At 43.8% G+C, this 138,424-nt stretch overlaps 10 protein-coding genes across 29 annotated transcripts in view; 7 read left to right on the top strand and 3 right to left on the bottom strand.

The window, feature by feature from the left end:
• Positions 1–3,183, top strand: part of LOC104018322 (protein-glutamine gamma-glutamyltransferase E) — a 17,361-nt gene extending 14,178 nt beyond the window's left edge. Inside the window, exons 12-14 of the mRNA XM_009471450.2 lie at positions 651–808; positions 1,019–1,152; positions 2,891–3,183. Coding sequence (XP_009469725.2) covers positions 651–808; positions 1,019–1,152; positions 2,891–3,038 — 440 coding nt within the window. The 3' untranslated portion in view covers positions 3,039–3,183. The remainder of the gene's footprint in view (positions 1–650; positions 809–1,018; positions 1,153–2,890) is intronic.
• Positions 3,184–8,045: 4,862 nt separating this feature from the next.
• Positions 8,046–22,208, top strand: LOC104018323 (protein-glutamine gamma-glutamyltransferase 6). Its single transcript, XM_009471451.1, has 13 exons — positions 8,046–8,097; positions 8,627–8,800; positions 9,003–9,242; positions 13,499–13,617; positions 14,386–14,514; positions 14,677–14,857; positions 15,087–15,222; positions 16,813–16,916; positions 17,009–17,251; positions 18,683–19,000; positions 19,993–20,156; positions 20,878–21,002; positions 22,058–22,208. The coding sequence occupies exons 1-13, from the start codon at positions 8,046–8,048 to the stop codon at positions 22,206–22,208; spliced, it is 2,136 nt and encodes a 711-aa protein (XP_009469726.1).
• A 2,555-nt stretch (positions 22,209–24,763) lies between these two features.
• On the top strand, positions 24,764–41,906 carry LOC104018324 (protein-glutamine gamma-glutamyltransferase 6). Its single transcript, XM_009471452.1, has 13 exons — positions 24,764–24,770; positions 27,849–28,022; positions 28,869–29,108; positions 29,619–29,737; positions 30,937–31,065; positions 32,325–32,502; positions 33,356–33,491; positions 34,158–34,261; positions 36,234–36,476; positions 37,148–37,492; positions 38,497–38,654; positions 40,383–40,516; positions 41,753–41,906. Exons 1-13 carry the CDS (start codon positions 24,764–24,766, stop codon positions 41,904–41,906), a joined length of 2,121 nt encoding a protein of 706 aa, XP_009469727.1.
• A 9,433-nt stretch (positions 41,907–51,339) lies between these two features.
• On the top strand, positions 51,340–61,629 carry EPB42 (erythrocyte membrane protein band 4.2). The gene is made up of 13 exons (XM_009471421.2): positions 51,340–51,515; positions 53,417–53,602; positions 54,300–54,530; positions 55,140–55,258; positions 55,992–56,111; positions 56,514–56,691; positions 57,066–57,204; positions 57,590–57,693; positions 58,017–58,259; positions 59,099–59,416; positions 59,725–59,882; positions 60,317–60,450; positions 61,368–61,629. Exons 1-13 carry the CDS (start codon positions 51,506–51,508, stop codon positions 61,516–61,518), a joined length of 2,091 nt encoding a protein of 696 aa, XP_009469696.1. The 5' UTR covers positions 51,340–51,505; the 3' UTR covers positions 61,519–61,629.
• Positions 61,630–62,095: 466 nt separating this feature from the next.
• Positions 62,096–69,149, bottom strand: CCNDBP1 (cyclin D1 binding protein 1). Of its 3 annotated transcripts, XR_015703025.1 has the most exons (12): positions 68,943–69,149; positions 68,804–68,863; positions 68,093–68,172; positions 67,371–67,452; positions 66,813–66,909; positions 65,539–65,612; positions 65,156–65,232; positions 64,414–64,745; positions 63,942–64,002; positions 63,615–63,737; positions 62,887–62,933; positions 62,410–62,501 (listed from the first exon to the last, which is right to left on the bottom strand). XR_015703025.1 is itself a non-coding variant. In XM_087750128.1 (11 exons), the coding sequence occupies exons 1-11, from the start codon at positions 69,007–69,009 to the stop codon at positions 62,393–62,395; spliced, it is 1,086 nt and encodes a 361-aa protein (XP_087606254.1). In that variant the 5' UTR covers positions 69,010–69,149; the 3' UTR covers positions 62,096–62,392. The 3 variants fall into 3 exon arrangements, 2 of the variants coding, with proteins under 2 accessions (XP_087606254.1, XP_009469728.2); XM_087750128.1 differs by lacking the exon at positions 63,615–63,737 and having other exon boundaries at positions 62,096–62,501; XM_009471453.2 differs by lacking the exon at positions 63,615–63,737 and having other exon boundaries at positions 62,096–62,501; positions 64,414–64,667.
• A 19-nt stretch (positions 69,150–69,168) lies between these two features.
• On the bottom strand, positions 69,169–83,483 carry ZNFX1 (zinc finger NFX1-type containing 1). 3 transcript variants are annotated; one of them, XM_087750105.1, is made up of 14 exons: positions 83,352–83,483; positions 82,336–82,472; positions 79,495–81,582; positions 78,564–78,695; positions 78,158–78,306; positions 77,850–77,993; positions 77,283–77,400; positions 76,762–77,009; positions 76,515–76,654; positions 76,055–76,209; positions 75,232–75,377; positions 74,751–74,861; positions 73,931–74,026; positions 69,169–71,731 (listed from the first exon to the last, which is right to left on the bottom strand). In XM_087750105.1, exons 2-14 carry the CDS (start codon positions 82,388–82,390, stop codon positions 69,299–69,301), a joined length of 6,015 nt encoding a protein of 2,004 aa, XP_087606231.1. In that variant the 5' UTR covers positions 82,391–82,472; positions 83,352–83,483; the 3' UTR covers positions 69,169–69,298. The 3 variants fall into 3 exon arrangements, with proteins under 3 accessions (XP_087606231.1, XP_087606233.1, XP_087606232.1); XM_087750107.1 differs by having other exon boundaries at positions 79,495–81,573; XM_087750106.1 differs by having other exon boundaries at positions 83,382–83,445.
• DDX27 (DEAD-box helicase 27) lies at positions 83,430–90,407 on the top strand. Its single transcript, XM_009471454.2, has 21 exons — positions 83,430–83,655; positions 83,828–83,962; positions 84,066–84,125; positions 84,444–84,600; positions 84,976–85,022; positions 85,188–85,274; positions 86,039–86,144; positions 86,225–86,398; positions 86,719–86,869; positions 87,024–87,123; positions 87,232–87,373; positions 87,451–87,604; positions 87,720–87,801; positions 87,877–88,054; positions 88,195–88,301; positions 88,465–88,570; positions 88,673–88,767; positions 88,869–88,995; positions 89,264–89,348; positions 89,553–89,627; positions 89,914–90,407. The coding sequence occupies exons 1-21, from the start codon at positions 83,566–83,568 to the stop codon at positions 89,927–89,929; spliced, it is 2,274 nt and encodes a 757-aa protein (XP_009469729.1). The 5' UTR covers positions 83,430–83,565; the 3' UTR covers positions 89,930–90,407.
• Positions 90,408–90,995: 588 nt separating this feature from the next.
• SNRPB (small nuclear ribonucleoprotein polypeptides B and B1) lies at positions 90,996–93,697 on the bottom strand. The gene is made up of 7 exons (XM_087750129.1): positions 93,549–93,697; positions 93,308–93,459; positions 92,665–92,776; positions 92,255–92,407; positions 91,717–91,855; positions 91,411–91,536; positions 90,996–91,180 (listed from the first exon to the last, which is right to left on the bottom strand). The coding sequence occupies exons 1-7, from the start codon at positions 93,549–93,551 to the stop codon at positions 91,143–91,145; spliced, it is 723 nt and encodes a 240-aa protein (XP_087606255.1). The 5' UTR covers positions 93,552–93,697; the 3' UTR covers positions 90,996–91,142.
• Positions 93,698–93,822: 125 nt separating this feature from the next.
• Positions 93,823–119,561, top strand: ELMO2 (engulfment and cell motility 2). 7 transcript variants are annotated; one of them, XM_087750113.1, is made up of 24 exons: positions 94,140–94,344; positions 95,587–95,742; positions 95,887–96,027; positions 101,403–101,528; positions 101,666–101,706; positions 102,218–102,290; positions 102,627–102,677; positions 103,659–103,840; positions 107,427–107,526; positions 107,738–107,889; positions 110,141–110,219; positions 110,840–110,875; positions 113,783–113,833; positions 114,165–114,287; positions 114,935–115,069; positions 115,511–115,615; positions 115,695–115,803; positions 116,457–116,593; positions 116,917–117,080; positions 117,163–117,275; positions 117,584–117,691; positions 118,031–118,113; positions 118,457–118,534; positions 119,131–119,561. In XM_087750113.1, the coding sequence occupies exons 4-24, from the start codon at positions 101,451–101,453 to the stop codon at positions 119,329–119,331; spliced, it is 2,199 nt and encodes a 732-aa protein (XP_087606239.1). In that variant the 5' UTR covers positions 94,140–94,344; positions 95,587–95,742; positions 95,887–96,027; positions 101,403–101,450; the 3' UTR covers positions 119,332–119,561. The 7 variants fall into 7 exon arrangements, with proteins under 7 accessions (XP_087606238.1, XP_087606235.1, XP_087606239.1 ...); XM_087750112.1 differs by lacking the exons at positions 94,140–94,344; positions 95,887–96,027 and adding an exon at positions 93,823–94,120; XM_087750111.1 differs by lacking the exon at positions 95,887–96,027.
• SLC35H1 (solute carrier family 35 member H1) lies at positions 119,476–138,206 on the top strand. Of its 10 annotated transcripts, none has more exons than XM_087750117.1 (12): positions 119,476–119,940; positions 120,014–120,164; positions 121,519–121,582; positions 121,806–121,878; positions 122,064–122,232; positions 122,523–122,606; positions 122,945–123,120; positions 123,825–123,954; positions 124,101–124,332; positions 133,469–133,636; positions 137,045–137,125; positions 137,778–138,206. In XM_087750117.1, the coding sequence occupies exons 1-9, from the start codon at positions 119,476–119,478 to the stop codon at positions 124,214–124,216; spliced, it is 1,428 nt and encodes a 475-aa protein (XP_087606243.1). In that variant the 3' UTR covers positions 124,217–124,332; positions 133,469–133,636; positions 137,045–137,125; positions 137,778–138,206. The 10 variants fall into 10 exon arrangements, with proteins under 10 accessions (XP_087606243.1, XP_087606245.1, XP_087606252.1 ...); XM_087750119.1 differs by lacking the exon at positions 133,469–133,636 and adding an exon at positions 128,906–128,945; XM_087750126.1 differs by lacking the exon at positions 133,469–133,636 and having other exon boundaries at positions 122,945–123,009.
• Positions 138,207–138,424: the final 218 nt, after the last annotated feature.

Raw genomic sequence — 138,424 nt, 5'->3', positions numbered from 1 at the left:
TGCATCGGTGACTTGTCATCTTTTCTTGTGTTTTTCATCTGCTGTATACCGCTGGAAAGTACTTTGTGAGTATTCACAGTGTTTGCATGCAGCATAGCTATTCTACAGTTCTCCTGAACTTGATGTTTATTATATGAATGGCCAAAAACATGGAATTGCTTGGATTCAGAGACAGAGGAGATCCCTTTCCATCCAGTATTCCTTGATTTGAACTACAGCATGGAAACTAGTGTAAAAACACATGATAATAAAAAGCAGATAGGGCTAGGAAAGATAAAAGAAATGTAAAGACATCATTCAGCTCATCTCAGTATATCATGAGTAAATAGGACTGATGAGGCCTATCAGAGCATGTCCCATAACAAATGGAGTGGCACTGGTAAACTCCTTGAACTCCAGCTATCTTAGCTTTCAGAGCAATTGGGAAGAAAACAAGCCACACAATATGGTAATAAGGAATGGAGGAGGGATAACATTGAAGAAATCACACTCTCTATAGCAAACTGATAGATTTGCATGAATTGAGTTTGGCAGTGACGGCTGAAGGCCTTCCTACTCCCAGACACAGCATAAAAGGAAAATACTAATATTAGGTCTGAAACTCTGTGGGCTTATAAAAGTGTGTATCAATTTTTTTTTTTTTCTTCCAGAGAAACAATTTCCCATTAAGATACCATATACTGAATATCAACAGCAGTTAACTACAGACAACACAATCCAGGTAACAGCTTTATGTCATGTAGAAGGTGGGATTCAAGTGCTTGTGCAAAGAGACATCACCCTGGACAATCCTACCATCGACATACAGGTAAATTACTGTCCCATTGCTCTAACTGCAGTGGCAGAGAAAGGGGAAAATGAGCTCTTATAAGCACTTTCTTCCCAAAAGAGATGTTCTGCTCACATTCTGCCATGGTCCATCATAGCATCTCATAATATCGCCTCTTCTGACAATTGAGAAGGCTCAGATAGAAAAGAATACTGAGAACCTGGTCTTTCAAGTGTTTTCTTTGCACAGGTACTTGGTGAAGCAAAAGTGAATAAAGAAGTGGATGTGGAAGTGATATTTACCAATCCTATTGATACGGAAGTGATGGACTGTGTGCTGCAGATAGAAGGCAACGACCTGCTCAGAGGAATCCTTGAGATAGAGTAAGTATGAGAAATGCCTCCTTCCTGCTATTAAAGATACATGAGCAAGAACGTAGGCATGGATGATTTGGAACCAAACTGTGGGATAAGACAGAATTTTCTTCATGCTGTAACCTGGGAGGCCAGTCAATGTAACGTCTCGTAATGAAGCACACGGCTTTGAACCAGCTCTTCATCTAAGCTAGGCTTTGGCTCCATAGCTTGGGAGGTCAAATAATGGCTGTCATAATTGGACAGAACTTGTTTTCCTGCCTATCTAGCAGGACCCCACAGTTCCAGCAAAAAATACATGCTTACCCATACAGTAAACTTTGCTGAGGCTGTCTATGCTGCTATAGGCCAGACAGGTTGAACCTCCTTGTTCTGGTCATAGGGCGAACAACAGGATACACGACTGTTTCTGTCCATACTATACACAAATTATAGCATATATTAACCAAGAATTCTTTTTTCACTTTATGAAATGGACTGCAGGTGCCAATCTGGGTTTTCAGCCTTCTAAACAATTCGTGTTTACATCAAACAGAGAGGCGTACATGTAAAAAGCTGATGCACCGGTGTCCCAGCTTTGGGAACAAAAATGAACACAGATTGTTTAGACACAGGTTGTGATCTCAAAGGGTGGTACCTCTGAAAAGCACAATTCCAAGTATGCTCCATGCCTACCTACTCCAAACACGATAAATCACGACTAAGGAGGATAGCTTTTAAAGAACAGACTAAACCATAACCAGCAGCCACTCCTTAGATGATTGAATTTACTTTACTAAGGCCTGGAACTTGAACACAGCTGAAATCCATTAGGCAGGCAGCAAGAGAATAGGAAAAATGGGGAATATTACAATAAAAGATTGGGATGGGTTGGGTCGGGTTTTTTAACAAAAAAAAAAAAAAAAAAAAAAAAAAAGCGCTGTTCCAAAACAAGAACTACAGGCACACTGATTTTCAAGCTCTGCTTTCAGAACTCTACAAAATAATTACGTTAGGAGATTAATAAACAGAGTCAAGAAACAAATGCAAATTACTTCTAAAAAATACCTGGGATATGGGAGCATGCTCTTTAACTGAATACAGATACAGACAAACACAAACAAACAAACATGCACAGCAGCTTAACATTGTCATTTTCACTTCAGCAACTAGGAATGGTCTATCCCATAATTTATAAGCTCTCCTGAGGGAATTTCACAACCTCATGTTGTCTATCACATACAACTTTATCCTCAGGCAAGATGAGACAATATGACAGGGTAAGGCTGTTTGGGAAAACCATAAACATGAGTTTCCAAGAATTACAATATACTGGTTTAAAGCATTTTAACTTCTGTTCAGAATTTCCTGTTATGTAAACACTGAGGTTTTCTTGGTGCTATAATCTATTCTGTTTCAGGAGTTTGTATTAACATTCTTCATGGTCTCAGGTCATTCTTTTTTAATCAGTGATGTGTTTTACACCTTCTGTGCTGCATGCAGCTTTATCTCATATGATACTAGTATGTCCCCCTTTGTGTGCTTATCTGGGTCACTGCATAATGTATTTGTGAGAGACCTTAATGCATTGGTTTGATTATTTAGATACATATCAGTTAGCCAAGTCCTGTACGGTCTTTTCATAGCCATCCTACACTGAACTGATAGGAATTCTTACTTAAGATGGGAGATGGTTAGTGAAGAAACTCAGGCATGATGCATAAGCCTATTTTCAGCTTATATTTTCCCTTTTGTTTCCTATTTTTAGCATACCACCACTGAAAGCCGGTGAGAAATCCAGTACAAAGTTTAAACTCACCCCTTTTGAGACGGGTCCCAAACATCTACTTGTTAATTTCTCCTGTGATAAATTTGCAGATATCAAGACCTTTAAGATGGTAAATGTGACTGACTAACATGAAGATATACAATGAATATTGTGTGTGCATAAATTGAACAAAATGTCCTAAGAAATCTTGTATTTGTAAGAAAACAATGAGAAAATTAGCAAAACAAAATCCTCACTTCCTGTGGATAAGGGGTTACCAACATCATATCATTAAAATTTTACACTGTAATTTTAAATAAACTGAAGAATAGTTGATTCTTCATTTACTGTTGTGAGTGTCCATGTTATTAAAAAGAGCATCTCACCTTCTATTCAGAGACTGTTCATTTGACTTTTGTCTGGTTTTCTTTGGAAATCATTCTTTCTGGCTCCAGATGTCTCTGCACAAACATTCATAAACTCATTTTTACACATTCAAAGCCTTACACAGCGAACTTTAAAAGCAGTGTTTCTCCTTACTGCAACTATGTTACTAGAAAGTAGCCAGGATGAGTTACACAATTTATGTCATACAGGTTTGTCTTTTTTGCTGCAAAGTCTGTCCTGACATTTTTCTTTTTCTGGTAAATCACAGTGACTAAATGAGGCATAGGAAAAGTTCAAAAGGAATTTGGGTGGCGTCCAATTTGAGAGCCATTTGACAAACATGTTGACATAATTGCCCAGCTCAACATACACGATATTTTTGCATGCTGATATTTTGCGCTTGCTCAAAGTCTTCTTCAGGAAACAAAGGGAGGGTAATCTTAAGCCTAAGGGTATTTTAACTTGAGGAGTTAAGAATTCTTCACTACAGATTGTGTGTCAGGAAGTCATCTTTCAGAGTTCAAGTTCAGTAAAGCTTACTTAAACCCTTTATGGGAGGATAGGTACAGGCTAAAAGCTGGGTTCCAGGAACAAGTAAACTAGGTGTAGCCCAGTGAGCGACTTGGTGTCTGGCCAATAATTGTACAACAGTGAGTCAATCTCTGACTGAAAATGATCTGTGTAGATGAAGTGAATAGAAAGTCAAGCTACTGCTCTGTTGCAGTTTGGACTGCTGGGCCAGGAAGCCAGTAAAATCTTAACAAGTGCCTGGAGCCAGGTCTGTGCTCCCACTTCCACCACACCACACAGGGTACCTGTGACTTACCACAGGGACTCCTCACTGTTACATGAGCAGCCCAAGCTCAGATTGGCTATAAACTCCTTTTGTCCCTGGAGCCTGCAAAATTGCTTTAGGAGGGCACTTGCAGCCACCTAGCTTTCCACTGCCAGTCACATGATGTCAGTACGAGACCATACCAGACATATAATGAGATGAGCTACAGAGAGGCTGTACAAGTAGCCCACAGTGGTACCCTCTCTTTTTCTCTTGATGTTCCTCAAGGCTCATCAGAGCCAAGAGCTCTCACCATGTAGACCCAAAGGCAGAAGTTCAAACTCAAGCACAGCCTTGGATTTAGAATGTGGATATACACTTAATGACTTTTTTTTACATCTCTTGTATGCGTGAAAACAACGAGACTATGCTAAAGTCAAGTGAATTGCACTGGCAGAAATGAGAGAAGCATGTAAATTGGACCTCTAGGGGAATTAAAAGGAAGGCAACACCCTTCCCCTGCAACACTTCACATGCACATGAAGTTAATGTGTCTAATTAAATGTGTGCCTACTTGCATACAGACTCACAGAACGGATTCTGCAACATTTTTTACGGAAGTTATACTGATCTCCTCTTTCTAGTCAAGAATAGCAACAATACAAGTGTAAGGTACAATATGGTTACCCTGAGGATATGTTAGTGCAATACTTGAACAATAGACAAAATTACTAAGGAAATGAATGAAATAAAAGAGTAAGGCTTTCTCTGAAAGTTAGCAAACTGCACTGCAATTTCAAAGCTCTGAAACAAGGGAAAAGGAGGAACAAAATATTTTGAACCATTTTGGATGATGGGTGGGTGGAATTGAGCTCGTAAAAACACCTGCGACAATGTTATGTCATTAGTCACTTAGGACCCATGACTGCTGCATTCCAAAGGGATTACAAAAGCAGATGCTGATGCTTTGCTGTGGTGAAGGTGCGGACTGGCAGGTGCCAGTTTGGGATGTAGGCCAGTCTGAGAGAGGTTCTGGTGGCTTGGTGAACACCGCTGTGGGCGTGTCATACAAAGGTAAAGGAGGTGGTTGCAGCCGAGACAGAAAAAGTGTTCTGTGATTTAATTACTTACATGAGTAGCAAGGAAGAAGAGAGGAAATGGTCATACTCCAGTGGGAGCAATGTGTAACATCTGAAGCAATCACTATAAGTACTGAATGCCTGAACTTAAGAACTGGTCGATGCGGTTTGTCACTAGGGCTGTGTGTGAAGATCAGGTAGCACCAGAAGCTTGTGGCTCTTATGGTTTCCAAAGAGTACGAATTAAGGAAAAGAGAAAAAGACCAACTAAAGTAGCTCTGAACAGCAATCAAATCCATTTGAGGCGATTCCTGGAAGAAGTTTTGACAGCCTGAACATCCCGGAAACTTCCAAGAGGAGGAAGGACCTCTGAATTATAATGTAAGTGGAGATACACAATACCAGATATAATGCTGCCAAGTGAGAAAAGTTTTAGTGCTTTTCTTTCAGGATAGGGCTAGCATGAATGTCATGTAAGCAAGTAAGTACTCTTTTAGTCTTCATAGTATCAAAACAAAGTTCTCAAAAAGGTGCAAGAAGCCAATTTTTTTGTAAAATCAACCTTAGAAACAGCTGCTGGACCTTAATTTCTACTTCTTTTTCAGGTTTTTCTTCCTTTGTAACTTAAAATTCAGACTAATTTAATTTTTTTAAAGTCTTTACTAAGTGCTAAAACATTATCAGTGGAGCTGCAGAATCTTAGATAAATATTCCTCCCCACAACAATGTCACTTTATTACCTGTACACTTTTAAGTGAGGGTACAAAAAAGAAATATATTCGTAGTTGTGAAGATAGATAGGCTTAGAGTTTGCACTGATAAAAATGACTCATGGTTAATAGTCTGGGGGTTCTTTTCGAAGTAAGACTTTTGCTGAAATAGTAGCATGGAGCTGACTAACGTTACAGGTGAACAGACATTTGTTTCTGGTGGAAGTTTTATCATTTCACATAAGTCAGAGGGCATTGGAGATAACTTGAGACCCAAAAAAACCCCTCTAAAACCAACTCACAGCTGTTGAAAAAAAAAAAAAACCACCACCAACAACAAAAACAGAAGTGACATTAACCGATCTGGAAGTTAAGTAATCAGGAAATGCTCCTTTTTCATTCATATGGCTTTTACATCCCACCACACTCCCCGTTTCCTTATCCTTAAGGATAACTTATTCATGGCACACCTATTATCCTTTGTAGGAAGTTCTTCTTGTCTTGGGATTCAAGAGAACGCATTTCCTCTGAGTAAATAATTTTGGTATCTCCTCCCATAATTACACCCACGCTGAGTAGGAACATTGGCATTAGACACACATATATTATAGGAACTAGTTAATTCATTTGACAAGTCTACAGGTATTAATAACAACTGCTAAGTACCTCTCCCTTCTCTCAAATTTCAGCTGACAGCACGAAAAAATTGCTGGGTTTTTTTCTTTTTATGATTAATGTAACTTGGACATCCTTGAAGAACAGAGTAGAAGTTGTATGCAATTCTCATAAGCTGAGGGAATGGCAGGTGAGTTCTGTGCGTCATTTGTTTCCCTTCAGCAGGTATTTTATTTAGGACTGTTTTCTTAAGATACATGCCCTGTAAGTATCTGCTCAGATTTTTTATCTGAAGGAAATTTTATATTATAACTTGTTCTTGCACTTAATTTTCAAAGTTTTAGTGTTGTTATTATTAAGACCTGTTTGAAAATAATTTTTGAGCTAGGCAGAGGATATTTTGGGGGAAAAAAAAAAGAAAATAAATTCCCATTACTTCAAAAGGCACCATGCGGAACTCGATCTAAACCCTTTATTTTTTAAATGCTATTTCAGAAATGTGTTATGCTTTTTATTAACAAAATTAGTGTAATCCATCCTAATGGAGCTGTGAGCATGGAGCCTATAGATGGGAATTCAAAGATGCATTGAAACCCTACCAAAGCAAAACAGTAATGACAATATCTTTGCTTTTTAAAGTTTAAAAATGAAGATTATTATCGAACTGGGCAATTGCAAAGCAGGGGTCTCTCTTGTTTAATGATGAAATATTTTCAAATCAGTTTTTAAAATGTTGCTTTGCAGGGAAATCAGCAGCCTACTACAGTTCACTGTTGTCCCAGATAGTCACACTAAAGATTCTTTTTTAGCCCATCAATGCTTACTCACATTACTCCTTTGCGGTCGTAGACTACAAAGAAAAAAATTCTTCTTCCTTCAATTTAGTTATGGCACTTTTTTTTGCATAAGTTAATTTTACTTTTACTTCTTCTTCAAAGGTTATATGTAAATTGTAGTTTAATATGCAGCTATATTGTTTCAGATCTGACGTAGTATTTCATTACTATGCTATATGGTATGAGATAGACTTGGAAGCTTGTTTGAAGATCCCTACCATAATAGTGCAGGGTGCCATAGGCCTTAATCCATCCTTTCCATCCCACTCGTTTTTTTTGTTGTTATTGTTTTCTTTTGAATTCCCTTTAAAATGGTGGCGGTCATGTCCTCCCTCCCCTTCCAACCTTATTGCATTTATGATACTAGCATTAATAAAAGTGATTTGGAAGAATCTTCACCAAGGTACTTGCCCTGAGCATTTGCCAAAACTTGCAGCACAGTGCTCCAGGTGTACTCTGTGGAGTCTCACAGGGCAGATATAAACACAGAGGACAGTGCCTCTCAGAGCTCCTGAAGACAGTATGACTACTCAAGTTTGAGCGTGGCAATAAAACATGAGCTATAGAAGAGAAAATCTTGCAAGGAAGATCATACGCATACTCCCTTGCCAAAAAGGTAGTTTAACATTTAAGGTGGCAAAAGCCACTTTATGGGTTTTAAACCACAGACCATAATAACAGTATGTGTGCAGGAGGACACTTGATATCGGAGAACTTCAAGCACACTGCAATTCATCAGAATTCCTCTAGGACATGAAGGTAGTGCCTACTACAACAGGAATCCCAGTGGTCCCTTTGGACAGAGGTAAATTCAGTCAATTTGATTTGTTTGTCAAAAGCTCCAACTTATGTCCTCAAATACCTCTTGTTCATTCATGTAAGACGGATGATCTCTCACTATGCATCTTTCCCTACTCTAGGCCAAATGGCATCAGGATGTAAGCAGGAAAAGCAAGATGTCCTAATTGCCCTTTCTGGATCCTAAAAATATATATGTTGAAACTGTAGAGGGGCTACAGCCCGCTTTATTTGGTGCTGACAATGAAATGACACTGATTTGCTTCTGGAAATTTTTTTCTAAGTCCAGTGATAAAACAGCATCCAGCACTACATAGGAAGTATATAAGTCCTCGGTGTATGACAGTCCTGTAACAAAACCCAAGCAAAAATTTCTATTAGTGACCACTAGACTTAATTTAATGGAGTGTCTGCTTTTGAGTTGTTCTTCCTCCAGTAAAAGATAACTGCTCTTAGCAACCTCATCATGCCACTTACCAGCAAATTACTTCTTTCCATGCTGGCTGCTTCTTCATGTCCTGTCTTCTGTTTTACAGATCTGACACCAACACATATCAGCTGGCAGCCATCAGTAAATGCAGGCACGCACCATACTGACAGATATGCCAACACTGAGTTGACTGTTAGGCGAGGACAAGCCTTCACTATTACCCTGTACTTCAACAGACCAAAGCAGACCGGGGAGAGCCTAGCATTTGTCACTGAAATAGGTAACGCTCCCTTAGCTTAATCCATGTTCTCACAGAACTGTGATCTTTATCCCTTGTAGTTCTCCCTGTATTCTATTTAGAGATGCAATTTTTCTTCAAGTACTTTTAATGCTTCTCCCCCTCAATGTGCTCATTTCAAGTGCGAGGTTAATATTGAAACCACACTCTGGAATGGAAACCAATTATCCCCTCTTTCTGGCAGGGCCATCCCCCTCAGAATCTCATCGTACAAAGGCTGTATTTAACCTCTCTGAGGTGGGGGCAAGTGGCTGGAGTGCTGTCCAAGGACCCAGTGAGTCCAGCTATATGAACTTTACAATATCCAGCCCAGCCAATGCTGTCATTGGACGATACAATCTCATCCTCCAGATAACCTCAGGGAACAAGATCTTCTCCAGATTCTTGGGGCAGTTTGTGTTACTCTTCAACCCTTGGTGCCCAGGTAGGTACCAATACCTTTGCTCTTGAATGTAACTGACCTATTTGCTTTCATATCTGCACAGTGAGCTTGCTCCTTCAAGCTGTCTCTTTTTGTGTTGCCAGTGGCAGCAATCTCAGCTATCTGTTCAGAGATCTGGTTTTACTACATTAAAAAGCTGCTACCACACCCCCTCCCCCACTTTTATCCTCATGAAATGTACTATATGGGGTGATATCATAGACCCTTTCTTCAGGACTGAGAAGATCACTTTTTCTATAGACAAGGGCTGACAGACTTTCATAAGCGCATGTACTTCTCAGAACTTGAAACAAGCATACAGGAATGTCCTTGACTTGCACCTAAATCAAAGCAAGACTGCTCTTGTAGCTGTTAACTGCAAAGACAATAGCTCAACCAACTTTATAAAAACTGATAGAGGGCTAGTGTGAAGATTTGCATTTCCCATGTCTTTCATCAGGGGTTGAAAAGGGACATCTCCGGCTGCTCCATTTTTTATTTCTGCAGCCTCAGCATGTTGCAGAAGAAATGAAAATTCCTAAACTCAGATTTTGCAAATATACGATAGTCTAGAAACCTAGATTAGCCTTAAAATATACCACTCTAGAGTTAAGGGAGCTCTTAGACAGACAAGTGACTAAACAGATTATAAAAGAAGAGAAAAGTAACCACAATCATCCACTGTTTTCTATGAACATATGTTAGTCAAGGGCCACTAACAAATATGTCAAGAGCCAAGATGAAAAAAGCTGCTAATTAGCTCAGCATGTCTTGGAAGACAGGAATAATTATAGATCTATGTTCAGGAAACTCAGACTGTCTCTGCATAGACAGTCCTGAGGGAAGAAGCCTTCCCAGAACCCCCTGAAAGATCACTTGTGGTGTAACTTCTAATTGATAGAAACCACACTGCAGGGACCAAAATATTTGACAGCTCCTGAACTGGAACACAGGAGTAGCAGTGGTACTCATGTGACAAGACAAATTGTTCTTAGAAGAAAACTGAGGAAAAATTAAGCTGGGCCATTCCAGTTAAAACTAATGATTTTGCAGAAGAGCCCTCCAGATTTATCAGATGATGCAACAACCACTGCCAAACAAAAGGGAGTATCCTTAAAGCAGGATGCTGTTGAATGAGTTTCTGCAGCGTGAAATAGCTCCCAGATTCTGACAAACAGGAACAGATTCAGTTTGCGGGTACTTTACTGCCATAGTAAGTGTCATAGCACAAGGGAAATAGAAAATTTATTTTCTCAGCAAAGGATAAATGGCAGATCTGGTCTGTAGATATGGTTCCACATGGGAGATTATTCATTAAGCTGGAACAGACAGGATTTAATTAATAAACTGCAATATCAGTAAAGAGCTACTTGCAAGGAACCAGTCAGGACTAGAGATGAAAGGAAAAGCACTGGGTTAGAGAAAAGCTACTAGTGGATCTTTAAGTGTCATCTGAAAAAACTGCTCTCATCAAATGGTTCATTACTGACTTCAATATACTGACATTAAGCAGCATTGTCCATACGTAGATGGGCTGGGATACCACATAGAAATAACTCGCTGGCCATAGAGACTGGAGTAGTTGAGAAGGGATAAGGTACAATAATACAAAATAAAAGACCATACGTTTAGGGAGAAATAACAATAATTTCAATGGGTAGACTGACCAGTTGGAAATCATGAAGAATGTGAAAGTACTTGTTAAAGATGAGAACCAAAGTGAAATGGCCCTGAAGAAGGCAAATGCAATCTTAAACTGAATAAGAGGAAACAGTTACTCATATTTAAATGTTAATGCCATTGTACGAAGTGATGAGATCTCATTTGGAATTTTCTTTCAGTTAATCTTTCCTGAACAGGAATTATGAATTAGAACATGTTCAGTGAAGGGTTACTAGGATAACTGAACACATGAAAAGCCTTTTGGACAAGAGAAAATTTGTAGTTTAGCAAGGCAAAAGCAATTAGTTTCAGAGATCATATATATGAAGTAAAGACAGAATTTGGACACAGAAAATACTGATCTTACCATAAATGTAACAAACCAATAAGCTTATTAATTCACTAACGTATTTGTTTCAAACCTCTGGATAAAACAAAAGTGATGTTTTAACATTAATAAAGTCTCTTGAGGACATTTAAAGAGAAATCTAAGACACTTGCAAGCCAGCCTCTGATAATGATGCATTATGTCCTAATGCTATTGAAGGAATGTACACTTAACTACTAGAATAAAGAGTGCTAATCATGAATTAAATGAATGATCATACACTGTTTATCTATAGCTCACAAGTGAACATGTCAATTGTAAAGCTTTAGGGGATAAAAGGATTTGTATGTTTGAGAATTTTGTAGAATGTATCTTTTTCCCTAGATGTCTGATAGCTGCCACTTGTTTCTGTGACAAAGATTATATGAAGAAATTACTAGAAGTATATCCATGTTAGAAAGCATGCTTAAATATTGATTTAAAAACTATTAACAGAAATGTACATCCTGCTTGTTTCTCACTATGCCAGGATAAGCTTTAACTTCAGAATGAGAGGACAGAATATATAACAACTTTGTATTTTTGTATTAAAAGGAATTAATTTAACAAAGGGTTAAGTCTATGGTGGTCTGTCTTTCTGTAACTGTCAAAAAAAGAGGACTATCGTGGCTGATTGCATTTTTTTTTCCTCCTTGTGTGTTGAGAGTAACAGAAGGAGGGGTTGTTACTGTTTAGTCATACTTGAAAGGAAGAGATTGTGTTGTGGGGTTTTTTTACTCCTTTTAAACTGATGTGAATTTTGCTCTGAGTTTTGGTAGGAATAGTGTTGTTAAAAAAAAAAGTCTAAGTCTATTTATTCAAAGAACTGTCTCTAGATCATTATAATTGAGAGCATATAAAACTGTGGAAAAAAAGATGTTCTTCAAGTGATTATAGAAGAACATTTAGATTGTTCATAATCATAAACTCATAGAGCTAGAAGGATCTTAGGAAGTTATCTAGTCCCACACCATGCTCTAAGGCAGGTTCAGTTCAGCACTTACATCATTCCTGACAGATCTTGAATTCCTTCTTAATGATCAGCCATAAGGGAAGCTCCAGTACCTCCCCTGGCAATTCACTCCAATAAAATTTTTCTCACAAAAATTTCTGTAATTGATTGCCATGCTTGCCCCATTCCTCACCCCCATTTTTTTTCCTACCTTAAATAATTCTGAGTTAATTCATAAGTTATAATTTCTTCATAAGTTATATTTTCTTCATAAGTTATATTTTCAGGATTGCTGAGCATTCTTAGTGCTCCTGTCACTCTTTCCAACTGGCCCACACCTTGAAGTGCAACACCTGGAACTGCACACAGTTCTCCAGCTTTATGCTGGCCCAAAAGCTTGGGAATCAACAATGATGATGATATTAAAAAACAAAGTGTGGACAGCCACCACAAAAATAAACTTACATACTGTGATATAATTTTTTAAATAAATTACACAATCTTTTTATTTGCAGGAAGGGAAGGATGGGAAGTTCCTATAGGAAGGTAAAGAAGTTGACTCAATAAAATAAAAAAGCTGATTTCTGATTTTTATATGTATTTCCTGAAATCCTGAAGCTTTCAGAAAATAATTTTAAACATTATGAAATTAAACACAGAGATAAGTAGATATTGCTACCTAAAGAGTGATCAAAACAATCTAAACATCTGTGAGAAGCCAGTGCTTTCATAGCAGCTACATACTGTGCCATAAACTAGGGAAACCAATGAGTAACAATGAAATCAAAGTGAACGGTTGAGCAGGCTATCCTAATAACATTCCTGCTGGCACTTTGGATCAGGCAAGTAGAGATCTTCATTTAGGCATCTTAAAACAAGATGAACACAACTAGAAAGATAAAAATGTCATTTGTGTGATTCTTTTCAAATGTTTATTCTACTTCTAACTACCTTGAGAAGGTGGAAAAACCCAGTGAGCTAGCCTGGACTTTTCTCCATCTTCCTCACAAAAATACAACGTACAGATAGGGGACAAAATTAGGGAAAAAAGTTAAAGTAATATAACATGGATTCCCCTCTGCCCTGCCCGCCCCCCCCCCCCCCCCCAACCATATACAATAGCAGGCATTTTCACCGGACTATACATGTTCAGGAAGCTATAACAATACGTTTTCCAAATAGTAGTTTTCCCCTTGCTAAATCAAGATACAAATGTTTTTGAAAGGTTGCAAGTATTCTCAGCATTAAGTGTAAAAGCATGTCCAACTTGGTTTTCAGGTGATGATGTCTACATGGCTAATGAAAATGAGAGACAAGAGTATGTTCTAAATGAAAATGGAATAATCTTTGTGGGCAATGCAAAGTACATTGAAGCAAGAGGATGGTACTATGGACAGGTAAGGAATTCATTTGGGCTCTTATTTGTCTCCAATAGCATTTTCTACTATCATTATTTGCCTCTCTGACAGGTATGCCTGTTTATATGAAAATTGAACAAACCTGGCTAGCCTTACTTGTGGTTTGCTCACTGTGTGCCTAATAGGACTTTGGTGTGAGAGATGGCCTAGCACAGCACTGCAGCTAGGACTGACTTCTACGTGTGCTTGAAGGTCATGGTACAAGACCTCATCTGTGACCAAAGCATCCACAGTACAAGTGACAATATACTTGTGTGGCTCCAACACACCCACTGTTTTTGTAATGCAGTTACAATGGGCCAGAACTGACATTGACATAGAATCATAGAATGGTTTGGGTTGGAAGGGACCTTTAAAGATCATTTAGTCCAACCTCACTGCAATGAGCAGAGACATCTTCAACTAGATCAGGTTGCTCAAAGCCCCATCCAACCTGACCTTAAATGTTTCCAGGGATATAACTCAAGAGAATCTAATAACTGCAGTCAGAATAAGCTTGGCAGTTTTAGTTTTACTGCAGTCATCCTTTCTGATGGCAGAAGGCATCCTGCCAGATTTTTGCTTTATTTAGTTAGCCCTGTCTTTAGCCAATATTGCAGTATGAACTGCACACTACTGTCTGTGCCTCACTGTCCCTATCACCTTTGGGCTGGAATATTTTAGAAAAGAGACACTGCAGTAGAATCTCCTCTAATTCTGTTTGTGAAACTATCTATTTTCTTAAAAATTTATCTTATCTGATCACAGTTTCAAGATCACCTTCTAAACATCTGCCTCACCATGCTTGATCTGAGCCTGTACTATCGTCAGGACCCTGCCATTGATGTATCCCGAAGAGGAGATCCTAAATATGTGGGCCGAGTAATCAGTTCTATGGTAAGAAAAGGACAACTCAATCTTAATTCCACATGCTTAAGCAGTAAACATTAGTTATACCACCCAGACTCAGCCACTTGCACCTTAAACAATATAATTGATTAGATATGGTGTATTATACACAATTGATTTTGTGCATTCTGTTCATTGGCCTACTTTTAGATCAATGGAAATGATAATGATAATGGAGTTCTCCTGGGAAAGTGGCAAGGAAGTTTCCATTCACATGAGAATCCATCCAGATGGGATGGCAGTGTGGTAATCCTCCAGAAATGGTGTCAGGACAACTACAAGCCTGTTCAGTATGGCCAGTGCTGGGTTTTTGCAGGCGTGATGTGTACAGGTAAGCTTTAAGAATAGAGGACTGTGGTGAAATGGAGGCATTTGTGACCTCTGGTTTTACCAAAACTACAAAGCAGTTAATTCTACAAGAGGAACAGTTTTCTGAAGACTGCAAATGCTAAGAATCACAAAATATTTAGACTTAACTTTGTTTCTCAGATACTTATAATCATTGAATTAAAGCTCTGTGTGTTTTTTGTTTGTGTTTGTTTTTTTAAAATATATTTCAGTTCTGAGGTGCTTGGGGATTCCAACTCGCTTGGTTTCAAATTTTAACTCTGCCCATGATGTGGATAGAAACCTGAGTATTGATAAGTACTATGACAGCTCTGGAAAGAGTCTTAATATCGGCAAGGATTCCACATGGTAAATATAATTTTTTGCATCTCACCAATAATTAGAGAGAGGATTTATGAGACTTAAAGACATGAACACTAGTAGTACAAAAGCAACTGAGTGGACAAAATTTAATACAAATATCTAAATTAATACACTAGCCATCCATTGCGAAAGAAAACATACTTCATGGTTTTGAGATAAGTTACTTCAAGCAAGCAACCAACCAGCACCATTTTTTGCTGTCCTTGACCTCAAGCAAGTTGCAACTTTCTTTAAAAAGTATGTTTCCATTGACAATGTACCAATTCCCAAGGCTCTTTTAACTATTGACACCTAACCAGTCTGTTCCTGATAATGCAGCTGTGTACCTTCCATGCTCTTAACTGGTTTACTGCTGCCATAACTCTCTCTCATCACACATCCAAAGCCTGTGTTTCTCAGCTTGGCCTGTCATCCTCCCCAGGTAAATGGGAGCCTCCCCAAGAAGTTTTCCAGCAGTCCTTTTTAGCTAGACCTTCCCTTTGTGGGAGCTGAAAAAGAGAGAACAATCCCAACACTCTCCAGACTTGGTTATTGGACATTGTAGTCCAGTGCTGTAAACTGTAAGTGATCCATGATCATCAATCAAACCCCAAAACCTGAGTAGCCAAAGAAACATGATATTCTTTAAATAATACCATTTTATATTTCAGTTGCCCTCCAGTTGTAAAATCTTTACTCTGCAGCCACTTCACTTTTCAGAAAGTGAACTAACTAGTCCCAAAGGTATTTCATATAGCTCAAAGTCTCTGTGCACACTAGGCTTCATCAAAAGTATCATCTTTACTTAGTCTGCTTCCTTTCACTGAGTGTATGTGGTTGAAGGATATGGGAAGCCTTTCACCTCTTAACTTCCTTAGAAGTATTAGCCTCTGAACAAAATTCAGCCAACAAATCTTCTTTTCTGGGTCCTCCTGTGACCTACATTTTACCAATCTTTCCTTTCCTTTCAGAGTTTGTGGAACTCATTACCACTGGATGCTGTTGAAAACAAAACTAAACAGGGCAAAAGAGATTCATAGAGAATAAGATGACTAACAACCATTAAACCCAGTGGTCTCAATGTAATGGCTAATTCATGAAGTCCCTAATTCTCTGACTGCGAGAAATCTAAAGCATATCAGGGGAAGGGTCATTCTATTCACGTGCTGTTCTTACCTCTTTTTCTAAACATCTACTGCTGCACACTACTATAGATGGACTATTGGACATTTTATCTGACCCAGTATAGCTATTTTAAGTTTCCATTTAAATGAAGCATTTCCCACATTTGAAGGTTACTGAACCCAATCACCAAGTGTTGCCTATATCCAAGGCTTAAATCTTTCACTTATAGTTCATATTGCTCCCAAAGCAAGCTGCTGACATCTGTATTCTCTCCCTCCCCACTCTGAGGTCTACACCTCAAAAGCAGGCAGTAAATCTATCCCTTGAAAGAGGTAGTGAGTTGGTGTAACTAGACAGCTTGTGTCACATCTTAGAGAATCTTTAAAAAACAAAATTCCCTACTCCTTTCAAATTGGAAGTTTGTATGACTCTATATTACTATGCTTTCTAGACATTGTTCTTTGTCTCCAGGGATTATCACGTCTGGAATGAAAGCTGGTTCATTCGCCCAGACCTGGGAACATCATACAGTGGATGGCAGGTTTTAGATGCGACTCCACAAGAACAAAGCAAAGGTAACAGTGTAAGTTCTTAGCATGACCTAACATTCCTTCTCCAAACTGAGCACAACTAATAAAGTTTGACTTTTTTTTTTTCTATGTTTTAGGATTATTTCAGTGTGGCCCTGCATCTGTCATAGCCATCAAAGAGGGTGATGTAGACTTGGATTACGACACCTTATTTGTGTATACAGAGGTGAATGCCGATTGCAACAGATGGATTGTATACAGTGATGGAACTAAGAAAAGAGTTTATTGTGATACTGAAATAATTGGCAGGTTTATCAGCACCAAAGCTGTGGGTAGCAATTCCCGCGTGGATGTCACCTATAATTACAAATATCCAGAAGGTAAAGGAATTATCCCAAATTATCTCCTTGTTATCACAATTACCTCCTACTGAATTCTTGGTGCTAGGAAGCTAGGATGGATAACCTGTTTTGTTTGAGCATCTCTCCCTTCAGAAAGTATTTCTGCCAGTGTTCTCAGATTACTTTCTTAATACAGTGAGTATTATATTTCTGGTTTTGTGTATTTTGTAGTTTCCTTATTAAGACACAATACAAAATATACTTTAGTCCCTTACACAGAAGTACAAAATGTAATACATACACAAAACAGGGCTATAAAATACATTTTAGTACCCGAGGCAGACAAATCCTCAAGCTGTCATACCAAAAAGTCTTAAAACTGAGTCCATTGTGTATCACGAACTGTGCAGAGGTCTGCAGTATGGGAAGTTACAGATTAATAAATACTAGTTTTCTGACATATCTGGCAGAGGGAGTAGGGCAACAATCAAGCCATTAATCCAAAACCTTAAACTCTAGTCCTCTAACACAGAGATCCATCTCCCCTAAGACCTCATGCTCAGTGTCTCTCAGGAAATAAGTTCTTTCTTGCTGTGTCCATTCCAACTCCTCATCTTTCCTTTTGAAGACCGCATTACATCCTGCTCCTAAGAGTGACTCACTCAGTCTCCCTCTCTGACTGTATAAATTCACCGAGTTAGGCTCCCTTGTGCTCCTGCTCTGACAGCCAGCCATCAGCTACCCAGCCATTCAGTTATGTGTTTGCACTCCCAGTGGACTCAGTCTACACATTATTGGATTCTGGAAGCAAAACTACTAGGAAACAGTAAAGGGACTAAGTGCCACTCATCTGTACTTAGGAAAACAAAGCGGCAAAAGTTAAGAACTGCATAGCCATATGTTTGCAGGAATATTTTTATCTTCCCTCAAAAACTTGGTACCTATGTCTTTCCGTCTTTTTAAATTTAGGCTTACAGATTTCATATAATAGTTTGCTTAATGTTTGTGGCTCAAAGTCTTTTTAAAAAAAAAAAAAAAGGAAGATGGGAAGATGTATTTCACTTTTTTAAAGTTTGCCATCCAGAATCAGTGGCCACATTTCACTACTTCACTCCTCAAGGTTTTAGTGCAACCATATTTAATACAGAGGTTGGTTATCATTAGATTAGCAAAGTAACACTTATCACACTACTGCATGTTCTGACCAAAGAAAAAGAAATCTTGCATCTTAAACAAATACAAATGCATCATATTTCATTTTAGTGACATGTTCACCTTATTACAGTATGTTTATTATTTTCCCATGAAAAACCTGAAGGGAGGCCTAATAAAAATATGGGAAACTTTTAGGTATTGCATATTTCTGGGTGATGCAGAGCTGACACCCTTTATCATTCTGAAAGCCTTTACACAGAGAAGGTGCAATGGCAACAAAAGTATCAATTTTATTTGGTTCTTTCCTTTGACCAGGTTCTTCTGAGGAAAGACGAGTTTATAAAAAGGCCTTGGCCAAGATATTTGGCTCAAACATCACAGAAGGACACACAGAATCTCCAGATGCAAGATGTTCAGAGACAATTAGAAAACCTGGGATCTCTGGGAAATTCAAGCTGGCTGAACCTCCAGTGTTTGGCAAAGACATTACCCTAATCTTAATTCTCAATAACCTGTCTTTTGATCACAAGACCGTGAAGGTGGACATGAGTGCATCAACCATCCTGTACACAAGGAGAGCAGTGGCAGAGATCCTGAAGGCAACCACCTCTGTGGATCTTGGTTCTAAAAAAGGTAACTTTTAATGTCCCTAAGGAGCCAACATAGCCCTCTTCTTAGTAACGTGAAGGCAACTGGAAGGAAGAAACAACATATTTCTATCAGCCTTGTAGCACATGTACTTGTTCCATATCTTAATAGCATTTTTTTATGACTACATTTTACAAGATCTTTTTTTTCTCCTCTGAAAACTTTCACTAGTTCATTGAGGAACTGAAGGTCTCATTAAATGTTGTACAGTAGGCTACATTTATATTATAGCTCCAGAAGCAACACTATATATGTATGGGGGTGGGGTGTGTGTGTGTACATATATATGTGCGTATGAGTGTGTCTATCTGCCTGTGGTGATTATTACATGTATAGGAACACATCTTACTCTTTTAACAAATAAAAAAAGTGTGATGTGTGCTTTCTGGCACTCAACAGGCAACACTTCAATAGAAATTAACTAGGACAAAGGTTAAAAGTTACAGTGAAACTCCTTGTCTCTCTTTTGAAGAGTCAAGGCTATTAAAATTATTATAGAGATCTTTTTTATCCCCAGGGACTACAAAGATAAACATTTTTCCATACACAGCAGAAAAGTTGTAGGACTACAATAAGCATCTGACCAGGTCACTTGAAAAGGATCTCTGTGAAACTTGACCCAAACTTTCTTCTTGACTGAGGTAAAACAAATAGGATATAAGGAGGGAATAAATAAAAATGGCTATACCTCTAATTATAAGAAATACAAATGGACAGGAATCCAGTGAAATGCAAATGAGCAGATTCCCTCAGTTTCAGGCCAAAATCCTCCATTCAAAACTGTGTTAAATGAGTTAAAGTAGTAAAGGATCACCAGAAGAGGGAAATACACAACCAGTCTCAGAAGGAAGAAACATAAACACACTCCAGCTGTCTTATCTTCTGTTCCCTTCAATAATTTCCAAAACCCTCACAATAGCTCTCTTTAGCATTCTTTGAGAATGTAATGGTTCCTTAAATATATCTCTGAATTTCAGGGAAACATATCCGGTTAAAAATCCCTTATTCTTACTATGGAAAATATCTGACTACTGACAAAAGGATCCAAGTTACTGCTTTGTGTGAAGTCATGCACATGCACGGGGTAAAGTTGCTGGTGGAGAAGACAATCATTTTAGAGGACACAAACATTATCATTAAGGTAAACAATCCTCTCCCTGATGTCCTGAATGACAAAAAGAACTAAAGAGTCTTTCTGGAGCTCAGATCTTAAGATGAGAATTTGGGGATAAATGCATTAATTTAGGCTGCAATTTCAGATGTTGCTCTAAAATTCTGCGTGCTTAAATTTAGAAAGTAAGCATGCAAGAGACCAATTTTGAATCTTTGCCTGAATCTGCCCACTGTTCTTCAGAACAGCTCTGTTACCTTCTTTATTTCCCAGTCCCATGCCACTGCTTTATGTTCACAGAACATGTTTTCATTTTATTTCATTTCATCTGTATTCTAGTTATTGGCAAGTGCTTGTGTTGCCTTTAAACAATTTTGCCTACTCCCAAAATACAGACTTAAACCCTTAATTCTAATCTACATTAGGGCCAGTTTATGTTGTTTTAACACTTTAATCCTAATCAATGATGTGTGCCGTGTCCCGTCCCCTCCCAAAAAAAAGGCACTCGGGGCTCTATCTCACTGAAATTGTGCACAAAATATTGCGTAGAGCTTGACAGCACTATTTAGCTAACCCAAATCCAGCTTCAAGTATTAGGAAAGGCATACCAACTGTCAGTTAAATTTCACTGCTCCTACCAATATCTCATTCATCCTCAAATATGAGAGATGTCTGCTTACAGTTCAACTGAAGTCTGGCTCCAGAAAAGTGTAAAACAGTGAATGATCAGAAACGTGTCTTTGTCATTTAGATTCCTCGGCGGGTTGTAGTGAACAAAGCTGTTACTCTAGAGATCTCGTATGCCAATCCCCTCCCTGAACCTGTGAACCGCTGTGTATTACTAGTGACTTTAATGAATCAACAGGTCAAGATACAGTAAGTGAAAGCTGTAGCATTTACTCAGTGCTTCTAACATGACCAATAGCATGTCTAGTTTCTCAATAAGAAAAAAACTCATGGTTGAATTGTCTTTTTCATATTTTCTATTTATGAAAGTAAAAATGCCACCAAATATATAGAGATATTATGATTTCTCAAGCATGTATTTTTTTTTTCCCACATAGGAACTTCTTTAACAACTAAAAACTGCTATCATTCTTCCTTCCTCGGAAAGCAAACGGGCATGTCAAATTCTTTTGTCTCTCTGATATTTCTTCTACAGCTTAGCTTTGTTTTTCTATTTTTATATACAGTACCCTAATACTACAAAAATGTCTGTGCTAAAGCAAACAAGTAAGACACTGCCATAGCTCCCCTCGTTCCAACCCAAACAAGAAGTTGCTCTGTTCTCCCTTAAAGTAGGAGAAAATCATGCCTTTTCAAAACATAAGAGTAAAATGTTCTATTACTTTTTTCTTTTCCTCTGAACTCTGCTGCTTTATGGATTAACTCAATGTTGAGTAGTTCATATTTCCTAAAGTTTATTTTATTATAAAGCAGCCTGACTTGCTGGGTCTGGAAATATTTGGACATAATAATCCATAAAAATATGGAAAACATTATTCCAGTGAAAGACTAAGACAATTTAGGCCAAAAGGAGACACAAAGCACCCCTGGCCATTAGAAAAATCATATTATTACCAAAATGGATACGAACCAATCGGGCATCGGACAGAGTGCTGACTTTTGACATAAGAGTTTTCCTATTCTGAGTTTGTGTTGACTTTCCAAACTTGTACCCAGCCCTAACATGGAAGCATGACATAGCACTTCTCATTTTCATCAGTCTATTCAAGAGTAAATTAAGGTGGTACTATCTTTTCTCATTTCTTAGTCTACACAAAGCCTCAAACCCTAAGTAATTCTCAAAAACCAAGCCTGGGTCTCAAGCAACTGTTGGTGCCCTAGCTATCACGGAGTTCTGCTTCTTGGGAATCTCAAGGAAAGACAATGCAAGCCTGAATTAATTGATTTTTTTTTTTTTCTTCCAGTCTGGCACAACTGGCACCAAGGGAGAGATCAAAAATTTATTTTGAATTCACACCTCGCAGGACTGGGCCCTTACAGCTGCAAGTAGACTTCTCTTGTGACAAATTTTCACATGTTAAGGGATTTGTAACCATTGCAGTAGCACCTGCATAATGTGGTGGAATCAGTCTCCTATTTCAGCATTAACAAGGCAAGACATTCTCCTCTGTATAGGGACAGTGATGACGGCAAGAAACTTTCCACAGAAATTGGTGACCTCTTACACTGCAATAGAATCAAGGCTCCTGCTTTCACAGTGCTTAATTATTTAGTCTCTATTTATATTTCTTTTTTTTTTTTTCCTCTTGTCTAGAAAAATGAAGCCCCTTCCTTGTAGAAATAGTTTCACTGTTTATCAGATCTCATTGTGTTAAGCTCCCGGTTTTGACTTTTCCATTAGATAATTAATACAGTGTCTTTGTGACCATATTCTAATTGTCAGCAATAAATAAAAACTATTCATATAACTGTATTCTTTTGTAATGAATTGTACATTCCATGGAAATATTATGAGAAATCACAAGAGTGAGGAAAGTTCTTTTTCCTCCATTTCACAAGCTTGTTACCTAAAAAAGTAGAACATTTCCTCCATTGTTCATTTAATTTCTGTATTTTGTGACACCTGTAACTCTGTGAATGGGGAGGAAAAAAGCTTATGAAGGCTGGAAGAAGTAATGTTTGGGGACCATGACAACAATATTTCTGTAGCCCGTGGGCATAGGCCTGTCACAGAGTAGACAACACGTGTACATATTCAAATCAGTAACTTAATTCCTATGTAACACAACAGAGGCCCAAGCACCACAAAGCATGGGGACAGTCCTGCATTAATATGGCAGTCCAGCAACACAGTGTAACTAACACCTTTTTCCCCACCAGCATAAGGTCACTGGAGACAAGGACACATTTGTCTTCAAACCTTCCCAATGTAACTCGTTCACAGGCAGCCCCTACTCCGCACCTCTGTCACAGCATTTGCATACAGATGCCTCTTTTGTAGGTTCCCAATCCTAATGTTGCCAGGTACCAGGTCTCACCTGAAACGCACTTTCATGTAGCCTTAAGGATTCTCTATTACTGCAGGCAATGTAGCCTCTCCAGGGACTGGTATGAAAGCTAATGACTGACAGGGCACAGTAACCACCTGGCCACACTTCAGAAGTAGCATGTGAGGCAACAATGGTGTACAAACAGCTCTGCCAAGCCTGAAAATTTACATTTGTTGTCTGACTTATAAAATGCTTAAAGCAGAACTAGTAAGGCCAAAATTCTGAACCACAGAGCTGTCAGGAGTTCAATATGGACATCTTTTGTCTTACAGGTGATAATATTTCAGTCTGACACATCCAGACATGATCACAAATTCTTACTGAAAAGAATACACAAGAAACCATAACCATTAGATTTCTTTTTTAAAAATACATTTAAAGTGCAGGTAATTAATTTGCCTTTTTGGTTGCCAGCAATCTTGATATGAATGTGGAAACAAAACAGAAAACAGACAAAAAAAGACACAATGTAGAAGTGTAGAGGTGAGGAAAATAAGGGATCACTCCTTCTCCCCTACTCCTCAGTCACAGTCCGTTGAAAGTTCAGAACAGCGTGCAACCTCCTCTCAGGACAAATTGGCAGGAAATGCTTCTAGGTAAATTGTGACACAGGATAAGGGAGGAGGGAGCATGAGGGAGCTTCAAGAGTGGAGAAAAGTGTGTTTGTAATTAGAGTGGGCAGGGCTCATGCCAGAAGAACAGCTCTGTAGCTTCCTCCAGGGCCCAAGTCAAGATGTCATACCAAATAGCTACAGAGAAACTATGTACATATATTATGAATGCCAAACTATAAAGAAAAAAATATTAAAAGCAGAGGCAGCCATTAAACACTGCTCTGTACTTAACAGAAATCCCTGATGCACAGGTGACTGCATAACAATAACTTCTGTGTGGGATGTATTGCTTCTTATTTAAGAAATGCATATTATAGGTAATCATATTAGGAACAGATAATGAGAACATCACAACTCTGTATGCTTCCAAGAAAGAACGAATTATATGCAGTCACGTGAAAGATCTTCAGGCAGACCTGCCTTAAAAAAAAAAAAATAAAGTGCTTTATGCTATGCAAAGTTATGATGCTACTGAGGGACACTAACACTAATATATTACAAATCTACTTAGATCACTCCAGGTCCCATACATCCATGTTGTATGATATGTATATTTGTCTATACCTGCCCTCTGTACATACAGCCTCCAAAAACCTAAACTGACACAAACCAAACCATCCAAAGTGAAGTTTCTTCTGTCTACGTAAGACTGTGTTTCCTTCATTAGATCCATTTTGGAATGTTTTCCTCTCTTAGTAGTTAAGACACCAAGATACTGCTTATCATCTTTCCTCAGCTATTCACCAGTTTTAAAAAAGCATAATTAGGTTCAAGATTGTATAATTAAAGCAGTCATAAATAGATGCTCACATAGGACTTTACTACAAAAACAGTAACTAGCAACCACAGGCCACACCCAGCTTGTATAAAGTCTAGTTTATGTAGCAAAGTCAAGAGTCCTAAGGCTTTCATTACTGGTGCTGGTAGAAGAGGATTCAGAATGTTCTCGCACACTTTTGTATCCGTAACCTGAACTATGCACAACTGTGGAAAAAGAAGAAACCTTATGGCGGGTAAGTTAAAAACAGCCTGATTGCTCCTAGCATCACTCTTCCAATACAGATGAGTGACATTTGCTGAGGAAACAGGATAAATTACATTTAGTTGTTGTCTTGGCAATTTAGTCCTTTTTAGGTTAAATGTATTTATGGGTTATTCTACTAGAACTGATTTTCTTTTTTTCTTTTTTTTTTTTTTTTAAATATCATGGGTCTTGAACATATTCTTTTTTCCTGTAACACATAAAAATAGAGTAAGAAAATATTTTTCTATCTTATCCATTAACTACTCTATACAGTACTTTTGCAGCCACCTAATCAACACTGTTGGCTAGTGATTTGGGCATCAAACTGCCACACAGAAGTCCCAGGGTCTAATCCCTCTCTGATATCAAATTGATGTGTGGCCTCAGACGGGTCACTTGATGGCCTCTGGACTCCCATGTTCACCTCCCTAGAGAGTAGCTATGTTAGCCTGTGTGCTGCTTTGTCAAATCATAGAATCATTAAGGTTGGAAAAGACCCTTAAGATCATCGAGTCCCACTGTTAACCTATCACTGCCAAGCCCACCACTAAGCCATGTCCTCAAGCACCACGTCTACCCGTCTTTTAAATACCTCCAGGGATGGAGACTCAACCACTTCCCTGGGCAGCCTGTTCCAGCGCCTGACTCCCAGTATCTATGTGTTACATTGCACTTGCTCTTGCTCTCATGCTTACTGGAAAGATCTCTAGTTAGAAAGATGTGTCATATAATACACACACACACAGAGTCTATCTACAATTTAGCCTAAGGATTTTTTTCTGTTATAGCTTCAGCTTTCTGTCAGAGGCAATAAGAACCCTGTGTGCATAACGATCAGCATTTTCAGCAGTGATCACTGATTCTGCAGACTTTTGCTTATGAGCATGCTCCCAATATCTATCCATTACAGGATAAACACCCAAACAAATTTTTCAAAGTTTGTCCAATTGTACATTGACAAGATTATTGAACATACGTTTTTCCAATAGAGGGATACTGAAAGCACAAAAAGAAATTATAAGATTTGAATTGAAACCGTGAAGATCAAAACAAGGAAAAATTTGAAGTACACATGGACAAAAGACTAGTATGAGGCTTTATTGTGCTCTTGCCCCACATATAAACCATTTTTTGCTGATCTCCTGCACGTAGTCACTAGAAACGCCTGTGTAACCATGGACTTTGCAAGGCAAACCAAACTATTAATGCAGTAAATTCTAAGAGCTAACCAATGTTAGCCACTGCCTTCTTTATCCTTCCTACTTCTCCAGGTGTCCCCTCTTACTCTGTTGTACATCTTGTCTCTGCCTGTGACATTCCACTCTGAAAGTCTTAGCAGCGCTGTTTAGCTCCTTAAACGTCAAAGTCCCACTAGTATCAAACCCATGTCTCAGTTGCTGTTAAACCCTACATCTGCTACATTTTTATTTGCAGACATGCAAAATGCTCTTATCTTCATCACTGCACAACTAATGACGCTCACGGTCCCCACCTTGAAGAGCTTGGACATTTAGCTTGCACAGTTTCAGGGTGCACAGTGGTAGGATATACATGGGTAAAGGGTTGCAAGGCTAACTTATTTTCAAACTCTGAGGCGAAGTGCCCTTCAGAAACACGTTCTAATTAGCTCTAAGTTACAGGACGATGTTAGGAATGCTGTTTTCTGTATGTCCTTTTCAATTAAACATATTTAAGTTAGGAAAAAAAAGTGATGATGCAAGCCAGAAACTTTCTAGGCATTTTACATCATGTGACTCAAACATCACACTCCTATCAATGGATTTTTTTTTTCTCCAGGTGACATACCTGAAACAAGACCCTTCACTTAACTGAAAATACTCAAATATGTTTATGCCCACTGACTACAGGAAAGCAACTTGCTCCAGGCCCTTACTGCAGCCTCAGAACTGCGTGTGCATACTCACGTTTCTTCCAAAAAGCTGAAAAATGAGTATAATTATGATTACATCAAGGCTTCACAGAATATAATTCTGCTGCAAACACAGCAGAAAACTCAAATCCCACCCTCTATTTCTATAGCAGAACCTTATGGATTCCCTCACATATGAGCTTCATTCCAAGTGATTCAAGGTGGTGCTAAACCAAGTCCTGTATCTTAGTTCAGTGAAATGATGGAAGTGTTGCTTTTACAGCAACATTAGTCTGCAAAGGGTTAACATGCTCTAGTTGTGGCAGGACATTTTCTTCATGTGAAATTCCTCTGGAATATCATACTGGGAAAGGGCACTTCTCAAACATGTGTTCATAGAGGGATCTGTATTTTTTCTGCCTTGTTTTTGTTTGTTGTTTTGTTGTTGTTGCTGCTGTTTTAATTGATTGAGGAACATGAAAGGTTGAAAGCTTTTGTAATCTGTGCTTCAGTGTCCCATTTTCAATAGTGGGTAACCTATCATGATACAATAGAGCAACCTGTAGTACTGCCTCAAGGTACGCCACTCCTAATCCTACCATCTGTCCTCTGTTGGTTATCTTTTTCCAACAGAGTGTGAAATAACACCCAGCTTCAAGCAACAAGACTGAAAATTAACTGAGATACGTGATATGCGAGAAGATAATGTGCAGGTTTGACAATGAAGATACTAGCCTTCTATTCATCACCTGTCATACAGTGTTTCCAGGATCAGGCATGCACTTGCTCATGAGAGCAAGTCTAATACTTCTTTTTGTGCATCTGTAAAGCATTCTGGGAACTAGAGATCCCCATAGAAAAAGAGGATGAACATGGTGGAATAGAACAGTCTCTTCAAACTTTAACAAAGTCTTCTCTAAATACAATAGGGTTTTGATTTCTTTTTTTTTTTTTTAAGACGAATTCTCTGAATGGGTGTTTTTTTCTGTCTCTGAAAGACGGTTGCAGAAAAGATATTTTAGCTGTTCCTCTAAGTTGTTTATTTTGCAATTTTTAATAACAACAGTGGATTTTTCTGTTTTCCTAGAGCATACAACTCCAGCTATATATAATAAAATTACTACATGAGACAAGCTGAAAAGATAATAAGTTTGAAGGAGCAATTTTTTTTAATTAGCTCGCCTTGTGTCTTTCTAGCTCTGAAAATAGCAAATGTCAATTGGCAATCCAAACTAAATAAAGCTGCACACCACACCTCTGATTACAGCAGCACAGAAGCAATCTTGAGGAGAGGACAGGCCTTCAATATCACCCTGAACCTCCAAACAACAGTGCAATCTGGGGACAACTTCGCCTTTATTGCAAGCACAGGTAATTTCCTCATGGCACTCACCTCACATCCAAGTCACTCCAGCTCCAAAACACCAGTGCCTTACAGCTGTGTGTGGTCCATTCCTGAATCATTAAGGTTTGTCCTGTATCATTCAGGATTCATTGTCCTTTTAGGCTTAGGAGCTCCCATTTTAAAGTTCAATCTGTACCTTAAGGCAATAGACAGTTAAAGTAATAATTAATAGCAAGGTAGGGGCCATCCACATTCTAAAAACAAGCCTATATCTCTGCTCCTAAGGACCTACCTGCAATATTGCAAGTTGTCTTCGTTTTGTGGTCCCTGAACATTTTGCAACTCAACCTCTCACAGACCATCATCCCCCATTTGTCTCCTCTCCTGGCTCCCTAATTCACCTGTTTAAACTCCCCTTGATTAACTTAATGTGTTCCCTATTACTAGAACAGTCTACATGACCCCTCCCATTCATAAGACTCCTAGCTGTATCTTCCCAAAAGGCTTCTCAAAAAAAATTCTCCAGGCAGCTGCTAACTGTTAATGAAATGTGTATTAAAATGTGTGGTCCATCCTGCCTACAAATTTTTGAACTGTTAGGTTTTCAGGACAATAGGCTTGCCTCCTCACTTGTCTAGAATGATTATGGTCATTATCACCTTTATTGGGTCATGCACACAACACAGAGGGCTGCATAGTACGATTCTACAGATTGGAGCACAGCTAGTTTACAGGGAATAAGCATTTGTTTTAATAAGCCACAATCTTTCAATGTAGTCATTAAAAAAAATATGGAATTGAGATCATCACTGACCCCAAGTTTGTCACCCACAGCTGTCATTCAGAATTTCTGTCCCTGTTCCCTCTGGCAGGACCATCTCCAGCAGAATCACAGCAGACCAAGGCCATATTTAAACTTTCTGAGGAGTGTGCTAGTGGCTGGAGTGCAACCCAAGAGCCCAGTGAGCCTGGCTGCATGAACTTCACAATATTCAGCCCAGCCAATGCTGTCATTGGACGATATAAACTCGAACTCCAGATTGTTTCTGGGAACAAGGTCTCTTCAACACTCCTGGGCCAGTTTGTGCTACTCTTCAATCCCTGGTGTCCAAGTATGTTTTGGTGTATCATGTCCTTCAAATAACTCATTGTCTCAGTCAGGAAATCTGGGTGTCACAGTAAAGCATGTACCTGACACACACAGCTAAAGAAAGTTTTTTTTTTTGGTCAACATCAAGGACCAAGTTTTTGCCCCTTCTTCAGTGCTGCAATGCATCAAAGATCCAGCCTCTTGCTTGTAGAATAAAAAATCAGAGGCAGGAAATATTCCAAATATTTATTCTATAATTTTTTTTCCCTCTGATACTTGTGTTCAGTTGTAAACCAAGCAACATCTACCAGTAAGACACATACTGAGATTAGTGAAGGGACAGAAGCATAGTCAGTTCCCCTCAAAGTAACCATGCTTATTTTATTCACTCTAAATGATTACAGAGGTATAGCAGGGAGTCCTAAGCCTGAATGCACAGGCAGCCTGATCTGTTCCCTAGAACTCCCCTTGAAGTGAGGTTTTTAGTTACAGCAAAACAACTTTCAGCCAGCATGTCTCATTCTGCTTCTAGATGATGATGTCTATATGGCTAATGAAAAGGAGCGACAGGAGTATGTCCTGAATGATAGTGGAATCATATTTCAGGGACTGGAAAAATATATTCAACAAGAAGCTTGGAACTATGGACAGGTAAACAGCATCACCTATTCCAGAACTTTGAAAATAAGAACAGTGGGTAAATAGGCTCTTGAGGAGAGAGAATCACTATCTCATAGTATAAGAGTTCAGTATTCCTCTCTCACTTATGATTTTCTTGCAGGTATATGTCTCACTTATCAATACATTACAGCAGCATCAGGATCATTTCCCCTGTCTGGCATGTGCTAATACAGAAATAAAAGAAACAAAGCACAATTTTAGTTTTCTTTTGCCTATTACACAAACTGGCAAAATTCTACTTGTTTCTTGACTGTTGTAAAGGGCAAAGGAAACCATTCCAGTATTAACCTCTAGGTATTGTGAGGCTATACATCTAAATATTTATACGGTTGATTCAGTCATGGGGCAGAGGACACTAAAAAGGATATCCCAAATCTACTCAACTGAAACAACTCAAGTTGGAATTTTTGAAAATCAGTTTGTCCTTCTAAGCATAACTGCTAGAAATACAGTCATAACTACAGCCCATCTGTAGTCACGTAGCTATTCTGCAACTTGTTGGGCCAGTCAAAACCATTCCTGACCACTTCGTGCCTTACAACTGCACCAGCAGTTGCACAGACAGCATTTCTATCAGTCTTCCTGATCACTGTGGCTACTTTTACGCTAATAAATGAAACAAGGCCAGATCTGCTTTCCATCTCAGAGGTCAAGTGGCGTCCTTGACTGAGCACATCCATATAGCATAGCCCTTTGGCATTCTCTGGGCCCAACACAGTGTCTCTGTGACCCTAATCCACAATAATGATTTCTGTGGGTTTCCTTCAGTTCAGATCATCTGATATAAGGTGAAGACAGCCCATTAGAGTGAAGATTTCATAACAGAAGGGTACTTGTAGGGGCATGACAGGATGCGGGAGGGTGTGAAGCCTGCTGAGCCAGACCTGGAGTGGTCTTGTCCGTTCCGCCAGGCCACGTAATGTCTTAGTGAATGCTAGTAGCTATGGCCCCAAACCATGCTCATAAACATGCTGTCTTTAAAATACTATAGAGAGTCAGTAGCCTAGTGCTTATGCTTTCTTCTTGGTCCTATTTTCTTTAACAGTACAGAAAATGCCTATATTACCAACATCATCCTATTGTGCTAGGAGAAGGAAAATAGGTGGGGATTTTATCCTTGGGTTTATTTATGAAATTAGCCTTTAATATATCGCTTCTTTTGATTTCAGTTTGAAGAGGATATCCTTGATATTTCTCTGGCTATACTGGACCGAAGCCTGAACCACCACCAAGATCCAGCTGTTGATGTATCCAACCGAAACAATCCTATCTATGTGAGCAGGGTTATCAGTGCTATGGTAAAGTGATCGATTAGTTACAGCTGTACAATGCACCTACTAACAAAAACCCCAATATTTTATTGTGAATGCCTCAATGTTTTGCAGGAGTAGCTAACTTTTCTGCAAAAAATAGCTACAGAAGAGGTAAAATGGAGATTTATTCTCAAGGAAAAATACCCCAAAAGTTTAATTTACCTTCTTCCCAAAAGTATGCTCATAACTGAAGGAATGTTTCCAAGAATTTTTGGGGAACTCTGAATCTCAGATGTGTTCTCCTAACAGATTTTCAGTCCATTAGATCTTTTCACTAATTTGGAAAGCCTGTGTCCATTCTGAAATAATTTGCTAATTTTTTCAAACACCGAGAGAAGCATGAAATATTTTGGAAAATCAGTGTTGGTATGGTTGCATTTAATGTGTGTATTTAGTATTCCTCACTTAAGAGGGATTCGTTCAGTGAAGCCTGTATGCATTTCCTTCAACAAATAGTTACATCTTCTCAACACCCCCCCCATCCTCACAAACATATCAATGCACAACTAGGCAACTGAAAAGTTTTCCATTTTATAAATAATACATGCCTTACCACATTCCTTATCTGAGACTCCTCCTTTATAGCTGTGATCCTTTTCACCCTTTTAGACAGCACTCACTTTAGGTAATTTCAACTTCAACATGAAGTAAATAACTCTACTTAGATGTACAAAATTACTAAAAGTACAAATACTTATGAAAAAAAAAATCATTAAAAAAGCACTTACTGTTTTCTGTACCACCATACATGACACTTAAACAGGCCTCTAAAATGGATGTGCACAAATATATGCAAGCACATCTAACAAGTTTGATCAAGCTATATGTACTATATGCACATTAGCAACAAATGCACATTCAGAGAAAATATGTACTTCTTGAGGCTTCCATATAAATCACTTGAGAACATGAACCAATACCGAATACACAGTGTAACAGTATAATGACATACAAGGAGGTGAACTTAATGAAACAGAGAAAATGTAAATAGGCTGGCAGTCAGTACATTTCGGAATATTTGTACCAAAAAGCAAGGCAATTTTGAATCACCAGACTCTACAATCTGATCTGGGTTTGATGCAACTGTTGCACTTGAGCAGACAAAATTCTGTCTAAGATTCGAATACTATGTCCCACCACTCAGCCAATGAGAACAGTGGTACAAACAGGGTCATTTCTGCCTATTTCCCTCTCTCCCTTTTTCTGTAAATATTTTAATTCTCTCATGAGAAGGACTCTTTCAGGTTAACAGCAATGATGAAAAAGGAGTAGTGCAAGGGAAGTGGAATGGAAAGTACTGCTCAGGAACCAGCCCCTTGCAGTGGAGTGGAAGTGTGACCATCCTTCGAAAGTGGTACAGGGGGAGATACAAACCTGTCCGGTATGGCCAGTGCTGGGTCTTTGCAGGAGTAATGTGCACAGGTATACACAAAGGGATGAGGAATGCTATCAGAAAGGAAGCTTACTAGAATTTCTGTAGCTTTAATTTTGTGGCGTTATTGTTGAGGCTGTTTAAGCTTTGACAGACAGAGTGAAGAACTTATGCTCTCCATGCATGAAGGGTTATTTTCTTCTATTTTAAACAGCCATAGGTTGTAATACTGCACCCGAGTTTTGTGAGTCACCAAACAAAAATGCAAAGAGGTTTGCCATTCTGGGCTGGTGAAAAGAGCAAGGTTTCCTGTTTCAAAGCTAGGATTCAAAGAAAACCAGTGCTCTTTTAAGTCTGTCTCCTCACAATGCCAGTTTTCTACTGTTGTGTCATACCTACTGGTGACACAAAAACAAATCACAATTTTGAGGACCTGTAAAGGGAGCTGCAAGTCAGGAAAAGAGTTTCATCCCAGCAGTTTCCATTCAGAGCTGCTCTGAAAAACAGGAGTCACTTTGGGGAAAATACAAAGGAAAAATAATGCAATCAAGAGGTATGTCTCAGAGAGGAAGAAGAAAAAGAAGCAGGTAACAGAGAAACAAACACAGGGAAAAAAATGGGAAGGAGAACAGGACAAAGAATGAAAGATGAAAATAAATGGGTGACTCTAACTCTTCTTAAAAAGAATATGGCAGCTAAGAATGTCATGTGAGTGGAACTGTCTTCTAAGCAATTGTGCACAATGACTGTGACTTGCATCATATCTGAGAGCAAAGTTTCTGAGCATTTGTTTCCCCACTGAAAACATATACACTAGACTGCTTTGCCAAGAGAAAGAGAAAAATACTTTCTAAATGTCTGTAAAATAGGTTTACAGCACTTTCATGGTATTCTGTATTGCAGTTCTGAGATCCTTGGGAATACCTACTCGTGTTATTACAAACTTCAACTCTGCCCACGACAGGAATATAAATCTGAGTATTGATAAGTACATTGACATTTCCGGAAAGACCCTGCACTTGACTGAAGACAGTGTGTGGTAAATATAATTTTTTCCTTAATATTTCTTCCATTATATTCTCCTCTAATTAAAAGATCTAGAATCATGCTCCTGAAAAACATCCCCAACCTCATGCTCCCAGTGATATAAAACCCTATACCAAAGAATCAACAGAGCAGAGTGTTCAGAAATGCAATATGTAGTCAGTGTCATCAAATTATGCTTTTGACAAACAAGTGCATAGAAACTATCACAGTGCACCTGTGTGTTGTACCACATGCATCAGTGTTTCAGTCACTGAGCACCCTATACCATGTGGACTGAATGGGACAAGGGTGACATGAAGTAGAAAGTAACTGTGAATTAAATACCAACAGATAGCAATGTGTGCAGGAGACCTTTGGCTGTACAATATGTTGTTCTGGAATGTCCAGAATCGAGTACTTGACTCTGCAATAGATTATTTCCCTTTTAACATTATTTTTTTCATAACATCCCAACATTTCTCAGAGATCTGAACACAAAAAGCTGGCAAAGAAGGGGAAAGAGGTACTCAAGAAAGGAGTCAGCAGCTGGTCTCTCCATAGAGGAGTTTTCATTCACCTGATTAGGGTTATTTCTTGCATTGCACCAGAAATGTATCAAATCTTTCAATATAAAATTAATTGTATGAATCAGGGATTCCCTATTCTATCTCCCTTACAGGAATTTCCATGTCTGGAATGAAAGCTGGTTCATTAGAAGAGATCTTGGCTCTTTTTATGATGGATGGCAGGTTCTGGATGCAACACCCCAGGAAAGAAGCAAAGGTAACACCGTGGTAAATATAAAAAGCTGTAGATATTGTTACTGCTAAAGATTGCTACTGAAATTTCAGGACAACTCTCTTCTATCTAGTCCCTGTAGATGTAGCACTAATTCAGATGCACAGGAAAAGCAATACCCACATCATTCTTCAGTAGGTTGCTTTTCTGTCAGCCTCTGGATTGCCTGCCAGCATGCGAATTCTTACTTTTTTTGATCTTCTGCCTTCACAAAAGCCAGCACATCTTAAGTTCACTTATCTCACCCTTGCTTGTCTTAGCTCCTAACATTACACAGATTCATAAAATTAATGACATAGAATGACATAGAATAACTAAGGTTGGAAAACACCTTTAGAGTTTGTTTATTCCAACCCCCTGCTCAGCACAGGGTCAATTAGAACAGGTTTCTCAGGACCATTACCAGTTGGGTTTTAAATATTTCATAGACTCCACAAACTCTTTGGGCAAACTGCTGCAGAGTTTGACCACCCTCATAGAAAAAGGTTTTTTCTTATGTTTAAATGGAATTTTCTGTGTTTCAATTTGTGCCCACTGCCACTTGTCCTTTCACTGGATATCACTGAGGAGAGTCTGATTCTGTCCTTTTTACACCCTCCCATCAGATATTTATACACATTGATAAGATTCCCCCAAGCCTTCCTTTCTCCAGGCTGAACAGTCCCAGTTCTCATCCCTTAATCACTTTTGTGGCCCTTTGCAGGACTTGCTCCCATATGTCCATATCTTTCTTGTACAAGGATCCCAGAACTGGACACAGCACTGCAGATGTGGTCTCACCAGTGCTGAGTAGAAGGAAAGGATCATGTCCCTTGACCTGCTGGCAACGGTCTTCCTGATGTAGCCCTGGCTGTTGGCTTTCCTTGCTGCAAGGGCACATTGCTGGCATTAGACACATTTGCTGGCTTGCACTGGACAGATTTACCAGCAAAACAAATTAGAACCCCTTTTAGTAAGATGTTAAGTAAAGACTTCAGGGCTTACAGTCACAGGGTTGAACCAAACAGTTTACAACAGAAAATAAAATATGCCCCATGACTCTACCCTATGTTTTACAGGACACACTGGAATAGGTAGGAAGATATTTCATATGATGTGTCTGTGGCATGCAACAACATGGCATATATGTGCAAAGCTACTTGAAAGAAGCCCCAAACTGTTCTCTGGTTCTCAAACCAAGTGACATAGAATGGCTTTAGTTCACAGCACTGAACTCCCCCTCCCAGACCAAAATAATAGCAGAGCCTGCTGGGAACAAACCCTGGTCTGTCCTGTTCCCTGAATTCTTCACAGCCACTGTCTGAAAGATCACTCATTGACAAAGGGAAAAAAAAAAAACACATTAAGAAGCTTGCTAGCAAGTAAACATTGTGGATGACCAATGGCCAGCACTTGGGTTCACACTTCGGCTCTGGTTTTACTTACTAATACAGACACAACTTCATTGATCTTGTTTGATGACTTCCATCAAAAGATTCATTTATTTGGCCATTTAAAACCCACCAAACTCCAGATAAACTGCTTCTCATTCCCCACTACTAAGTTTACCAAATTTAGCTTCCAGGTTGTTCTCAATGCCTATACAGCATTGATAACTCACATGTCATAAGTCTGATTGTACTTCTGACTCGGCTCCCATCCTCTCCTCTCCTTTCACTAGACAGCTTAGCATACAGCCTTGCAAGCTTTGGAGGGTTAGAACATTTCACGTAGCACACATCATAAGAAGTGTTAGCTCTCCCTACACATTATTAGCCTTACAACCTCCTCTGTGCTCCTACCTTTTGATAGAAAATGCATGTGGAATCTCTGGACATGCTGTTACACAGGTGTAGAAACAATGCACTTTATCCAAACATGTCTTTGAAGTGACTACCTCTCCCTCTTGCTGTCAGCATGAGGATTTGTGTTCTTTCACAACAGGTAGTCATTTAACTTCTCCCTTTCTCTAATACAGGCATATATCAGTGTGGTCCTGCCTCCACTAGAGCCATTAAGGAAGGGGATGTGAACCTGGATTATGACAGCTCATTTGTGTTTGCAGCAGTGAATGCTGACTATATTACTTGGATTCACTATAGCAGCAAAAGAAAAGAGAGAATTTATTCTGATACTAGGAAGATTGGAAAATTTATCAGCACCAAAGCAGTGGGCACCAACTCCCGTGTGGATGTCACTGCTAATTACAAATATCCAGAAGGTAAATTCTTTATTACAGTTGTCTTGCCACTGATGGTCAGAAGTGAAAAGAATTTAGGCCTTTGTTGGATTGAGCATTGACTTAATTTCTTTACTTCTGGAGCAAAATATTCGCAAATTTTCAAAGTCTTAGGGCTTGTTGTCAGCTGATAGTGATTCAATATAGCCTTTGTGGCCCTTGATGAAATACTAATGTATTCAATACAAAGTCAAAGCTACTTCTGTAAAACATTCTGTCCCTGCTGTTCTGATCAGCTGGTGAGAGTATTTCTGTTATGACATGCAGCAATAGCCATTCTGGAGAGTTGTTTGGGGAGAGTTTCTGCAAAATGATTTTTTCACCCTTCTTAATTTCAGAGGAGATGGCAATTGCCCCAGCTTATGCAGAACCAAGCTCTCTCAGGAGTTATCTTTCTACTGCTCACAGCTTCTAAGAGGTGCCCATGAACAGCCAGCTAGAGCTGACAGGCAGGTTTTACTTTCCAGACCTCGTGGCCATGCATATTTATTTGCTTTTGTGTCAAAATTAGCATTTAGGTTAGACCTCACTTTCTCTTGTGTACCCTTGCCCTCCTCAGCTTTCCTAAACCATATTTACTGAGAGCAATTATGGCTCCATTGAACTATATCCAGCATGCATGAGATCTCTGACCATGTTATCTTTCCAAGCAGGATCCTTGAAAGAAAGGCAGGTGTATAAAAAAGCACTGAAACTGCTTGGTGTGAGAAGCACTGGAAAAAGAACCAAAATTACAAGACCTAGAAGACAATCTTCAGTAGCATGGAGACAAAATATGACACAGCCTGCACAAAAACCCAGTATCTCAGGGAAGCTGATCCTTGATGCATCTCCTGTAATTGGCCAGGATATCCTGCTTACCTTGGCACTCAGGAACTTGATCTCAGATTCCAAGACCATAAAGGTTAAACTGAGGGCTTCAGCCATTCTCTACACAAGAAAACCAAAGGCAGAGATTTTGCAGTTGTCCAGGTCTATTAAACTTGGATCTGAAGAAGGTAATTTTAATTTTATTACACCTTACGACAAGATGTAGCTTTAGTTTGTGGCAAAATCACATAGAAATAATGAATGGCTCAGGAAGTGCATGACCTGCAAACGGTTGGAGCTTAAGGCTATTCAGGGGAAGAGAAACATATGTATTTGCCCTGTCTTAAGCATTTGCTTTTGGGCACTGTCAGAAAGGATACTGAGCTGAGTGACCTTTTGTCTGACCCAGCACAGCCACTATTAGCTCTATATTATGACCTTTTTTGCTAAGAAAGAACAACTAAGAGACATAACACTGGAGACTACTCAGCTACCAGCTCCCCATAAGCAAAGTATAAAGACAGATTAAAGGCGGAAACATAAGCCTACGTCTTTTGCAGCAGTAGGGCAGTAACTACAGACTGTAGTAAGAGCTACACTACCTGCAGATAGTGGCCTTTGCCCTGCTTTTATAGGGACAGTGCTGAAAAATGAGATGTGTAGCACAGATGAATATAACTACTCTCTCAAGCTAATACACAACACATTATAACTCTTTCCACCGTTTGAGCAGTAGATGAATGTTTTTTCTCAATGTACTGAGATCCATTGCCTTCCTTACTGACACAGAGGCTCTGACTGTGCACCCTCTTTAAGGCAGAGGCTGAACAGCTGCATCAGCAAGGGCATTTAAAGCAATCCATCTTTTCACTTCTGCCTTCTTTGCAAGGAAGGAGCATTAAATGCCCAGCTTCAGACAAATGAAAAAACCACCAGCAGGGGTTGCCACATATATCCATCCTCAGAACTGTCCATCTACCGAACTATACCTGATCATTTAGTGTTTGATGTGAATGTACGTAGAAGTCACCTATGAGCATCATTGCTGTCTATTGGCTGTCAACACCCACAAATGGACAGCCCCAGGGTGATAGCATCCTTACTCCTTAAAATACACATCTATTACAGATAGCTGGTACTTAGACACAGAAAAAAAGAAGAGGGGGAAATTCTGTTTCTATTTCCATTCCAGTGAAAGAGATTTCATTCAAGATCTCCTATTCCCAGTACAAAAACTCTCTGATGGATGACAGGAAGATCCTAGTGACTGCTCTGTGTGAAATCAAACCGGGAGCCTCACTTCTGGTGGAGAAGGATATTGTACTTCAGGATCCTTTACTCACCATCAAGGTAAAAGCTAATCCCCTTTGCGTCCCTAGACAGGTATGTCGAGAAGAAGCAACTAGAATCCTTACTCCATCTACTCCTCAAGGGAAGGAGTGTGGGAAGTGAAATCATGCCTGAGAGTGATTTGATCTTGTTCCTCTAGTAATAGGCCATATGACACAAGTGAAATGAAATACACTAAGGAAAAGCAAACCTTTCCAAGGCATAGCTGTGCTATGGTATTCTTGCCAGTGCTTGTTGACAGGGCACTGATAAAGTTCTCAGTGTTATGAGGGTTACAAGGTAAACTTATCTCCAGAGAGACAGACAGACAAAGAGAAACAGAGAGAGACAGACAGAGAGATCTAGTCCATATTGAGGCCTCCACTTTTGTAAGGCAAGTCTGATTGTTCTTTTCCAGTTTATTCAGGAAGACTGATTTTTAACAAAGACATCTTCACTGACTAGCTGATAATGCCTGGGGCTGTGAGGCTCATTATTACTAATACTCCAGGAAGTTCTTTCACCTTATCAGGAAAAGTGGCGCTTTTCACCTTCTGTAACATCTTCCCAAATGATTAATAATTAGAACTGGAGGCTTTTTTTCCAGTTAAGACTGACTTCTGACAAATGTTGTACAATGGGTAAAAAGCAATTCTTGGTCTACAGGAAAGACCACAGAATATGCCTGCCCAGGGACAGTCCTCAGTTTGCATGGCCCATCACATCCAGATAAACTAGCTTAACTTGTTTTGCACAGTTGAGCACATTCACATGCTGTATCAGACAGGGGACCAAATGCTAGCTGCTTACTATACTGCAAACAACGTAGAGGGAGTATGACAATTTGCAGAGTCTTTCAGAGCCTCCAGACTAGATTAGCTATCCCAAACCACTCTGTCAGTAGCATACAGGAAAAGCAAGGTTACACACAGGAATAAAAAGTTTGGATTTTTGCAGGTCTGGTGATTTCTGAATACCAAGTTCTAGTGAGACTTTGTAAAAAGCCTTCTGTGCTGGATCATGCAAATACCAGAGTCAGTTTATATAGGGCAGGCACCTAAATTAAATTGATTCAATTCAGTGACTAAGTTTCAAGAAGGTTTTATGTTTCTGTTGATTGAAACTCCTGTATAAACATACAGTCAATAATAGAGAAATGCAATTGGCGTGCTGGACTTCTCCATTATGTTAATTAATGTTACATTGTCTACAAAGAAAACCAGATATGCCAATTCCACTTTATCTCAGTCAAAATAAGGTAATGAATATGTTTATTTGCTACTTGGCATTCTATTTTTTTCCCCTGAGATGCCACAATTCACCTGTCTCACACCTCCAATGTTTTCTAATCCTAAACCTTTCATTTAGCCTAAATAAAGCTAATTGACTTAAGCTCCCTACAGTAGTTAGCCATATATGCCAAGTTAATACTTGTATTCTCATTCTGTTCTCACTCTAATAAGTAGCAGATATTGTGTTATACATAACACCATACACTGACCTAGTTAAAAAGTTAGGACTAAATGGTAGATTCTACAGCAGTTTGTTCTTTCTCAGTCACGCTGGATGGCTGATTCAAGCCTGAACTCTGATGCCTAAAAATATGTACATATGCTAATTCCTGGCTCCTTCCTTCCTGTCCAGGAGATCCTAAGAGGCTAAGTGGTTTGCCATGGGAATGAAAAGAGAAAACCATGAGAAAGAAGTGAGACTAATGCAGTGGCTGAGCAGAATGTTTTCTCTCTGTAGGTCCTTGGTCCAACAGTGGTACACAAGGCTGTTAATGTGCAGGTCACATTTACCAACCCACTCTCTGAAGTGGTGACAGACTGTGTGCTGAGAGCAGAAGGTAGTGGCCTGCTCAAAGAGCAACTCAGAATCAAGTACGTAAATGCTATCTGGCTAATAACTCATTCACTTTGGTGGGAAATGTGGAATAAAAGTGGGTTTTTTAAAAAGATTCTGTCAACCTCATGACTTTTGTTTGCACAAACCTTGGACAAAATACCATCATGTCAGTACTCTCCATATACTAGTTGGAGTTTTTTACACTTCCTTTGCCAAGCTTTGAACTACAGAATGCTCAGGGAGTGGAGAGATGGCCTGTTTTTAATGACAGCATGTAAATCAGAGTGCTGTAGTTAGTGACTGAATTATATGAAGAGCAAAAATTTAAAAACTTTCTTCTTTTTGTGGTTTGCAAAAGGAAAACCAAACAATCCTTGAAGGATAAGAGAGAAAGTGACGACATCTTTTTTCCTTCAGATATTAAACTACTAAAAAGCCAAGACATTTGCTGTAGTGAAATGTCTTAAAAATGGGTCCACTGTTATCATAACAGTAAGAAATTGTTCTCCCATCTCCTCCATGGTTATTGTTGTAAAAACATTTTTAAAAGTCTCCAAAATATTTATGCTGGGGGAGTTAGCACCAAGAAACTGTGAGAGGAAAACAAAAAATAGCAAAAGATGGATAATGATGTGAATCACTAAGGCTTCATTTACACTGAATACAAAATTCAGGGCTAGATCGTGACCTTGAACCTTAAGTTGCCTTACCAGCATCGGTATTGTTCAGCTTCAGTACCTCCTTAAAGCAGAGAGGCCCTTTTCCCCCACTCCCTCTGTTTCCTGGTGCTACTATCAGTCTCCTTGTGTTGGACAGCCAAGAGTAATTTCTAACTATGGACATAAAATCAACAGGTAATTATATTCACCACACCAAAATACAGCACGAGCATATCTAGAGTACTATAAATGTTGTGAGTGTTGAGGGTAATACATACAGTTGGATTTGAGCTCTTCTGAAGATAACCTTTCTGATCATTCCTCTGGTGCTCAATACGTTTTGCCCTCATGATACAATCCCTAATTCTCTATCACAGGTTGAGAACTGCGACTATTCCACCACGTTCATTACAGCTTGATTAGTTTTTCAAGGATAGTGTTGTGGGCATTGTGAACATGGAAGGTTATGTTGACCTGTGCTAGGAGCATACAAACACAGCAGCCACTTACTCTGACTCTTCCTTTCCATACTGTCTTAGATTTGGGGACTCTGAAGAATACATAGCAAGAATTTTTCAGCTGCTTGAACTTACAAATTATTCTCTGTTTTAGTGTGGCAAGAATGTCCCCCATGGAGAGCTCAACAGTCCAATTTGAAATCATTCCCTACAAGAGTGGCACCAGGCAGCTTCAGGTGGACTTGGTTTGCATCCCTTTTTCAAACATCAAGGGATTTGTGATGCTTGATGTGGCTCCTGCTCAGTGATATAACCTGTACATCAGTTCAGTTTTGTCTCTGTTTATGAGACTGGTGCATTGTTCATATATTATTATTATTATACATTATTATGACACAGAAATGCACACTACTCAGCAAAAGTAAAGCAATGTAATATGAACAGAAATGAATAAAATGGTACTATACACTATGCTGTAAAGACAGTGTCACCTTTTTCATTCCCCAACCTGTTTTATGGACCTGCATGAATAGAATTACTAGTGGAAATCATTATATAATTTAACTTGAAGGGGAGGATCAAGTGTGATGGTTTTCAGCATTAGAGCCTGTAGCAAAGATCGCAGCTAGATTTCCAAGGAACACCATTTAAAATCACTAGTTTCGTAAGCTTCATTGAATATAATTTATATTCACTAAATATAAGTTTTATTCAGTAATAGCCAAAGTACTATCCAAGTAGCTGACATAATTCAATTCTAGAATTAAATTTTATCATTTCATCTAATTACCAGAAGGAAAATACAGCAATAAGATATGACAGTCTTACAATAGAACTCTCTTCTTATGACTGGAAAAATGAGAAGCTATTCAATAAATAATACTCTTTAATTCACAGTTTCCCTATTCAGATCATGATTTAATAATTTGATAAATTATAAATAATTAAATATTTGGCAAAGAAATTACTGGGAGTAACAGTACAAAAGCAGAGAAAAGAAACATGTCCTTGACTAAGGATTGGCAAACACTAGAGCATCTGAAATAATAACAGGCTGGAATAGCTGTTCCTGAAAACAGGAATGAAGCAGAACATCATTAAACAGTAAACAGGTAATCTGCCATCTGGACTAAAACACATTTATTTACACACATAGCTTCTCACACATGCACCACTGTCTCAAAATGCCCAGAGTTCTTTCTGGATGAACCAAATGAATGAGTGAAAGTTCTCCAAAGATAAAAGGATAAATCATTACCACAGCCAACTTGACTGAGACCAGAGCACATTACATTTCTATCACTGATACACTATAGTTAAGTACTATGCAAATTTTCATGTATACACATCTTACAAATTCACCTCCTCATACAGCCTCAGTTATCACTTACTTTAGTTAGCTCTACCAGGAAAAAAAGAAAAGCATTTGGCTCTTGAGAGGGGAGAAAAAGGTATTTAACAAGGAAAATATACTGTAAGAGATGTCTAATAGCCTCTGTACTATGGGTTCAACCCCAAATCTTGTTCAACTGGCTACATATCTCCACAATCACGCTCTCCCAGAGAAGCTTCTGGATAATAAATTTGGCATTTTAATGTAAAACTGTATTTGAATCAATTGACATTTTAACAGCAGCTTCCATGAAATGTCTTGTTGGATAACACTGTATTCAGGTATGTCAAACCCACAGGGGCAGGAATATATGGAAATTCTCATGCAAGTCACAAAATATTTTGAGGAAATAGAGATGTCACAGCAAGTGTACTCAGAAGGAGTGCAGGTGCACAAATAACATCTCCTCTCTTCCAGGAGCATAATGTTTTATCCAAGTCTTAAACCTCCATTTGCTAAAGTCTCCTTCTTCTATCAATCACATATGCAAAAGTATCATTCCTAGTGTTATCTAAGACAATATAACCTTTAGAGATATATTATTTATGTAGTTGTGGAGATATACACAGCATTCTTTTAAAAGATGTGGTAAGAAAAAGTCTTTGCCCCAGTTTACTCTTTTTAATGAGCACTAAAAGGAAAATATAAAGAACTGTTATTTTTACAGGTGGTTAGATCTTTAGGATATAAGAAATGTTAAGAATTCATAGGAAAAGAGAACACTGAACTCAAGAAATCATTCTGTTTTCATCTAAACAAAATGCATTTGGTTTCTGTGAGTCTAAGAGAACATGACTGCAACTGGCCCTATGCAGTGATGGAGCCACAAATGACAGAATAGCTACCAACAACCCAGAGAGAAAGGAGAAAAAAAGAAAGATCATTTTAAAAGGAGTTTACAGGGGAGGAAAAACTGGTTCCTGTTCCCATTAGGCAGAAAGAAAAAAATGCAGCTGATGTAATGAATAAGTAAATTTCTCAATACTCTGCCGACTTATGTTCTCAGTTTTGCAAAGTAGCTCCAGAAACAGTTTCAGACAAAGCCAAAACTGATACCTATACTGTTTTGTTCATAGAAATTACCTAAACACTTTCTATCATAACTTTTCTAACTTAAGCACGGCTAAAAGCTTTCAGGACTTATATGTAACTCTGAAGTTGACTGCTATGTTTCACTGCATTTTAAATACAAATGACGGACAAGACGAAGGTGCCAATTTGGAAGATTTATTGCAGGAAACGATGACTGAGCTATCATACTGGCCCACAGCAAAGGACCCCAAACTGTATCCTCTTCATAAGGAGATGCAGCTTTTGCCTTGCAGCATTTACAAAGGCTTTGCTAAGCATAAACACGAGCAATTTCCCAAAGAGAAAATGAATGTGTGTGGGGACCCACTTTACGATGCTCTCTGGCTTTGTAATCTCATCCCCTGCTAGTCCGAATCTATTCTAGGACTAATAGGCAGTAGTAGCGATCAGAAGCCATAACCAACACAGGCAACCAGTCAATGCATTGGTCCTAATTATTTTCCTAGACTCACAGAATCATAGAATGTCCTGAGTTGGAAGGGACCCACAAGGATCATCAAGTCCAACTCCTGTCCCCGCATAGGACAAGCCCAAAATTCACACCATATGTCTGAGGGCGTTGTCCAATTTTGGCATTATGCATTTTGATAAAGTTGGAGTGGAGGCTGGGGGAAAGGTTGGGTGTTGTCACTTTGCTCCAGGTCAGAAACTTCTCACTGTACTACTGGGAGAATTGGCCAAACTTGTCTATGAGAACACTTGAGAAAAAGCAGCCTATGACATGTATTTTTGTTTTGTACTGGCACTGCCTTCCAGGTTGTTACTTGCTCGTGCTTGCTGCCACATACTTCACCCAGCCCTTTATCTGTATCTTATAAAACCATTGTATCTACCCTCCTGTCAGAGGAAGTTCCACCTGTTTCCTTTCATGCAGGTATCATAAAGCAGACACGAAAAAAAGACTGGGTTTTCTGTTTGCAAAGGCAGATACTTTGCAATACTTCCAGAAGGGCTCAGAAAGCACAGGATGGGAAGAAAAGGCTCAGGACAATATAATCAGAAGGATGTACAAAAGTTCACAATTAACAGTCACACATCCTCATTCCACAAAGCTGCTTAAAGTAGATCATCCTCCTCCATGAGGAAGGCATGCCACCCATATCTAAATCCCAGCACTGTGTTCATTTATTCCTTGCAGAGTTAACAGGCCGAAATAGCAAAGATCTGAATGTTCCTAAGAGACAATTTGACTTTTTCCTCCTGACAACACCTAGTACTGTCCAGCAATGCAGTCTCAACTTCCCCCAGAAAGAATATTTCATGGACACCAACTGACTCTGTGACACAGATTAAACTGAGGTCTCATTTAAATTTCTTTGATTTAAAGCCAACAAAATCTTCAAAACATGCAAACTCCTATTTTATTACATCAATTACAATATTTTGCCACCCACACATATACTTACGAGGGATGCGGAAGCTTGTCAAAACTAGTCAGCCCAGAGAGACTGGAATGAAGATTGAAAAGGACACACATGTGCACACACAGGAATTCAGACTTCTCCAGGCAAAGCAGAGGGGAATAGGTAGCTTTGCACCTATCAATTAAGTCTTGCAGGATCTTGGAAAGTCAGGGTATACGATCCTCCACTAGCCTCAGAAAAAGCCTCGAGGTAGTGAAGGTATGTCACAAAATCTCATTAAATCTTGCAAGAACGCAGACTATCATTACATTTAACACACAGTATAGCCAGGCCATTCAAATTCCTTCAGTATTTCTTCTTAAATACAATCCAGGAAATTATTTCAGACAGTGTTTGTCACACCAGCTTGGACTGACCTCATCTCAATTAACTATTTGTAAAGGAAGCCTGCTGTTCAAAGGAAAATCAGCCCTAAAGCTTGTGCCAAGTTCCAAGCTTTGCGACACTTGGGGTTGCTGGGTTTTCAGGATGTCAGCATTATTAACTGCCCTCAGCAACCACACCCAATTCAGTTTCAGTGTTAAAACGCAGATCTGGCCAGTGCCACGTACAAGATATACATTCTTCCTGCGTTAGACATAAGACAACTGTTCAATTAAACTAATGATTATTACAGAGAAAAATGTGTAAGTGCCCAAGGAAGGATTTAAATAGCTTTTGCCAAACCTACAATCTTTATACAGCCCTTGACTCAGAAGTCAAGGGAGTTGGTGGAGTAAAAGATGGCTAATTATGAGTATTTTTCTTTATAAACATGCAGTTTAAATCTGAGCATGCCCAAGAGGCTGACCCAGCCCTCATTCCATTCTGATCACTCAAAAAAATCAAGTGAGCACTAGCTGATATGACAGATTCATACTATGAACGACATTAAACGTCTCCAGGATGCTGAATGTTTCTCCCCACCATTCTGTTCTCTTGATGTAAGTTTCTAGAGCCTTGATTCAGGCAGTCAATTAAATTACTACCCTTTTACAGATTAACAGAACAAACAGAAGTAGCCAAAGTTGGTAGTTTCAAATCACTTGGTTCTGTCACCAAAGCTGCATTGCTTTACCACTTGCTATCTATCACTCTTATGTACTGAATGTGGAGGGTACTGCTCACTATAAAAGACAAAACAAAAGGCACAATGTAAGCATTTCTTGCTGCTCTGAAGAAACAAGAAACTCCACCAAAAAGGAAAATTCACATCCAATTCATGGATGTGCCATGTCAGAGCTGGAAACGTAGACACAATAAAAGGGAAACTTAGATGTATGTATTTTTTGATCACTACATTCAGAAAGAGGCCCAGTTATTAAAGATGCTCACGTAACATTTTAAGCTTCTATTTTTATGGTTAATAAAGATGATAAAAGTTTTTATGGATTTATGTTTGGACCTGTAAAACAACAAGAATCCCAAGTACTATAAAAAGAATAACACAGTAATATCCAGGCAGGATGGATACTTTCAAGGATCCTATGTATCACTTTGCCTTTAGATTTCTACAAGCATGTCAGGGATGTAGTGGATATAGAACAGTGACAACACTTGCCTAGACCTGGATGAAGTTTTTCAGAAGAAGCAGTGCAAGAAGTGAGCGCAAAAAGGGTACAAAATCTGCTCATGACATAAAGCCATTTAAATTAATGAGGACTAAAAACCATGAGGAACTTCAGAGGGTCCCAAACAAAGCAAAATAGATTACAATATAACAATCAGTGAAATTCAGCTTGCTAAATGCACCGTAGAAAAGCAATTTTTAGTCAGCCATCATGCAGAGTATTACATCAGCCATAGCAAGTACAGAAGGAGACCTCAGCATAAACAGACAGCTCAACTGAGATTACAGCACCTTGTGTTTCTATGATTCCCACAAATGAAATGTTAGACTGCAAAGTATACAGGAGGGGACTACTACAAAGAATATTTATCATTAACGAGAACTCTCAGAGTGATATTAAATCTTGCATATCATGACATATTCAGTCTTGAAAATCATCAACTATGAGATGATGCCTCACTTGCTGAGGTGAAGCTCATGCACATTCTTCTGAGGCATCTGGCATTGTGTACTGTCAGAGACCAGATTAGACTGGATGAACCTCCATTCTGATCCAGTCTAGCAAGTTGTACATGCTTATGCTTTTGTTGCATTTTAGAGACAAGTATAGGTTTGGACATGGTTAATTGTGAGTGAGTGAATGCTAATTCTTACTGTATCCTTACAATGAAGAAGGGAATTAACTCGGTTGATTTCATGGATCTTGTGCACACGAGGTTACACGTGCCAACACTGCTGTTAACAATACTGCAGGCTCCAGTTCAGAGGTTGAAATCAGCATAAGCAGAATGCTGGTCTATTACAACTGCAGTTTTGCAAACAATGGCATGTATCAGAAGCATGTTTAACGTGTGCTAAATGCATGTTATAATAAAGGACAGCTTGAGCTCACACAGTTCAACTTCTTGAATAAAAGGAAGTCTGAAAAATAAACCTGGTATAAAGTTGACTTTGTGACTGGAGAGATCAGTGAGAAGGACTTATGGGAAGGGTGGATTTTGCAGGGGAAACGCAAACCCAGTCTTTTCAAAAGAATGTCATAATGAATGCTGCTCCTGGAGCTCCAGCAAAGATAAGGTGTTCCTGTTGAAAAGACTTTCTCTTTTTGGAGCCAGAAACACGCAAGTAAAAGCTATGTGGAAAGTATATGAAAGAACCACCCTTAAAACAAATCTGCAAGACAAAGTAAGTCATAAGGTTACTGAATTTGCCCTTTACAGTTCAGACTAAAAAAAAATACTATTTTTTCTGAAGTGTGTGATCTTGTTTGCTGGAGGACCTTAGGGCAACAACTTTGGAGGACACATATGGTAGAGCTACCTGTCATTGTATCTGAAGGGTTGTCCATTTGCCCACTTCCTGACACAGAACATATCACTATCAACAGACAGTGTTGTACTGAAGCTAGGCAACCAGTAAGAGAGGAGAACCTTTGTGCACAACTCCAAACACAGTTATGCCAAGTGCACGGAAGAAATACTACTCCAAAGTGTTAGTGTAACCACCTTTTAACCACCAAAATATAAGGAACACAAATACTTGTATGTACACTTTAAAAATACCTATCAACATGTCTAAAAGTTCAGAGTGCCTGCATAGAGACATGCAAATTGCTGGTTGCATACAGCAAAATAGCTGAACCAATCCAAACTCAACTTTTTGACAGTGCAGTTACAATTGCAATATACAGAAATGCCTGCACTGTTTTAGTACCATCAGTAATGCAGACAGTGTTTTGGGTTTGCCTTTACCAAACACAAGTGCTGGATCAGACATGAATGGCATTTAAACTAACAGATGAAAAAACTGACAGAAAATCAACATATGAGAAACCCATATTCCAGACAGAAAGAAGGGTGATTCACAAGAAGGAAATCTCAGCACTTCTGCTGAATGTTTTGACCTCTGTAGTGACCAATTCCTGTTTCTTTCTCTCAAATATTGGATGGAAAACCTCAGGTATCTAATTCAGGATCGCAAATTCTCACCAGATCAAATGCCAGTACAAGCACTTGAGCACTGCATGTGGAAGTCAATTTTGTGTGTTAACCTTTTCAATAGGCCTTTTTAGCCCATTTCGGTGTAATGAAAGATACAAAGGGACAATAAGTATTTCTTTGTTCACAGTTTACAAAGTGCATCGTACGTAGCAAATATTACTTGCAGTTGCCAATTTGACCAAGAGATGGTACTATGTGTATACACAGCCATTACAAGGCAGTGGTGATGGGATAAATACCTGCTTGTATCTAAACTGCTCTCTGACTTAGATGTTCATAAACAGGTATACTGCAAAGGTGCACTTAAAAACACTGATCACGCAGAAAAAGTCAGAGATTTGAGCACAATCAATTGGCTTACAATTTGCATACACTTAAAGAGCACGAAATCAGTCATTATATGCTGCGTTTAGCTCTTTATATAAAAAGTGAGTTCAAGAGACATACTAAAATCACACATAATTGACATTGAAAGATGTATATTAACAATAAACTCACAGAATTTTCAGGAAGATCTCTCCAGTGTGCTTATATTTAGTGTTTCCCAATTTCTGCAAATCTGGTGACCTCCATGTTTCCTAATAAAAGTCAAAGCAGTCAAAGCTTACATAAGGCAGCAATGTGTCCCTGCTGCAAAGAAAGGTAATGATATCCTGGGGTGCATTAGGCAAAGTATTGCCAGCAGGTTGAGGGAGGTGAACTTTCCCCTTTATTCAGCACTGGTGAGGCCACACCTGGAGTACAGTGTCCAGTGCTGGGCTCTTCAGTACAAGAGACATGGACATACTGGAGAGAGTCCCGCAAAGGGCCTCAAAGATTATAAAGGGACTGGAGCACCTCTCGTATGAGGAAAGGCTGACAGAGCTGGGACTGTTCAGCCTGGAGAAGAGAAGGCTCGGGGGGGGGGAACTTGTCAATGTACATAAATACCTGAAGGGAGGGTGCAAAGAAGACGAAGCCAGGCTCTTCTCAGTGGTGCCCAGTGACGGGACCAGAGGCAATGGGCACAACCTGAAACACAGGAGGATCCCTCTGAACACCAGGAAACACTTTTTCACTGTGAGGGTGACTGAGCACTGGCACAAGTTGCCCAGAGAGGCTGCGGAGTCTCCATCCTTGGAGATACTCAAAAGCCATCTGGATGTGCTCCTGGACAACCAGCTCTAGGTGGCCCTGCTTGAGCAGGGGGTTGGACAAGATGACCTCCAGAGGTCCCTTCTAACCTCAACCATTCTGCGATTCTGTGAAAGTGAATCTATAGAATTAAGGCTATGCTGTAAATGACTAAACTAAGAGAGTTTCTATTTAGCTTAAATGATGCATATAAGCAAGCAGTTGTAAAGTTTAATATGCAAATACTAAGAAAAACACCAGGCTCGCCTGACCATATTGTGCAGCAGCTATCTAGTATAAATCTAAATCTCATTCTGGAATGGCTACAACTACCTCTGGATGCATCACTGCTTATGTAAGACGTGGTTCCTTTTTTCCTATTGTATATGTGCCTACACTGATCTCTACTTGCTATTTTATGGCCTAGTCATTCGATATCTTCAGAATCCTCTACAATTTGTCCAAAGCTGCCTCCCTCATCTTTACTATTCAGAATAACTGAGCAAGCTTTGCCACCTCATGTCTTTTTATCAGCTTCTCAAATTATTCATGAATTTGTGGAAGATCATATGATTTCTGCGAAACTACTGGTGACTCACTCCACATTGAAAACTGTTTATTTCTGCTGTCTTATTTCCTGTCTTTTGACCAATTATTTATCAATGCAGTGACTTTGCTTTTATATTACGGCAACTTTAAGAATGTATTTAGTCAAATTCTCCAGTGTGATATTTTTAAATAGTCTGCATTATGCTACAGAAATTCTACTTTTTTCAGTTGTAGCTTTTAACAAGTTTCCTCATTTTGAAGTGCTTTCACTTTTTTTGAATTAGGCACAAGGGCAATGGATGTACTGACCTCTTTTTTTTACTCCTTGAAGGGTTTAGGATCTAAGTAGCTTAGGGTCAATGTTGGAGAACAGCTCTTCAATGCTTACATTTGAAGTGCGGTCTGTGCATTGTTTAGAGCCAAGTTAAGATTTGCGTTTCCTACTCTGGGGTCCCCAGTGCATGGCTCTTTGAAGACATTGTCATTGGCTGACTTTAAAGGCTTCACATCCTGCTGTAGAATTTAACCTCATCTGTAGGTAGGAAAGATCCCCCCTTTCTGTGGGTCTTTTTAGTGTGGGCTGAGAGATAAAAGAGTCCTCAACTTCTGCACAGCAGGCCAGCAAGATAAGCTGAAGGAGAGGTGGCAACATCACGTCCCACCCTGTATAAAGAAATAGGGCAAACAACTTTGCAAGTGGATAATTTTTAAAGAGAGCTGAAGGAAGGAGCCATTGCGCACCAGAGCAAGCAGGAGCTGAAGACTGTCACGGCACAGGGAACTAGACATGGGCCAAGGTAAGCAAAAATCACTTTCGTTAGTCCCAAGCATTTACCAGTTGTCTGTCAGGTAAAACAACTGTCCCTGCTCCAAGAGAGTGTTCATGAGGCTTATAGAAGAGGTGATCTTCTTACAGGGCAGGAGCCAAGAAAGTGCTCTAAAGGCTAAGGGAGTTCAATTTGCACGAAGGACTCCACAAAAAGGGACAGCAAACAAAAGCTGCTACAAATGCCTAAGAGGAGTTTGAGAGAAGCAGTAAGAGGCAGCTAAGGCAGACATGTGACAGTTTGGAAGTAAAGGCAAGAGAGTTATCCTTAACACAGGGGATGGGGAGCAGGGGGTGGAGGGAGGTAAGCCAGACTACAAAACTGAAGCAGAGAGATGAGTAAGTGTTTTAGCCACTTGAGCAAGGAGAGGGTCAAGGTTCCAAGCAACTGACAAAAAGATCCATGAAAAGTCATGGAGGAGAGGGAGGCAGACTGCATGACTCACCAGTCTACAAGATAGAACAGACACCTTCATCACAGAGAAGAAAATAGACAAGGTCAGAGCTGGCTCTGTAAAGCTTAAACTGGTGCAGGGCTATGAACTGGGACAGTCATAAAGGGATTTGAAAGCCAGACCAGAATCATTCACTGAAAACAATGCATGACAAAATTCATATGGGAAAGAAGAAACAAAGCACACAATCCAGTGGGACTCCCACAACAAACACAGAAGTAACAACACCAATGGGAGAAGATATCAGTGCAGAGGACAAGGCAAGTTAGACATAAGGAGAGAGCAGACCAATGAAAACTGCAAAGAGTAGTAGTTGTGGCTTTAGCACAGGAGCAATGGCTTCAGATAGCAAGGGAATGCTCTGTGGATTTTTTTTTTAGCTGTAACAAAGGGAGGAGCCTGGGTCAGCAAGGGGAGGTAGGTGACAGGATGTGTCATATTAGGGGCAGTAGTTACAACCCACAGGTTCAAGGATCTTAGTGATGAGTTGGGAGCTGAAGAGATAAGTGAGGTCAGGATGATCCCAAGGCTGAGAAAAATCAGGGTGTTCTCTGCTTCTCAGCAAGAAATCTGGAAAGATTAATAACACCACCAAAAACAGAAGAAAAGTGCAAGTATATGATCACACTACAACCATTGAGCACCAAATTGGGTGCTTGAAATTGTGACAATTTTTTCTCTTTTGATGCTGGACAGAAGCATGTATGATATGTATGATGCATGTGTAGGAGACCGGAGGAGGAGAAGGAGTTCTTCTGTCTCCTGCAGCTCTGGGTGTGAGATTGCCAGTTGATGTGGTACAAAGAAGGAACAACTGGTGTTTGATTTGCTGTGATCCAGCATAGTTCCAGGACTATACAGCCACATTGCATTCAAACCAGCAGTGAACTTTGCACCAGTTGCTGGTCTTTGGTGCGTATCAAACAATAGCACAGTAACTGCTAGAAGAGCTTGCACCCACATTGCAAATGGGGTGTAATAGCTTGTCTCCTGTGCACAATTTCAACCATGTATCCACGTGAAGAGATGCTGCTCTGAGGGACACCAGTGCCCTTGAGTACACAGAGTAAGACTCCAAATGCAGTCACAGTGCATGCTCAGTGCTAACCACAACATCTGTATCATTTGAATGCTCAGCTCCGTTCCATGTCCTTTCCTGGGCAGGAAGAAGCTTTTGCATAATCACTTGGTTCACTTAATGATGCTAAGGTATAAGCAAAGGCCACTTGACACAAGAACAACCAAGCTCAGAGTGAAGGCCCTTACAGTTACTGGGCAGAAAGTCTCAAAGGCAGCGGGGCACTATCTGAGTGGAGAAACACATGGTCAGCTGTTTGTGTGCCTCAGGATGTGGCCCAGGGCCAGACTGCGGGCAGCTCACAGCCCCAAACTCATTCTATATCTTCTCACACTACAGGTTTGAGCATCAAAAGATGTGATTTCAAGATCACAATGAACAACAATAACCACCACACAGAAGAAATCAGCACTGAAAGGCTTATGGTGAGGCGGGGGCAGCCATTCACTATCACTGTGAGCTTCTCAGCTCCAATACACAGCTACCTGCAGCAGCTGAAAAGGACCTTCCTCATAGTACAGACAGGTAACAACATTACCATACCTATCAGAGCTCTGGTCCTCCACCTACCTGAAGAACAGAGCTGGTGGCAAAAGCCATCTTCAGAGCTGGTCAGAGGTGCCCACATTTAGAAGTGAGGCCAGTGAACTGTCTATCTAAGGCAGAGTAGAGTCTCCTGCTGCTGGGACTGCAGGGTCAAAACCAGATCTCGTTCCAGAAAAGACACTGCAGCACAATAACCAATGCAGGTTCACTACTCTACGATTTGAAAGTACTCACGGGATATCTCTCTCCTGGCTTTTGGTTTAGGAATGTTCAAACTTAGCTAGCCTGTTACAGCTGTTTTCTGTTACAGAGTGGTTTCTAAGTGAGACCCCTGAGAAGAGCAGCAGCATTCAGCCCCAGCTTGTTTTACCATAATCTGAGCATTTGGCTGTGACTTTTGTTACAAGATATTGAATCCCAACAGCAGCAGGTCTGCACCATTCTGGCTGTTCCTGGTTTCTACAAATCTATGAAATACACATGCCACTTTCAAATATGGAGGCCTGAGTGCAGTACTAACCTTAGCAAGATTCACTAGGCATTAAGCCGCTAAAGGGTTAAGACTCTCTCACAAGAAAGGAGAGCTATGGCTCCAGATATAGACAAGGTCCCTGAAATCTGCATGGGGTGAGGATGCATGTCTGCAATAGACACAACCAGGTATCTTTGGCCGCAGGATCACATCCTTCCAAAGCAGATGGAACCCAGATTGAATTTCCCATCTCCAGCCTGGGAGACCAGAAGCAGTGGAGCGCAGCACTGGAAGAACAGGACCCATACTTCTGGACCATCTCTGTGAACACACCTGCCAATGCTCCCATTGGCCAGTATGCTCTACTTTTACATGCCTCCAAGTCTTACTGTCTCCTGGGCAACTTCACCCTTCTCTTTAATCCCTGGTGCCAAGGTATGTGGTCAGAAACAGAAAGGCAGGCTGGGATCAGTCACTTAACAAAACCAGCTTTTTGAGCACTGGCACTCTGCCTTCCACGGAGGTTGAGGCTGACTCACCCACTGCTCCCCGCCGTTCCTGCCCTGCTCCTCACAGCACCTTAGGAAGGAGGTAGGGGCGAATAAAAGCTCAAAGCTGCCTGCCTCAGCATTTCTGCACCGTTCCTGGAGTACTCCAGTGCAAGGGCCCTGTCCTCCTGCTATGGGAAAAATGTTTGATAAAGTGTTTCCTATAATAAAGATTTTAAGATGAGTCAAGATTATAATTGGTCTGATTAAGGCCACTGTATCTTTCTTAGGAATGGAGAAGTCAACAGCCAGGAGAGTAAAAGAGCTAGCTAGTATAATAGCCTAGGTCTGGAGGAACTTTTTAAACAAGGAAACAGAGATGACAATGAAATTCTTCTTTCCTGTCTGATTCAGAATCTGTGGTATTTTTCCAGGGCAGAATGCCAGGGACTGCCAAAGTCCCTGGAGTGCAGTGGAGTCTGCTGATGTAAGAGAGATGCAAGTGCATCTGAGACCAGAAATGCTTTCTTCCTGATGCTTTTCTCCTCTAATCTAGACGATGAGGTGTTCTTGGCTAATGAGGCACAGCGGCAGGAGTACATTTTAAACCCAGAGGGTGTCATCTACTGGGGGACCGAAAATGCAGTCTTAGCACAACCCTGGGACTTCAGTCAGGTAAGCAAGAGGTCCAATATGTCTGTGCTCTCTTACAGCCACCAGCAGAGGAAGGGTGAGTATCTCCTGTATGTACAGGATGCTAACCATTTCCATACTGTGGCTTTGATGAAAGAACTTGCTCTCTGCACTCACTGTCTTTGTCTAAGACTGCAGGAGAACAGGGACCTGTGTATGTAAAGTCCCATAACCCAGTATATGTAATTTTAGCTACCTTCTCAGGCTGTCCTCTATGAAGGAAAGCATTGATCTATATCTAGGCTTTGTGTGCCTTCCTTTCATCAACAGATATAAAAGCATTTAACAGAGCTTAGTAACACTGTCTTTATTTTACAGATAAAGTGAGGACAAGTAGATCTTCTAACTTGCCCAAGGCCATCTGACACAGCCAGTGATTAGAACGGGATTTTATTCCACTTTAGTGCTACCATATCACAAAAGTACCTCTGTGCCAACCTAAAGAGTGCTCCAGAAAAGCATCAATTTCCCTCAATCAGGGGATGCAGTGTCACGCTAATGCATTTCCCACCTTCCTTCAATAAAGCTGTAGGTCTGCCTTTAGTATGTTGTCCTCCCTCTCCAAATCTCTACCTGGAGCTCTCCTCCACAGCCCACTTATATAAGACTATCAGCAGAAAGGGAGACATAACCTGCACAGTTACAAACCCTTGCAGGGACTCCAGAGAACAAATGTTCAGGCCAAATTACCTGAAATCATGTGTTCTTGTTTCAGTTTGAGGATGATATTGTTGATATCTGCTTCAAGCTGCTGGATGTAGGTGAACGCCATCGAGACAAGGATCACACCCAGCGCAAGAACCCTATTTACATCTGCCACACAGTTGCTGCCATGGTAAGGAGAGCAGACAGCAGCCCTGACCCTAGCAGAGAAGCCCCAAATGCAGAGCGAAGGCTAGCATCTTCTCAATCCCAGTTTATGGCAACCCACTGACCAAAGAGGAAGACTGCCCAGGGTGGTTCAAAACAACACCTCCTGTCCATTTCCAGCCCTTCCTGAATATTCCTGCAGCAGACAAGAGTGCTGCAGGAGTTTCTTAGCAGTGACAGTACACTTACTGAATAAATCTCAGGGGAGATGGTTGCACCTGTTCTGCTCAGCCATGACCTTCATGCTTTGGACAAAAAATCCTTTTGGTTTCATCTGCCTTGGGAGTAGCTTCATCAAACAGGATGAGGTGTACCTACCAAAGAGAGGCAATTCCTTAATCCATCTTTCTTTCCTCCTTCCCTGCAGCTGAACCGCGATGAGTTTAGAGGAATCCTGACAGAACGTGGGACCGGGCAATACTATAATGGGACACCCCCTTCCAAGTGGCTGGGAAGCAGCCCCATCCTCCGGCAGTGGGTTGCATCGCAATGCAAGTCTGTCCACTACGGGCAGTGCTGGGTGTTAGCTGCAGTCATGTGTTCAGGTACAGTGGTGGTTCAAAGATTTCTGTATTGAGCAAAGCCTTATTTGGTCTTCAGAACCCTAGCATATGCCTAAATTCCTGGATTAACACAGATCCCAGTAACATAACCCTTAACCTTTAGGTGAGAGGCAGATCCTCAGAGTTTCCTCATCAACATTCAGCATCGCTAGCTTTGAGATAAAAGAGTATCAGTACACACCATTCACTGAACGCACCTATGATAGCTTATTTCCTGAGGAGGCAATACCTCTTGCAAAGTCCAAACAGCGGGCCATTCCTAATAGGCCTAGCACCAAAAAAGGCTCTACATCTATCAGCAGTGGTACCCTTGGGGTAGGATGCACAAATGATTCACAGCTCTTTCTTCTGCACAGTTCTAAGGTGCCTGGGAATTCCCACCAGGGTGGTCACAGGCTTTACGTGGGCTCACAACACTAACAGCAGCCTGAGTGTGGATGAGTACTATGATGAAGATGGGACACCGCTTACACAAGACAGGAGTGCCCGTGTCTGGTAAGAAAACATGGCAGGACCCAAGCGAGAATTTGAGACAATACCTGGATCGAGGAAGTGATACAGGGGAGAAAAGAAAGAGGTAAGCAGCTGCAGGGAGGTGGATAGGAGACAGCTCAGCTGAGATCCTGTCTACATGGCCTGTTCTTGAGAAGTCACCACAACCCAAACTGAAGACTGCCCTATTACTAGGGCCCACAAGGGATGAATGACAGCCCAGTCCAGCTGGAGAAACTCCACTTGTGTCAAAAACCATGGTCTCTGCTCTCCTCAACAAACACTGAGCTCTTTCAAAGGAGCATTAATTGGCTGTGGTTTGGCTAAAACTTCACTGTACCTCAGGGCTCAGTCCCTTGGTACAAGCACGTGATGTTGTCTCTTGCAGGACCTTCCATGTTTGGAACGAATGCTGGATGGCTCGAGCAGACTTGCTACCAGAGTACAGTGGGTGGCAGGCACTGGATGCCACATGCCAGGAAAAAAGCAAAGGTAAGATATCAAAGATGGGCTTGAGAAGGCGTGGGGGGAAGTGGAGCAGGGAGCAAATAAAGCAGCTCAATATTCCTCCCTTCCCTAACTTCCAATGGAAGGACGCAAAAGGACAGGGACTCACTCTGTTGACTTTAAGCACTAAATCATCATTTATCTGTCTGGTTTGTGCAACTTGTGTAGCTCTAAGAGCTCTACCACAATACTGCTCCCTAATGTCCTCCTAAACTAGATACTTCACCACTCCCAGTATAGGTCTAAACTAGGCATGGGTCTAGTTTGTAAAGCATCTGAATCTTAACTGGGCCACATTTTCTCTTCAGGTCCATCCTTCTGTGGGCCAGCCCCTGTTCAAGCCATCAAGGAAGGGGACACAGAAGTTGATTATGATGTCTGCTATTTCTTTGCTGCCCTCAATGCCAAATGCCAGGTCTGGATACAAACAGCAGATGATACCCTCAAGCCAGCTCTTGGTGGCACAAAGTACACTGGCAACAACATCAGCACCAAGAGTGTGGGCAGTGAACGCTGTGAGGATATCACACACAACTACAAGTATCCTGAAGGTACGGGGTAGGCAAGTGCCTGACCACATTCCCTGCCAGTGTACAAGTGAAGAGTAAAGGACTAGAGAGCAGAGCCATAGCAGAGCATTAGGGTCGCCCACTTCTCATTACTTCCCCTTCCTGAATGGCACAAGAACATCTTACTCTTGCTGTGTACAGAATCAAAGCACACGTCATACCCCAAATTTCATCCTGCTTAATTACATTAACCGGCTCTCTAGAAGGCCAAGCCTTTCTTCACCAGGCACTTCCCTGTCTGTATGGAAAACTTTCTTTCCTGATTTCTGTTACCTGTACACTCTGTACATTCATCTCCCATTACCCCTGTAATATGTATCTATGTATTTCAGACTCCAGCTTTCTGAAAAGGACTGTTGTGCTCCCGGATATTGTCTAAATCCCTCCCTCAAAAAGTAGCTCCCCATTCAGAATCTATTACTGACTGCTGTTTCCCTGACCCAACCCTACCATCTCATCTTAGCCTATGGCACGTTGTCTCTCCTTGGCTGCAGTCCATCACAAGAGAACCGTACCCTAGCTACAGCTATAGTTAAAAGAGGCAACTGCCTCTTTTACTCTTACAGATGTTAGCACCAAAGTGCTTGAAAAACTATGACAAATCTTTCCAAATAGAATCTTTCAGGTACATCCAATGAATGTCCTGTCAGCTGAAATTCTCAAACTGCTCCAACCAGAAGCACAACAGGGTATCTCTCTATGCTCTTAGAAACAGTTATCTACAGTACTGCCAGGATAATTCAACACCATCCTTCTGCATTTACTGCTTCACGCTAGTAAACGGGAAAGAAATCTAAGACGTGCTCTCTTTTTTGTGACAGGTTCTCTTCAGGAAAAAGAAGTACTTGATAAAGTCTGCAAAAAGATAAAGAAACTTGAGACAACCAGCAGCAGTGAAACACAGTTTAGCTCCATTCCTACTGCCCTTGAAGAGCCAGTTAACCTTTTCATCCACCTCCAGTCGAAGAGTTCTCTGCTACTAGGAGAAGATGTTCCGCTTTCCATTGAAGTGTTTAACCACAGTGGTGGAAAAAAGGCTACTCACCTGGTAGTTGGGGCCCAGTCTCTACATTATAATGGTGTGCCCATTACCCAACTTTGGAAGGAAGAGTTTCATTTTATCCTCAAAAGCAATGAAGGTAAGGACTCTACTAGGTGCATGGCTAGAAAAGTATATCTAGTCCTCTCACTTCAGGAAAAATGCACTTAGCCATAAGTTTACAAAAGGCTGGCTGAACAGTTGATTGTAGGTGATTGAAATAAAACACCGGCAACATCACCTTAGAGATTTTTGAATCTGTAAATCCAGTTGGGATCACTTCAGCTTGTAAATGTTGCAGCTTTTAGTATAACGGTGGGCACTAAACACTCCTAGGTGCCATGCAGGCTACGATCAGACTGCATTTATCATCTGCATTGTCATCTGTATTTCACCACTCTATTCCAGCTAACAACCTGCAGGTCTTTGTGCCTTACTCACGGTACAGAAGAGAGTTGGGAGAGAACCATCTGCTTAGGCTGACTGCCATGCTGACAGATGAGGACTCCTACATATACTTTGCACAGGAAGACATCAGCATTTGTGATCCCCCTCTCACTATTGAGGTTAGATCAGTCTATTATTCTGTTACTGCAGTAGTGAGAAAACAGCTTTCATAGTCATAAGCTGCAAAAAAATTCTGCTGGGTTGAGTGGCTCTCCTCATGCTGTCTTCTTTCAAAGCACTGATACATCAGTTTGGGAAAGGTGAGTTGTGCCACACTGTTGTATACAGTACTCCCACTTCTATCTTGTCTATGTGTGAGCATAAGGAAATCCCAATGACTCCTAACCCACTCACCAGTCTGGAAATCAGAGGCTGCAGAAGGAAACTACAGCAGAAGACTGTAGTTGAGAAGAAAGTAAGCCGGACTTTGCCTCTTCTGGCAACTGGCAGCTCAGGCTGAGACCTCTGGCACCAAAAAATCATTTATCTCCCTGTAATCATAGAAGAATCTCTTTCCTTCTCTCAGTTTCAGCTCATTTCCTTCTTTCAACAGTTTCCAGAAAATATGGTACAATATCAGCCAAGCACAGCAAAGATCAGCCTCCTGAACCCTCTCACTGAACCCTTGGAGAAGTGTGTGATAGTGGTTGCAGGGCGAGGGCTCATTTACAGACAAAGGAAGTACAGGTAAGTGGAAACTGATTGATCTAAGAATGGTAAGTGGAAAAAGAGAAACAATACAAGCTAGAGAAACAGAAAGGCTGTCCCCAAAAATAAGTGGACAACAATGTGGCAGGAAGAGACTGCTACAGCATGAAAGCCCCAGGCATCCCGTCCTTTACAGATAATACAGAAGATTTTCACACTGAAAAGGAGAAAAGCCAGATAACAGAACTTTCAACAGATGTGTAATACATAAGTTGAAGTCAGTATGACATTTGTTAAAGCTTCAACCCCAAAGGCCTAGACAGCAGAAGGAAAGCCCCTTGCCAACAAAAAGGGTAACAACAGAAGTACCGCAAGACTTAGGCAGAAATAAACATTAAATAAGACAACAGTTATAGGTCACTTAAATGAGCTATGAAATTTAGAAATTATTTGCTGTTGAGAAATCAATTGCTTTTTAGCTAGCCACTTGAACATCCATAAGCAGGGTAAAACTATACTGTTTGTGACATATCTTTCCACCCATTACCCACTGCCAGCAATAAAGACAGTCCCTGGGTACAATTTTAACAGTGTCTTCCCCTTCTCTACTGAAGAACCAGGCAAACCTGACTTAGCCAAGAGTCATCCAAAAAGGCATGCTATCCTTCACATGAAAAAAACCCCACACTTCTCTCAAGAAGCTGCATTAGGACAAAGTAACCTTAGGTGCCTCCATGGGGAGTTCAACCCTCCTGTCATATCTCCCTCCCAAACTACTGTCAGATCGCAATTCCATTGTGGTAGTTTATGTAACTGCTAGCATCCTTCTATTTCTATTTGGTTTTTCTTACCTTTTTTTTGGCACCACAGTCTGTCTAGCAAATGGATCTTGTGGGCCCTGGGAACTAGAAATACAAAGAGGTGCGCTTCCTATATAATCTCTTCTTGCCTTTCAGGTTGGGCTCTGTTCAACCTAAAAGCATTCAACAGCTGCAAATCCCATTCACCCCGACCCAAGCAGGGCCCAGAAGACTCACTGCTCATCTTACCTGCCTTCAACTCCAGAACCTCAAGAGCTACAAAACTATCAACATTGCAGCTGCCTGATGCTCTAGAACGGGTCCTGCTGTCCTATTGACAAAAAAGTGGTCATGATCTGTGCCCTGATCTTAGGCAAGCATAGATGTTAACAGTTTAATTAAAGTTATATTTAAAACATGTCCGACTTTGATTATTTGTACAAACTCAAGTCTCTCCCATCTGCCACTATGCCCACTCTCCAGTTCTATAAGTTGAACCTTACTCTGACAAAGATGGGCTAAAGGCTCAAGCAGATGCTGCATTCTTCACCATGCATATGTGCTCAACCCACCACTGCTTAGTCATTTTTCCCTACCCGTGGCAAAAAAGGATATCCTAGAACTTTAAAGTGATGACAGATGTAGCATTTCTCTACAGATATCCCCCTACAGATCCCTGATGTTGGTAAAGTAGTAAATAATATTTTCTACTGCTTTCTGAAAAAATAGAAAAGAGAAAGATAGTTCGCTCTTCTCTAAGGTTAGACAGGTAACAGCAGCAGTGCTGCGTATTTTTAATGGTTCATCGGGCTGCTTGCAAAAGAAGCAAGACCCTTTCCTTCTGTATATATCCTCTGCTACCCGAAAAGAGATAAAGCCACTCATACAAATCTAGCAGTATTTTATTGTTCTTTGAACCCCATAGTAGTTGTAATGTCTGAAGAATGGGGCACATTCACAGCATTAAGATGCAGCACTGCACCATTCCAGGAATCCAAGCAAAATGACACTTTCTGCAATGGCAAAGAGCAACTTCCTGGGAAAGTTTTACCAAGTGGCAGTAAAGTTCTCTCCTAAAAAACATTGTTTTCATCATTCTCCCAGTAGCTGGAGAACAGCGAGATTCACTGGAAAAGCATATGCCAGACCCAGTGGCCGCAACACATGTAGACATGGAAGAGCTAAAGTTGACCCTGTGTGAAGTTCTTGATTTTATTCATGTTGTGATCTACTGCACCAGTTAGAAACTGCACCCAGCCTTCCTCTGATGGTGGACACACATGGCTTGTCCTGCAAAAGTGGAGGAAATTCATTAGGAAAGCCTTCTGGGTGTCATACCTACGCATCCAGACAACACATGGGTATTGTGAAGTGCTGAATGACCACAGCATTAAAACAGAACTCCTATGGCCCCAGAGTGCTTTGAGCAAGGAAGAACCCACATCCATGTCTCTAGTCCCAAACTTTAACACATATGTGTGTGTCTTCAGTGGTAACCACTTTCATCCCTACCATCCTTTTCTTACTCCCATCCCTTTGTGACCAGATAACATCATAATTATTCCAAAACGCCAGCATTTACTGTCTAGAAATGAGTCATCTTTGACAGGAGGCAGAAAGATATCAACCTTCATAGCAGGGAACACACACTTATAAAACTGTAACTCATACTCACTTTGTAATCTCTAAGACTTTCTTTAATACCGAGGCCAACTTAGCAGCCTAGAAAAAAACAAAAGGGAAATAAAGTGAGCCAAACATGGAAAAAAAGGGGCTCAGCAGTACTGGAAAAGAAAGCAGGGTGCAGGAATGCCCAGCACAGCCAAGAATGAGTAAAACTGCCACAGATCCTGATGCAGATGGAAGCTATCTATCACTGCCATGCTGGAAGCATCTCCCAAACTACTGCTGGCTGGGACAGACGAAAATAAAGACAGGCTGTTTTTTAAAGCATACATTAAAATGCTTTTTTCTTTAAAAAGATAAGCCTACTAGAAATTGATAACTAATATTAAGGCATGAAGTTACAAGTGACTGACCGTAATGCCATCTGATATTAAGCAATACTTTCTTTTTTACCCCCAAAAAATCAAGCCACTGGCCAAAGGCATGAAACCAGAATTAAGAATAAAAAATCTCAGATATGAGAAGATATGTACTTAATTTATGATGCAAGGGACCCCTGGAAGTCATCTGGTACAACCTCCTGCTCAAAGCAAGGCCTACCACAAAGTTCAGTCAGGTTGCTCAGAGCCTTGCCCAGTCAAGTTTTGAGTATCGCCAAAGATGGAGATTCCACTGCTTCTCCGAGCAGCTTGTTTCAGTGCTTAACTACGCTCACTGTAAGAATTTTTAGTTTGTATTTTTAATTTAGATAACTTTATGTGAGCAAGTCTACATTACCCAAGGAAGAAAGTAGACATGCAGTACATCGGCAGCCTTAGATCTCACTTTCCTGAGGTACTGTCATTGGATGTCTCTACGGATTACAGTTCAGAGCCAAAGCTCAAGTGGCCATGCTCTTCCCTGAAGAAGTAAAGATAAGGAATGCACTTCCACCTGAAGGAAGCCAAGTGTGCAAGAATCAAAGGGGACTCTTCATTCCTAAGAACTTGTTACTGAGACAGTCACTAACACCCACCTCTCCCTGACAGTCACATAATTCCTCCAATTTGATTTCTTCCCCTTCTCTACAGCCAAGTGAATTGGCTGCAGGCTGCAGATACTTACGTTGAGTCGCACAGCCAACTGGTTCATAGGTGGGTACATGCTCAGTGCGAGCTCATCAACACTAGAACAGAAGAGAGGGGAGCAATGGAAGAAAGGTCCTGACAGCACAACTCATGGATCCTGGTCAAAGCCTACACCCACCCTGAATGTAAATCAGGAACGGCAGTGCATGACAAGGAGATGTCAGTCATACCCATGGAATGCTTCTCACTGCCTTCTCAGATATCTGTGTGCCACTCTCACCTCAGAGTGAGACATGGCCACAGCTCCACCCCAAGGTGCAACGTACGTTCCTCTCCTAACTTGCACAACTCTCAACAGCCTATGCCATAATAGTCTTCCCACCACACCTGCTTCCACCACCTGCTCACGGCTTCAATATCATAAAGGTTTTCCTAATCCGTTCTCTAGACCTCAAGAAAGACAGGGACAGCTCTGGAGCAAAAAGCAGCATGGGGAGAGACCTGTTTACCTTGGACTGATCTCATTAGCAATGTCTGCAAGATCATCCAGCTGAGCAATCTGCTCTGGAGAATCAGCTTTGCCATAAGCCTTCACTACACCCAAGACCTTCTTCAGGCAAGCTTTAGAAGCCTTCATTAATCCCATGCAGGAGCTAAGCAGTTTCCGGTCAGCTTCTGACCAATACGTATCTCTGTTGCCCCGGAAGCCCAGCTCTTCATCTTCCATGATGTCACTGTAGGGGTCTTGCCCTTCCACCAGAGCCTGAGAACACAGATGCACTGAAAACCTAGAGCCTGACATCAATTCCAGCAACACCCAGGAGGAAAGGGAAAACGTAATCTAGAAAACATACAAATAATTTATGGAGGAATCTTTCTCCAACCAGCATCTCAGTTGCCAGATTCTGTTAATTCTAGCAGGACTGGATCAAGAAAAACTAATCCCCCACTCCAATTCAACAGGGCAAACAGCAAGAACCTGGCAAATAGTGCCATTGTTACATCAACCTAAACCGCCACCACCTGCCCGCCCCCGCAATTCAGGACATGGCTTTATGGAAACCTTATATAAAGTAAACCAGGCTTGAGTTTAAAAACTCATTAAGATCCAGGCATAATACAATAATCTAGCTCATATCAGAACAAATTTTAAATCAAAGCCTGTACATAAAACAATCCCTGTGTTCCATCACTGAACCACCACTGCAATCCATCACTGCAGCTTCCTCAAAGACTTAAGGGCTTCCTTACACGTTCCATCTCCTCCAGAGCATCCTTGACCACACCTAGACATGCAGCCAGAGCTGATGCAACTGCTGCCTGGTTATCTGCAAAAGCAAAAGGATGAAAATCGTGGCACTGCACTGATTCAAATCAGCTTGCAACAACATTCATCTAGGTTTGCGATCATTAGATCTTGAGATTATAGGATCAAACTTTTTGCAGAGCTCAGAACTGCATTGTTGCCATGCAAAGAATCTGGCCTGGCTTCCAAGCTTATACATTTCAAAAACAGTCGGGTTTTGCAGAATGAGTGAGCCTTCATTATACTGGCTAGAATGCCCCTTGCAAGTGCTACCGATATTCCAAGACAACACATCCTACTTCTGTTGTTCTGCATATACAATACTCACCTCGTGGCAGGTTGGACACTTGCTCACATGCCTCCCACACACCACCAGTTGATATAAGCTGTTCCTGAGACAAGCTAAAACAAAACAAAGCCCCCCAACATCAGACTCAATAACACCACTCTGCTAGACTGTTTTTATTTTCTGCACCAAAGGTGATGCACACTAGTAGAAGCTCTGCTGGAAAGATGTCACCAACCAGCTTGTCACTAGTATCTCCTCTCCGTGTAAAGCAAGAAGTACTGACTCCTACTGAGTTTAATTATCCGTTGGAACAAGAAGCAGGAGCCTCTTACAAAGGCTTCTCAAGGTGCTTAGGCATATTATTTACTTTTCAGCATCTATGCAAATCAGAAGTCTGTAATAGAGATTGCTGTCCTCTGCCTAAGGACAGTGGTGTGTAATCCATAAAGAGAGGAAGCAGTCCATAGTGGTCCAATAACTAGCTTTATAAAGTTGCACAATCATTGCGTGTGACAGGCAAGGGCAAAAACTGCCAAACAGTGCAAATGCTATCCAGCACCTTCACGGGAATCCTGCTCCCAGCACCTTTCCTTACTACACACAGGATGAAAATCTATTCTTCATGTAGGCAAATGCACCTGACTCAGTCACTGGGACAAGAGTGTACTGTCAGGGCCTTGAGTGTATTGCACCCTCCTAGGAGTTTAGTTGGCTCAGCTGAAGAGTTCAGTTGGCTAAGCACAAGGTCAGCTCCTTTGCTGACAGGAGGTATTGTGAAGAAAGCTAGAATTGAGGGCCAGCCCTTTCTCACCTTAGGAGATGCTTTTACCCTGAGATTCTTTCACTGGGCCCTGTTTGTGCTACATCACAGCTGCATAGCAGTTTTTTCTGCACCCAGTCTCATACCCCCTTGATTCTGACCTGGATCCTGATCCACTGATTTGACCTTCCTGCCTTGACCTCAGACCCAACTCATTGTAATGGACGTGCTGGGCAACCACTGGATGGTGTCTGATGCTGGTTACTCTCTCTGGACCTGATCCTGATCCTTACTGACTTTCCAGCTTGACCTCATCACTATGGGTTTGTCTGATGGTCTGGACTCTCAACTGAACCTCACTACCCTCACCAACATTGCTCTGCTCACTCAGATACAGGGGGACAGGGCCTTTGCTGATGAGGCCACTGCCTCTTCCCGCCTTATAACAATGCTCTGCTTCTGCCTCCCCTCTTCCCTTAGAAAGCAGTCTGCACTTGCTGCTTCCTAACAAGTATGCTTCTAACTTTTTCCTTTTTTTCTGGAAAATTACTACCTCTCCAATGGAGCACTGAGAATTGTTTCTGTGAGTTGGATCATTCCTTCCACTACTTCAGTGGTAGCATCTCGTACCATCTTCCGAAGAGTAGTACCTGGTTGAGATTGAGAAAGAGCAAGAAAGTTGCCACAAAGTCAGCACCGACAGAAAGCAACTGCCAAAGATGAACACACAGACTGCTCTGTTTGTGTGGATACACTGTATAAATGAAGTTACAGGTATTTTGAAGGAAGCAATGCGTTTCCCAGTTCCAAAAGGACTTTGGACAAGGATCTCAACACTTTATAAATATGAATGCTCAATCAACTATACAACTTCCTACATTATCACTCTTTCACAGATGGAAATCTGCAGGAGTAGACAGACAAGTGGTTCACTCATAAACATGTTGCAAGTCTACAGAATACCTGAGAATAGGACTATCTGCTCATGATAACTTACTTACCTGCAAATGCCAGATCTCACATTAGGCTCTGAAATACTGGGTTTCTTTATACAGTGGTGAAAGAACCACCACCCTAGATAGTGGTGACTGCCCTGCTGTCACTATCTCACCTTGGCCCTTGGGGAGCCAGTAGTACACTGTGGCAACTGCAAGAATGGCATTTTGGACATCTTCACTCAGCTTCCGGCAATCCTGAAAATGGATAGGCAAAAGGATTAACCCTGAGTAGTGCATGGCTGCACCCCATTTAGGAAGTCTCACAAGCAACCACTTACATTCAGATTGCTTTGAAAAAAGGGAAGCATAGTAATGGCCATCTTGCTTGAGAAACAAATACAGCACAACAAGAAGATACAGTAAGCAAGCTGTATACATCATAAGCCACCTCATGATTTGGTAACAAAACATGCCCTGGTGTGGTGGTCATGCATCAGAGAGGAAGAAGTAGCTTAGATCATTATTCTGAACTGGAAGTCTTTTTTTTCTCCTCCAAACACACAAACTTCTCTCAATTGACAGCAAAAATATTGTGTATTCTTTGTTGGATCTAAAGTCTCTACTTTCCCATATCCTATCTCTATCAGCAACCAGCTGTAGCTGTTAAAGAAAAGAATATAAGAATACTTCTATTTGGTATGTTTCCCTGACTTACAGAAATTAGTTCTCTGTGCAATTCTTGAATTGGATTAATATACTCTACTATGCATAGCCCATACCGACATCCCTTGTTTGCGCTGACCCAAATGACTTAGTTTTAGTCAAGTGAACCAAGAGATACCTGAGACTTGTCACACACGCTACAGTTTCAGAGTCTGGGGGGGCTTTCACTCACCTCTGCAGAAGTCAGTGGAGGCCTTGAGAATGCCAGACTCAGCTTTGTAGCTTCCTGTGACGTTACTTTGAATGTCTGACCTAGAAAGGATTCAATGAGAGCAAAACAATAGAAAGTAACTTGGGTAAAAGACAAAAGAACAGAGCAGCTAGATGAGCAACATCTCTGATGCTACTTTGCCCTACTGCTTGATTACCATTTCTTCCTTCTAAGCAATACAAAGACAAAAACTAAATCCCACTATAGAAGAAGAAAAATTCCATGGTATACTTGTGCCATGCATGTTGCATGTGTCCTATGTCTGCTTTTTTCCTAGTTTTTTTTTTACTTAGCTGGTAGTGATATCCACAATGACATTTTGTGTCCTGGTCCATGACACCTTCACCAGGATGTGCTGCGAGGCTTTAACAGAGGCCAAGGGCTTTAAAAATCTAGTTGTGACAACTGTTCGATACTGGCCGCTGCTTTGCTAATGCCAACACCCTGGCGCGGAGGGCAAGCGCAAAAGCCCTGGCTGGACATCTGCCGGGGATCTCGCTTGCAAGTCAGAGCCCTGCCACGCACCGGCACCGCGGATACCCGCCTACGCCGCAGCCCAAAGCGTCCGCCCTGGCCCGCCCCGGTCCAGACCCAGCCCAGCCCCTGCAGTGCGGCCCACCGCCGGCTGACCCCCACGCGTGGCCCGCTGCCAGCCCGCTCCCCCACCCCTACCTAGCGCGTCCCAGAAGCGCGGCAGCTCGAACGGCTCGCGGCCCTCGCCCGGTTCGCCCTCTGTAAAGGCAGAGAGAGACCTCAGCCAGCGGAGACTCGGCTCGGCTCGGCCCAGCCCCCGCCCGGCCCCGGTCCCCACCTCGGACCCGTGCCAGCACCGCACGCAGCGCGCCGCGCAAGTCCCGCAGCGGCTCCCGCGCCTCCATGGCTGCGGGAGCTGCCGCCGGCGCGTACCGCTCCGTCACAGCTGCCCATCGACCAACTGCGCGTCACATCCGCTTCCGGGTAACAGCACAACGACGCAGTCCCTCCACTTCCGGTAAGTCCGCTCGGTCCCATGCCCTTCCCCGACAGACAAGACCCCCCCAGGTGCACCATACACTTTATTTATTATACCCTGTAGCTACGGGGGGGGGGGAGCGAGCGCCCGAAGAGCCGATGGGCCGTCCCCGGGGCGGGGGAGAAGGGGGAATAAGAAAGGGGGCAGGCACCCCACTACAGCAGCCGGTGGAGTTCCTCGAAGTTGAGCAGGTTGTTGGCTGTCTCGGACCAGGCTGGGTGGGTCGCACCATCCATCTCAGAGGCGAGGCTGTTGGTGCTGTCCAGAGCATGGTTTGTGCCCCCGATGACTTCATGGCATTCAGGGCACTTACTCCTCTCCATTGCCCCTCCACAGTCCCCAATTACATAGATATGCCCATTTCTGCACTTGAACCAGTGGCCACGGGGACAGCCAATAGCACTGACAATCTGCACCCGCTCAGCTTCAGAGATCCCCAGCCCTGACACAGGCAAGGCACTGCGGAGCCTCTCTAGGTGAGCCTTCACTGTCGCCTCATCCTCTGCTGTGAATTTCTTTGTCCCTTCCAGGATCTCGCGCACGCTAGCAATCTCTGCTGCAAGCACTGGGGTGATCATCCCACTTGCACCTTTACACCTTGCCAAGAGGGTCAGCAAATAAGTCAGTCTCTGGATCTCAGACTGCAGGTCAGAGAGCTCCTGTCCTGTAAAACTGAGGCGTGGCTTATCCAGCCACTCCTGGACTTCGTCCAGCCCCCTTCTCAGCCCTTTCCTCTCACTCACATCAATTTTGCTCATAGAATTGGTTAGGTCTGCTACACGTTCATAGAAGTTAAGCTGGTTCTCAATTAGCCCGATGCTCTTTGTAGAGAGATCAGAAGCTTTTAGTTTATCTTCTAGCATGAGGTACTTAAGGGGTAGATTCCTCTGCAGAACAGCATTCCCTGTCAGTGCAGCCTGCAGTCTCTGTCTACTAGACTCAATTTCCTGTGCTGGGCCTTGGATTTTCTTTTTCACCTTTTCTATCTCATCTAGCCGCCTTTTCACAATAGTGCCGTATCTCAAATTCTTTCTGATAGGTGTCTGACAGATAGGGCATACCTTCAGCTTGATAACATCATCATCTTCATCCATATAATGGTCAAGGCCTTGGGACTCAAAGACATGACCACAGTCTTCAAGCTGTACAAATCGAGCATCTGGGTCTTCCTCAAAGCCGAAGAAGATCTGGGTGAGTTCCTCACGGTCACAAACAAGGCACTTCTTTGGGCAGGGCTCTCCACACAATCCAACACAAGGATGACCACAGCACAGTAGCTTGGCACACGGTACATTGCAGCGAGGCCTGTTGCATGGTTCAGAGCAAAGATTGGTACACTGGTAGTGCTGGCACCGCCACTCACATGGCTCAGTACACGGAATACAGCTCTCTCCACATTTCTTTTTACACCTACTGTGGATACAGTGGTTCTGACATTCCAGCTGACAGGGAGGGCATTCTGTAGTACAAGGCTGCTGACACTTGTGGGCGCAGACCAAGAAGCGCTTGCATGGGCTGTTACATGGCTTATGAAATCTTCCTTCAAAGCAGGTATGACAGGAACCAGAGCATACATGACCACACTCCAGTGTGACAGAACACTTAGTCTGACATTCCACAGGCTTCCCATGTTTCATCTCCTCAGTGATCCAGCATTTAACTTGTTGATTGTGGCCACATTTCAGCATGACTGTAACCAGTTCAGGACACCTCGTAGTGCATTCCTGCCCACAGAATTTGTTGCACGTGTGCCCACAGATCAACTTTTTCTGGCAAGGTTCTTGGCAAAGAAACTCACTGTCTGGTGTAGAGCATGGCACCATCTGCAGGTGGCCACATTTAGAAATAGTTTTTTCTACTATCACCATGCATGGTCCACAGGGCTCATAACATGACCGTGGACAGCGGTGCCCATCTGCACAAAGCACCTTTTGACAAGGCTTCAGACACTGATACTCTTTGTGCTGGGTGTCATATGGGTGACATGCCCTTGTGCAAACATGTCCACAATTCAACCTAGATTCACAGGGACGACTACAGCCTCCTTCTGGGACTTTGCTGAAGTCTGCTGCTGTAGATACCAGTGTCTTGGTTTCAGGGTGGTTTTGACAGCAAAGCACCAATGAGCGGCCAATGTGACCTTTCTCCCGAAGGGTGTGAATGATCTTGCTCCAGAGAGGAACCTTGCCAAGCATTCTCATATTTCCAATACAATACAGCCCTTTCTTAGCTCTGGATAATGCTACGCATATCCGATTAGGGATCTGCAAGAATCCAGTTCTCTCCTCTTTGTTGCTCCGCACAAGTGACAGCAGAATAATATCATTCTCCTCCCCCTGGTACTTATCTACTACATGAACCTTCACACCTGCAAAGGTCTTGGCTGGCATGAGCTTACGCAGACAGAAAAGCTGTCCAGTATAAGTAGTGAGAATGGTGATCTGAGAAGGTAGATAATCCTGACACAAGAAGTATTTGCACAGTTCCACTACAAACTGGGCCTCGTGTGAGTTCTGGTGGCTTTTCCCTTCCTGGATCTCTTGCTCAGGAAAGTCATGTTCCACAAAGAAGAGGTTAGATAAGACCCCCTGAAACAAGAGAAAGGAATGTCAGAAACAGAATTCTAGCTTCTGTCACTGCAGCCTGTTTCCATGTCCCCAATTATCCACTGACAGGAGGACTCAAAGAGAGAACTACAGTATGCAGTTACTGCATACTTAGGCGATTTCCTCTTAAGATTTCCATAGCATATTAATCAGATAGGAATTTAAGCTTATTAATCACATTTCAGCTTATTAGTGACATTTCAGCATCCTAATATGAAATCAGTTCCTGTGGAAGATTTTATTCCCTATCTTTTCAGAGTTGTTTCTACTGTACCTTTTCAGGTTATAGAAAAGAGAAGATTAAGTGCTAGTAACATTTCTCAATGCATCATAGTTCCATTTCACATTCATGAACAATGTCTTGTTTTGGCCATGTGGGGAAAAAAAAGATAGTAAGTTACCAGTGCACAGGGCTAGCACTTGCCTAAAACTGCCTAGCAAAACACATGCCTTCTTTATTACTGCAGTAAAAACATAAAGAAGCAGGGAGGATTGCTTTTCCACCAGGAAAACTAGGAACACTAGGGACTCCAGTAGTCACCTGCCAGCTCCAGGGGTGTAGAGTTGTCTGCTCACCTGTTCAAAAATTCCATTTGTCTTGAGTTAGTGGGGACCTTTATTTTTTGCCTACTAACTGGAATTCTTCTACCCATAAGAAATTCCTGGGCTGCGTGCCAAAACCCAGAGATTGTTTTTATCAGGAAAAAACAGTTTTTGTAGATCAAACACAGATGTCTGGTTTTCCAAGGTGTCCATAGTGGCATAGCACCCACTGCTGTACAATTTAATTCAGTGATCACCTATGTTGGTTATTGTACTAGATGGGAAGATTCAATTTTGATGCCTTTTGGTACCTCAGGTTTGTTTTATGGTTCCATCTTGCCTTAAGATTCTCCAGAATAGTTTCTCATAGGAGAAATGCAGTAAAATTTTGTGGTCTCTTAAGTTGTGTTTTGGGTGGGGTTTTTGTTGTTGGTTGGTTTTTCATTTGGTGGTGGTGGTGGGGGGGATGTTTGTTTTTTTTATTTATTTAACTAAAGCATCTTCTACAAAATACTTGATCTGGATTTCAAGATACCAAAAGAGGACCTGCCACTTTCCCAGATAGCTTATTCTAGTAATTAAATCATCTTCAGTATTAATTTTCTCTTGTCTGGCTTCGGCATTCTGCTATACTTTTCAGTATGCTTTCCTCATCCAGTTAAAGAGCTTTTAACTAATTAGTACTGTCTTTCCATAGAGAGATTTACATAGGCTAAGCTACTGTAATCCTCTTTCTGTAGCTACCTCCACTTCTTTCTCCCAGGGTATTCAGTCGCTTGTGTTTCACAGATCCAAGGCCTACCTCTGATAGGCCATAGCAGTGTAACCTTGGCTCAGACTTCTGGGGAAATAGTTAAGTTGTGACAGAGCTGTGAGCAAGTCCGCAGAACAGGACTATGCAAGATAAGAAAGGTAAATTACAGACAGATTCAAAGATGCAAGAAAAGCACCAACATGGAGAGACACAAAATCCTAATTAGGGTGGGGAAATACAAACCAGAAAACAGGGAGTTAGTGTTAATATGGAAACTTGGTAACATTAAGGAAGAAGCAGAGGCTGACACTTCTTCTGACTGATACCTGCCTAACTACAGCAAAGACTCTTCAAGTGTCTTATGGTGTGGCAAGCGTACTAATGCTTATAACTTATTAAATTCTAGCTGTTTATTGTGCGTGTTAGCCAATAAGTGATTGCTTTATACTTTTAAGCTGAATAGATCGTTTACAGATGTTGTATATTGGTAAAATGCCCAAACAGAGAACCCAAGGAAGGAGGGTTCCAGTAATCAAGTCACCTATCTCACATTGGAGTTTCACATATTATGCTTTAAGTCTCTTATTTAAGGTTTCTTCGTAGGTTTCAATGTCCTACAATTCTTTTGGTCCCTCTTTGATTTTTCACTGTTCTTTTAAAGTCATCAGTACTGGATCAGTTTCCAGTGTCCACCATCACTAATGCCAGAAGAGCTACAAATTACGTGCCTAATTCTATATCACACATTTCCTTGATTCAGGTGTAAATTTCAGTAGCTGAACTTAATCTAAGAATTTGAAATTCTTGAACACTATATTGTACAGAAACTCATTTTAGCCAGTAACAGGAGTCAAAAGCAATTGCTTGGATTGCTGAAAACTCACTTTTATGTTCTCATACTTCAGGACAGAGGGATGGTTCTCCAGCTCCTGATATATATGAGGACTGAGAAGCTGGGCAATTTCAGGACGCATGCGGTGCTGAAACACAAAGCAGCTTTATCAGTCTTGAGGAAGGAGCACCATATTTCCCTGTCAATATTCTGTTGTTCCACTGTACAGACTGTGGCTGTACATCCATCCCATCAAGGATGATTTTCCAATAAGAGTCAAGAACAGAGCACCTCCCAGTCCCCACCCTCCCCTGCCCCATTGCTGCCATCACCAGCAATTACAGGGGGAGCAGTAGCAGACTATCTTCAAGAAAATCATTTGGCAAGGTTGTTGTAATAAGAATGCTGGTTTCAGTGCAAATCTAAGAACACTGTTTAGATAACAAAAGCCAGCATGTCATCCTAACCACTACATGAGCTCTTCTAGATAGTTTTAATACAGGACTGCTGGAAGTAGAATTAACTTCTCCAGGCACCAAGACAGATTATTATAGCAATTTAGCAGGAAGCAGCCTGAGAAGACTTGTGCTGTCAGTCTCCAGAGTTCTGGAAGTTTCAGATGCCACAATAAGCTATGTTCATTGCAGTAAAACATGTGGGAACCACAGTGCTGCGGACGACATCACTGAATAACTGGAAATATACTGGAATACTCTTTGTGGCAGTTTGACAGCTCTTACCATTCTTCTCAGGAATTAAATAGCACATTCTTTTAGGCTGTTCTGAGAGTAGAAATATGAACTTAAGTATACTACAAACTTGAAACAACCTAAATGCAAATGCAATGGATTTTTTTTATAGCTCTTCCTCACTTGGTATTTCAGACGGACAAAGGGGAAATTGACTTTCACCAGCCGTTCAAAGAGAGAGACTTCCAGATTGAAGTTCTTGGCCAGGTCATATACATTTGCACTAGGCTGCAGCTGAAAGAGAAGGGATAGGAAGTCTATGTTTTAGCACTTTTCCTATGCATTAGTAAGATTTTTCACTTATCTCTTTTTCTGTCACTGGTCCCCCATAGAAAGGCCAGAGACTGGATTCTTGCAGAAGTGCTAAATATCAAAGTTAGATACAGTCACAACTGAAGTGGATACAAGCACATGTAAAATCGTACCAGTTAAACTAAAAGACAAGTCCCACAGGTGCTCTACTGCAAAACTACAGCAGACAGGACCTGTGGTATCTGTGGAAGCTGAAGAGCACTAAGTCTTGGCAACCTTTCACATATGGTGTTTGGTTAAAAGGTTCTAGTTCATTTGCACAATGGTTAGAGGCATTGGTCATGGATGTTACCTGCTGGTGATCTCCAATGAGGATGAGATGCTGGCAAGCCTTACTCAGAGTAGTAATGGTGTGAGCCTCAAGCACCTCTGCTGCCTCTTCTACAATGACAATTCGCGGCTCTACTTTTTGCAAGATCTGACGGTATTTGGCAGCACCTGAGCAAGGAGAGAAGATAAACCTTAGCAGAATATAATTACATGCACGCAGTATGACAAGAGTTTTCAGGGAGGGGAGTAGGCTGTGTCCCAGAAAAGACTGGGGTTCTTCCCAAGATTCCCCACTTCAAGACTCAGCTTTTTGAACTTCAAAACAGCACCATACCAAGGATGGCTTCTACATGAAGAGTTATTAGGGAAGGCAGGTGGGGATTAGAGTCCTATGCCTGCCTTGGCCCATTCCCAATGCTCTCTTCAGACATAAGATACCTACTCAATACATTGATCAACACACATAAATAAACCTAAAATTGTCTCTCCAAAGGGTCATATTGCAATGAGCTTTACATTATCATCACCAGAAGGTGATGTGGGGATAGCAGTGCAAATATTAGCTGTGTTTTACTCAGGCACAAGAAATGAAGCATTTCTATTAGAAGAATGCTGCTCAAGATGGAGGGAGTGCAAGAGTGCACAGAAACTGCTCATGCAGTTAACTGACAACTCGCACAATAGCCACATTTGCAAAGGGAGTCAGAGATTAAGAAGGCTGCAGACTAATGCAGAGCCTGACCCAGGCTGTCAAGCAGCACATGATGCTAATCTTTTGGCAACAAGGTCCTTTAACCATTACTGGATGCAGTGCAATACTGATGTGCTTCCCAACTGCTGTGCACCTGTAGTTGTCATCCCCACAACTTGGGCCTCCTTGAGAATGCAGAGATCTTCCTGTAGCCTCAGTTCTGTCAGCCTTTCTGCTGCTGCCTGATACTGCTGTTCATGCTGCAGAATCCTCCGTCGAATAAACCCCTGATAGGTCTGCAGCCAAAGCCTGAAAAGAAAGTGCCATCGTCACACACAGCAAAGGGAACAGAATAGTGATCAGGAAGTTCTGAGCGGATTCAGTTCAAAACTTCCTCTGTGTTTTTTGGGCAAGAGATTATTAGCATCTGTACTTAGTCCCAAACACACACAGTGGAGATGACAGCACTGCCCGTGCAATACAGGGAAGGTAAGAACAAGCATGTTCAAATAAGGAGCTGAACAGAAACACTGTGTCTTGGCAGAAAAAGTTTGCAAACTGGTACAGTCCTAGGAAACATTTGCCTGACAGACCCTGCAAAATAGCTTTGTCACCTGTAAAGCCTCCAGCGGGAGCTCAGGTCAAGTTGCCACAGATCCTGAATAGCCTTGGCCTCTGACTCTGTCATTGCGCTCAGTTTACGGAGCTCAACCTTCATCTTCTGTTTCATTTTCTTCCTCTGAGCAGCAGTTATCTGCAGGAAAAAAGCTCCCCAATAAGCAATTACAGCACAAAGTCTTCTATATTAGCATCCCCATGTTATTCTTTACACAGTCAAGCAGAGCCAGAGCATGCAGTTACCTCCCACTGCATAGTCTTCTGTTGTGGTTGGGCTGTTCCTTCTTCCTGGTCCTCCAGCTTCATAGCCAACAGCATGCTGGCTAGTTCATGAACAGCTCTGTGCTCTTGCTCCTTCCTTCCCTGAGGCTTTGCTGCCTCTTCATCCTCAATCACTCTGTCAGCTTGAATCAGGTCAGCCTCCTCTGGGATCTCCAAAAGCTCCTCTTCTGCTTCACCATCCCACTCCTCCTCTCTCTCCTGCTGACCACCTGCGAGAGCAATCAGTCACATGCAGTAAGCCACAGCCACTCTAGCAGAATCACAGTGCAGCAGTCAGATCACTATGTGGAAATTAAGGTTAATCTTCTTTCCACTACCTTACAGTATCATGCATCTTTCAGTATCTGTTAAGTAGCAGTGTCTCTTTTCTGGCACACATGCACTGCTTAGGCAAACACACCTGTAGAGGATGGGGGGGGAGGGTTGTCTGTCGGTGGGTTTTTTTGGTTGGTTGGTTGGTTTGGTTTGTTTTTTTTTTTTACCTGGATTCTCAGCCCCTATATTCTCTGCAGCATTCTGGGTGAAGACAGTTACACCAAGGCCCAGCCACTCCAGAATCATCGAGTGTTGTGAAGCACTGTAGTAAAACTCCTCATCATCCTAATATAAGGAAAGTCAAATCAGCCAGGCCTATTGCACTTCAGAGTCTTAGGATGATGCCAAAGCAGCACCTTGCAGCAGCAGACAACTAGGACAAGACCCCTGAGAGACCTCCAGAGCTAGAAAGTCTGAGCAGCCTCAGATCCTCAGAAAGAACATCCCTCCTCCCCTTCAGTTTAAGAGGCTTTCATTTGGGCACTTATATTTTTATGCTGATATAGATGACCTAGAATCTCTGCAGTTTAAAGGAGCAAAATTTAAAGCCCCTGCCTGCCCTGCCCAGTCTAGACTACTGTCACTTGGCACAGCTTGCTATTCACTCCCTCACTTTCCTAGTAGCCAAGTGATGCTAAAAAGACGAGTGCTTGGGGAACTTCAGACTCATTAGCAGAAAGCATAGTAAGCATACATTGGGACTGCTCGACTCAGAAGAAAGGGACCTCTCTTACCACACCATTCATCAGACTGTCCCAGTGCTGGCGTGCAATGCATGCTTCCAAGTGGCGCTCATGCAGAACCCCGTACGTTGTGCACTCTAAGTGCTTCGCTCCTTCATGGAGCTCCTGCTCAGCCTGTTTCATCTCACTGGTTATCTACTCATAACAAAGAGAAGGGAGGCATCATCATACCCAGAGAAACAAAGTTCAGAAACAGCAGGACAAGAAACTGATAAAGTAAACAAGGACAGAAGAATTAGTTAGCTCCTCCAATGCACACACAACCCAGTCCCATCATCTCCAGTGAGGTCTGCACATACATTCACATAGGCTCTGCGGAGATGCATTGGCAAGTTGTATCGGAATTCACACTTCTTCCTCAGCTCCCTCAAGGTGAATTGCTTCAGGACCTCACTGCTACTTCTGCCTCCAACACGCACCATCCCATGTTTTTGGAATGTGTATATTCCTGGGAACAAAAGGGAAATATTAGTACTGAAGAGGCAAGCTCTGTTTTCTGCAGTAGGACAAGGGGTAGGGAGAACACCCTTTGTCTGCAAATGCTACACTGGATTGGTCTGAGTGAAGTTTTCTTCAATGCATCAATGGGGCTAGAGTCACTAGAAAAAGCCAAAAGGGCAGGTTATCATGCCAGAAGATGGGCAGAGTAAGAGTTATACTATAATTTCTACAAGACCCTCCATCACACTTGTCAGGTACTCTTACCTTCCAAGAACTGATCCAGTGCATGGTTAGTGTAGCAGACTACAAGGATGGGAGACTTCTGGGCGGTGCTTTGCCACACATGCTTATTAGTCAAGAGAGCCTGAACAATCTTCAAACCCACATAAGTCTTCCCTGCAAAACAAGCTCAGAATCAGAACAGGGTAGTCAACCCTCTACAGAGTGTCTTGCAACACAGGAATCATCAAAACCAGATAGAAGACTTCCTTCTAGGCTGCAATTCTGGTCTGTGCCAAGAAAGCTGACCCCAGAGGTAACTAGCTTACAAAATGTAAACGAAGTTGCATGACACTGTCTTTCTGCCCTGCAGTTGAGCAAGGCCATGCTCTGCAAGAATGTTGTCTTTTGGTTAATACACTAGACCTGGACCCAGGGTTTCCTCTGCCACTACATCTCGCAGCCCACTCTGATACTGGCTTCATACATGACATTTGGCTGCACGTGAAACATCCACATACTAGTGGAATACAAGCAGTGGTGCTTGTTGAGTTCAGGTACCATTTAAAACAATTGCAGTTAATCTTGTAATGCTTTATTCACACAGAGGATCATGTCTGAACACTCCCAATGTTCTAATATGCTATGAAGACAAATAGAACTGTTGCACAGCAAGAGGTACCACATTAGCAAAGATGGTTGAAAATTTTTTTCCCCAATACACAAGCAGAGCCAACAGTGCAGTTGGTGTCTACCTGCAACTAGGTCGGCAATGCGTTAAGATCAGATATAGGTATTTGAGGATAATTTAAGCTTCTCCACAGCTCACACTAACTGGGCTACTCAAGCATCAATTAAGCATGGGACTAAAGCTTTGGAGACAGTACAGCTGGCTTTCTCTGAAGTTAATCTCCCTAAATGGGGGAATCAAGGAGAACTCCTTAAATGACAGAGACTTAAAGCAAACGTTTCTCACCAGTCCCAGGAGGTCCTTGGATAATAGCCAGCTCCTTGGTGAGTGCAAGATTCAATGCCTGCATCTGAGACTCATCTAATTTCAAGGTTTCCATTGAAGGCCACTGCTTGGGATCTAGAACGTGGACATTTTGCCTTCTCAAACCATCAGGGTACATCTCTTCATCTGACAGGGGATCTTCTATCAAGGGTGCAAAGTTGTAGGCAGTATCCATTGTCAGGTATGTTGGCCTCTTCACCTCTGCATCACATTCCACAATGTACTTCTGGAATGGGATATCTTCTTCCTGGATTTCCTGTAACCCTTCTAACACATGCCGGTAGGCCTCAAAGTAGGCAGTTGTCTCTACCATGAGGAAGGAGTCTGAGGGTTGAACGTCTGCCAGCAGTGCCTGGCTTTGTGCGTTAAAACATAGCTGCACAATCCCATGGGCAAGATCTGCATTATCACGATTGGAAACAGTGGCAAAAAGGCATGTTTCAAAGTGATCTTTGGACATGCAGATCAGGGATCCATATAGTAACCGTTTGGAATTCTGCCATCGTACAAACTTCAATGGTTTTATGTCAAACTGAACCTTGTAAACAATACCAGCTGGGGAACAGAGAGGGGTAATAATCCGTGTGTCAAAGTAGATCCTGATATCATCAAATTTTTTCTTTCTCAAACTTTTGTCCTCAAAGCTCTGCAAAAGCTCCAAGATACCTTCCCTTAAAGGCCTTACAAAGTCTTCTCTCAAAAGCCGGAAATGGGTGTCAAGATAAATGCTGGTGCTCTCATATCTTCCAGAAACAATATTGGGACGTAGAAAGGGTTTCTCATCGTGATGTACCTCATTATACGTCGGATAAATGGTCATTGTACGATAAGTTTCTTCTTGACCATCAGTCTGAGGCTGCAGAAGAGTATAGTTATCAGCCCTCAGTGTGCCTTCACGTCTCTTCTCCTGCAGATGCTGTACAAGCATCTGGACTTTATTTAGATTCTTCTCTGTTTCTTCTGTGATGTCCACACCAGAAGCTCTCAGGGCATTTATAGACGCTGGCAAGACTGTCAAGAGAATGGAGATTTTCTGTACAGAGCTGGCTGGGAAAATACTGATCAGGTCCTGAAGAAGTGAAATGATGTTGCTAATATGCACAGGGTACTGATGACGTACTGCAGGGACTGCTTCTGTTATCATGTCAGACACATACTGTGGCAGACATATCTTGAGAAAGTTGGACTCCTTCACCACTCCAAGAAGCTGCTGGACACTCTGTCTATCCATTCGGGAGCTGCAGGCTTTTCGAAGCACCTGGCAAACAAGCTGAAGAAAACTGGGTTTCATAGCTGTTTGGGAAAGAAGTTCCTTCAAACCTGAACTGGAAGCAAGTGTGATGACAACTTCTGAAGGGTCTTTTTGGAGGAGACTTTCGAGGAATTTATAGCCAATCCTTTTGACTTGCTGAGGCTGCTCACTGAGCTGGGCACCACCTGGGGTAGGGTTCTCGTAGAAATGAGGATTCTCCCAAGGTTGCACCCTCCTTCCCCTACCTTCATTTTCCTGCCCATTCTTCAGCCCTCTAGCTCCTTCCTGGGCTTGTCCACCTTGATACCTCCTTCCCCTACCCTCATTTTCTTGCTCATTCCAGGGTCCTCTGGGCTTCTCATGTGTTTGTCCACCTTGATACCGTCTTCCCCTACCCTCATTTTCTTGCTCATTCCAGGGTCCTCTAGCCCTCTCATGTGCTTGTCCACCTTGATGCCTCCTTCCTCTACTCTCATTTTCTTGGTCATTCCAAAGTCCTCTGGCCCTCTCATGTGCTTGTCCACCTTGATGCCTCATTGACCTTCCCTCATTCTCCTGTTTGTTCCAGTGTCCTGCGGCTCCACCGTTGGCCTGTCCACCTTGGTTTCTTGGTTTATTCTTGCTTGATTGAGGAACCCTCCAAATCCAACCACCATCTCTCTCCTCTCTTTGTCCAGGTAGAAGAGTATAATTACTGGCTTGGGGGCTTTCCCCTAACTGAGCTGCCGGGCCTGACACATTATTTGTTCTGTTTCTGCCTCTTTGTATAAAGCCAGTATTCCAATGATCTGCATGCCCTTAAAAAAAAAAAAAAACAAAACAACAAAGAAACACACAAAACAAAAACAGACACTCCTTAATTATAAATCAACCACATTAACCTGCCTTCCAACACAAACGCATGAGTATTTTGGCCTGATAGTCAGCATATTTCGGACATTTGGCATCAAGTTGGAAAAATACCATTATATTTGCACTCCAACTTTCACATTGGTGTTTTCATTGTACCCCTTTTTCTAACTGCTAAAAAGAGTGCCATGCCTAGAGTTCACTTAAGCTGTTAAGCCATCAAGACCCTAAAAAACTAAACCCTTTTCCACAGAACAGAAAGCAGAATTAAGAAAGGCCAAAGATGAAGTTTCCTGCACAGGACAGGATTTCCTTGGGAGTTAGCCATCACTGAAATAATGACAAAGCAGCTCACTTTGAGTGACTGTACATAGCACAGTTAAAACACAGACCTTCTGGACAAAGTCCAGCCTCTCAGAGTAGCAGGAAACATAGACCATATGGCCTTTGTCACACTCTCAACAGAACACTTAGGGAAGCACTAAATACTAGCAGAAACAGTTCGCAAAGAGATTGCTGCAGTGCATCATCACCTCATGGCCCCAAGCAGACTGCAGGGGCAAATAAGGAAGTACTGGAATTTAGGCTTGAGAGGAAATTTCACTACACACAGGCAGGAAAGGAGTGGATCCCCCCTGTACCAGCATCATCTCCTAGGCCTTCCACAGCCTTCTGCCCGGCATTCACCAGGCGACCCTCACCTCTCCCTCCAGCTCGGGGCTGCCGGGAGCAACGTTCCTGCCCGGCACCCTCCATCACTCGGCCCGGTGACTCCTCTGCGGGGCGTCGCAGCTCTCCGGGGCAAGGGCGCCGTCCGGCGTTGGGGGCTATACCGCTCCTGCACCCGAACACAGGCACCGTCGTGCTCGGCGCTGCTACTCTGCGCTCCCCTCCCCCCCCCCCGCCGCCGCCGAAAGTTTCACTTTCCAGTTCCCTGCAAGGCCCGCCCCGCCCCGGCCCGCTCCCGGCGGGCAGCGCCCCCTCGCCCTCCCCGGGCCCCGGCCCCGGCCCGCTCCCGGCGGGCAGCGCCCCCTCGCCCTCCCCGGGCCCCGGCCGCGGCCCCGGCCCGCTCCCGGCGGGCAGCGCCCCCTCGCCCTCCCCGGGCCCCGGCCGCGGCCCCGGCCCGCTCCCGGCGGGCAGCGCCCCCTCGCCCTCCCCGGGCCCCGGCCGCGGCCCCGGCCCGCTCCCGGCGGGCAGCGCCCCCTCGCCCTCCCCGGGCCCCGGCCGCGGCCCCGGCCCGCTCCCGGCGGGCAGCGCCCCCTCGCCCTCCCCGGGCCCCGGCCGCGGCCCCGGCCCGCTCCCGGCGGGCAGCGCCCCCCCGCCCTCCCCGGGCTCCGGCCGCGGCCCCGGCCCGCTCCCGGCGGGCAGCGCCCCCTCGCCCTCCCCGGGCCCCGGCCCCGGCCCCGGCCCGCTCCCGGCGGGCAGCGCCCCCTCGCCCTCCCCGGGCTCCGGCCCCGGCCCGCTCCCGGCGGGCAGCGCCCCCTCGCCCTCCCCGGGCCCCGGCCGCGGCCCCGGCGGGCAGCGCCCCCTCGCCCTCCCCGGGCCCCGGCCGCGGCCCCGGCCCGCTCCCGGCGGGCAGCGCCCCCTCGCCCTCCCCGGGCCCCGGCCGCGGCCCCGGCCCGCTCCCGGCGGGCAGCGCCCCCTCGCCCTCCCCGGGCCCCGGCCCCGGCCCCGGCCCGCTCCCGGCGGGCAGCGCCCCCTCGCCCTCCCCCGGTACCAGTCGTCCCCAGTAGGCAGGGTCCCTGACAGGGCGCCTCGCCTCCTCTCCCCCGCGGGCAGAGCAGCCCCTGTCTCAGCGCCGCCGCTTTCGCTTTACCTCTCCGCCCGGCGGGGCGGAGGCAGCCGTCGCCCCACCCACAAGCGGGGGCCTGGGCCGGCTCCGGCTCACGTGGTGGCGCGCAGTTCCCGGGCGGAGCTGTGGGGCTGCGGCCATGCTGCGGAGCCTGGGCCTGGTGGGCACGATCGCAGAGGGGGACGCGGGGCCCGAGGACCCTGAGTCTGGGGGCTCCGAGGATGAGGAGGTGGGGCCGGGCAGGATCGATTGCCTGGGTCGTCGGTGGGTGGGCCAGGCCGTCTGGCGTGGGGGCCGGGCCGAGTTGGATCGGGCCGGGTTGGATCGCGCTGGGCCGGGGCCGCGGTCGGTGCGGTCCGGTTCGACCGTCCCGCGGTCATTGCTCATTGGTATTACCACAGGAGCTGCGCCGGGCGCCGGGCCCCAGACGGCGGGGCCCCGCAGGCGGGGACTTCAGTGCCGCCTTCGTCTTCGGCGAGGCGGAGGCCGGCGGGGAAGGCGCCTGGGCGGCGGCACTGCGCCAGCTCCGCGGCAAGGTGAGGCCCCGGACCGGGACTGGGGCTGCAGTGCCTGAGGCCACAGTGCCTCACGCTCTCCCGGGCCCCTCTTACAGCTTCTCTTTTGTGATTTCCTGCCTAGAGAGCAGCTACGACGCTGGATGAGAAGATTGAGAAAGTGAGACAGCAAAGGAAGTTCCAGGTTAGGGCCTTTCTCTCTCATTACTGAGAAGACTGGTATGGGTTTAGCCTTCTGCTGTGTTCCGTCCAGAGGCACAGACTCTGAAAGCATCTTGAGCTGCAGTGCTCAAGCCACAGCCTATCACCTCGACTGGCTTTGCAGCCACACCTGATGCATTGCTGAACTGATGAGAATGCAGAATTGTTAATGCTTAAGGTTATGCAAAACCATGTATCTGTGAACGGGCTCATAATAACAACAAACAAAAGCTCACAAAGGATTGCAGTTTCTTTTTTATCCTTTCTTTTTAAAGCTTTTTCTTTTCCCACTTTTTTCTAGGAAAGAGAAGGTAAACAAGCAAAAGTGAAAGATGAAGATGTGGAGACTGAGGATAATCAAGCCAAAAAGAGGGAGTGTGAGGATTTCAGTAGGGATGAAGAAGAAGATGTGGAGTCTCAGTATTCATTCGATGATGAAACTATCTTCACAAAAGCAGGTATTAGCAGTACATAGAGAGATGGTCAGGGGCAAGAATCTGACAGACTGTTGGCTCACCAGAAAAAAGTCTGTAGTGAAGCCTTGATGGGAGTGGACATGAACGTCTTATTTTTTGTTGTCTTCTTTCTGCAACATTCCTTCTGATTTTGATCAAGCTTATTTTGAATGGTAGCCATAGTACTTTAATTGAACTCATCCCTGAGGAAGACTATTTGCTTGGCATTTTACTCCATTACATGCCTGTACTTGTTTCTGAGGCTTCTCCCTCAATAATTCATTCAGAGCAAAAAGTATGAGATGAATGTAGTCACCGTATCTTGTTATGTGTTTAGCTGTGCTTTTTAATTCCTGTCACATTTGTCTTTCTCTGCAGATATGGTCAAAGTGAAGGAACGGAGGAGATCAAAAAAGGGAGAAATGGTAAGTGTTGGACAGAATGATACTAGGTCATTCTCCAGAATTTCTTCTGGGGGAATTTGACTTTGGTTAACAAACTGTAGCTCAAAAAAACGGCCCAGAGCCCTTTGATAGCATGTTGTGTTGCTGCCTGTGTTGTTCCAGTTTTGCTGTTGTTGCTGTTTCTAGGAAGCAGAGAGCTTTTTTGAAGATGCATCTCAATATGATGATAACTTGTCATTCCAGGACATGAATCTTTCACGACCTTTGCTAAAGGTATTTACCTAGTTTAGTTGTTACATATGTTACTCTGAAGAATGTTGTACAGCCTCTCCTCCAACAATCAGAATTGTCAAATTACTCTGCTCTTTGCAGCCTCTGAGAACAAAATTATGTGGGAGCTAGTGTGATTAGGAGCTGTTATTCCCAAATAATGGAAACCGTTCTTTGATTTACAATATGTCAACACTGTCTTGAGTGAGACTTGTCACAGAATCACAGAATGGTTGAGGCTGGAAGGGACCTCTGGAGGTCATCTTGTCCAACCCCCTGCTCAAGCAGGGCCACCTAGATCTGGTTGCCCAGGAGCATGTCCAGATGGCTTTTGAGTATCTCCAAGGATGGAGACTCCGCAGCCTCTCTGGGCAACTTGTGCCAGTGCTCAGTCACCCTCACAGTGAAAAAGTGTTTCCTGGTGTTCAGAGGGATCCTCCTGTGTTTCAGTTTGTGCCCATTGCCTCTGGTCCCGTCACTGGGCACCACTGAAAAGAGCCTGGCTTCGTCCTCTTTACACCCTCCCTTCAGGTATTTATATACATTGACAAGTTCCCCCCCAAGCCTTCTCCAGGCTGAACAGTCCCAGCTCTGTCAGCCTTTCCTCATACGAGAGGTGCTCCAGTCCCTTTATAATCTTTGAGGCCCTTTGCGGGACTCTCTCCAGTATGTCCATGTCTCTTGTACTGAAGAGCCCAGCAATGGACACAGTACTCTAGGTGTGGCCATACCAGAGACAGAGTTTAATTGCTCTATCTCCTTTGTAGGCAATCACAGCTCTTGGCTTCAAGCAACCAACCCCAATTCAGAAGGCTTGTATCCCGGTGGGTCTTCTTGGGAAGGATATTTGTGCCTGTGCTGCCACTGGGACAGGTAGGGGGTTGAGCAGGGTGCAGGAAACATGGCGAATTAGTTATTCACGACAATTGGTAATTCTTAATTTTTTTCTTTAGGTAAAACAGCTGCCTTCATCTTGCCTGTCCTTGAGCGCCTGATTTACAAACCTCGTCAGGCTCCAATAACACGGGTATTGGTTCTAGTTCCAACACGAGAACTGGGTATTCAGGTGCACTCTGTCACAAAACAACTGGCGCAGTTCAGCAGTGTCACAACTTGCCTTGCTGTAGGTGAGTATTAAGTTGCTTATGTGAACTGCACAGCTCACTGTAAACTGCTATACAGGACTGGGAACTCTGTGTTACAAAACCGGAGGCTGTATGGTTATTGCAAGCATGCTTCTAGTAGGTGTGCTATGGTTTAAAATCTCACTTTCCAATACCATGCCATACTTCTTGTTTGTTGGGTTTCTGAGAAAGAAAAGGTGGGATCACTTCTAGTTGTGAATGTGGTATTAATCTGAGTTGTTTCCTATTCCTCAGGCAATTTGGATCTGTACACTGCTGCAACCTGCTCAGGGAGTCAGCAGTCCATGTTCGCTCTCTTTCAGGTGGCCTAGATGTGAAGACTCAGGAAGCAGCTTTGCGCTCTGGGCCAGACATTCTTATCGCCACTCCTGGGCGACTGATTGATCATCTCCACAACTGCCCTTCTTTCCACCTGAGCAGTGTTGAGGTGCTGATTTTGGATGAAGCAGACAGGTAGGCTAAGCAGGACAGCAGTGAAAAATGAGATGGTAGTTTTCTGCTTTCCTTTTCCCAGGCTATAGGGCAGTCTTTGCTGCCCTGCCTTAAGTAATGTTCTTAGCTAGAAGCAGATGAAGCTGCCTTACCTTGCTGTTTTTCTCCTGTGTAGGATGCTGGATGAATACTTTGAGGAACAGATGAAGGAAATAATCAGGTTATGCTCCAACCACCGTCAGACAATGCTTTTCTCTGCCACAATGACAGAGGAGGTAAGACAGGCTGCTGAGAAGCATACTGAGGCAGGAAGTTGAACAGAAGTTTGTCTAGTCTTTTACCAGAGATTATGTGGACTTTTTTTTCTTAACCTGTTTTGGTAGGTGAAAGATTTGGCTTCTGTTTCCCTGAAGAATCCCATCCGAATTTTTGTGAACAGCAATACAGATGTTGCCCCTTTCCTGCGGCAGGAATTTATCCGGATCAGACCCAACCGAGAGGGGGACCGTGAGGCCATTGTATCAGGTCAGTGATGAGCAAAGAAAAGCTGGACTCAATAGGTGACTGTGAAGCAGGCTACTGAGAGGACTTTTTTCTTTCAGCTCTACTGACACGAACCTTCCCAGATCATGTGATGCTTTTCACCCAGACCAAGAAGCAAGCTCACCGTATGCACATCCTACTTGGGCTGATGGGTCTACGGGTTGGGGAGCTTCATGGGAACCTTTCTCAGGCACAGCGGCTGGAAGCACTCAGGTATTAGCAGGCTTAGTTGGCAATTGTAGCCAAAAAAGAAATTAGGAGTTAGGAAGTTTTAGGGCAGAAGTGAATTGCTGTAGTCATCGCTAATGCATTTGCTATCTCTGCTCAGGCGCTTTAAGGATGAGCAGATTGATATTCTGGTAGCTACAGATGTGGCTGCACGCGGACTTGATATTGAAGGTGTTAAAACAGTGAGTATTTGCAGTGCTGAGCTTTTTAATGAATCCTTTAATATTGTTTCCCTACTAACACTCTTTCTTTTACAGGTAATCAATTTTACCATGCCCAACACCACCAAACACTATGTTCATCGAGTGGGTCGGACAGCAAGAGCAGGCAGGGCTGGTCGTTCAGTTTCACTTGTGGGTGAGGAAGAGCGCAAGATGCTGAAGGATATTGTGAAGGCTGCCAAAACACCAGTGAAAGCCAGAATTCTCCCCCAAGGTACGCACTTCACTGAGGTAAAAAGCAGGGGAGCAGTAGGCAGGGAATATCGTGGTACAGAGGGACACTAAAAGAGGTGCCGAAAAACAAGATGGACGTTACATGAGCTGCTTCTGATGGTCACACTGTACCATTTTCAGATGTCATACTAAAATTTCGAGAGAAGATTGAGAATCTGGAGAAAGATGTGTATGCAGTTCTGTGCTTGGAGCGTGAGGAACGTGAGATGCAGCAGTCAGAGGCCCAGGTAAGGGGTTTTTTAGGAATTTTTTTTAACCTTATTTTTTTTAGGATCTGGAGTAGATATAGTACATAAGGAGGTTACCCTAATGTACTTAACCTGCCTACTTTAGAAAGGGAAGAGAGAGATATTTTTTATCCACCATGAGCTCACTTCTTGTCTGAATTAGATCAATAGGGCAAAGAAGCAGCTGGAGACAGGAAAACAAGAGACTGTGGGTGAGGGTTTGGAGCGGAGCTGGTTCCAGACCCGTGAGGAGAGGAAGAAAGAGAAATGTGAGTCATGACACTGCTGCCATGATATTTCCATAGCTGCAACTGGACTCTGCCCTGTACTTCAAGAGGTGCTTTATTCTATGCTTTTCTTTGTCTCTCCAGTGACTAAAGCCCTGCAGGAGTTTGACCTAGCATTACGAGGCAAAAAAAAAAGGAAGAAATTTATGCAGGACAGACAGAAAAAAGGCCAAATGACAGTGAGTACATTTATGGACAAGTGGGACCCTGGGTGGACTATCCTAGTTTTCCCTTAGCAAAACCTCACATCACTGTAAACTTGCATTTTAACACCTTTCAGCCAGAGGAGAGGTCACAGTTTGAAATCTTGAAATCTCAAATGTATGCTGAGCGGTTGGCAAAAAGGAATCGCCGAGCAAAGCGAGCCAGAGTCTTGCCAGAAGAGGAACCAGCAGCAGTACCAGCAGGTGGAGACTTTTGTTTTACAGCTTGACTTACTTATGTCAGTTACTTTGTTACAAATAGGTAAACTAAACTAATTGTGTAGAGAGAGGCACTGATCTTTGAAGGAATGGCCACCAGTGCTGGCCAGGGTGAGTGTTTGCAGAGACAAGTCATTACTTTTCCTGATGGTTAGGCTAATTGTTGTGGTCAAGGCTACTGGGCTCTAGTAAACAAGATGATGCTGTGGCCTTCTCTTTACAGCCAATGTTCTGACTATTTTCTCTGTGTTAGGCCCCAAGCGGAAGAAAAAGCTGTCTGTGTTTGACGAAGAGCTTACCAACACAAGCATGAAGGCTCTGAAGCAGTACCGTGCCGGGTAATATCTTAGCAATAGTACATTACTCAAGACTTTAATAGGTGGGATTTTTTTTCCATCTCTGGACTTTCTCAGGGATGCTTTGGTACTGGGGGGAAAAGGTGGGCAGAGCAGGGAAGGGATTCTTGCATGAAATACCTGTGCTATTGACGTACTTCAGTGGTTTTTGTCTTACCTCCCCGCCCCCCCCTCTCTCTTAAAAAGCCCATCATTTGAAGATCGAAAACGCTTGGGTATGGCCCAACATAGGAAAGGAGGAAACTTCAAATCCAAGTCCAGGTATAGCTCCCTTTACTTTCTTACTCAAGGTTTTTTTGTCTTCCTGCTTTCTCTTTCCTCTTCTTGCGATTGTTTAAAGGCCCTTGCTAAAAGGTTTGTTGGTTCTGCATAGCTTACCCACCTACTGCAGGTCTGATGCTGGGGGCAATCAAGGATAGTGCCTTTAATAGCACATTCCTAGGCCTCTACTTGGGAGAGCTTTGCCTAGAAAATGCTCAGTGCTGTTCCTTATCTATCATTGAGAGTTAGGCTGGTGGAATGTCATTTCAAATACCTTCTCTTTCAGGTACAAGAGAAAGTAAGAACTATTGGTAATTACCAAATTGGTAATTTGGACAATGCAGACATTTCAGACATGCTCTCTCCACGATCTGCATTTCTTTGTACTGCAAGGAGACAACTTCAGTAAAATCAAATAGTTTTTCTTCAAGTTCTGGAATAGCTTTGGGATGTTCGTTAATACCGCTTGAAGACCCTGTGTGAAAACATCTTCAGCAGCCCATGCAATAAAGGATTGATTTTTTTTTCCTATAAAGTTTGCTCTGTTTTATGGGATATCTAGAGAGACTGAGAACACTTATTGCTTTGTTCATATGCTTCTGTGATCTCAATTAATTAATATAGCTGAAAAGGATTTCTATGGTTGAGAGCCTATTTCTAAAATAGCGGGGGAAAAAAAGTTTTTCAGACTACCTGTCACAAAGATGGCTTCAGAGATAACAGTCACAGGAATTAAAACAAATCTCCAAGAGGCTACTATCTGAAGAAAGGATTATCTCCAAGGGAGGGGGCGCAGACAGCTTCCTCCTAACTGAAAAGAAAGCAGCTGTAAGCTGAGGCAAGAAGGGAAGACTACAACCAGAATGCAGGCTGGTTTACATTATTGTATGCAATTAATTACAAGTTTGCTCATCCTGGCTTTTTTTTTTTTTTTACTAGAAGCAATGCAGCTCCACCTATAAAGATCAAGTAGGTTTACTGCAGGCTAATAAGCAGCAGCTTAATGCAGAGCATCAGAGCTCACTATCACTAATACAGGCACCATTGTACTTGTTCCACTGTGAATAAAGCAGGGAGAATTCTGATCAGTAACTCATACTTAATTTCATCAAAATGTTAAACTCTTTCTTTGAATTTTTACCATTTCCACCATCCCAACAATTTTTTTCATCAGCCTTGCTAAATTTCATTGATATGCTTTAATTCCTATAAGGAACACAGACAAATATAGACCAACTTTTAACTTCTGAGCTGTCAACATAAATTAAGCTTTTTGCTTCAAACCTGCTCTTCTGGGGTGACCAAAGTGCAGCAGTGAAAGGTAATAGCTGCACTCCTGAAATAGACCAGTACAAGAATGACTCAAAATTATTGGGTTTTCCAGCTTTATTAAAAAGGGCAAACTTTACAAGCAGTAAATATAAAATATACATAGCTAAGTTCTGACAGGTGGTACTGCTCGGTATATTCCCTTAATCAGTCTTCTCACAGTTCAAAGGTACATTATAGAGTATCTTATGGCCTTGGTGGACGCATGCCAGGTGGAGGGGGTCCTGGGAATAAAGGAACAAGTTGAATATTGAAGAGGAAAGAAGAAGCAAGGCTAAACCAGAAAGACATTTTTGCCATGTTCAAAGTGGCCTTAGGACCCCTTTTTTGGCACTGAGGCATTTATTGACAACTACCATAGCTAGGGAGGCATTCAAATGTATCACCCTTCAAACATTTTATTTATGTTATGGCTTCTTATAGCTTCTAGGCATTTAAGATAACCTCCGCTCACCTCTCATTCCTGGGGGTGGTGGTCTCATGCCTGGTGGGGGCATTCCCATAGGAGCACCTCGACCAGGTGGCATTCCCATTGGCGGGCCCATAGGTGGTCTCATGCCTGGAGGAGGTCCCATCATTCCTTAAGCCAGAGAAAGAACAAGCATATAAATCCAGCTAAATATTCAAGGCACTAGTTGGATATCAGAATAGTCCTCCATAATACCAGTTCTTCACCAGACTCTGATCAATACCTCTTTATCACCAATTTTGCCACATAACATGAGCTCCTTGCTGCCCAACTCTATAGAGTAATCCCTACCTGGAGGAGGCGCTCCTCTGCTCATGGGTGGGGGAGGACCCCCACGCCCTGGTGTGTATTGAGTTGGGGCTCCTGCTATGCTAGCAGTGGCTGCTGCAGCAGCGGCTGCAACCGTTCCACGACCCTGCGGTGTCATCACCTGTAAACAAAATAAACAGGTTCACAGAGAAACAGCACAACATCTGCTTTACATTAATAACTAAGCAAGATTTAAATTATTATCCCTTAATAAAATTATGCCAGTCTGCTCTTAACTTATTAAATAATGCTACAAACCTGTAATACAATTCAATGGATACCACTTGAATTCTGTGCAAGAAGCTGCACTTTTCAAGACTTTTCTTCTATCATATAAGACAGAGTTCCTAGGGGGATGTAGTACCAAAAAAGCCTCACTAGGCTCAAACTCCCTGGTAAGAGAAACTAAGATTACAGTTCTTTCACTCCATCAATTTCTTGCATCATATTGGTACCAAGAATTACAAGCCACCCCAGAATATACCAGACAACTCTTTTTTAATAGGTCACAGCATCTCACCTGTTGGGATGGTCCTCCCACTCCTCTGACAGGGCCAGCTAATCCTGCTGGAGCCTGTGGCATGGGTGCCCCAGCTGGTACTCCCCTCCCTGCAGCTCTCCCAACTCCAGGTCCTCCAGCAGCTCCAGCGAGAGGTACCCGGGCAATTCCAGTCTGAAAACAGACACACACCCCCCAAAGACAGATTCATCAAAAGTCCTCAGATCCTAGGGATGCCCATAGCCCTCCTTTGCCCAATTAATGTCCGAGCCCACAAAGGGATGAGAACTTCCTGCAGTGAAATTTGTTGGACCTAGTCACAGCAGCACCTGGAAGTCTAGGACAACCCTGTAGTAGCACTCTCCTGCAAGGAAGCAAATTTATCAGACGTCCCTTCCCTTTCTCCTTAGTTCTGCGCTCATCCTCCTTACATCTTTTGGAGGTGGTCCTTCAACTGTCATGGACACCAGGTTTTCTCCTCGAAGCAACACAAGACCAAGGACTCGTTTCTCCTCCCGCTCTGGCTGTTTTGAATTTTTAGGTCTAGTAAGAAGAGAAAGAAAACATTGTAAGACAGAGAAAAAAAAAAATAATCAATGCTGCTCTTCGAATTTGTAATGGAATATATGACTAGGCTACTCCAGAGAAGAGAACCTACAATAAAAAACACATTTTTATATGCCTCAAACTAAGTACACAGAGAAGTCTAACCACAAGATACGTATGTTCTCCGTGCTTTTTCTCCCTATGATGCTTAACTGCTACAGCGACTGTGTTGTGGCGTCACATGAAGGCGTATTTTGGTTATTAGGAAAGAACTGAAACAAAGTGCCCCTTGAACCTTGGTAGTTTGGGGATTTGACAAACGAGACTAAACCCACGACTACTTCTGCAGAAGCTGGCAGCAGACGTTGCCCAGCTGCTGCGCCGGCTCTCCGCTCCGAGCGGGCAGACAGCCCCGGGGCCCCCCACCACAGCAGAGCGGCGGGGCCCGGCCGCGCCGCCGGAGGGGGAGCAGGGCTGGCGGGGCACCGCCCGGCGCTCCCGCCGCCTGGTGCGGGCCGCGCTGCTCACTTGATCTTGCGGAACTCGTCGCAGTCGCAGAGGATGAGGTTCATGTGCTTGTCGAAGGCCTTGAAGGTGCCGATGAAGACGCGACCATCCTGCAGGATGCACCGCATGCGGTAGTCGATGTGCTGCAGCATCTTGCTGCTCTTCCCCACCGTCTGCAAAAGACCGCCGTTACAGCGAGCATCGGGGTGGAGCTGGGCTCGCTGCCCCGCGGCCGCGCGGGCCCGCCGGATCGCCCGCTCACCATGGCTGCCGCTCTCCGCGCTCCCTCCCGCTGCCGCCGCCGTCACTCGCTCCCAAAACGCCGCCTGCTCCGCCGGAAGCTCCTACGCGCGGCGGCCGCCACTTCCGCCCGCCCGCACGAGGCCGCCCCTCGCGCCGCGCACCGCCCCTTCCGGCGCGCGATGGACGCATTTCCGGGGGCGGGGAGGGGGCGGGGACAGGCCCCGTGGGGCGGGGCGGTCCTGGCCGGCGGAGGGGGCGCGGCGCGGCCAGCCCCCGCCCTGCTCTCGCTCTCGGAGGGGCGGGTGTCAGCGCGGCCGCGGAGCCGCTCTGGTGTTCCCCGCCAGCCCTGTGCGCAGTGCTCGGCAGAGCTGCAGGGAAAGCCGCTCTGGACAAGCCGGTGGAGATCCGGTTCCGGGCGGCCACAGCCGGTCTCGGAGGCAGGGCAACGTTGGCACGGGGAACTGACGTGAGCCCTCCCGTGGCGGTCCCGAAGGAGTGGAGGGACAAAGGAGACTCGGTTAACGTCATTCATTCAGGCTGCCGAGGAGGGTCCGGTCGCGGGCTGCCGACGCGGGCTGTCACGCTCGAGAGGTGACGGGCCCGGCGGGCGGCGCGGGGCTGGCTCCGCGCCGGGGCGGGGTCGGCCGCCCGCGGTCTCCATGGCAGCGCGCTGCGGGCGCGTGACGCGCGTGTCGCGGCCAATCGGCGGCGAGGCGGCTGAGTGACAGCTGGCGGCGCCAGTGGCCAGCAGCGCCTTGGCGGGGCTGGTGGAGCTGCCGGGCGGCCCGAGCGCGGAGCGGCCGCGGCGGGGCTGGGTGAGCGCAGGGCGGCGGCGGGCGGGGGCGGGGAACCGCGCGAGGTCCGCGGGGACTGGGGCGCCACGCCACGCCGCTGGCCTCGGGTCTGGCGGGCCCAGTCGCCGGTGCTGCCTTCCCGGGCCCACTGCGGCGCCGCGGCCTGGCCCTTCCCTTCCCTCCGGCGGCCCGCCCCGCCGAGAGGCTCTGGCCTAGGGCCGCCTGCCGCGGGGTCGCCGGGCCCGCTCTGCGCCCGCACCCGCCTCTGGAGCTCCCGTTGTGCTGGGGCTGCGGCTCTTGGTGCACTCGGGGCCCGTCGCGCCGCCCCGGCTCCCGGGCGTGAGACCGGGGAGGGGCCGCGATTGGGCCGAGAAGCCGTCCGAGAAGGGCGCGGTTCGCCGCTCCCCCGGAGCTGCGTGGAGCTGAGGCATAAAACGGACAACGCTTCGTCAGAAAAAATTGTCTAGCGCCTTAAACTCAGTTTTGGCCCAAGCCTCGGGAGTTGCTGACTGGCTGGCTGCTTTCAGCTTGCTCGACTGATTGAAAATAATAAAAAAGCAGTTCTGTCTTTTTGCCTGTTGCTATCAGTTTCTGTCTTTGCCAAGAGATGGTCTCTGCCCAGCTGTGTTGGAATGTGCAAGATAAGAGTCCAGTGTCGTAGGCTTAGTATTTTACAGCCAAGTGCAGCCGTGGAAGGCCTTTGGAGGAATGTAGAATTCCAGAGACAGAGAATCTGAGACACCTGGTTCTTTGGTTTTTCTAGTGGAGCATGTTTCTCTTTGTTTGTTATATGGGGTAATGTAGAAAACTGTTGGTAGCCCTCAGGTTGGACTCTGCTGTTTGCTACCCTCTTATGCTGCTTGGTCAAGGGCGCTGTCTTCTCTGCACACTTGTCCAGTCGGTCACTCTGCTAACATCACTTCCACCTTTTGTTTGGTCTGTTAGTACCACCATCTGGGGACTTGCTGAGAACCGAGTACGATGTTTTGTTGCATCTACAGGTTTCAGAAGCTTCAGCTAGTCACTTGTTGACTGGGGAATTCTACCAGGCAGCTTTTCTTTTTCATGGAATGTTCTTTCATCCTCCTCATTTTCATTCTGTGTGCAGTACACTGTGTTCTCTATCTGTAATGAAAAGAAGATTCAGTCTGTGAATAGGGAAATTCTGTTTAAAATACTCTAGCTGTTTTAGCTTGCAGCTTCTCCGAAGTCTCTTGAATAGTGTGTTATTAGTGGCTCTACTGATTTCTCCTTGCCTTGCAGCTACCCTTCCACCACTGCTTTGTATAAAGGAACTTGCTCTGCAGAAGCAGAGTGAATTCGTCTTTCATGGATTTCAGCTTGGCTGCTGTCTCCCTGTATAAAACTGTGAGAATTGCTTACATGCTGTTGTTGAGAAGAGTGTGCTGTGAGAGACCCGTAAGTGACTGATAATCACAATTATGCAAAATTGCAGTCTGCTTCTTCCCAAGAGCTTCTAAACAGTCATTTTATCAGATACATCACTGGTGCACTGCAAAATACCCATTGTAAAATTTACCATGTCGCCTCTCTTGTCTGCAGACATACAGTGAAATCTTTTCAAAGAACACTTTTGACAGACAACCTTGTGTTAAGAGGCTGACCTGAAGTACCCCTTGTATTTGTAGTCCAGTCTTCATTGTCCTCTTCTGGAAAGCTGCTTCTGCTGAGCCACTGATTTGTGTACGTCCCTCAGAGGGTTGTTTGACCCAGACTGTCTGAAGAGTTTCCTACCTTTTTTAATTTTTAATTCCTGCTTCTCTGGGTTCTGCTTAGCCAATTCATTTTGATGTTTGAATCTCTTCCTTGGTAGGCTCATGCGGTATCTGTTCCGTGGTGCTGCTGTGCAATGAAACAGTCCTTAAGCTGTGTTTCTTCCACTGTGTATTTCCTGTGCCTTGAATACTGATTGGAATAGGGAATATGCTTTCCAGTCATGAGTGGGTGCTCATTTATGGAAGAAGTTTGGGGAAGAAATGGTCTACCGTGAGTTACTTTCTGAGTTCATATGCAGCCAAAAGCTTTTTTTGAGATATGAAGGTAGTGTGATACAACTTGGTTGGTTACTTTTTTCAGTGGTGAGGCTATCAAGGGAGTGCATTGCCTCTAGGAGTTGTGGGCTAACCTCTGCAGTGCTTTTTTTGATGAAACAGGAGACTTTATTTATATTTATATGGCACTTAGGGACATGGTTTAGTGGTGGACTTGGCAGTGTTAGGTTTACGGTTGGACTCAATGGTCTTAAGGGTCTTTTCCAACCTAAATGATTCTATGATTTCTGCAGAATTTCCCATAATACCAATGCTTTTGTTTTAATGTGCACTCCCTCTCTCTGAATGATGCATGTTCTTTGCAAGGGGCAAGACAAGTTAGAGATTTGTAAAGGCTCCTACCTATAATAATCTGGGCATCTTTGTTATGGCGTATAAAGTACTGTATTTTCTTGTACTCTTCAGCAACAACTTGCAATGTAAGTTGCAGTACAAATAAAAGACTATGACTCTACTGTAAGAGGCTGAAGGGAGAAGTGGTAATTAGATGCTAATTACTCATGGGTATATTAGTTAAGAGTTGCAAATTCAGTTCTTAATACTCAAGGAAGTGATCTTTGAGCCTTGCCTCTTCACTGGGTATTTGCTGTGCCTTGAACACTGAATGGATTTAGATGGTTTCTAGTCGTGAGTTGATTCACTCGTGGGAGAAGTAATTATCTGTTCAGTTATTGCAAGCCAGCCTTATTAGAGATGATATGTGCTTATGCCATATGACTAAGATTTCTCAAGCCATCATAGGCTTTAGTTGCTGAATGGAGAACAGTGAGTGGAAATCATATACCATTTGGGAACTGTCTGTCTGTTTCTAGACTTAATGGATGGAAACCTGTATATCCTGCAGATCTGGAGGTGTCGTGCAAATTGGGCACTTTGTCTGGGGAATATGTACAGAGCTGTGCTACTGCTTGTTTACTAGTCAATGCTATAGTGCACTTAAAGATTTAGTTGATGAGTTATCCCTGTTTTGAGCTATTGCTCCAAAAGCAATTTGAAAGTCTAAATGCTTTATTTATTTATTAATTTGTGTGTGTGTGTGTGTGTGCACGTGCACGTGTAATTCAGGAAAAGGAAGCAAGGAAGGCTGATTCATAGTTTTATTAGGTTCATGTATCTCTTTGCGAGACAGAAGGATTGGGTAAGCTCCAAATTCTTATGGCTGATGCTACAGAGTACGTTGGTTCAGCAGGCTTTTGTGGTTCTGCCTTGTCTCTTTATTACACTGTACTTGGATGTTAGAGAAAGTCAGATTTTTAGGATCAGGAGGGACTCTTCTGACTTGCAGTGTGGCATGCTTGGCCAACTTTTTGTATCCTCAGAAATATCAGGTGTTGGGCATTGACTTGTGAACAGTTTGAGGATAACTGCTGTAGGTAGGCTTGCTATGGATACTAATCGCAATAATAAGTGCTGTACAGGGGGCTGCAGTCTTCTAAATATATGTGGGTTCAAAGCATTCCTCTCTCTATGCAGATTCCCAAGTGCTTTGCTCTGCTTATGCAATGAGGCAAGGTGCTGTTCTGGTCCGGGGTTCCTTATGCTTTATTGCCTGAATTCCTAGTTTACTTTGGACAAAAGAAGACCAGCTGCTTCAGGATGAGTGTAGAAGAAGTAGAATCCAATTTACTGATTGTAATGGGAATGAAAATAGCACCAGCAGCTGTGTTTGCATTTAGGGTTAGAGGCCTCTTGAGAACATCCTTGCTGCAAGTTAACATGTCTCTCTTAGCAAAGAGTAAATTTTATGTTTCCATCTTGGAGTGAGAGAATACAATGCTGATAATCAAAATTTGTGAAGAAAGAGGAGTATGTTAACATATGCTCGTGGGATTTGGAGGCAGTTGTTTCCATAGGACAGCATACGCTCAGTGCTTTCTGTTTGTGAATTAGCCTACCTCTGTGGGCTGTGAAGGCTTCTTTGAAACACTAGTTTAATTGAACTCTCATATGAACGGTCTTCCTTTGTGTGGCCTCACCTTGTCCAAGCTGGAATTTTTTACCTGATGCATCTTCTCTGAAGGACAGGTTTTCCTGTTTGTTGTCAAAATGAGAGTGGTAAAATTTTTATCCAGAGCAAATCTTGGAGCGGGAGATGGCTTGGTTGTCTTCCCTCCAGGATCAGGAAGTAAAATATCAGGTGTTGTTTGTGTAAGTGCTTGACTCTAACTTGCAATTTTGTATGATAGGAATCATATAAATGGTTTTCTGTCATCGCCCTCGAGACCTGCTCAGATTGGTGCACTGAGTCTGTTGCTTTTCCGAGGCCAGCTCTTTCTTGATGTTAGTCTGAGCTAATGCTGTGCTGCTTATCTGAAAGGTTGGAGACATTATTTCAAGAAACTGGCAAAGCTGAACCTAACTTGACTGCACTTTTCCGCATGAGATGTGTTTAGTCTTACAGTCATTTTGTGGGTTTTAAGAAAACATAAGCCGCTCTTGGGATTGATTCTAAAAAGGAAAGAGAAGGCCATAAGGAGTACTGACTGTAATCATCTCTGTGAGTTGGGGTAAGCTGTGCATTTACAGAATATCATGGAATTCCGAATCTGGCTTGCCAGATACTTTCCAACGGGTGGGATGGTAGAGTGGACAAAGTCTGGCTGTCATAGGAGTGGAGGAGGATGGTGTTCCTGTACACATGCAATACCGATCTCCCTTTTGGGTTGGCTGAAGCCCCAGATAGCGTCGGAGTTCCTGGAATCCTGCAGGAACTGCAAAGGCCATACACATGCTGAGAACAGAGCAAATTGAGCAAGGCAGCTTCAGAAGGGCTTCTCATGGTGAGCAACGCTTGCTTTAATATGGGATGCCATCCAGAGGGACCTTGACAGGCTGGCGAGGTGGGCCTGTGCAAACCTCATGAAGTTCAACAAGGCCAAGTGCAAGGTCCTGCACGTGGGTCGGGGCAATCCCAAGCACAAATACAGGCTGGGCAGAAAATAGATTGAGAACAGCTCTGAGGAGAAGGACTTGGGGATGTTGGTTGATGAGAAACTCAACATGACCTGGCAATGTGCACTTGCAGCCCAGAAGGCCAACTGTATCCTGGGCCGCATCAAAAGAAGCGTGATCAGTAGGTCGAGGGAGGTGATTCTCCGCCTCTACTCTGCTCTGGTGAGACCCCACCTGGAGTACTGTGTTCAGCTCTGGGGCCCCAACATAAGAAGGACATAGACCTGTTGGAGCGAGTCCAGAGGAGGGCCACAAAGATGATCAGAGGGCTGGAGCACCTCTCCTTTCAGGGCAGGCTGAGAGGGTTGGGGCAGTTCAGCCTGGAGAAGAGAAGGCTCTGAGGAGACCTTATAGCAGCCTTCCAGTACCTGAAGGGGGCCTACAAGAAAGCTGGAGATCGACTTTTTACAAGGGAGCATAGTGATAGGACAAGGGGTAATGGCTACAAACTGAAAGAGGGTAGATTTAGATTAGATATAAGGAAGAAGTTCTTTACTATGAGGGTGGTGAGGCACTGGAACAGGTTGCCCAGAGAAGTTGTGGATGCCCCCTCCCTGGAAATGTTCAAGGCCAGGTTGGATGGGGCTTTGAGCAACCTGGTCTAGTGGAAGGTGTCCCTGACCATGGCAGGGGGATTGGAACTAGATGATCTTTAAGGTCCCTTCCAACTCAAACCATTCTATGATTCTATGATAATAGGGGAATGGCTGATTTCTCTCTCCAGCAAGTGCCTTCATTGTAAAGCAAGTATCTCTGATCTGGGGGAGACCTGAGGGCAAGGCTAGCTGCAATGATAACACTGAGCATTTCTAGAAGGTGCTATGAAAGAAATACTAAACTTGCACCCCTCATCCTCAATTCCAGCAGGCAGGAGTGATGATAATGGTGTGACTATCTCAGAAGGCTGCATCAGGAGATCATAGCATTCTGTTTTCCTAGGTGAGGAAGCTGCCTCAACTGGAGTGAGAAGATAGTCACGGGGGGGTGATTAAAGCGGTTTGTGTGTGTACAAATGCAGAGAAACATTAGCACACCTGAGTTTTTGTATCTTTCCATGCAGTGATACCAGTCTCTGTGAGGGAAGGAAGAGGCATATGGGCTTCATTAATTGACATCATCAGTGGATCTCTAAGTCGACATCTTATACAGGCCGGGCATACACGCCTTTTGTGGTAGACTCAGCTAATTTCATAGAAGTTCTCTTTTCCAGGACAGTCATGTACACTGATTTACTGGTATCTCTGCAGCTGCTTGGTCTTTGCTGATCTGTGGAAAGTTCTCTCTTCTTTACTTGCCTTGCATCAGGAAAATTCCAAAGGCTGCTGGTTTCCCTTCAAATCTTAGCCTGTCTTAGCATCTCTTTACAGCCTCTTACTACCAGATGAAGCACAAACCAGCATGTCTGACACCTATCTGGCACCAAACCCTGAACACAAGCTTATGCTCTAAGGCAGATAAAGGAGTGAAATGTAGACCTCCAGAGCAAATGCTGAGTTAACTTTTCTTCTGTGATGGATATTCATGTTTTGGATTTGTGATGTTATAGGAAGGGAATGGGATAAAGCTAGCTGCTGCTACTCTGCCTAGGAGCCTGTTTGTGTATCCTGAGTGGATCAAGGTATCTGAGAAATATGAATGGGGCATCAATAAGCACCAGCCCATGGGAGGGAGGCTATGTGGAGAGTATGTTCCCTCTCTCACGTACAGACAGTAGATGAGCTTAGGGATCTATTGCTTTACTAGTCCTGTAAACTGGGCTGGCAGTATGGACAGTGGGTGGCAGATGGAGCTTTGCTGATTAGAGTGACTCTCCTTGTGTGAGTACCCCAACAAGCTCTCAGAAGTATTCCTTAGGTGATAAGGTTGGCCACACAATTTCACAATGTGCTGTTTTAGTATGAGGCCTTGATCTCTGGTACACTGGATGTTTTGTCCCTAGCAGGCCCAGCAAACCATAAGGCTGGTTTTATGTAGTGTTTTGAAGCTTGATGTTAAATGCAATGTAACGACTGAAATAGTTTTCAGAAAGCTGCTCACTATTCTTTCTTTTAACAGGTGTGGGGGTGTATGCTGTTGTAAAGGCACGTGGAGGAGTCTGGAGCAATGCCACCACCTTCAGACATTGTGAAAGTAGCTGTTGAGTGGCCAAGTGCCAATGCCCAGCTGCTGGAAATAGATCAGGTGAGAACCTGGTAACCAGATGGGGGAGGAAATGCACCACAGCCTTGATACTGGAATGTGGGAAGCATAGAAATGGGCAGTATTCCTTTCTGGTTGAGAGCAAAATGGCTACTGAGGACTCTCTCTTTCTGTTCTAGAAAAGGCCTCTTGCATCCATCATCAAGGAAGTCTGTGATGGGTGAGTAGTTCTCTGGGAATCCTTGTGGAGAAAGTCTTTCCCCCTGAGAGATCTTGCTGGGGTACTGTGGAAAGTCTCTGTTGCTTCTTAATGTGCTGCTAGCACAATCCATGCTGCCTGCTGCCAGTTTTTGCCATGGAATGGGCCAGGGTTTGAATTGGGAAGAAGAGGATCTCCTGGAAAACAGGGGTTTTGCATCTTTATTCCAGTTCTGAGTGTGTGCATATGTATGCCCCTAGCGTCAGTGTCTCTGAGGACTGGCCCATCTTTCTGTTTCTGAAGTGCAGGCCTCTTCAGACATTCCACAGAGCTTGACTTAGAGCAGGCTGAAGTCCCGTCAGCCCCTCAAGAGGAAGATGCTTTCTCTCCTCTTTGGGAGATATAATTTCCCATGCTAAAGCTTTGCTTGAAAGTTCTTTTCCACCCTCCTGGGATCAAGCTCCTGTTCCTAATTGAGAGCCAGAAGAAAAAGGAGGAAGAAGCTTATGTGTCCTTCTTCTTCCTCTGCCAGGTGGTCATTGCCAAACCCTGAATACTACACCTTGCGGTATGCTGATGGTCCTCAGCTGTACATCACAGAGCAGGTCAGTGTGAGAGGTGGCAATTTACTGATGTCCTGGGCAAGAGAGCAGAATGCCTTGGACTAGTGTCATGGAACAATACTGTCACTAATCCTTGAGGGGCAGCATCTCTGCTATCAAAAATATTCAGACTTGAATGGTGTCATTCAACTGAGGAGCCTTGCACTTCTCCCTTTGCATGCCCATAGGTGCGATGATCCAGTGACTCAATTCAATATCCTCAGTAGGGTTGTGTGGCATAGGAACCCCTTTACTTGTGTATACAAATGTGCACTGTAGATGCAGTTGCATTTTTTTCCCCCCACTTTTCTGCAGTTTAAAGTTTATGTTTTCTTTCAGACTCGTTGTGACATCAAGAATGGAACTATCCTGCAGCTGACAGTCTCCCCGGTAAATGCTTCCTCACATCCCTTTTTCTCAGTAGCTATCCTCATATGACAGGCTGTTTCTTGCCTCTCAGGTTTTCTTTCCCCTCCCTAAATTGTAGGGGGCTTACCTTTGTTGTAGGCCATTCTGCACAGTGAGGCACACACTCTTGTTTTCCTTCCTGGTTGTGGTGTGTATCGTTCCTTTGGATGCTCTGCCCTTTTATAGGACTTTCTGTAAATAAATCCAGTCTACATTTTTACTGCATCTCCTAGATTAGCGTGTTGTAATGCACCTGACAGACACATTATCAGTATGAGTGCAGTTAGTATTATCAGTCGGAAAGCAACGGTACTGGTGACTTAATGCAGAAATTAAAATAAGAGACAAATTTGATACAGAAGGGGTTGTTCCTGGTGAATTCTTGCTATTATGACCTCAACAGTTGTCTTTTTCAGACTTGCTGCAGCTTCCTTTCTATTGAAATTCTTAAGCCTTTTTTGTGCAAGTGTCGTGGCATATACCGGAGAGTGAGTAGGACAGGAAAACGTTATTTGGGCAAGAGGTGGTTGTGAGGATATCGTTGATCTATGTCTGAGAAATCTTACAGAATGTCATGTGGATACACGAAATGAGCTTGTGCTTCAATTTGAATCTATGAGAGATTTTTTTTTTTTAACATTGTATTTCTTTAATGGTCTCACTCCATATTTCTATATCCACCTCCACTCACCTCACCAAGAAGAAAAACAAGCATTTACTCTAACATGTAAAATAGCGTTTTACTTGCCTCCTGCTTGGCTGTACCTGTTGCTAAGTGCAGCCTTTTTTCAGTCTGTCTTAGACTTGCTGACTGTTGCTACTTATCCTGTCATTGCTGGTATCTCTCTACCCTTGCTGTGCTCTCTCTGCCCGTCCATGAACTTATGACAGAATGCCGATGCTGGCAGAACTCAATCTGCAGGTGACTAGTCTGTAACTGGCATCATTCCTTTTTCCTTCCAGTCTAGGGCAGCTCGCCAGCTGATGGAGAGGATCCAGTCGCACAGTATGGAAGCCCGACTGGATGCCATGAAGGAACTGGCTAAACTTTCAGCAGATGTGACTTTTGCCACAGAGTTCATCAACATGGAAGGGGTTACAGTTTTGACACGGCTTGTGGAGAGCGGGACCAAGCTTCTGTCCCAGTAAGTTTCCTGTATTCCAGGACTCTGGAACAGATCCTCAAATAAGGGGCTAATTTTGCTTGCTGAAGTGGCATTAAGCAATTAACCTCATAGGAAATGCTGATCTGTTAATTGAGACAAAGTCTTGCTAGTCGTTTGCTAAACCTCATGAGGCAAAAGAGGAGACATTTATGATGTGTGAAACTTGCATTGAAAGGTCACTTTGATGATTTAAATTACTTTTATTACCTTTCTTGTGGTCATAATCTCCTCAAGCAGTTATTCATCTGCAGCCTAAGGGAGAAGGTATCCTATGAAAAACCCACATGCGGTTGCACGCAAGAACATTCCTGTAGAACTGGCAGCATGTACATGCTAGTCAGCAGCAAGCATGTTGCTGGCTCTTGTATGCATGGTCAGTACTTTTTGACCTGCATTATAAGAAGAGCTGCTATGAAGGCCAAAGGTCTGTTTATCTTAGGGAATGGAAAGGGCTAAAGAATGTATAGCAGAGAAAGCATCAGTCTTCAGTCTCCAACAGTTTTCAACTTTTGGGTTTCCTGAGCAGAAATTGTATCTCTTTGTTTTAAGAACGTTTGGGTGTTTCTTCCATAGATGTTTCTTCTTCATTTTTTTAATCAGTTTATCCTTTTGACATCCACAGCACTGTGTGGAAATAAAGTTCCACAGTTACTTGTCCTATAAGAAAAAAATAATTCCTTTATTTTAAACATGTCACCTAATATTCATTGGATTCCCTCTACATATTTTGTTATAAGAAATTGTAAATTCCTCTGTCTTCTCTGTACCATTCATAACCATATAGATCTCTCTCTCATATCAACCTTTAGTCATTCCTTTTCTAGGCTGCAGTCTTAGTCCATTAACACTGTAACTATGGCAGCCATTCCAGAGTGCTAATCATTCTTTCCATGCTTCCCCTAGCTCTTAGCTCTTTCCAGTACTACTGTGCTGTTGTGGGGAAATTTGTTTGTAACTTTTCATCAGTTTGCAACCTGACCAATTAATTTCTACCCATTTGTTTCTTATCTTTCAGTCAGTTATTAATGCAAGAAAGGGCTTTTGTTTTTACCCTTCAGTAGCTGAGTGTTTTGGGTTTTTTAAGACACTTTAGTGAAGCACCTCATAAAAATCTTGTTCCAAGTCCAGGAGTTGTACTTAACTGTTCTCATTCTGACTTACTGATTTGTTCAGAGACCTTCAGTATTATGGTGGGTTAATCCTGGCTGGCTGCCAGCTGCCCACCAAGGCACTCTCACTCCCCCTTCTCAATAGGACAGGGGAAGAAAACAAGATGAAAAAACTCATGGGTTGGGCAAAACAGACTTGACTTGGGGAAAATTAATTTAATTTTTTTCCAATTAAAAATAGAGTAGGATGGTGAGGAACAAAGACAAAGTAAAACCACCTTCCCTCCACTCCCTTCTTTCCGGGCTCAACTTTACTCCTTCACTTCCCATTCTTCTGCCTCCTCCCCTCATCGAGCTCTTCAGGGGAATGGGGAATAGGGGTTGCAGGCAGTCCATAACACTTGTCTCTGCTGCTCCTTCCTCATCACACTTTTCCCCTACTCCAGTGTAGGGTCCCTCCCACGGGATACAGTCCTTCACAAGCTGCTTCAGTGTGGGTCCCCCACAAGACACAGTCCATCACAGGAACAGACTGCTCCAGCATGGGTCCCCTGTGGGCCACAGTTTCTCCCAGAAAACCTGTTCCTGCATGGAGTCCTCTCGACAGGCTGCAGCTCCTGCCAGGAGCCTGCTCCAGCATGGGCCCCCCGGGGGCTGCAGCTTCCTTCAGGGCATCTCCACGTGCTGCAGTGTGGGGTCCTCCACAGGCTGCAGTATGAATATCTGCTCCACCATGGTGGTCCACAGGCAGTAGGGGACAACCTGCTTCACTGTGGTCTGTCCACAAGCTGCAGGGAAATCTCTGCTCCAGCACCTGGAGCACCTCCTCCCTCTCTTCCTTCATGGACCTCGATGTCTACAGGGTTTTTCCTCTCACATGTTTTTTTCACTCCTCTCTCACAGCTGCTGGACAGCATTTTTTTACCCTTTCTTAAATATGCTTACACAGAAGTGCCACCAGCTTGGCTGACGGGCTCAGCTTTGGCCAGTGGTGGGTTCATCAGAGAGCTGTCTGGGACCGGCCATGTCTGGCACGGCGCAGCCCCAGCCTCTCCTCACAGAGGCTGCCCTGCAGCCCCCAGCTACCAAAACCTTGCCACATAAACCAAATACACATATAGATGTGAAACATAACTTCCCTCTACAAAAGCCGTAGCAATTCTTCCCTGTTAAATATTTCTTTTTTTCTAGTGGTATTATTCTTGTATTATAGATTCTGCCTATCTTTCTGGTTACAAATACCTAAATGCGTGATATGTCCTTCAGATTCCTGCCTGAGTCCTCTCTAAGAATTGGCATTGTGTTTGCCACTTTCTGCAGAGCACAATAACTAGTTTGGCAATGTTTTGTTTTACCATGGTTCCTTTGGAATACTTCAGTGAATATCATCTGGTCCTGGAGAGCTGTTTTTCATATTAATGGCTTGTTCCAGAACGTCTTCTAGTGATGTTCAAATGACTGATTTGAAGACTTTTCTTCTCTCTTAAAAAAACTGGAAAAAAAGCAAACTCTGATCTGGAAGCACATTCACAGTCAACTCTGATGCAAATAATTCACTTGGCTTTTCCGCACTTTTAAAGTCTTGATAACTTATTGTCGTATCATTTATAGGCCTTCTATTTTCTTATATATTAGCAACTAATATGTTTTCAGCATGGTTTGCAATCTTTCCCTCAGTCTTTTTTACCTTTCTGTCTTGTGGTTAGGTATTAAATTTTCCACAGTTCATGCTGTGCTTTCATTTTATTTCAAGCCAGGTCCCCATATTTACAGAATGACAGTTAATTTTTCTTTGTTTTTCTCTGATGTTAAAATAGGTTTTTTGGGGGGTTTTTTGTGTGTGTGGAGGGGTTATAATTTCCAAAGATTTTTGCATGTTTTGTGATATAAATTTACTCTGGAGCTCAAATCTGACAACAGCTGAAAAACCTAGCATTTGCAGATGGTTTAAATTTTCAGTTGATCAGCTTAAAAAGCTTTCCCCTTTTCAAGTTGATCTTTTTTTAACTGACAGTCATTGTACTGAATATTCTGGGTTTTGCTGGTTTTTGGCTGGGTTTGGTGTTTTTTTTTTCCCCTCACATGAAAGTGTTAAATTTGAGTAGTGATACTTTGCACTGCTTGGGAATAAATACTGCATTGCTGCTTCTCCTGTTATTCCTTTGACTAGCCAGGTACTGATCCAGGTGGTTGTGAGTCTCTGGTGGCAGGATGAAGGGACTTGCTGTTGCTAGTTTTAATTTGTGCTTGTAATCAGGAAAAATAAAATATGATTGCATGAAACAATAACACTATCTTCATAAGTGCAAATACTTTATTGCTCCCCCATCTGCCAAACTGTCATCTGTTTTATTAGGAGAAGGTAGTGACATTTTTCTCTTATCAAGCTTATTCAGCTTGGACAGGCTTTTTCCTTGCTACCAAATCTCTTGTAACTGCATTCTTCATTTTCTCAGTTACAGCGAGATGTTGGCTTTCACCCTGACTGCCTTCTTGGAGCTCATGGACCATGGTATTGTCTCTTGGGACATGGTCTCAATAACCTTCATCAAGCAGGTAAGTTTGGGTAAAGGGGCTGACTGGATGCTATTTCTTTTTGTGCTTTAATGCAGCTTCCAGGAAGAACAAGATGACTCTGAGAAGCTGAGTACTCATTGAGAAGCACAGTACACCCAGCTTTCTGAGCCCTGTCTCCCTTAGCTTCTCTCACTCACCACAAGGTTTCCTGGATGGGCATCTGTTGACTTGCTGGTTCATCTGTTTTTAGATTGCAGGGTATGTGAGTCAGCCTATGGTAGATGTCTCCATCCTCCAACGATCCCTAGCCATTCTAGAAAGCATGGTGCTAAACAGTCAGACTCTGTATCAGAAGATAGCAGAAGAGATCACCGTGGGGCAGCTCATTTCTCATCTGCAAGTGTGAGTGTCCACCCAACAGTGGTGTGATTTAAATCAATTTTATGAATATCTGTTAATTTGAAAATACATCCTTTTACATTTAAAACACTTAAAGATGCTATTTTTAAAGTATTACTGCTATGCCATCTTACTTGAACTTTAGGATTTCTAACAGATTTTTTAAAAAGTAAGATCCTGGAAAAATATGTTCTGTGTTGTGGAAGCACTTAAGCACATAAGTCTTGAACGAAGATACTTTGCTTTAACAACTGCACAAGTGTGTTCAGTGTTAGGACCAAACCTGCGTTTTACTGAAACAACTTCCCAAAGCTTCTGCATCCAGTCATCTATTACCTTCACCCCTCTTTAAACTGTCTCCACTAGAATCTAAGAGTTCATCATCTTCTGTTTTTTGTCCTGCATATTAAGGAAGAAAAAAAAAGTATTTTCTTGCTTTTTTTCCCCACCTCCCCTTCCTCTCTTTCCAAATGAACTGACAAATTAGTCTCTGGCTTTTAAGGCTATTTGTCTAGGTCAGTTCTACTCTTCCATAAAAAAAGAAGCATGCATTTGTTAGAGCTTTAAGTAGTTGTTTTGGTTTGGTTTGTTTTTTGTTTTTTTTCTCAAGCCTTTTAATTCTGAAAATGTGGAAAAGCACCATTTATGAATATGATTAATATTCCTTAATCAATGAACAGTAGTTTAACAAAATTATAGTGCAAACAATGTATTGCATCAATGTCACTGTGTGCTTAGAGTGTTTATACATTTGAACCTGGTGAACAGAAAAGCTAAACAAGTTCTCATGAACACTGCAGCAACTTTTTCCTGCAAAAAGTATATGTTCTTTCAGCTTTATAATTTCTATTTTAGTAAAACACAGGTTTGGTCCTAACACTGAACACACTTGTACAGTTGTTTTAAGCAAAATATCTTTGTTCAAGACATATGTTTAAGTGCTTCTAGAACACAGAAGGTTGCTGAAGAAAGTATCTATGCAGGGGATATTGTAGAAAGGGAGGCTGGAGAGCGAGTCAGAATTTGCTGGTGTTTGGCAAGACTATCAGGAGGGAACAATCTTTAACAGAGGATAGGTTCTGGAAGAACAGGTCCATGGAAACAAGTCTGAAAGAGAAGAGTTAGAAGAGGAGAAATTAATTTAAAAATTGTTTTGCTGTGTCAAAAAGTAAGCAGTGTAGTGAAAAGAGCAGCAAACCCCAAAAAGGAGGATAGAAGAGGCGAAGTGACAGACTTCAGAGACCTGCGAAGCTTGGAGGCCCAAGGAAAACCTGGGATGATGCATGAACATTTGCATGTTTGAAGTATGGCAGAATGACCAAAATGAAGATTTGTAAGGGAGCAATAGAAGAGAGAATACAGTGGTTATCCACAGATATAACAGGGATAAATGCCAAAGTGGGGAAACTAGCTATTTAAGCTAAAAGATGTTTTAGCTTTAGATGTTTTATGAAAGTTTAATTTTATATATATATATATACACATACACATATATATACACACATATATATACAATTTTAAATAGTATACACACACAGAAATTCATTTAGGTGATGCACTGGACTTCTGTTAATCAGAAAAGCTTGAAGTTCTGCAGAAGTCTCCCAAGAGTAACAGTATAGCAAGAAACAAAACTGGATTTCGTAGAGCATCAAGATGGGGGTGGAAAAGTGTGATCGGCATTTGGAAGCTTATTCACAACATCACAAGTGAAACCACGTGCTTTGCGTGATCTAGGAAGGGACTATGCACCCTTTACCTGAAGCAGCTCTTCAGTGAAAATAAGAAAAAGATGTGTCAAAAGTGGACCAAACTATTGAGGTTGGGAGGCAATGCCATAAAGAGAGGCATGCTTCCCCCTTAGTTCCATTTGCGTTTGGTGGCTTCCATTGAAAAATTACTTGCTCCGTATAAGTTTCTAGCTGTATCCATATAACGGGCTGCATTATAACTAGGCTTTACAGAGATAGTTTCAGCATTGGAAACAAACTGTGGTGTTGCTGAACTCTGAGCTCTGCTGGGCTGCAATCTGCACTATCTTCTGCAAAATGGAGCTATCAGTCAGCAATTCCTGTCAGCTTTTTGCAGGCCTTGTGAAGACTTGGATGGCATGAAAGTAGATTACCTGAATTCTGCTTGTCCATTGAAACGAAAGATAGCTGTAGTAAATATTATTACAGTGCAGGCAAAGCAGCAAGCTGTAATGTTCTATATTGTTTGTTCTCTTACGATCCTCCCATGTTTGTTTCTGCAGCTCAAACCAAGAGATTCAGACGTATGCCATTGCCCTGATCAATGCCCTCTTCTTGAAGGCACCTGAGGACAAGAGACAGGTTTGTTCTTGCTTTTTGACTTTAAACCTGAATAATGGTTACTGTCTGGCTGTTTACTTTATGCCTCAGAAATCCTATTGTCTGGGTAAGGCAGACCTCGGACCTTGCCAAGAACTTACGTAGCTGTTTCAGTGTGGCAACCTAGGAGGAAAAGTACCATCCCATTAATAATATGTTCTGGAGTAGCACATCTATGTTTAGGAGATGCTCAGAAAGGAATCTGAAAGGCCTTGAGAGACAGAAAGTAATCCTCCATACAGCATGGACATTTTTTTTGAAGAAGGATAATTCCATGTGGGAGAGGTAGGCTGGGTAGAGTCCTTGGGGTTGTATGTACTTACTAAACAAACACCCCACCTCCCTCCCTTCCAAAAAAAGGGACATTTCTTAAGTCATAGGGGGATATTCCCACTGGCAGATGTGAGAAATGAAACAGTTGTCCTGCTCCGAGGAAAGATCTCGGAGATCTCAGCTACATGCAAGATGTGCATATGTCTGTATTGTGTAGCTTTGCTGTGTTAAGCCTTTCTTCTCTAGTGCCCCGTTTGTGCCTTATTTCTGGACTCTGAGCTAAATCCTGTCTGCTTCTCTTTGTGCCTTTTTTTGCTTTCTGCCAGCAGGACAAGCTGCTTAACCCACTAGACCTGCCCATCACTGTAAGTAACTCAAGCCTGGGGGCTGGTCGTGCGGAACTGTAGGCATGTTAGCTTTTCTCCAGTTATGCCTCCTTGTATCTCAGAAATGATGCATACAGGCTTCAGATAGTGGATGAGCCTAGGGAGAAGGGCGGGAGGACTCCTGGGAATGTACTTGGATTGTGAAGGGGAGAAGAGTCAGTAGCAGGAGAAATCTTGAATGACTTATTGTGCACACAAGACAATAAAGATGATCGTAAAAGGAAATCGATACTACAAGACTGACTAGGTGAATCAATTTTAAAACTGGAACCCGTTCTTTAGCAGTCTGGGTCTTCTTAAACTTACTACAGCCTGAGTTTATACCCCAGATCTCGCTTGCATTAATGACAGTTTCATATCCAGCTGTGTCCTTCTAAAGGTAGAGCTGTTTGTCTTGAAGAGCAGTTAAAAAACTTAGTGCTGATTGAGGGCCAGAGCATACATTCTGCCTAATCTGTGACTTCTCCCTTTGGGAACTCTACTATAAGAATGTTTTTTGCCCCATGCTATCTCCAGGGTAATCACCACTCTTGCTAATAAGTTGATTTGGAACCTTCTGTATCTTGAGATTCTGGTACATTTTTTAGATTTTCTGGGTGGCACAGAGAATGTTCCACTTTTGCCGAGGATGCAGTGCCTTCAGAGGGGAAACTATGGTCTCAATAAGCATTACGTAATTTCTAAAATTAATGGATATGCTTAACACATGAAAATAAGGATGAACATACTCCTCGGTTGGCGATTTAGCCAAGATACTAAACTTCAGAGCAAACAAAATTCCAAGGGATCTTTCATTTCCTTCCCCCTCCCCCCCCCCTTGAACACAATCCACATGACTACAAAGGGCCATGAAGATGAATAAGGGACTGGGATATCTTTCATATGAATAGAGGCTGAGAGATTCGGGATTGCTCAACGTTGAGAAGAGAAGGCTCATGGGGGTCTTATCAATGTGTATAAATATCTGATGGAAGGGAATAAAGAAGAGGGAGCCTGACTCCACCTGAACACAGACAGACAGACAGACACACACACACACACACACTCACAAATATATGAGAGTGGTCAAACACTGGAACAGGTTACTTAGAGAGACTGTGGAGTCTCCATCAGTGGAGATATTAAAAATCTGACTGGACATGGTCCTGTGCAACCTGCTCTGTCTGATGTTGCTTGAACCAGGGGAGCTGGGCTAGACAATCTCAAGATGTCTCTTCAAACATAAATGATTCTGTAATTCTATGACCCCATCCAGCAGCAAAACTCTCAGCAGAACATAGATCCCTTAGCAGTGGTTAGGCTGTGTGCGTGCTCATGCTTCTTACTATGCTGTTTAGAATTGTTTAATTGTCTTTGTCCTTCCCACTGTTTATCTATCTGCTTCAGTCACCTGTTACTTCATCCCATGTACAAACTAATTCCTTCAGAGTAAGGATACTTCGTGTTGCATGCATGAACAAATCCTAACAGCAGGCCTTGTTCTATTCTCAGTACTGCATCTCATGAATCATAGTCAAAAATAATGACTCAGAGGGCAGCGTGTTATCTCTGAAACCACTTCCTGCTTCATCTAGATGCTTCTTAGATATCTTTCACTCAAGCACTGACTCATTTTGGTTGTAACATGAGCACGGCTGAACTTGCAGCCATTGTAGCTTGGCTATCAGACAGCATATCACTTCCTTGTTTTAGGAGGTTTCTGTCTGGAGCAAAAGTGATAACAGGGACTTGGAATGAGGCTAATATACACATTTTACAAGGCCCCTTATAAAGCCTGACAAGAGCAGGGTTGATACGAGCAGTTGGAACAGTCTTGGATTGCTCTGAATGTATAGCTGATTGAGTGCAATTGTCTAAGATTGGACATCTGCTTCCAATTCTCAGTCTGCACTGCATAGGAATGTGAAGAGATCTTAGACTGGCAGTTCTTTTGGACTTCTTCCAGATGATGTATTGCCCAACAGATTTTTCTTACCCAAAGATTTTGCTTATAACAGCAAACTTCTCATAATATTCCATCTTGACATTAGCACTTGTGCCACTCTCCTAGCAGGTGTAATGAGATCGCTGGTATTTTAAAAAGTGCATCTTCACAATTTATGAGGAAAGCACAAGTTAGATTTTTGCAGATGCATGTGTAATTGGTCCTGGAACTGAAGGCTTGCAGCAGATACTTGCATCTGCTGTGACTGTTTGTCAGCATGACTTGATGGTTGGGAAACCCTCCTCATCTGGGGAAGGAAGCCATGCAGTAAAGAGGGAAACTGGAAGCTTTCCTTTAAGCATGAAAATTATTTACCCTTTATTTTCGTAAACTCAAGTGCTTCTGCAACTTGTCCTTAAACTGACTTCTAAATGTCTCTTTAGCAACTGAGACAAAGGAAACGTAAATTTCAGAGGGAGAGGGGGGAGACCTGAAAATGGCATCCTCTAGCCCTTGTTATCTTGGATGTATATCTAGGTATAGAAAGTTGTGAAATGCTAATTGAAGGAACCTCTTGTAGATGACAGATTTTTCTGGGCAACCCACAGTATGCTCCCTGCTGCCATGCTTCCTGATATTGAAGTATCATTAAGATGTCCAATGTCAAGCTAAATTTTCTTCTGTTCTTTGACTGCCTTAGTGCCTTTCTCCACATTAATGATCTTTTGTAAGGGAGCCATCCATGAGTTGTGCCATGGTAAAGATGACCAACTTGCATCCCAACTTGATGCTTGCTTTGTGGTAAGATGCCATGCTAAATTGACAGTCTGTAGTAAAAGCACTTTGTTGTATGCCAGTGCTATCTCCAATTCATAGGCTTCCTTCTTTCTCTCCTTTCTGCACAATGTGGGCTTTTTGTTTATATTTCACTCATGTTATTTCATCTCTAAATTCCACAACAGGAAATGGCTAATGCATTTGCCCAGAAGCACCTGAGGTCTATAATCCTGAATGTAAGTATGTCTGAAATGACAGACTGCTTCCTAATGTTCTCTCAATAGAGGTTTCACTTGTGCAGAGTGTAAATTCTGCTGCCCTCAGGGCACTTCCAGAAAAGTGACTCTTTCAAAGGTGAAATTGGAGCCACTTCTTCAAAAGGCAGTTATCAGGATGCTTCTTTCTGCTCTTACAGAGCATTATCGTTATGCTTCTGATGGAATATGGAGGTTAAACAGCTGAATCTTCATATACAGAGATGTATATGCAGCCTGGCCTATGCCTACAGCTAATACCTCAGTTTTTATTTGTATTCTCTTCAATTCTACCCTATTCTGTATTTTGCAGCATGTGATCAGAGGAAACCGCCCGATTAAAACAGAAATGGCACATCAGCTGTACGTGCTACAGGTCCTGACCTTTAATCTCCTGGAAGAGAGAATGATGACCAAGATGGATCCCAATGATCAGGTCACTATTAGAGCTGAGTAAGATCTGACAGAATAGGATGTACAAGGGGCCTTATTCCTGAGCTCCTTAGCTCCATAGGATTTGCAGTAGGTGGTGCATAAAGTTTCAAAACCACCCCTCACATCATAGTCCTTGAGATTAGGGTATGCTCATGGTTATCCTGCTGTATGTTATGGGACTTTTAGAGAGGTAGTGGTCACTGGAAGCCATATATTCCTCTCTTGACCAGCGTGATGCCAGCTGTCAAACTGATCAGCCCACCCCTATGGAGGGCACATCCTTTTATCAATTTCCTTGCAGTATACAAGGAAGCTGGGCATTTTTAAGGTGTGTCTTACTCAGTTCTTAGATGCATTGTAGTCTTGAGTGAGAAATGCCTTAGCATTATCTGAATGCCTAGAAATTGCCTTTAACTAACCTTGGGGCAGTTAAAGGAAAAATGCAAACAAATATTTTGCTTTACCCGGTATACTGAAACTTGCCATTTTGAAATGGATTGCCTCTTCTTACGTAATGTTAATGACCTTTGGCATCTCTCTGTATTCACTGTGTGAGCTCTGGAGAGAGAGGTGGGACTGTGTGTTACGTGAAAATACTGCCCTAGTGATGGATCACGTGTTACCATTTCCCTGCCTTCTGTCCTTCAGGCACAGAGAGACATCATATTTGAGTTGAGAAGAATTGCATTTGATGCAGAGTCTGACAGCAACACCATCCCTGGCAGTGGAACAGAAAAACGCAAAGCCATGTACACCAAGGACTACAAGATGCTGGGATTCACTGTATGCATCTAGAGAGAGTGCTGACTGTAAAGCATGTAAAGGCAATCTAAGCGATCTCCATCAGAGCTGTGGGGAAATAAGGAACAGAAATAGCTGTTTGCTTTACCATACTTCTGTATCTGAGTTTTAGAAATTCAGCTACACTCAGACTCCCAGGGAAGATCATTATGAACTTGCCGATTGGTTAAATGCCAGGGCTCATTAGACACATTCTCTGGAGATACTTATTTACCATATACACCTATTCTATGAAGAACTTTGAATCAGCCTCTCTTCTGGAAAGTTCGGATAGCATTGTCAGCAGGTGTCCAAAGTTACCTCTTGGATAGATGTGAGGGAGTGCTTGATGGACAGGCGGTTGTAAAATTCATTCAGAAAAGGTTCTCACACAATTTCTTTGAGCTAATTTTTTGGGGTTCTTTCTACACGCTCTTTTCACAGAACCACATCAATCCAGCCATGGATTTTACTCAGACTCCTCCAGGGATGCTGGCATTGGACAACATGCTCTACTTGGCCAAATTTCATCAGGACACCTATATCAGGGTAAGTAAAACTGCTGCTTTTTGCAGATACCAACACCTCAGCAGCTCTTCTTAGTGTGTGTTGCATCCTCTTCTTGTAGATTGTTCTGGAGAACAGCAGTCGAGAAGATAAGCATGAATGTCCCTTTGGGCGCAGTGCCATTGAGCTTACCAGGATGCTTTGTGAGATCCTGCAAGTTGGGGAACTCCGTAAGTACCATTTATTACCCCAGCTTTCCAAGTTGCTGGGCTGATGCTTCTGGAAGCAGCTCACAGGCTGACCAATACTCACAAGCATTTGTATCTCAATCTCACTTCTGCAGTGTAAGGACAGTGGAAGCTTGGAGTTGCACTGTCAGTGTCCCGGTGATAATAGCAGTATTGAAATAAAGTAAGAAATTTTGGTGTGTGCACTCTGGTTCTCCTGAAAAACTGACACAAGCGGAAGGCTTCCAACTTCGTGAAGCTTCAGCACGGTGCTGTATAAAAAAAAAACCACTCTAGAAACCATCATGAACTTGAGAAAAGTTTAGTAGCTCTGACAGTCTCAAAACAGCATTCTGAGACAATTAACCACTATAAGAAATTCTACCAGAAGAGAGTGGGAAACAACTGCAAGCAGTCATTTGGGGGGACTAGTATGAAAAGCACACGACTCACAGAGGCTTGCATGGTGAAGCAGGGGGATAGTTGCCATTCTCAATATAGACTGTTTATGGGGAGACGAAGCATTGAACTGTCTTAATCTCTTTGAGTTACTACTGTTGTACGTCTCAGGTTTCTGTCACTGTAGTGGATTTTAGTTACTCTTAGTAGGTCTTGTGCAGTATGCTCACGTGGTTGTGGTTTGTTTCTTCCTGAAGCCAATGAAGGCCGGAATGACTATCACCCCATGTTTTTCACCCATGACCGTGCATTTGAGGAGCTATTTGCCATCTGCATCCAGCTGTTGAACAAGACCTGGAAAGAAATGAGGGCAACAGCAGAAGATTTTAATAAGGTCAGAGTGGAGAAGAGGTATTTTTGTAGAATCTTTTGTGGAACAGCATGTGTTCACTCAGCCTGTGCCCTTGGTTAAAGAGTAGGGCGCACAAAGTATGACAGGGCATTGATGTGGGCTGTAAGGGAGCATGGTCCAACTTTTATTTGGTATGACCTGAGGTCATTCTTTGGTCTTCTGGATCTTCAAAGTCACTAGCATGTTGCCACTCCTGGCCCTGGTCATTCTATGTCAGTTCTTTGCTGCCACTGAGCTGTGCCCTGGTTCTCTGCTGCCATTAAGCAAGAACGTGACTTGCTTTTCTCCCTGCCCAACCTCTTCAGGTTATGCAGGTTGTGAGGGAACAGATCACACGGGCTCTCCCCTCTAAACCAAACTCCTTGGACCAGTTCAAGAGCAAACTGCGCAGCCTGAGCTATTCTGAGATTCTGCGACTACGCCAGTCTGAGAGAATGAGCCAAGATGACTTCCAGTCACCGCCTATTGTGTAAGTGCCTAACAAAACCAGTTGCCTTTTGTGCTTGCTGTTATCTCCATTTTCTGCTTACTCTTCAATATTTGATTGCCAGGGAGCTGAGAGAGAAAATCCAACCTGAGATCTTGGAGCTGATAAAGCAACAGCGCCTGAACAGGCTTTGTGAGGGAAGTAGCTTTCGAAAAATTGGAAATCGCAGAAGACAAGGTAAGGTGACAGTGTCTGCTGCATTTTTTCACGTGAAGAACTGTAGGCAAATAAGATCTAATGGATTCATCTGTCCACAGGCATGTTGCCAGAAAGGAAAGCTGATTACCTGCACTGTCTATACCAGCCAGTAGTTTGGGATGGAACAGATGTGCATTTCTTAAAATACTGCCATCCCCTCATGAACAGGAAGCAGTGCTGAAGAATTGGGGGAGTAGAGGGATTGTGTGGGGTAACTATAATGTAGTGGCTGTAAGACCTTATGTGAATGGTCTTGCTCAGCTTACTCTACTTGATGTGTGTTCCAGAAAGATTTTGGTATTGTCGCCTGGCTCTGAATCACAAAGTGCTACACTATGGAGATCTGGAAGATAATGCCCAGGGGGAAGTGACCTTTGAATCTCTACAGGAAAAAAGTAAGTCCTGATTACTGCTCTGAGCACACTCTGCAATGTTCTGTGCTCTGCCATCTAGAGGCTGTGATGAGTACCATCCTAGAGATGAGAGAAAAAAAGCTGTGGCTGAAGCCCTGACTGAGACGAGATCCACTTTTGCCCAAATCCTTTGAGTCTTGGAATTGCTTGGTATTTCTTGTAACAGCCAACTGTAGGGATGTGCTACTGGTAATGTGCTTTGGGAAACTGCAGTAATGAGCTACAACAACAGGAACAATGCTCAGTTGCAAAGACAAAACAGAGTTCTGTCTTTTCATGGTTAGGACTTCTTGTTTGTGAGTTTTACTTTTTCACTGTTAGTTCCAGTTGCAGACATCAAAGCCATTGTCACAGGGAAGGATTGTCCACACATGAAGGAGAAAAGTGCACTGAAACAGAACAAGGTAAGTGCTCCCTTTTTGCCTGTAATTAATATCCAGTGCTGTAGAGTTGAAGACTCTCTTTGTCTTCAACAAGCAGACAACAGGAGCAAATGGTCTTCCATGCTGCAGGTGTATTGTTTACAAAACCCATCTCATATCTGGGCCTTTTCCTAGTACTCATTTGTGATTGCTAGGTGCTGTGAACATAGCCTGGTTGTGCTATAGACTATTCAGAGTTGCTCAGAATACTGATATGGGAAAGTGCACTGAGCTGCAGCAAGGCAGCTTCTCTTGTTGGGTTAGCAGGCAGAAGGTGCTGTGATGTTTTGCTCAGTCAATGAGTGAAAGATTCTTTTCCATTCAGGAAGTGTTAGAATTGGCCTTCTCGATATTATACGATCCTGATGAGACCTTGAACTTCATTGCACCTAATAAATATGAGGTAAGAAACATACCAGTTAAGCAGTAGAATATAAAGCAATTAACTTCAGGGATTAAGAAGAATCAGTTGCTTCTCATTAAAGGCTTGAGTAGGATGTCTCCCACCAGGTTCATTCTTAGAAAATCTTGCTGATGCTTAGTGTGAATCTTCTTCCTGCCCCCCCCCCCGCCCCACAGTTATTTTTCTCTTTTTTAAAAAAAAAAAAACAAAAACCCTACACTAATTCCCTTAGTCTGGACTGCTGCTTTCTTTCCTCCTATGCAGTCAGTTGTTTACTTTTCCCCATTCTATAAGACACTGATGCCTAAAATAGCTTTGCTTTTTCTGTTGTTCTGCCACAACAGAAACTCTTGGCCCTCTCCTAGAGCCATCTGGTAATGCTTACTCCTAGGCTTCTTACTTCCATTGGAAATCTCTGTGAGCTGTTTTGGGGTTGGGTTTTTCCCCCCCCCCCCATAGGTTAACTCCCTCCTATGTTTCCTATTTTGGAGCTGCATAGGAGCATCTCCAATTGTTGCATGAATGGAAAGATTCAACATAACCTATCAATTATTTATGCCTGGAGTTGTGAATTATCCTTTTCTTTTTTTTCACAGTACTGTATCTGGATTGATGGGCTTAATGCTCTCTTGGGGAAGGACATGTCCAGTGAGCTGACTAAAAGTGACCTGGACACATTGCTGAGCATGGAAATGAAGCTGAGACTCCTGGACTTGGAGAACATCCAGATCCCTGAAGCGCCGCCACCCATCCCCAAGGAGCCGAGCAGCTACGACTTCGTGTACCACTACGGCTGATGGGGACGGAGCTGCACGGGCCGCGGCGGGAGGCCGGCAGTGGTGTTGCTTGCACGGAGCCCGCAGTGGGCGCAACCGTCTGCGCGCGCTCCGACTCCCAGCCGCTCGCGGCGGGGCCACCGGCCTGCGGATGCTGCGCGGCGGATGCTGCGGCCGGGGCGGGGCGGGGCGCGGCGCCGTCGCACGGCGTCCCTACGAGTTACAATAATAACCACTAGCGCTCCGCTGCCTGCCGCTGCCTTTGCCTCTTTACGCTCAGGCCCTGCCCTGCGCGGCAACGTCACCGGCTCCGCCCACCTCGGGCACCGTCTCTCCTCCACACCCCTGCCCCGCCGGCGTCACCGGTGCCCTCGCTTCCCCTCCTGGCGGGGCCCCGCCGCCGCCCCGGCCCCTCAGCAGCCCTCTCGCCTTCCCTCTCCCTCCGCCGTTGCGGCCCCTCAGATGCACCCCACATCCCCCCGTCGCGGCGCCGGCGGCGGGCAGCCGGGGCGCATGGCGGCGGGGACGGGCGGCGCGGCGCTGGGGCGGGTGGCGCTGGCGGCGCCGCTGCTGCTGCTCTACTATGGCTTCTCCATCGGCATCACCTTCTACAACAAGTGGCTCATGAAGGTGCGGGGCGGCGGGGCGGCGCGGGGCGGCGGCGCGCGGGCGGCGGCAGTGACGGCGGCTGTCGGTCCCGCAGAGCTTCCCGTTCCCGCTGCTCGTGACCCTGCTGCACCTCCTCTTCATCTTCGGCCTCTCGGCGCTCGCCCGCGCCCTGGCGCGCTGCCGCTCCGGGCGGCCGCGGGCGGCGCTCTCCTGGGCCGACTGCCTCCGCCGGGCGGCTCCCGCAGGTACGGCCGGCGCGGAGGGCTGGGCGGCGACGGGGTGGAGGCCCTGCTTGCCGCGGGGGAGCGAAGGGGGCCGGGGGGGGCGCGGCGGTGGCGTGCAGAGGAGCGAGAGCGGGGCGCCGAGCGGTTGCTCCCGGGTGCTTGTGCCGCTTTGGCCGTCGTGGCGCCGTCTCGGGCCTCTTCCGGGGACGCGTTGGGGCGCGGGGCGCGGACCGGGGTCCTGGGGGGTCTTCGGGGCCGGGCGCGTTGCAGCGCCCGGAGCAAGCGCGACGTCTGCCGCCTGCCTTGGGGTACGGGGGAAGCGGCAAGCATCGCCCCCGCGGGTGCCCAGCACTGCGGGCGTCCCGTGCGCTTCCTTACCAGGTTCAGGGTAGGTGTAGGTGTTACTTAAAGCTTTAGTTATTTTTATTGGTCGTAACAAAAACTAGTTAGAACATGGAGAGGCCACTGGCATATGAGAACGTACAATGAGGGTCTTGTGCAGTACCTCCATGAGTTGTCCCGCAAGTTATTTTTTCTGTTTAACGTTGGTATCAAGCTATGCGTTTATGTTATTTCAGGAGCTTGCTCTGGTTGGAACTTGGTCTTTATGATACGGAAGTTCATCTTACGTGACACACAAAACTGTTGTAGCTGAGACCAAGGAGTGAAGCTCCTACTCAGAGCACAGAACTCTAGCTACTTCAGCGGTTCTTTGGCTTTATGTTATGTTGGTTCAGTCATCGTCATACTGTCTCCCACAAAGCAGCATCTGGTCTAAGATCTCTGGCAAGGTTTGCAATACCTTACATAATGTGCCGTATGGTTTCTTGAAAAATCCTTTCTCCACATCTGTAGCGATATTACCTTTCAGCATAGCATGCCACTGGATCAGTAAAACTGTTTCCTGTGGTAGGAAGCTTATATGCAAGGGAGAATAGACTGCAACAAGAGCCGCACCAGGTTTAAGGGTGCGTGCTGGGGATTGTTGCCAGACTTGCTTCTTCAGGCTTCTTGCAGTGGCCCTCATACCTATTACCATGCTCTGATACATTCAAAAAAGACTTTGTGCAAATCTGCGATGGTTTTCAGTCACAGGGAGGGCAAGGATTATTTCTGCACTTTTGCGTAGTGTATGTTCAGTGAGTGTGGTGCTAAGCCTAACTTAAATCACAGGGAACAGGACAGAAACATAAAAAGCTGAGGGTATCTGAGCTATGTTGGTACTGAAGAGTTAACCTGAGGAAAACGTTTGAGTTTTTTTCTGGGTTTGCTTTGCTCTCTATGTTCGTGGTCAAGTAGCAGGGTTCTTGTTTTGTTTTGTTTTTTATGTAGTGGAAGACAGTTAACTTCAGGATTTTTTTCTTTGATTCTGTAGCTCTGTCAACTTCCTTGGATATTGGGCTGAGTAACTGGAGCTTCCTATACGTCACTGTCTCCCTGTGAGTACAAACATCATCTTCCCTGGGAGCCCTGTGGTGGGGTTTAGAAAGTGCTTTGTCAGGGTCAGTTTCTTGAATGGGTGTATGGCTCGGTGGGGTTGGCATACAGGGTCTATGATAGCTTGCTGGTAGCAGTGTAGAAGTGGGTGATCTGGTTTCTAATAGTACTTTGCTGGGAAGGACTACATTGGTGGAGACTGACAGTGTATTTTGGTCCTTACAGCTACACGATGACTAAATCCTCTGCCATTCTCTTCATCCTGCTTTTTTCACTGCTCTTCAAGCTGGAGGAAGTGGTAAGGGTCCCACGCAATGCTTTAGGGAGGGAGAAGGTCAGGCCTAGGGAAATAGGCAGTATGTGTACAAGAAACATAAAAGTAGAAGAAGAATGCAATTACGTGGATGAATCTGAAAGAGAGGAGGTGTCTGTCTCTGTTTAGCTGCAGGAGTCTGTAGTGACTTTGTGTTTGCTCTCATTCAGAGGGTGGCATTGCTGCTGGTGATTCTGCTCATCGCTGGGGGGCTCTTCATGTTCACCTACAAGTCCACACAGTTCAACGCACAGGGCTTCATGCTGGTGCTGTGTGCCTCTTTCCTTGGGGGTATTCGCTGGACTCTCACGCAGATACTTATGCAAAAGGCTGAACTGGGTATGTAGGGCGTTAGGAAGTGGGTCGTGGGGCTGGTAACGGGGAGGGCAATAAGGAGGTGGTAGCCTTTGCTGCAGAAACAAAGCATCTTGTGTAAGGGACAGTGTTTGAAACCTGGGGCAGGGGTTATCTGTTGATGGGTAATGAAGGTGGCTTGGCCTCTGCAGCAGCACAGGCGTGGGCATTATAAATAAGGTGTATGTCTAGGAATGGTACTAATAAAGGCTCTAGGGGCTATGTTGTTCCCTGGCTTATTGCTACCTGGTCTGTTATTAATTCTCCTCTTTCAGGGCTCCAGAACCCCATTGATATCATGTTTCACCTGCAGCCGCTCATGTTCCTGGGGCTCTTCCCACTCTTTGCGGTGTTTGAGGGTGCGTGAGTTAATTAGAGAAAGCAGGGATAGCTTTATAGAGTGGTTGGGGAGATTGCTTAGTAGTTTTTTTGTCTGAGATGATTCATTTAGATAAGTGAACGGCTATGAACTTTACAAAGTAGTTAGAGACCTGGAATTATAAGGACCCAGATACACCTTATGCTGGCAGAACACTAAAGAGTGCATAGGAATAGTAGCCTGCCATATTTGTGGAAGTAAGGGCTATGAAGAACTGGCTCCACATCCTCCTGATATTGGAATGTGAGCAGCCCACCCCCATCTTATTGTGAGTGGGAGTTGGGAAAGGTACTCTGCTACTCACTGTCTTGTTCCTAGGCCTGCCTTTGTCCATATCAGAGAAGCTCTTCCATTTCCATGAAGCAGGAATGCTGTTCTCTCTGGTAGGGAAGCTGTTCTTGGGTGGAATTCTTGCCTTTGGTCTAGGCTTTTCTGAGTTCCTCTTGGTTTCCAGAACATCTAGCCTCACCCTTTCCATTGCTGGCATTTTTAAGGTAAGGCGTGGTTCCTGTGCTAATACTAGAAGGCAAGTACTGAGTCATCCCTAATGGGCCTCATGTGGTGGGAACTTCCTTCGAGCCTTAGAAGTCATCTCCTGTTATTTTTGTTTTCCTTGCACAGGAGCTTGATATGCTTTGCCTTGCAGTCTCTGCAGTAAAGTGCCTTGGTCCCTGACAGCAAGGGGCAGAGACTGGTAGCTGTTCCACCAGTTTGTTGAAGTCCGAAGTTTGGTGGGATCTGGGGTAGACTAAAACACATGGGCCTCATGAGCAATGGATGTTGGGGGGGGGGGGGGGAGGGTGGGGTGAGAAGGGCATGCTCTTGCATCAGACCTGGATATGAACAAACCACTGGTTTGGGCTATCTCTTTAACCTAGTTTGGCACATTCTCCCCTCCTTTGAGGAGTCCGGCACACATACTTTTGAGCTGAATGGTGACATGTGAAACTTGTCTGATCTGGAAGTCACAGGATTCCCATGTAGCCAAGCTATGCAGTCAGAGGACTTAAAATCCCACCTCCCAGTTTAACAGGTCATTCTGTTTCTAGAAACTGTTTTTAGAACTCTCTGCACGTGGAAGAATGTGCTGATGGAAATTAGCAGCCTGGCATCTTGATCTAGGCTTGAGCTGTAAAACGTCTCGTGCATGTTTCCTCAGGTCCTGCCCTGCCACTTGTCATGTTTTTTGTTTCCACAGGAAATCTGCATTTTATTCCTCGCCACACGTTTGCTGGGAGACCGCCTCAGTCTCTTGAACTGGCTGGGCTTTGCTGTCTGTCTGTCAGGAATCTCCCTTCATGTCATTCTCAAAGCCATGAATTCCAAAGGTGATTCTGTTTTAAATCCCTTCCTATTTCTCTGTATGCATTCTCGTAGCACCACTAGGAGCTGTGTCTAGTTTCGGCTCCTTGCCAACACCAGGTTTGATGGGTACTCTAGCGAGTTTGTTGCTAAATGGGCTGTCTGCATGCAGGTGAAAAAGCACTGAAGCTACACGAAGAGGCCAGCTCCGACCCTGACCTGGAGCTGCTGCTGCGCCACACTGAACATGGGGAGGAAGAGGATGTTGAAACTCCACAACAACGTTGACTGAACATGAAGCACAAAGCCCCCTGCTCTGTTCTTACCAAACCTGCCTGACAGCTATCTAGGAGGAAGGACCAAGAGCCTCTGTCTGTGACCACCCAAAGGAGAGCCAGGGCCTGGTGAGAGAGTCCTGCTGTTCTGCTACAGTGCGGATCTGTAGATGCTGCACAAGAAACAGGCAATATCCCATTCACAGAGAGCTAACTTGGAAGACAAGCCCTGGTTCAGTGGAAGTAGAACGGCGTGGTGAGACTGGGAAATGCTATAGAAAGCTTATTAGGGAATTCTGAAGGCTGTATATTGAGAGTGTAGACCATGAGCTGTAGAATGAGTGTGAATATGTCTGGACTGCAGGCTGAGTGGTTCAGGGATGATTTTAGCATTGTTTAGGCTTTGGCTTAAAAAAAGAAGGTAGATATACCTTCCTATACTTTCTTTATAGTTCTGCTAAGTAGGAACTCCCATCTTGGTGGGAGCAGAGGACTATATATAAATCCATAGACTGGTCCCAATGAGAAGGAGCCTTTGTGCCTGGTGACCTCCATGTTCTGTGTGCATAGTGAGGAGAGAATTAAATGCTGGTATTTGGGACCAATTGAACATAGCCAAATGATGCTGGTTGGAGGAAGGACAGGGATGCATGAGTACTTCTGGCCCTACAGGCTAAGGGGAGAGAGAGCAGCATTACAGGAGATCTAGCTTGAGCAATAAGCTTATCAGAAAGTATGGGGGTATTTGAGGGGGGGATTTTTTGTTTTTTAAATAAACTGTTTTTCTGATTCCCTTTTGTCTGCACATTATGCACCTATGCTTCATCAAGCAGAGATCATTTGTCTTGTGAATTTCTTTCCTTTTAGACGCACACTGACCTTGCTACTGCATGCTCAATTATTTTTGAGGCCTGGCGCACAAAATACTTGCCCATGAACAGGATCCTTGATCTCTAGGACTAGGGGGATCTTCCTCCAACCTGCCATATTTGTGCCAGCCAAGAGAGCATACTGACTTGTCTGCCTTCATGCATGAACAAGACACCGTATCCTAAGAAGGCTTTTAGTATTGTGGCTTATCTCTTTGCCCCATTGGATTGGATCAGTTAGTGCTGCAGCCTTGTCCAGGAAAGGGGAATGGTGCAGGATTTAAGATGTGTCTTTTTCCTTTCTACTAAGCCACGAGTGGTGTTGGGCAGGTGGCTGGTTTTTTGCATGGCAGAATTTTCACCTCTTTGAAAGTTTTGTTCGATGCTAGCTTTTGGAGTTTTTGGAGTGGAAATAACTTGAGAGAGCTTCCCAAAGGGATAATAGTCCGATCTTTCTTGTGAGAGGAGCTGGGTATTAAAGTGAACTTCTCATATTCTGTTTGAGAACCGGAACCGTTTTGACTAGACTGGCCCTCTGTTGATCTTGCTTCATAGTTTTCAGATATGAAGTCTATCCTGATTACTTTAATCAGGAGCATGTGTTGTAAAAAGCTGAATCATAAAATCATAGAATACCAGGTTGAAAGAGACCTCAGGGATCATCTGGTCCAACCTTTTCTGGCAAAAGCAGAGTCTAGACAAGGTGGCCCAGCATCCTGTCCAGCTGAACCTTAGAAGTGTCCAGTGTTGGGGAATTTACCACTTCCCTGGGGAGATTATTCCAACTGGTTCTGAAGAAGAAAATTTTTGTTAATAATGATCATCTTTAATGATGTTCTAATAGACACTGGTAACTTGCTTCGCAGCAGACAGCAGGTGGTGCAACTACCTCACCTAACTGCTACTGAACCAGCAGTTCCAGGCCAGACTACTACTCTTAGTAGTTTACCTATCAGTAGGGAAACAGAGTGAATCCTGCTGGAAGAATCACAAGTCCCAGCTACTGGAAAATCTAGCTAGGGACAGACCAAGCCATTCTCAGCTCCAGGCATCCTACTTGATGCACAAGATCCCTTGGCCTGTGTCCTGGTTTCAGCTTGGGCATCCTTCTACTGTGTAATTCTCAAGACTGGGATTTCAGGTCTCTGTAAATCCAAAGTAAAGGCAACTTTGTTCACAGGCCAGGATTTGCACCACATACGGTGTTTGAAGATGAAATTTGATTGTGCCAATGCAAGCACTTGTGAACTGTAGAGCCCTGTAATCTGTTGCTTCCAGTCTCATTTCGTCTTTAAGACAGAGGGGATACCCTAGAACCTAGTGTCCACGCTTAGCATGTCTGATCTAGACACAACTTTTTGGTGACAAATATGACACTGTCATTCACTCCAGTGAAGCATGCTCAGAACAGCTTTTGGGACAAGCAGTTGGTTCTGCACCCTTCCCGGGAAAGTTGCCAGCAGCTTGCTTCTAGTGAGGCTAGGTAGATGTCTGTTTCCTTGTTCAGTAAAATTTTGTTCTTTTCAGAGACAAAGATAAGAGAAACCTGGAAATAAGAACATAGAAGTGTCTACTGCTTCATGATATTGCCACAGCATATGTCCAGTTTGCTTGTGAGACTGACTGGGCATCATTAATCTGTCTTGGAAAGAATCCTGTTCTAGTTCCTTCTAGTATCCAGATAGGAATGGCAGAGGATCTCTGTCCTATTGTGCCCATGAATTTAAAAAGCCCTTATGCAGAGCTTGGTGATAATTAATACTTAATTTCTCCTTGAGATTCAGGGGACGAAGAAGTTTTCCCCCCAGCCTCATGAATCCAGGTAGGGATCTTGTAGTGCAAGGAGGTTCATGGTAGGGCATATTCTGCAGGTGCTTTTGTGACGAGCACACAGCAAGAAGGCCCTAATCCAGCTCATGCTGAAGTACTTCTGCTGCTTTTCTGGGTCTGCAGTGCTAGGATGGAAAGGTTTTTCACTCAGTGGCAGGTTGGGACTTGCTGAAGGTGGTCCTGCAAGGATTTCTGCCTGGGAGTCTAAGACACAAGGTCCTCTGCTTCTGGGAAAGGATTGCTGTTTTGCAGTCTTTATATGACTTTTCTCCATGCAGTTCTCTCTGCAGGAACCTCACTGGGGTAGAGTTGATGATGCTATGAGTGCTTGTGTGCAGAACAGGCAGGATCCGTATTTTTGCCACTCCTCTCTGCCTTCATCCCTCCAACGCTTGATTTCTATGTCCCAGCTTCTTTTAGGAGAAGTGCAGGAATGAAGCTGCTTCTTAGCTCCCGGTAAGCACACAGTAGCTCCTGTGGGGACCTCTTCTTTAAAAGGTCTTGTCTGGCAGGACTGCTGGCAGCAGCAGTGCTGTCACCAATCTGAAGGTTTTACCCGATACTCTGCCCTTATCCCCAAAATTCAATGAGGTCAGGACTAGAGCAGATCCAGTGTCAAACAAATCAAATGTTAATTAGACTGTGTGTAGATGTGGTTCTTTCTGACCAAGCACCTACTGTGTGCTGGACCCAAGAAATGACATGGCTGAACAGCTAGCTGTGTCCCCAGTACCCCTCTTACTCCTGCTGCAATATGTGTAAAATGAAGGTGCTACACCACCCCAGCAGATACTGATAGTCATGTTTAATACTTCTGCTCAGCATGGTAGATGCTTCTGCACAGGCTTATGGAGCCAAGGTGACAGGACTTGGGAATACCAGGAGAGAGAATGCTCTAAGGGTTTCTGAAAATTGCAGTGATGCTTCCTGCTGTCTCAGTTCCACCTTTTTCTTTTCTTTCTACTCTGTGGGTGGAGCTTAAGACCTTGCAGGGGCAGGGACTTTGGGTCATTGCCTTTGCACTTAGAGTTGGGGTTTTAAATTATGATGTGCTTTAAAATAATTACAATGTAAAAACATTTTGTTTGGTTTTTTTTTTATTCCTGAGGATTGGTTTCTGCATTCTTTTCATAAAAAGAAAGGAGAGAGAACATACGCTGACAATCTGATCTCCTTATTCTAGATGATTTAAGGAAAAAGAATAGCAACTAGATCTCTGTATTTATGGATGTTTTAGCTTTTGTGGGATATATTTGTAAATTAATGGTGTTGGGTACCAGGTTAATTGCTAGATGTGGGTCATGAGTTCAATAGCAGATGTTCAGGAAGAAGAATGTAGAAAGGATGGATAGTAGTCTGCATCAAACATTTCATGATAAGCTTCTAGGGCTGTAAGGGATAGCACGTGAGGAACTAGCAGTGAAGAGCTGTGTCTGCAAAACTGGCCAAGATACAGAACTCGGAATCAGCATATCCAAAGGATGTTTAGGCACTAAATAACTGTTCTGTTTGGAAAATCTGGGGACGGATATCCTGATGGGGAACCTGAAGAAGTTACAGTTTTCTGCATACCTGTGGGAGATTAACTTAATGTGTAGATGGCTTTTCTACTGCTTTGAAAGTCAATTTTTATCTGTTTTATGCTAGAACTACTCCTACCATTCAGATGAAATGGCACATTGATTTAATAACATCATTTGGGATAGCATGTTCCCTGCTGGCCAAAGCTCCAGAATGTTAGAATCTCAAGGTCTAGATTCAGTCAGGCTTGTTAGAATAAGGTGGGAAGGGGCAGCTGTTTCACAGCATCTTCAGGACTCATTTGAGGCATGGCAAAAATTTGCATGATAACTCATCAGAGAGGGAAGGCACAAGTCCCTGAGTGGGCATAATTGGAAAACGCAATTTCTTCTTGAGTCCTGATAGCTTTGGGAGTCTTCTAGTGCTAGGAGTCTTCAAGTCACCTTGCATATGATTTAGCTACTGAATCTCTGTTCCTTTAGCTTCTACTTGAACAGCTAGATCAAGAATCAAGACAAAGAGGTGAGAAGAGACACTGTTCACCCTTCAGCACCTCGTTCTACAAGTGACCAAAGCAGGAATGCTAACAAAACCATGTGCCCAGCAGGAATGCTAAACGTATGTGCCCAGCTATGCATTAAAGACATGGTCCTGCCCTTTGGTTGAAGAAAGGATCTTCTTGGAGTCCTATCGGGAACCATGCAGCTTGACCAATTTTGAGGGTCTACTGAGGCCTCTCTCCCGCAGCTGGGGGTTCTTTTAGCATCTGTGCATCAGCGTGTTTGAGCAACAGTCCTGGATCTAAATTACTTTGTCTAGCCTGGAGCATTCCTACTGAGATCTATGTGCACCTACCTTTATGGTGCTGTCATGCACTCCCAGCCATGTGTGCAGGGGTAGCTATAGATCTGTAATTTAAGAATGGAAATGCACCTCATTCACTGGAGTTTCAGAGCTCCAGCATAGAAGTTTGCATTTAAAAACAGTGTAGTGTTGGGTATAAATATCATTGCTGCAGGTGCCCGACTGAGCTTACCAAACAATAAGCAGTGAGCTCCTCTGCTTAAGTCTCTTCATCTTCCTGCCATTAACTGACCAAATATAGGGTGCTTTTGCACTCTAAACTGTTGTGGAGTGCTGGGTGTTGCCTGGGAAGCCTAGAAGGAAAATGAAAGGATCCTATTGTTTGTGGGTTTATCTTGCTTTTGTAACAGCTTCTGGTGAGAGCCTAAACTTCCCAAGGGAGGGAGCACAGTGTATATGTTCCCCTCTCCCCACACCCTCTGTGCCAGCGCTGCTGTTCTTGGTCCAAGATCTGCTTGCTCCACTTTTGTTCACCCACATCCACTGTGTCTGTCTGCTCTGCGTCACTTCTTCAGCACTGGCAGGAGCACCATGATGGAGGATGGGCAAATCCTGCCATTTGTGGTGAGTGGAACTCGCCACTCTCAGTGACCTGAGACCAGTTCTCCATCACAAATTTCAAGGCTCTGATTAAAGGAGATGCAGAGATGAGGCATAGAGATGACAAAATGGGGAAGCAGTGTTGATATTTTGGGGAAATGGACAAAGATTGACTTCAAAGCAGCGAAGCGCCACCGTTCCGTTGGCCAGAGCTGTCTTTCTCAGCTCTCTTCCCCTATCCATTGCACCTGAGCCTTGCAGAAGCCCTTCTGTTCCCTACATTTAGAAAAGCAACAAGTTAGGGATAGAGTATCTGTGATGAATGCTTTCCTACTGCTTTTTGACCTTCCCTGCTGCTTGTTCCTCTCTGCTTTTACTTTCACTAACTGCTGTGTCTGCAAGGCTCCCCCGTACTCCAGAGCTTCACCAGGCCTCAGCTATGTTGGCTCTGAGGCTCACCTGGTGAGGACTTGTAGTGGAGAGTGTCATATGGTGCAGGGCAGAGCACTCTGTTCTTGGCTGCTTTAGTACTCACTCTCAGCAAGAAATGTTTTAGAAACAAAGTGGAAGCACTGGCTCTATGAAGAGCTGCAGGAGAGCCCGTTTGAATCCACCATGAAGCTGATAGGGATGCTCTTCCATTTGAAGGGCCTGATGCTCTCCTGAGTGCCCTCCTTCCTGGGACTCTGATTCCCTGAGAGCCTGAGAAGTCTTGGTACTCCAGCTCTACCCTGAAGCTCTCAGAGCAAATCTTGGTTGCTCGCGGTTAGGTGTACCTAATTTTGCAGGCTCAGCTAGTGCAAGCAGCGAGTTTAGTGTGGGAGATCAGTGAACAAAGTAAAAAGGCTTTGGCATGGGTCCATGCAGGAACTGGCAAGAAGGAAGGGGTAAAAGCTTTGTGATTCTTTGGGAAAACGACAGCATTCCTCTCTAGGCAACTCCACTGGGGCATGGTGTGGGGCTCCTTTCTGTCTACATATTTCCTGGCTCCCCTCCCCAGAAGCCTCAGGGGTTGAGGAGATGGGTCCTAGGCGAGAGGTCACTACCTACCTCCTAGGGTCAATTCCTGGAATAGGTCTATAAAGGAAGCTGGTTGGCCTCATCCTCGCTTTTGCTGAAATTGTAGTCCTGCCTTCAAGCTGAGTCACCCTGCACCTGGATGTGGTCTTGCTCGGGAGCAGGACTAGGGTGCTGGGTGGCTTCTAGGGAATGTGTCATAGTTGCAGGCAAGCTCAAGAGGGGTGGGGTGGGACGGGACTGTATGCTGGTGCAGGGTAGGGCAGCAGAGTGTTAAAGCAGCCGCACAGCTTGTCTGTTGAACACTGTCCATCTCACTTGAATGGGCACTAACATTTAATGAAAGGAAGAAAGAACCCCTGACCACCCTCTTTCATATAAGGAAAAAACCCTACTGTGCACAGAAAATGCCAGAAACAGAAAAAGAGGCAAGGATGAAGGACTTAAAGGAGGAGGCAGGAGTGCTGCAGCAATGGCACAAAGAAAATGAGAAGGCACAATCTTGTAGTGATAGCAGTGAAGTGCAGACTCCAGGCATGAAGAGGTAGGGTTGGAGTCTACTGAGGAGACAGGATGGAAGTATGGAGCGGATAGTAGTGGGGAATGGGAGCTGGGAGTACCAGTAGGATCCTGTTTGCCTCTGGAAATAACCCTGGGTGGCCGTGCAGCAATTTGGCCTTGTACAGAGGTAGTCAAGGCCTCTTGCCATTGCTGAAGCTGTTTCAGACTTGGATTGATGCAGTGGGATTGGGATTGGAAACACTGGGTGAACCTAGCCCTGTGTGCAGGCACAGGGCTGTGAGGTTTCCTGCCTTTAAAGAGATCCCTTTGTCTGTGCCACTGTGTGGTCTCTGCGGTCTTCTGAGAGGAGTGATGAAGCTCATTGGTCGTGCAGACTGTTTTCTGACGAGCTCCGAGTCAGGGGCCACTTTAGGGGATGGGAGAAGTAGTTTTCTGTACAGTCAGTCATTGTGTGGCACAGTTTGGTTCTATCCCCCTTCCTCAAAGGAAGAGTGTGAACATGCTGGAACCACTCTTCAGCACTGCAGTGTTGAGGAGACCTGCATGTGCATGCAGCAGCACAGACACGTGAGCCCCTTTGCTGGGGAGAGCACACACACTTAGGTTCGTACTGTGCAGGCCTTCCCCTGTTTGTGCAGGCCCACGCACACACACTGACATACAGCCATACACAGGAAGTAGAGGGCTGTGATTGAATATTGATGGTGTTTGAACTAATTAACCAGCGGAAGCAAAGCTGAATGAATCTCAGAGGTGCTGCACTCCTTCCGCAAACTCTGTTCTTGCCTGTGAGACCAGGTGTTCACAGTGTGCTGATTTTGCCCCCCTACCTATTCCCCTGGGAGACCTCTTTATTTGAAGAACAGATGCTTGGCTTCCTGCTGAAATTTCAATATAGTAAACATCCTGAGGGCAGGGAGAAAGTGTCCCTGCAAACTCCTCTGCACTCCTCCGGTCTTCTGCCCAGCAAACAAGATATCATCAGCAAGCTTACTGTAGGAAAGCCAGCCTGGCTCCAAAACACACAGGAGTAGCCAGGCAGAGTGGCAACACGGGACCTGGTGCCCAGCAGTAGGGCTGCCTCAAGCTGTGCTTCATTTCTTGTTTCAGCTGAATAATTCTGTAGTTTTTATTATGTGGTTTGTGGTTGATGCCCAGTGTGGTGGGGAAAGGGGAGCTCGGGGTGCAGACGGCTGGGGCTGTAAAGTGTTCACATTTATCTGCAATCTTTGCAGTGGCAAATAATTGCACCTAACTCTATACCCCTGCTTCTGCACTGAGGCTCTTTTTCTTCATCATTGGGGTATGCAGGTTTTGATGTTTACAGCATTGGGTCTCTGCAGTCCAAGGAAACTGAAAGAACCTTTACTCCTAGACTGCACCCTGTACTTGGAAATGGCTCACTTTTCTGGAGTCATGCTAACCTGAGAGGTTCTGTGCCCTGCTGTTGCTTGGAGAGTCATATTTTGGGGGGTGAACTGGTTGTCTTGCATTGCATTAGGAAAGGTGATGCAGCCAAAACTGAGCTGTGTCTGGGACTTAGGAGAGTGGTGGTGTTTGTGATGGTATTTCCTGCTGAGGGACCAGCTGTGCTGAGTGCAGTTAAGCCGCCTGTGAGGAGCGTACCCTTCCAGCAGGACAGGTAGCTGTGCCACTCACCTCCCTTCTCCCAAACCGTCTTCTTGTTGCCAGGAGCCAGAACGTCCGAATGCCTGGCTGGGTCTTTGTTGCTAGCCTAGCCTCCCAGGGGAGCAGTCTGTACCTGCCCTTCCTCTGGACCTTGCCAGGAGCAGAGGCTGCTGCCAGCTTCTGGCTGCTTGCCTAGTGAAAAGTAGCAGAATTGACCATGCAATTGTTAATGAAAATCACAAGCAGGAAGATGCAGCCAAGCCCTGTAATTGCACTAATTGGAGCCATCGTCATGAACATGCTAAGAGCCACTCTCCTTGTCTCAGCCTAGTAATTCTTCTAACTTCATGTTTCAGCACCTCCTCCACCACCCTGCACAAGGCAGACCCACCTGCTATGACATAATTCACTGTGTAAAGGGAGCTGGAAGGTGTTATGTCCCTTGTCCTGTGGAGCTGCTGCTTTGTTTCTAGATGTTGAAGGTCTTCAGTGGAACTACCTAGGGAGAATGAGGTGGAGCTGGTGCCAGGTGTTGGAGACTGTGCTGGACAGCACTTCGCTTGCAGCCTTGAATTCTCCCTCTGTGTCAGAAGACAAGATGGATCAGTCTTGGCCAAGCAGGAGCCTCCTGGACTCTGCAAGTATGGGAGTGGGGAAGCAAGTGTTCAGCTGTCCTGAATGGCAGGGTCTGGGGGGGCAGCAAAGTGTATGTTCGGAGGGGACCATGTACCTGATGCAGGCAGCTGACATTTTGCCTCATCCTGCTCTCTGAGTTTGGAGCTAAGAGACTCTTTCTCCTCCTATGTTGAGTTAGAGATCACAGGATAATTCAGGTGGGAAGGGACCTCAGCAGTTCTCTATGCAGGCAGGGTCAACTATGAGATCAGATCAGGTTGCTCAGGGCTTCATCCAGGCAGGTCTTGAAAAGCTCCAAGGTGGGAGACTGCATAGCCTCTCTGGACCCCGGCTTTCAATGCTTGACTGTCCTCATGAGGAAGAGGTTTTTCCTTATCTAGTCTGAACATGTCTTTTAGTTATGCCCATTGTCTTTCATCCTCCCACTGAGCACCACTGATAAGAGCCTGGCTCTGTCTTCTCAGATAACTTCCTTGTAGGTACTGACAGATTGCTATGAGGTCCCCCTGAAACCATCTCTTCTCCAAGCTGAACAAGCCTCCCTCATTCTGCCTTTACTTACAGGACAAGTGCTTCAAGCCCTGAGTACCTTGGTGGTCCTTTACTGAACTCCTACTAATTTGTCCATTACTTTCCTGTATTGGGGGTGGAAGCTGCATGCAGTATTACTTCATGGGGACTAACAAGTACTGGTATAAAGGGATAGTTACGTCCCTTGATCTACTGGCTGTGTTCCTCTAATACAGTGTAGGATGCTGCTAGCTGCCTTTACTGCTAGTGCACACAATGTTCAATGTGCTGTCTACCCAGATGTCCAAGTTCTTTTCAGATGAAGAGTGGGAGAGCCAAGGGTGATCCTGGATGCACTTGGGCAGAGCCCTAGGGTGCCCCAATACATGTTTCAGTCTACTGCCTTGGCACGTACACTGCAGGGGTGTTCCCCCCAGAGGGAGGAACTGCAGCCTGCTTGTGAATCATCAGTGATGCCATCCAAGCCCCAGCTGCTGGAGTCTGGTATCCACAGAGAGTCTCAGCTTTGAGATAGGTCAGGAATGAAGATCCTCGGCTCTAGAAACCAGGTCATGGGGAAAAACAGGGACTGGAAATCCCAGTGATTGTGAAGGCTCTAAGCCCCCTAGGGAGGAAAGAAAACGGGCATGGTTTTAGAAACTTCATGTGGTTTCGGAGCATTTGACTTGCAATTTTTGGTAAGTTAGGGCTGGCGACATTGGAGCCAGGACTGAAACAGGAGGGCTTGGCTGCAAGACCATAGAGTGCACTGCTCGGTCACTGTGCTAGCAGGGCTGATGGTTGGTTGTCCAGACTGTGAGACAGGTGCAGGCTGGTTTTGCTAGTAAGCTCTGCAGGCAGGGACTACTCCCAAGTTTTGGGTTATGTAGAGCAGGTCCTGAACCTCTTCTTGGCCTCTCCATATCCTGTGGAGATAGATACTGCTCCTGCCCAGCACTCTCTCTGCCAGAGTAATTTCCTGTGGGAGAATGAATCCTGCAAACCCAACATAGCTTCTGCCCTGGGACACAGGTCTTTAACTTCCTTCTGATGCTGCTAAAGTTCCCCTCACATGCCCTGTCTCTCCCTGGGCACTTGTCCTCAACCTGCCAGTGCCTCCCTCAGCAGTCACAGCATCTGACTCCACATCTGCAGGGTGGGGTTGGATTCCCCTTGTAGCTCTGATATTCCTGTACGTATGTTCTCTTTGATTCATTCAGCAGCCTCACTCTTCCAGTCATACTTGGATGAGAGACTGCAGTTGCACTCCCCAGCCAGCAGTGTGGCCAGGGGAGGCAATTATGCACTGGCAGTCCAATGGACTTTGGTGTGGGCAGTAGGGACAGTATAATGAGAAAAGAGCACATGTGGGGAGAGGGCTTGGGGGAATATTCTTGATCTCTCTCCTTGCACCAGCCTCGCAGGGAAGGGAGGGATTGCTACAGCCTGGCCAAGCCAGCAGCCATCCCATGTAGTAGTGCTGCCTGTTGTGGGTTTGGGCAGAGGCAGGCCCAGATGGGAAGCACTGCTATTCCTGGGTCTGTTCCCAGGTGCTAGGTGAGACCAGTGGCTGCTTATAGACCTGGGATGCCTGGGGTTGTTCCTGCTGCAGTCCAGTCACATGGGGACATACAGAGAAGCTCCCTGTTTCTTGCAGGTGTCAAGGATGCCTCTTTATGCAGTACTGTCTGTAGCTTGTGCCTGCAGTTTCATAGATTTTTAAGGCCTGAAGTGACCGTTCATTATCTAGGGCCCCTGTGTAACTCCAAGTAAGAAATACCATTATTCTGTTTTGCCTGTAATGAACCCAGTGTCTCTCAGCTGATGTATCGTCCACGACAGGGTGGAGGATGCAAGGAGGCAGAGCAGATGGCACTTCTCAGGTAGCATGGCCCAGTGCCGTGTTTCGTATTTACACTTTGCTTGACTACAGGCTCCAGCCTCCTTTATTAACAAAGTTAAAGAGCTCTTTCACACCAAGTATTTTTTTCTCTGTGAAGTGCTTACAATCAAATCACCTCTCAGGCTCCCTTTTTGGTGAGATAACAGACTGAACTCTTTCATTCTGTCCCTGGGAAGTGTTTTCTCCAGCCTCCAAATCACATTTGTAATTATTCTGCTCATCCTCCATTTTTTCAAAATCCTTTTAGAGATGTGGGCACCATATCTGACTCACAGCGCCATGCAGGGAGGAACCCTGCCAGCCTGCTCCCACTCATTGCTCTCCATCCATGTCTCTGATCTTGCAACCAGCATATCCCCTACTGAGGTTGTACAGGAGGCAAAGGGTGCTCTGCATAGAGCAAAAAGGACTCTGATGTGGTCCCATGAAAGACTGATTTCCCCTCTACTTGATGCTGGCTCAGGTGGGTCAACCCTCTCATCATCACCCACTGAGGTTCTCCCAAGGCATTGTCCCTCCAGGTCAGCAGTTACTGATGGATAAAAGACCAAGGAGCCATGGGGTTTTGCTGGGAATTGCACCCACCGTTGTCCTCTCCTCATCATCACGACACTACCTCTGGATCAGCCACCTTCCTCACTGCCGCATCACCCCCAGAAAGGCAAACAAAGGGGGGCTTTGAGCAGAGAAGAGGGGGGGAAAGGCAGCTGGCCAAGATGGGTGGAGAAACTGGGCACAGAAAATAAGGAATGTGGATGGTTAGAGATCACAATCACAGAATGGTTGAGGCTGGAAGGGACCTCTGGAGGTCATCTTGTCCAACCCCCTGCTCAAGCAGGGCCACCTAGAGTTGGTTGTCCAGGAGCACATCCAGATGGCTTTTGAGTATCTCCAAGGATGGAGACTCCGCAGCCTCTCTGGGCAACTTGTGCCAGTGCTCAGTCACCCTCACAGTGAAAAAGTGTTTCCTGGTGTTCAGAGGGATCCTCCTGTGTTTCAGGTTGTGCCCATTGCCTCTGGTCCCGTCACTGGGCACCACTGAGAAGAGCCTGGCTTCGTCCTCTTTGCACCCTCCCTTCAGGTATTTATATACATTGACAAGTTCCTGCCCCCCCCCAAGCCTTCTCTTCTCCAGGCTGAACAGTCCCAGCTCTGTCAGCCTTTCCTCATACGAGAGGTGCTCTAGTCCCTTTATAATCTTTGAGGCCCTTTGCGGGACTCTCTCCAGTATGTCCATGTCTCTTGTACTGAAGAGCCCAGCACTGGACACTGTACTCCAGGTGTGGCCTCACCAGTGCTGAATAAAGGGGAAAGTTCACCTCCCTCAACCTGCTGGCAATACTTTGCCTAATGCACCCCAGGATATCATTACCTTTCTTTGCAGCAGGGACACATTGCTGGCTCATGTGAAGATGCAGGGGGTATGCAGCTAGAGGGTGTAAGGCAAGAACTTGCCCTGTCTGTCACTGCAAGAAGGTTTGCTGGGGCACCGAGCTGTCCTGCAAGACCCATGCTAGCATAAGTAGCCCTGCCATCTCATCTGGTGCTTTCCAGCCTAGCAGAGCTGGGTAATTGCTTTATCTATCAGAGCTCCTTGCATTAACAGGCAGTAATTGGCCCCTGTGTTAAAGAGCCAGGTTTCAGTTACTGCTGAATGCAGCTCAAACTCCAGAGCTGGGAGATTACATGGGGGAGGAGCAGTAATGCTCATGTTTACTCTGTCTTTCCACCAGGTGTTCCTCTTCCCCCAGGGATGAAGCATTTTTTGCATTTCTTGCTTGTGGCTTGAATCTGCAAAACCACCAGCAAGGGCTGCATGGGAAGCATAACAGTGTGCCTCTCAGGAGCAGAGAAGAGCATTGCTGGCACTGTGCTCAACTGCGTTCTTCCGCACGTGGATGTTTCTTACAGGAGCCTCTACTACAAATCCTACACTGAATGGTAGGGTAGCAAGGTGTGGGAGGAAATTGGTCTTTGTAGATGGTGGTGTTCCCCCAGCCCCATGCAACAACAGTTCTGGGAGTTTTCCCAGACTCTCCCCTCAGCTATACATCTCTCTTTGGCTTCCACTGCATCCGCACTCCCCTGTGCACTGGGCCCAGCCCCCTTGTGCTGCCATTCATCACTTCAGATCCAATAAATTACAGTACCGTTAAAATGCACAGGGAATTGTTTTCTGTGTTTCAGCGCTATGAGCCCTTAAATTTCCATTTGTTTAGTGGCTGATGAATGGACGGTTGTGGTTGGTGCTGGAGTCGTGCAAAGGGGTGGGAAAGCTCTGACTACAGAGCAACTAGTGCTCCCTCCTGCAAGCTTTGCACCAGGAGCCTTATCAGTTTGTGAGCCAACAGCTGTCTGGGGCTCCCCTTTCCAACAGAAC

Source organism: Nipponia nippon, unplaced genomic scaffold, assembly GCF_047370975.1.
Source record: "Nipponia nippon isolate SJK-2023a ecotype South Korea unplaced genomic scaffold, ASM4737097v1 scaffold_13, whole genome shotgun sequence".
In the NCBI taxonomy this organism is placed as follows: Eukaryota; Metazoa; Chordata; class Aves; order Pelecaniformes; family Threskiornithidae; genus Nipponia; species Nipponia nippon.
This window is presented reverse-complemented; position numbering and strand designations above follow the sequence as displayed.

What these genes read in the sequence shown, in the direction of transcription:
- LOC104018323 (XM_009471451.1), top strand. Translation starts at nt 8,046, where the DNA reads ATGAAGGTAGTGCCTACTACAACAGGAATCCCAGTGGTCCCTTTGGAC. An exon ending in GAGGATGGTACTATGGACAG is followed by an intron (nt 13,618 to 14,385) that starts GTAAGGAATTCA and finishes ATCTGATCACAG; the next exon opens with TTTCAAGATCACCTTCTAAA. An exon ending in ACACAAACATTATCATTAAG is followed by an intron (nt 20,157 to 20,877) that starts GTAAACAATCCT and finishes TTTGTCATTTAG; the next exon opens with ATTCCTCGGCGGGTTGTAGT.
- LOC104018324 (XM_009471452.1), top strand. An exon ending in ACCCCAGGAAAGAAGCAAAG is followed by an intron (nt 34,262 to 36,233) that starts GTAACACCGTGG and finishes TCTCTAATACAG; the next exon opens with GCATATATCAGTGTGGTCCT. An exon ending in TAAACTTGGATCTGAAGAAG is followed by an intron (nt 37,493 to 38,496) that starts GTAATTTTAATT and finishes TTTCCATTCCAG; the next exon opens with TGAAAGAGATTTCATTCAAG.
- EPB42 (XM_009471421.2), top strand. An exon ending in CTTTAATCCCTGGTGCCAAG is followed by an intron (nt 54,531 to 55,139) that starts GTATGTGGTCAG and finishes CCTCTAATCTAG; the next exon opens with ACGATGAGGTGTTCTTGGCT. An exon ending in ATCCCCCTCTCACTATTGAG is followed by an intron (nt 59,883 to 60,316) that starts GTTAGATCAGTC and finishes TTCTTTCAACAG; the next exon opens with TTTCCAGAAAATATGGTACA.
- CCNDBP1 (XM_087750128.1), bottom strand. Translation starts at nt 69,009, where the DNA reads ATGGAGGCGCGGGAGCCGCTGCGGGACTTGCGCGGCGCGCTGCGTGCG. An exon ending in CTCCACTGACTTCTGCAGAG is followed by an intron (nt 67,453 to 68,092) that starts GTGAGTGAAAGC and finishes ATCCATTTTCAG; the next exon opens with GATTGCCGGAAGCTGAGTGA. An exon ending in CTCTGGAGGAGATGGAACGT is followed by an intron (nt 64,746 to 65,155) that starts GTAAGGAAGCCC and finishes TATGTTTTCTAG; the next exon opens with ATTACGTTTTCCCTTTCCTC.
- ZNFX1 (XM_087750105.1), bottom strand. Translation starts at nt 82,390, where the DNA reads ATGGAGGGTGCCGGGCAGGAACGTTGCTCCCGGCAGCCCCGAGCTGGA. An exon ending in TGTGGGGATGACAACTACAG is followed by an intron (nt 75,378 to 76,054) that starts GTGCACAGCAGT and finishes CTCCTTGCTCAG; the next exon opens with GTGCTGCCAAATACCGTCAG. An exon ending in TGAAGTATGAGAACATAAAA is followed by an intron (nt 71,732 to 73,930) that starts GTGAGTTTTCAG and finishes CTCTTGTTTCAG; the next exon opens with GGGGTCTTATCTAACCTCTT.
- DDX27 (XM_009471454.2), top strand. Translation starts at nt 83,566, where the DNA reads ATGCTGCGGAGCCTGGGCCTGGTGGGCACGATCGCAGAGGGGGACGCG. An exon ending in ATTTTGGATGAAGCAGACAG is followed by an intron (nt 86,870 to 87,023) that starts GTAGGCTAAGCA and finishes TCTCCTGTGTAG; the next exon opens with GATGCTGGATGAATACTTTG. An exon ending in CAGCGGCTGGAAGCACTCAG is followed by an intron (nt 87,605 to 87,719) that starts GTATTAGCAGGC and finishes ATCTCTGCTCAG; the next exon opens with GCGCTTTAAGGATGAGCAGA.
- SNRPB (XM_087750129.1), bottom strand. An exon ending in AAGGACCACCTCCAAAAGAT is followed by an intron (nt 92,408 to 92,664) that starts GTAAGGAGGATG and finishes GTCTGTTTTCAG; the next exon opens with ACTGGAATTGCCCGGGTACC. An exon ending in ACCACCCCCAGGAATGAGAG is followed by an intron (nt 91,181 to 91,410) that starts GTGAGCGGAGGT and finishes CTTTATTCCCAG; the next exon opens with GACCCCCTCCACCTGGCATG.
- ELMO2 (XM_087750112.1), top strand. Translation starts at nt 101,451, where the DNA reads ATGCCACCACCTTCAGACATTGTGAAAGTAGCTGTTGAGTGGCCAAGT. An exon ending in CACTAGACCTGCCCATCACT is followed by an intron (nt 110,876 to 113,782) that starts GTAAGTAACTCA and finishes ATTCCACAACAG; the next exon opens with GAAATGGCTAATGCATTTGC. An exon ending in AGATGGATCCCAATGATCAG is followed by an intron (nt 114,288 to 114,934) that starts GTCACTATTAGA and finishes TCTGTCCTTCAG; the next exon opens with GCACAGAGAGACATCATATT.
- SLC35H1 (XM_087750116.1), top strand. Translation starts at nt 119,476, where the DNA reads ATGCTGCGGCCGGGGCGGGGCGGGGCGCGGCGCCGTCGCACGGCGTCC. An exon ending in ACAACAAGTGGCTCATGAAG is followed by an intron (nt 119,941 to 120,013) that starts GTGCGGGGCGGC and finishes TCGGTCCCGCAG; the next exon opens with AGCTTCCCGTTCCCGCTGCT. An exon ending in CCATTGCTGGCATTTTTAAG is followed by an intron (nt 123,121 to 123,824) that starts GTAAGGCGTGGT and finishes TTGTTTCCACAG; the next exon opens with GAAATCTGCATTTTATTCCT.